This window comes from Phoenix dactylifera, chromosome 9 (genome assembly GCF_009389715.1).
Source record: "Phoenix dactylifera cultivar Barhee BC4 chromosome 9, palm_55x_up_171113_PBpolish2nd_filt_p, whole genome shotgun sequence".
Classification (NCBI taxonomy): Eukaryota; Viridiplantae; Streptophyta; class Magnoliopsida; order Arecales; family Arecaceae; genus Phoenix; species Phoenix dactylifera.
Window position 1 is genome coordinate 16,874,225 of NC_052400.1, and position 122,921 is coordinate 16,997,145.

The window sequence follows — 122,921 nt, forward strand, 5'->3', positions numbered from 1 at the left end:
ACATGAAGCACCGTACGCAAGGAGTAATTCAATGGCTCTACCGAATTGTTAGGATGTGTTAGGTCTTTACTCTTTAGTCAGTATCCCCTTCAGAACAGAACAAAACAAAACCCGATTCCTCACTAATGCCATTTCACAAGCGGGAAAAGTATCAATACAAAGTAATATGCTGAGGTCTTGCCATTCTGAGCGCAAAAAAATTATTTTTTTATATAAATATTTTTTAAATATTAAATTTTGCATAAATATACTTATAAATTAATATTTACATGTATATTCTCATAAAATACTTATTTTATTATTCTACTCTTTTTTATCTTTATTTTTATATATGTATCCATATTATCTAACACCGTTAAAAAATTAACGATTTCAAATTAAAATAACTAAAATAATCTTAATAGGTAGATGTGCATAAAAAAAATATTTATAATGTCATTGCGATAGAGAAAAAAAGTAATTTCAAAATTTTATTTTATTTTTAATTAAAATAAATATAATTTTTATTAACGTTTTGTTGGAAGAGCTATTATATTAGGAATATTTGTGCAAAAATAGTGTTTTATAAAGATGTAGAAATAAATATAAATTTTAAGAAGGTATTACTATAAATTTAAATTTTTTAAAAAATATTCATGTAAAAAAAAAATTAAAAAATTTAAGCAGGGACCTCACTGTCAACTACTGCAAGGAGAAGTGCCATCCTGAGTAACCTCGTAGCTGCTGATAGCAGCAGCATCCCAAAGACCAAGCATACAGCTAAGAAACTGCTTTATCTACGTGCCTTATATCCCCTGTGCTTTTGATCATCAAGTCGAAACCTCTTTCCATCAGATGTATCATCATCAAAAGTATTGTGGGGCCATACATAATAAACTTGAATAATAAAGTCTTTGTGGTAATGATCAACAAAATCTGGCTTTGCAACCTTAATTCTGGCTATCATTTACAGAAAGAAGCAAATACCAAATAAGAATCGACGATTCCAGTTTCAGTCTACCAACAACTGGACTAGAACACAGATTCTTTAAATCCGAAAGAAGCTAACCAGATTGCGAAATTTCCTATTTAAAATCCTTTTTTGTGATGCCAAATACAACTCCTGCAGACTCGAGAAATTTCTTCTATTGATTCCACACTACTAAATTGACGGAAACTTTTCAAAAAAATCCAATTCACATCTTGCGTCGAGTGCCATGAAATATTCACAACCACATGAACAGTGTACTGATGCAATGGAAACCGAACACGGATCGAAAAATCTCCTTAAATTTCATAATATTCAGTAAGATCTCAGTAAAACAAAACTTATTTTATCTATTCGACTATTAAGAAATCCCCGGTTTCATTTTTATCAACTCATAGTCCTCAAACTCAACAAGAAAACTGGCCCCAAGGAGATCACCTTCGACCCACAAGCTTCTAAAAATTACAGATATAACTTAAAGCCCAGCATACAAAATTCATCAGACTATAAATTATTAATGACATAAAAATATAGTAATAGTTATTACAGAATCAATAGTTTCGTTTATACTTATAATTTATTATTATTTTAATGCTAATATTTATTTTGAGTGGAAAAATAAGGTATAGAGAAGTAATATATAAATAATTCTATAATATAAATATAAATTATAATAATATTTCTATTGTAATTTAGAATTATAATTAAATAATAATATGATTATAATAAAATATTAATCACAAATAAATATATGCAATATCAATATAATACAATATATAATATTGATGTTATGTAATCATCATATATTGAGATATTATTTTTCTTTCTTGATTGAGGAGCATTTTTGTTTCTAAATTCTATTACTGAAACTGATACTAGATGGATGATTAAATTTTGTAATTATACAAATTTTGTTAATTATTATGAATTGAGATTATTATTATCCAATGATATTGAGATTATAATAAATTTTCAGATTTTGTTCTAAAAAATATGCGGCCGTGTTACATAGTTGACTCAAATGTTAGGTTGGGAGTATAAGAGTAGAAATACTGAAGTAGTTGATTCTCATATTTTTTTAAAGAATGGACCCCATGGGATCGTCAGGTTCTTGGCATTGCCGTTAATTTATTGAAGATTATGTTGTCCGGTGGACTTACTTGTTCGTGGCATTGGTGAGGCTCAAAGCTACAAGTAAATTTGACTAATATATTATATAATGGTATATTTCCAAGCAAGAATTATGGGATAGAAAGTTTGCTAAAATCATCCACACAAAACAATAATTATTTTAATAATATTTTTTGAAAGCAGGATTAAATTATCCTCACTGATGCACTAAGGGTGGCAAAATAGGACCCGACCCGCCAACCCGACCCGTGTTCGACCCGCCATAAACAGGTTTGGGTTTGGCGTAAACAGGTTCGGGTCGTAAACAGGTTGACCCGTTTAACCTGTTAATTAATTGGGTCGGATACGGGTTTTAGATGTCTGACCCGTTTAATTCGTTTAACCCGTTTAACTATTGGGCTGATAGATGAGAGTTATAACCCACAAGATAAAGTCCAGAGCCGGCCCAACTCTCCGCCTAGGCCCGATTTCACTCCATAGCCCGATTTCACTGTCTAGGCCCGATTCACTCAGCCCAATTCAGCCCGATTTTAGAATTAGGATTTAGGGTTTGTAAAACATTGAAATGGCGCCGCCGAGCTCTATTCCCTCAGCCCCTCCCCGAGTCTCCTCTCCTCCGAACCTCAAGTCCACCTCCCCATGGCTATTCTCTCCTCTTTCTTCTCCTCCATCCTTTCTCCTCCTCTTCCAAATCGACAGTTCTCGCCCTTCTCCTCCTCCTCCTCCTCCTCCACCCTTCCTCCTCCTCCTCCAAATCGATGGTTCTCGCCCTTCTCCTCCTCCTCCTCCCTCTCCTCCACCCTTTTTCCTCCTCCAAATCGACGGCTCCGAAGAAGCCTTATTCCAGATCCAACGGCGTCGAGGTCGTCGGAGACGCAGCAAGGCGGAGTCCGCGGGTGGTGCGGGGTGGCGGCTCGGGCGCCGCAGGGACGCCGCGGGCGGTGCGGGGTGGCGGCTCGGGCGCAGCGGCGACGCCGCGGGCGGTGCGGGGTGGCGGCTCGGGCGCAGCGGGGACGCCGCGGGCGGTGCGGGGTGGCGGCTCGGGCGCAGCGGGGACGCCGCGGGCGGTGCGGGGTGGCGGCTCGGGCGCAGCCGTGGCGAGGGAGGCCGATCGGGGAAGAAGATGAGCAGTTTTTTTTCTTCTCCTTTACCCTACTGCCTCTCTCTCTCTCTCTCTCGGTCTCTCCTCTCTCTCTCTCGGTCTCTCCTCTTCCTCTCTCTCTCTCTCGGTCTCTCCTCTTCCTCTCTCTCTCTCTCGAGTCTCTTCCCCTCCCATCCTGCCGGCCCCCATCTTTTTTTTTCTTTTTTTTCTTAAACGGGTCTTAAACGAGTCGGATCAGGTGACCTGTTTATTAAACAGGTCGGATTCAGGTTGTAATTTCTGACCTGTTTAATAAACAGGTCGGGTTCAGATTTATAATTTTTTGACCCGATTGGTATCTGATCCGACCTGTTTATGCCTGATCCGACTCGATTGCCGCCCCTATGCACATCCACATGTGTGTAGGTACACCCACCAACATTAATTAAAGCTGACGCACATTATCAAAAGATACCGACCGAGTTAGCCGAAGTTGTTGATTCTGATTTTTTTAAAAGAAGGCACTAGCTCTGTGCGACGAATCGCCACGTTCTTGGCATTGCTATTAATTTATTGAAGATTATGTATATCGTCCGGTGAACTGACCACGTGTTCATGGCAGGGCATTGGTGAGGGTGAAAGCTACAAGTAAATTTGACACGTAAGGCTTGGTTTTTTTAATCGTTCACGAGTCCAAAGTCATCGAGTACTACAAATTTTGATAAGGAAATGTTCAGTGGGCCAAGTGCATAAATGCTGCACCCCACTGCCGAGGAGGAGAAAAAAAAAATTAACAGTGACTACTGGCTTTTTCCTTTGAGGCATGTGGCACGTTGTTGCCGACGAGGCGAGAAATAATTGATCTACCGGACTCTTCCTTGATGCTGGTGGATTATAAATAGAGGGCGAATTAAGAGAGTGGCTGCAGAGTAGAAAGAATTGAGACCAAAAGAGAGAGACATGATGAGGAGCAACCAGATGGTTTTGGCACTAATTACGGTGTCAATTTGCTTCTTTGCTGCCCATTCCTTCCACTCATCGGAGCTTAATTCCGCACTAAACCATGAAGGTTGGCGATTCCAATCCTTTTTTCTCTTTAGCTATTATTTTGAGGAGGCTTTGCCAAATCCTTACCTGTGCATCGGTAGAAATTGGGCAAAAGAAAGTAATATGAAATAAAAAAACGCAGAACTTAGATAGGTTGTGGATGCTAATACACCAAAAAGCTCCAACCTTCTTATCTACGATTTAGTTTATGTATAAAGTCTTTTTTTGACTCGCTGATCTTAACAAGAGCCTGACATAATCTCCTGGCTTAATTTTCTCGCTTTATAGGTTTTGGAGGAAAAAGCAACGGCCAGCCATGGCCATGCTGCGATAACTGCGGCATATGCACAAGATCTAATCCGCCTATATGCTCGTGCCAAGATTTGGTGTTGTCTTGCCATCCTGAGTGCAAGAAATGCGTCCGGTCGCTGCATCTTATCTACCCTCCCCGCTACGTATGCATGGACCGCATTGTCAACTTCTGCGAGCACAAGTGCCATTCCAAGTAACCTCATAGCTGCTTGCAGCAGCATCCACAAAGACCGTGCATGTAGCTAAGAAGCTGCTATCTGTTTATCTGCATGGCTTATATTCCCTATGCTTTTGATCATCCTGTCATGATGTGGTGCTTCATCTCTTTGCATCAGATGTGTCATCATCAAATGTATTGAGGTGCATGCCATGTATAATAAACTTGAATAATAATCTTTAGTGGTGGTTTGATTAAGGGCTTCGTTTGCTATTTGGCCGAAACTGATGAACAGTATTTAGATAACAAAGGACCGATGCCTTGTCATTTGGATCCCCCTAACCTTATTATCAGCTTCTCTGGTAATGTTCAACAAAAAAATTTGCAGAAAGAAGCGAATACCAAATAAAAATCGACGATTCCAAAGTTTAATCTACCGATGATAAAATCCGAAAGAAGCAAACCAGATTGTGAAATTTTCTATCTAAATTCTTTTTTTGTGATGCCAAATACAACTCCTGGAGAAATTTCTTCTATTGATTCCACACTACTAGATTGACAAAAAAAATTCAAAGAAATCCAATTCACATCTTGCGTCCAGAGCCATGAAACAATTCACAACCACTGAAACAATGTGCTGATGCAACTGAAACCGAACCCAGATCCAAAAATCTCCCTACATTTCACCAAAATTCAGTTAAGGCTCAGTAAAACAAAACATATTTCATCTATTCTATTCAATATCATCTTTATCAACTCATAGTCTACCAACTCAAACTAGCCCCAAAGAGATCTGCTTCCACGTACCCACAAGCTTCTTCTGAAAGCTAGAGGTATAACATAGAGCCCTAGGATACCAAATTTGTCAAACTCCCCATAATTAGGACAAATATGCTAAGGTGGCGCTTGATGACCCAAATGGGATGCCCAAGATGATCTAAGATCATTGATGATCCTTATCCTAAGATAATCCGACTTTCCATAATCTTAGATTACTGTGTTTGTTATACTATATAATATCAATATAATATAATTTATAATATTAGTATGATATATCATATTTTTTTTTTTTTTTTTGCTAGACTAAAGAACATTTTTGTTCCTAAATTTTATCTGAAGGCTACTGTCCTAAGGTAATATCAGATACCTGTCCTCATGCCTTCTCCACGTGAAAAGAACCTGTGGAGAGTAAGTTCCAACGTCTGGCTTTACTGCAGTTAAGGCAAATGATGGATGGAGACCTTTCACGTTTCTTAGACGGAGTTTCTCCTCTCTTGTCTCTCTCTCTTTTTGTCTCTAGACTGGGCAATTGTACGGAAGTGCGTTGGAGCACGGGGAATGCATTTATAAGATGGTAGAGGGTATCTATGAATATGACTTGGATTTTAGAAAATTAAAACTATACTTCCAAAAGATTGAGAGCCACGAGGTCGCATGTGGAATCGATCATATCATATCACCCAGAATAAAATAATAGTTCATCCTTATCCATGTTGGCGATTCTATTGATCTACTAAGATATGATCTTTCTTATACAACTATTTACAATTTCTAGGCATGCATTTCAATTAGTTCACCTAGGGGCACCTCCAATAAGGAAATTGTATTGAGAACTATTGGAATGCAGATGAAGCACCGTATGCAAGGATTTATTCTGTGGCTCAACCAAATTGTTAGGATGTGTTAGGTCTTCAGGGCAGCATCCCGTTCAGAACAGAACAAAACAAAGCCCGATTCCTTACCAATGCCATTTCGCGAGCAGGAAGTTGTATTTATTTTTCACAATCTGTAGTGATTTGTTCGCACAACAAACAAAAATCAGAAGTCATACGAAGCCAAAAGCAAAATTTAACGAACATGCGTATGTTCTAAGAAATAGGTCTTTGTAGCCTAATTGCAAAAAGTATCAGCCTACTACAAAATTTTACATTTTATGCGTTTTGCTAAGAGACAAGAAGGCAGCAGGTCAATTAAAAAACTCACTGCTTGCCCCCGATCTCGCAGGTATTTTTGGGTCATGCCGGTTATGGATAGCATTCTGGGGATAAATTAGTCAGACTAGGATATTTCCTTGGTGCGATTGGATAAATTAGTCAGACTAGAATATTTCCTCGTAGAAAAGTTGTTGCGAGATTAGGATAAACTAATTCTCACCTTTTTCTAATCTACTCATCGGGTTGATAATGCATGAAATTGACACCTGCAAACAGCCCAAAATTACATATGCAGTCTTGCCTGTTAACAGTTCACCACATATTAATTAGATTTAGATGATGACAATGAATAAATATAGATTCATATTACTCAACGAGAAAAATATAAGTGAACATTCATTATCAACAATGGCAGTGTTGGAAAATAAATTATTGATACAAAATTACGCGGTCTTTTTCATTCTTATTCTGACAGGGTAACTAGCCAGTATCATAATGAACGGCTAAAAATTTGCATGGAACAAACATCTGATGCGCAGATAGCATGAATCGGCACCTAATTGGTTAGAAGAATTGTAGAAGAACCTCAAATTAGTAATACCAACATTTGCCCTGAAGATCAAGATCAAAATCTGGCATACATGTCTGCAGTGCGAGCAGTGTCACAACGTACCAATGGTCCGATTCTGAAACAACAGTAACGAGGTCACAGTGGCAAGATTAGAGAGGGTGAGAGGGAGGGAAGCAGGGGAGAGAGGAAGGGAGCGGGTTGGGGGGAAGAGAGAGAGGCAGCAAAAAAAACGGAACTGAGTTCATGACTGAGATTGAACCATAGTGTACCTGAATATATGAATCCAGAGAATGGAAATTATTCTGTTTGCAAGTTCTCAGGTAAGGGAATCAAAGCACAGCAACGATAATATACACTTTCTGTTGGAAATTTATGGTTAGCAGTGGAAGAATTAATGAAACATAAATAAATTTTTTACTAACCTCTGGTCATCATTGATTAAGTATGCAGGACTTTAGTGCTTTAGTTTCCATTCATCAAGAAACCATTTGATAAGATAAACCTTGAATAACCTCTAATCAGATTGGATTAAGTCACCATTTAAACGAGGTTGTATTTATCTTGATGTGGGTAAACTTGATCAAGTGGGCCACATCAAGTCTCCTAAAATTAGGAGACATGCTAACACTTTCATCAAATTTGAACCTCTGAGAAAGATGCACTTCTCCGATGTGATTACTCACCCCAATCTTTTGACCCATGTACCTTGAAGATGTGCCATGCATCAAAGAAATCATATCTTCTAGTCCTCTTCCTGAATTAAAGCATCTCCAGATTTAGAAACATTTATCTTACATCTCTGACAATACAAACGTGACGAGAATGTTTGCGACAAAAAAAGACAGAACCTCTTTCTGTGCCTCACATTCATCAAGGTGGCGTCCAGCTGCAATTCAGCAAGGCATGAAGCAGTTTCATTAGTAGGAACGGATGCAGAGCTTTGCAAACCTTATTCTTGGTGGTCTTTCAATACATGTCATCACACAAGCCTCACTTTCTTATGCTATTACGGAAACACTTAATTTTTTTAAGGAATAAACTGCAATTTATTGATTATAAATGTGATGATGAATAAATGGCTTCAAACATTCGAACATGCAATTGATAATTGCACAAGATTAGCTTGCAAAACTGCAGAAACACTCATACACCGAAGAAACTCAAATGTATTGCATCAGCAGAATTGAGCTTTCACAAAGATCAATAATCTGATTATTCCATCAAACATTGAGCTTGATACATTTCTTTAGATAGAAAAATACAGAAACAAAACAAAATCTCAAAAAGATCCCAAGTCCCAATCTAGCCTGAGGGGAGACACAGAAAACCCAGCACACATACAGATCAAAATACATGGTTTTGTACATGCATATATATTAGGTGTTCTTGTAACACATCCTTTTTTGTGATGCCAAATACAACTCCTGCAGACTCGAGAAATTTCTTCTATTGATTCCACACTACTAAATTGACGGAAACTTTTCAAAGAAATCCAATTCTCATCTTGCGTCGAGTGCCATGAAACTATTCACAACCACAGGAACAGTGTGCTGATGCAATGGAAACCGAACACGGATCGAAAATTCTCCCTAAATTTCATAATATTCAGTAAGATCTCAGTAAAACAAAACTTATTTTATCTATTCGACTATTAAGAAATCCCCAGTTTCATTTTTATCAACTCATACTCCTCAAACTCAACAAGAAAACTGGCCCAAAGAGACCACAAGCTTCTAAAATTTACAGGTATAACTTAAAGCCCAGCATACAAAATTCTTCAGATTATAAATTAATAATTACATGAAAATATAGTAATAGTTATTACAGAATCAATAGTTTCATTTATGTTTATAATCTATTATTATTTTAATGCTAATATTTATTTTTATTTGAAAAATAAGGTATAGAGAAGTAATATATAAATAATTATATAATATAAATATAAATTATAATAATATTTCTATTGTAATTTAGAATTATAATTAAATAATAATATGAAAATAATATGATTATAATAAAATATTGATCATAAATAAATATATGCAATATCAATATAATACAATATATAATATTGATGTTATATAATCATCATATATTGAGATACCATTTTTCTTTCTTGACCGAGGAGCATTTTGTTCCTAAACTTCACTATCGATACTGATACTGGTTGGATGATTAAATTTTGTAATTATACTAATTTTATTAATTGTTTTGAATTGAGATTATTATTATCCAATGATTTTAAAATTATAATAAATTTTCAGGCTTTGTTCTAGAAAGTATGCGGTCGTATTACATAGTCGACTCAAATGTTAGGTTCGGAGTATAATAGCAAAAATATTGCAATTGTTGATCCTGATATTTTTAAAAAAACGGACCCATGCTAAGGATCGTTAGGTTCTTGGCATTGCCGTTAATTTATTGAAGTTTATGTTGTCCGGTGAACTCACTTGCTCGTGGCATTGGAGAGGCTCAAAGCTACAAGTAAAATTCACTTATATATTATATAATGGTATATTACCAAACAAGAATTATGGAATAGAAAGTTTACTAAAATCATCCACACAAAACAATAATTATTTTAATAATATTTTTTGAAAGCAAGATTAAATTATCCTCACCGATCTCGGAAAGGGAAAACATCTGCATATCCGCATGTGTGTGTAGGTACACCCACCAACATTAAAGCTTACACACATTAAAATTATCAAAAGATACCGAAATAATAGGTAACGATGACCCACAGACCGAGTGGCTAATTTGTCACGTATAGCAGAAGTATTGAAGTTGTTGATTCTGATTTTTTTTAAAAAGAACGCACCCTACACTACGAATCGCCACGTTCTTGGCATTGCTATTGATTCATTGAAGATCATGTATATTGTCTGGTGAACTCACTTGTTCATGGCATTGGTGAGGGTGAAGGGTACAAGTAAATCTGACACGTAAGGCTTGGCTTTTCCAATCGTTCACGCGTCCAAAGTCATCCAGTACTAAAAATTTTGATAGGAAATGTTCAGTGCGCCAGGTGCATGCATGCATGCTGCACGCGATTGCCGAGGAGGAGAAAAAAATAATTGACAATAACTATTGGCTTTTTCCTTTGAGGCATGTCGCACGTTATTGCTGACGAGGCGAGAAATATTTGATCCACCGGGCTCTTCCTTGAGGCTGGTGGCTTATAAATAGAGGGTGAACTAAGAGAGTGGCAGAGTAGAAAGAAGTGAGACCAAGACTGAACGCAAAAGAGAGAGACATGATGAGGAGCAACCAGATGGTTTTGGCACTAATTACGGTGTCCATTTGCTTCTTTGCTGCCCATTCCTTCGACTCATCGGAGCTTACTTCCGCACTGAACAATGAGGGCTCGTTTGGTTCGCGGGAAGTATTTTCCCTCCAAGGAATATGATTCCTGGGAATCATATTTCTAGGAAGAGGATACCTAGGAAAGTACTTTTGGCATGTTTGGTTAACCATGGAAAAGTGACAAATTTCCAAAGTGCTTATGTTTGGTTGACCATCCACTTTCCTAGGAAAGTTAAGTATAATTCCTATTATGCCCTTAATAAAAATTAGGTCTTTAATGCCTCTTTAATGCTTCTTTAATGCTGAAGGGTCTTTTTGGGAAAAAATAAAAAAGGAGTGATTCTCACCTTATGGGAAAGTAACTTTCCCATGTTTCTCATGGGAAAGACTTTCCCATGAAATGTAGGAATCATATTCCCATGGGAATACAACTTTTCCATCTCTCTCCTTTGAAAACTCCAACCAAACAAGAGGCATTTCATTACTTTTCCGTTGACCATACTTTCCCCCCTCCTTTTCCTGCGAACCAAACGAGCCCTGAAGGTTGGCGATTCCAATCCTTGTTTCTCTTCAGCTATTATTTTGAGGAGGCTTTGCTAGATCCTTACCTGTGCATTGGTAGAAATTGAAAAAAAGAAAGTAATATGAAATAAAAAAACGCAGAACTTAGATAGGTTGTGAATGCTAATACACCAAAAGGCCCCAACCTTCTTATCTACAATTTAGTTTGTATTATTGTATATAGTCTTTTTTTGCCTCGCTGATCTTAACAAGAGCCTGGCATAATCTCCCGGCTTAATTTTCTCGTTTTATAGGTTTTGGAGGAAAAAGCAACGGCCAGCCATGGCCATGCTGCGATAACTGCGGCATATGCACAAAATCTATTCCGCCTATATGCTCGTGCCAAGATTTGGTGTTCTCTTGCCATTCTGAGTGCAAGAAATGCGTCCAGTCGCCGCTTCTTATCTACCCTCCCCTCTACCAATGCATGGACCGCATTGTCAACTACTGCGAGCACAAGTGCCATTCCAAGTAACCTCATAGCTGCTTGCAGCAGCATCCACAAAGACCGTGCATGTAGCTAAGAAACTGCTATCTGTTTATCTGCATGGCTTATATTCCCTATGCTTTTGATCATCCTGTCATGATATGGTGCTTCATCTCTTTGCATCAGATGTGCCATCATCCAATGTATTGAGGTGCCATATATAATAAACTTGAATAATAAAGTCTTTGTGGTGGTTTCATTGAGGGCTTCATTTACTATGTGGTCGAAACTGATAAACAGAATTTAGATAACCAAGGACGAATACGTACCGTTTCATATGCATCCCCCGTAAGTCCGTAACCTTATTATCAGCTTCTCTGGTAATTCTGACTGCAATTTGCAGAAAGAAGCAAATACCACATAACAATCGACGATTCCAAGTTTAATCTACCAACAACAAAATCCGAAAGAAGCAAACCAGATTGTGAAATTTCCTATCTAAATTCTTTTTTTGTGATGCCAAATACAACTCTTGCAGACTCGAGAAATTTCTTCTATTAATACCAAACTACTAAATTGACAAAATAAATTTCAAAGAAATCCAATTCACATAGCTTGTGTCAAGAGCCATGAAACAATTCACAACCACTGGAACAGTGTTCTGATGCAACTGAAACCGAACCCAGATCCAAAAATCTCCGTACATTTCATCAAAATTCAGTAAAGGCTCAGTAAAACAAAACATATTTCATCTATTCTATCCAATATCATCTTTATCAACTCATAGTCTTCCAACTCAAACTAGCCCCAAAGAGATCTGTTTCTACATACCCACAAGCTTCAGAAAGCTAGAGGTATAACATAAAGCCCCAGGATACAAAATTCATCAAACTCCCCATAATTAGGACAAATATGCTAAGGTGGCGCTTGATGACTCAAATGGGATGACCAAGATATCTAAGATCATTGATTATCCTTATCCTAAGATAATCTGACTTTTCATGATCTAAGATCATTGGGTAGGTTATACTATATAATATCAATATAATATAATTTATAATGTTGGTATGATATGTCATATACCATTTTTTTTTACTAGGCTGAAGAACATTTTTGTTTCTAAATTTTATCTGAAGGCTACTGTCCTAAGGTAATATCGGATACCTGACCTCATGCCTTCCCACGTGAAAAGAACCTGTGGAGAGTAGGTTCCAACGTCTGGCTTGATTGTAGTTAAGGCAAATGATGGATGGAGACCTTTCACGTTTCGTCGACGGAGTTTCTCCTCTCTTATCTCTCTCTTTTTGTCTCCAGGCCGGGCAACTATCAATCACCCAACGTTCATATCATATCACCCAGAATAAAATAATAGTTCATCCTTATCCATGTTGGCGATTCTATTGATCTACTAAGATGTGATCTTTCTTATGCAACTATTTACAATTTCTAGGTATGCATTTGAATTAGTTCACCTAGGGGCACCTCCAATAAGGAAATTCTATTGAGAACTATTGGAATGCAGATGAAGCACCGTATGCAAGGATTTATTCTGGGGCTCAACCAAATTGTTAGGATGTGTTAGGTCTTCAGGGAAGTATCCCGTTCAGAACAGAACAAAGCAAAGCCGGATTCCTAACCAATGCCATTTCGGAAGCAGGAAGTTATATTATTTTTCACAATCTCTAGTGATTTGTTCGCACAGCAAACAAAAATCAGAAGCCATACGAAGCCAAAAGCAAAAATTTAAGCAATATGCGAGAAATAGGTCTTTGTAGCCTTATTGCGAAAAGTATCAGCCTACTCCAAAATTTTTCTCTAAGATGATAATTTGAAGCAGTTCGATTACATTTTATGCGGTTCGCTAGGAGACAAGAAGGCAGCAGGTCAATTTAAAAGCTTACTGCTTGCCCCCGATCTCGCAGGTATTTTTGGGCTATGCCGGTTATGGATGGCATTCTAATAAATTAGTCAGACTAGGATACCTTGTAGCAAAGTTGGTGCGATTACTAAAAATATATCATTTAATCTTACAGGATTAGGATGGGCTAATTCTCACCTTTTTTAATCTACTCATCGGGTTGACACCAAGCAGACCTAACCCCTCCCCCTTATCCAAGCAATAAGAAGTAATATCATTCAAGCAAACACACGGTGATAAAAAGAAGAAAAAAAAGATAAATGTTTCTGCCCTCTCCTATTCCATGTTACATAAGCCATGCATCTTGGAAATACGTTTTGCCATTCCACTGATATATTATTTACCGTTTCACCATCCGATACACTGTCAGCAATAAATACAATTGCCAATTGAGTGCAAATTTTACGAATATGTTCAACTCTTCTTACCATGCCCTGGGCCAGGGTGTCTCGACTTCGAGTCAGATGACTCTGAACATGCTTCTCTTCCAGGATTTTATGGTCGACCAACAATATATCCAAGCAAATAACTTAGGAATGCCAAACACTCAGGTAACATTTCTCATAATGTTGTAAAAGTTGCTGGAGAGATGAACAAGGAAAATGACTTCATCTACGTCTGGAAAAACATAAAAAAAAGAGAGCGAGAACAGTATTCTCCACAATGGTTTTTTCCGGGCATTCTAAGTTACCAGAGTCGGATTCCCCTGCCTATTTCTTTCTCTCTCCCCTTTTATTTTATTTTTTTGGGTTATCCATCTCGCAGCACCCACTTCATTGCTCATGAAACGTATGGTACCTCTACCTCTCCCACCATTTTGCTCAAAAAAGTACAAATAATTGCAAATTGCCAGCAACCAAGATTCATCATCGATATACCACCACCTAATCTAACCCTTGACTCAACAATATCCTCCAGCTAATACCAGAAGTTCAATAGCAACGTTCTCCTGCCAAAATCCCATAGGCAAAGTGCCGCACGTTCGTCTAAAACGCAGAACCAGTACCTTTCGAAAACCTAATGATTTGGCTTTCAAGAGTGCCCTGAAATCTGAATCAAATCTACCATTATCTCAATAACAGCATTTTGATAATGCATGAAATTGACATGCAAACAGCCCACAATTACAAATGCAGTCTTGCCTCTTTAACAGTTCACCACATATTAATTAGATTTAGATGATGACAATAAATAAATATAGATTCATATTACTTAATGAGAAAAATAAAAGTGAACATTCATTATCAACAATGGCAGTGTTGGAAAATAAATTATTGATAAAAACTTCGCGGTCTTTTTCGTTCTTATTCTGACAGGGTAACTGGCCAGTATTATAATGAACGATTAAAAATTTGCATGGAACAAACATCTGATGTGCAGATAGCATGAATCGGCACCTAATTGGTTAGAAGAATTGCAAAAGAACCTCAAATTAGGAATGCATGTCTGCAGTGTGAGCAGTATCACCACATGTACCAATGGTCCCATTCTGAAACAACAGTAACGAGGTCACAGTGGCAAGATTAGAGAGAGAGAGGGAGGGAGGGAAGGGAGAGAGGGTTGGGGGAGGAGAGAGAGAGAGGCAGCAAAAAAATGAGAACTGAGTTCATGACTGAGATTGAAGCATAGCGTACCTGAATATATGAATCCAGAGGATGGAAATTATTCTGTTTGCAAGTTCTCAGGTAAAGGAATCAAAGCACAGCAATGATAATATCCACTTTCATCAAATTTGAACCTCTGAGAAAAATGCACTTCTCGGATGTGATACTCACCCCAATCTTTTGACCCATGTACCTTGAAGATGTGCCATGCATCAAAGGAATCATATCTTCCAGTCCTCTTCCTGAATTAAAGCATCTCCAGATTTAGAAACATTTTTCTTACATCTCTGACAATACAAACGTGACAAGAGAATGTTTGTGAAAATAGATCACCTCTTTCTGTGACTCACATTCATCGAGGTGGCGTGCAGCTGCAATTCAGCAAGGCACGAAGCAGTTTCATTAGTAAGAAAGGATGCAGAGCTTTGCAAACCATATTCTTGGCGGTCTTTCAATACATGTCGCCACACAAGCCTCACTTTCTTATGCTATTATGGCAACACTTAATTGTTTTAAGGAATAAACTGCAATTTATTGATTATAAATGTGATGATGAATAAATGGCTCCAAACATGTGAACATGCAATTGATAATTGCACAAGATTAGCTTGCAAATACTGATAACTGAACTTGTTCAAACAGAACAAATTGCAGCAATTAGATTAGAAATTGTTTGCCAGTGCTGCATAAACCCTCATACACTGAAGAAACTCAAATGTATCGCATCTGCAGAATTGAGCTTTCACAAAGATCAATAATCTGATTATTCCATCAAACCTTGAGCTTGATGCACTTCTTAAGATAGAAAAATACAGAAACAAAACAAAATCTCGAAAAGATCCCAAGTCCCAATCTAGCCAGAGGGGAGACAGAAAACCCAGCATACATACAGATAAAAATACATGGTTTTGTACATGCATATATATTAGGTGTTCTTATAACACATCCTTATTCAGAATATGATGTGATAATACAATGAACCAATGTAGGTTTTGAAAGTGTGATGCCAAAAGGGTTTGAGATGGGATCAGAGATATGTGCTGTAAGGATCGATTTAAGCATGCTGCCTTATAAGATACCAGCAATCTATGGTAATGGGAGAGGCAACCCGGGGACAGACCTATTTTGGCTTTTTTTTTGGCACAAAGTGGTTGTCCCAGGACTCAAACCCATGTCATTGCATTTGTCAACCCAAGCCTTTTACCACTGCACCAAGCAATGACCCCTAAGAATCAATTTAAGCAAACCAAGAAATATTTGCCCAAGCAATTGTGCCACGAGGAATCATAAACATATCTTAAGATAAAACTTGCTGAAGCCAAATATGCAGACACATATATAAGAGATGAAAAGAAGACATATTTAGACTTCACCTTCAATGTTTAATGAGCATCCTTTTCAAGAACAAGACCTGCTTCAACATAAGGATCGATAATGACTTCTGTTTTAAGTTAAATGTCAAGGAATACCATCTTACCATGAAGTCACTGGCCATAATCACTATTCACTCTCCGGTAACAGGATAATTGAGACGTTTATATAACTTTAAATGAGCAAATGTTTTTTGGATACAACAAGCACGTAACAAGCATTCCTCTCCGCCAATTTCCACAACAGGAGCATAAACAACACAGGCTTTAGCTGGTGAACCTTTCATGCATGTCTGCAATCAAACTATCTTGCTTGAAATTTTTTTTTGAATCAATTAGTATGTTAGTAATGAAATTGAAAGGAGCTTCTATTCATAAATCATAGAAATTTATAGTAAGCATAAACAAAAATAATGCTCAAAGCAGTATATTTGATGCTTGAAGAATAATTTCTCTCAGGTAAGATGGAGAGTTAATTAGTAATAAACAGAAGCAATTAATGAAGAAGCAAACATAAACTTTATACTAGAAATAACCTGCCCAGAGTACTTTATAACCATTTAATCCTACTAAGTGCTTTCATCCAATGGCAATGCGCTGTTCTTAAATAGTGCCAAATAAGTTACAAAACATGTCTTTGGTGACATTCTTAAAATGGGATTCATAAGAGAACAGTTATTACCCTCATGATTGCCATTACATCAAAGTGATGGGTTTCAGACAAAGTCTATGATCCATTCAAGGAGATATGCCATGTGCTTGTTTAAACTCGAGAAAGTCTAACAAAGCACTTCATGCTTGGAATTGCAATTAGACAATGTTGCTGATAGATAAAGAAATATTTATCAAGCATTCGCCAATATCATATGAATAATAATGTATTGGTCTCTTTGCTGAAGGACAAATCTAAGCATACATAGCAACGATGCTGATCAATAGAAACATATATCGATATACCTAATATTCTTCAAATATTAAATCTTATGTTTATGGTTAGATTTATCTAATACAGAGAGATTGATTTTCATTTCTTCAGAAGTTCTTCGGCATGTTTTACTCTTAAGAACCACATTGAAACATGGATTACCAACCATCCTTACCTGATCACACACCTTATTTTTATCTCATTGATTAATGCCCTCGAGAACAAACTGTTGCCCATACAAGTGCACAGTGCTATGGTCACTACAACTTTACAGCTGGTTGGCCTCAAAGTTTTACACCTTATCTTCTCAAAGTTTTACACCTTATCTTTTGCGAATCAAGCCACAATCAAGATCTCTCTTACTTCTCCCTGATTCAAACCAAAAAAAGATTTTTGAAACATTATAGCTATCCGTGTGACAATTTATTGATTGTAATCCGCACTCATCTTGCAGGGATGCAAAAGAAAATGATTATGGGATTGGAGCAGTTTGTGAAAAATTATATGCTTTACAGTGAATGTGGTTCTTCTTTCAAGACCACAGGTCTGTAGCAATATGGCATCAGATGATTTTAGACCTTAGCCTCATTTTGAAGTTCATAATCTACTCCTAGACAAGTTTTAACATTATTGGAATCAGTCCTCAATGCTAATACATATAGACGGTTATGTTCCACCAACTGGATGTGTAAGTAAAACACCGTTGAAAGATATTTGATTGTGGCTAAATAAACCTTGCAGATATATCCAGGCAAAAGATGCCAGTATATTTGTTCACAAGAAACGAATAATGAAACTTAAGCTTTCCTTCAAAAAATGAGAATGATATTTGCACGAATAAACCTCAACAGAGATCAAATGTTTCTCAACTCCACAGCCTGATTCTGCATCATTGTTGGAGCTTACTTCCTGTAGAGTTTCCTCTGTACCTTCTTTCTGGTAGATGGCCTCATTGGACTTGAAGTCAGTTTCACAGGTACGTCTCCCAGGCGCATCCTCTATCTTAGATGAAAGCAAAACAGATCGTTTTCCTTATGTAAATTCAGATTGTTTATCACTATTTACCACATTAGTGCTTTCTGTTAATGATGTAGGAATGCCCGAATTTCGTTCATCCTGCGCAACATTTTGAACATCATCCATACAGGAGGATGCATTATTGCATACTTCTTGGACTTCATATTGAACATCAGACCTTCCACTGCAATCAACTGCAACCTAAAGATTTCTGAGTTTAGATTTCAACTATTTATATTTACAATTTCTAGATGATAAAAATTAAAAGACAAGAATAGAAATAAAAATCCATAATTGTGTTTGGATATAGGGAGTGCCTGGTAAATTTATTAAATCGAAGTTGTCATTCTTACCCCTCCCCGAAAAAAAAGGAAGTTGTCATGAAATTGACAGAGTAAACATACGTGTAAATAAGCAAAAGCACTAGTAGCCTTCTATAGTTAATTAAACTGGACACCTGGTTTATTTGATAATGTATTATATGGAACAAATATACATAAACCCATAAAATTACTTTTTTGGATTCAACATTCTGGTTAGAGCAAAAAGATTTTCAGTCCTAAAACATTTTATGCTGACTTAATGAATGGACATTTTTCTGAAAAACTGGTGATGAAAACAATGAATTGGTAGAGGTCTCCAGAACTTGTTATACCTAAGTACCTAACATTTATGATGGGGACATCGGAGCTGATTATCCGCCCGTCTAGTCCACCATCTTATTTACATTTTTATTTTATTTTTATTTCTGGGCTTGTTTGCATTTTATTAGTGTAGGGCTTATTTTTGTTATTTTTGGGCTTATTTGGAGTTATTTCTGTGTAGGGGTTTTATGTTAATTGTTCTTAGTGGGCCCTATATATAGGGGACTCTCTTCATGCTTAGGGTTTCAATGAAGTGAATTAAGAATTTCTTCCCCCACGTCTCTCCTTTCTCTCTTCCCTCTCCTTCTTCTCTTCCTCCCTTCTTTCTTCTCCTTCTTCATTCCCCTTCCTCTCGTCTTCTCCTCCTTTCTTCCTCCCTCTCTCCCCTGTTTTCTCTGATCTGTCGCCACAGCAGCCCTCTCCCGTCTCGGTGCTGCATCAATTTAGCAGCATACAGATTCACTTCAGCTGACCCAGTAAGATGTCTAATGTAGGTGCAGAACTTCTTTGACTAAAAACAAATGTAAGCCATAAGTTAAAAGAAGATTACTGTATGATAATATATCTCTGGCCAGAAACTAATGCATAGGACTCTAAGAAAGTTCAAGTTATCAAGGAGAAAAGTGACGGATCCAACATAGTCCTAAAAAGGGAAAAAAAAAACCTATATGGTACATACAGGGCATCCTGTCACCAAATGATCCAAAACAGAACCTGATACAGCCATGTCCTTTTAAATAAAGAAATTCCAAAAACACAATTCTACTTGACTGATTAGGTTGTTTTGGTAATAGCAAAACTTATCCGCAGAAACAAGGAAGTTGTTGAACAAATAGAAACATGTATGATGAATATTCAAACAAAACTTGCAAACACTCTCAATTATCTAATTGACTGGCCCTGCTAGGGTCAAGGTAGGAAGTCAATATACAGACTATAAACAACAGCAGATACTTAACAGACCTAAGTAAGAGTATTATGTAATAAAAATGAAGACCAAAGCAGTTTACTGGGGAAGAACTAATGTTTGACCATGTAAATATAGAACCTAAGTAAGAGGAATGAAAATGAATTCAAAAGGTCAAAGAAACCTGACTGTGTGGAGATTGGCCTCCATATAGGCATAATTGCTTTCTGCTTCTTACATCGATCCATCACATTTGGCCCATCCTTGACCCTGAAATAGTTAACTTAGGAACTGTCATCGAAAAAACATCTTGGATGATAACCTCAACTGCACTAAAATAAGGCATCTAGACTAAGAGAATAATCTAAAGTTTGGAAAGGAAATGGTCTAAAATTTCATCAAAATTGAAATATTTCCCCTAAACAATTTCGCTGCATGTGCTGGCCGAACCAAAGCAAGAAACTAAGTAGGTAGATAGATATTCTATCAGATGCAGTTGGTTTGGTTTCATCTAAAACTAATGGTTTCACACATGTTAGCATCTATGAATTTTAAATATGTGTTATATCAAATAGCATTAACATAAACAATCAGGAGAATTTACGATTAGGCTGAAAAATTCCTAAATATTTCTAATATCACTTGTATATAACTTTAATAAAATGGCAATGAAGCCAACAATGCTGTATTGCTTCCAATTTTTGGGCTTAAGAGGGTATAGGTAAAACAAAACGACATGGCAGAATAAGAATATTTAGATGGATGTGTTGGGGGATATTCAGTGTACAGAGTATAGATTATAGTAAAAAGTTTTCTAGATCATTCCAGGTATCTTCTAGACTTGTTTTACAAGTTTCACCATATATCATAATAACTGATATCAGCCAGAATCCAAAAAATAATAATTCATAGAGATCATATTAGACAGAGACTGTAAAGATGTTGCACGAGGGTTTTGGATATAATATTAAACATAACATGGCTATAACAAACAAACAATAATCTATAACTTTTAATGTGGTGTCAGTCTTTAAGGCATTAACTAATCTATAAAGCTTTGCAAGAAGTCAAGTTCAACTCGCACATAAATATGCAAATGACTTCTAACAAATCAAACCATCATATAAACTTTGCAGCATGAAATTTATATAAAGAAGCAAGGAGAGGAAAATCAAGAAAGCCTTGTCTTATAGTTGTGAAAAAAGAAGAAGAACCTAACATTAACCAGCCTTATAATTCAAGAAAAGATATTTAGTCGTTATTAAATTAAACTGTTTTCTATCAAAGTTGATCATCAACCCATGAACTTTATATGTAACCCTCCATCAAGGGCGAAAGAACCCAAACATGATTATCTGAGATCAACTTATAACAGATAATCCACTGATAAATAGCAAGTTTCGCATTTTCTTGTCCCGCTTGAACAGCTCATTCTAGGGTTTCTTCTTCTTTCTTTCGATATAGATGATTTGAGAAACGAAAAACATGTTTATATCAAGGAAATTTCCACACTAAAAGAGCAAATTTATCCGCTATGGTTTGACAAAATATAAGAATAATCAATACAATGAGCGAATATAACAACTATGACAAAATAACTAAACCGAAACAGAAAAAGAAAAGAATTGAACCAAGAAAAAAAAATAAAAAAAAGAAAAGAAATCATAGCTCAAAACCTGAATGGTTGGAACCTGGAGACGGCACAAAGGATTAGAAAGAGCGGCAGGCGTAGATACAACCTTCCATAGACGATCGACTGTGTGGAAATTTCAGAAAGAAGATAGTGGTGACCGAGAACCAAGAAACCTTCCGGAACGGCGTGATTCGAAGCAGAGGGCAAAATTAAGGTTCGGAGTGAGTGTTTTCTTCCCGGGGCCGAAGAAGATGAAAGAACTAGGGTCGGGGTTTTGTTTTGAGAGGCATTAGCTCGTGAGAGACCGAGAAGCGATCATCTGGGTTGGGAGGCGAGAGACAACGAAGCGAGCAGCCGCTCATGATTTCACGCCGCGAAATCGGGTGCCGGGACCGTCCGATGCCCCGAAAGAGGCTCGCGAATCGGGATAATGTGCACATCATGACGCTACTATTGTGTTTAAATAGGTGTAAAATACAAAGGAAAAGATGGGTCTTGTAAATATTCAAAAAAACCCATAACGGCCTGTTTTGCATTATTTTATTTTTTTCAGCTTTAAAAAATAAAATTACAGAAACCAACATAAAAAAATATATTAAGCGCTTTTTATTTTTTTTAATAATATTTTTATTTTTTAGAAAATAAAAATATTTTAAAAATAAAAAATTATATTTTCTTATTATAATACTAACTCTACTACTAATGGCACCTCAAACTTCATCATTTTGCTGCCATCATACCATTATTATCATCATTGTTATATCTACCTTCTACTGCATTATTAGAACCTTGCCATAATTATCTTTGCCCCACCATCACTATTAGTGCTACCACCATCACATTTACCACTAACATTTTTTTTAAAATAATAATTATACCTAAAATATTTATTTATTTATTTATTGTACATCGGCAGCTCATATTAGTCACGCGTGAAAATTGCTATCTGAGTCAAAAACCAAGATGCTACACAAAGGTAGAGGAACAGATACAGAGTTGGTCCATAAAATATCTCCTAAATGATGAACGGTAAAAAAGGCAATCCAATTCATAAAATAATAATTATATTTAAAATATTTATTATTTTAAAAAAATATCGCTTTATATATAATTTTGAAAATAACAAATAAAAAAGATGCCAAATAATCAATCCATTTATTTTTCCCATGGGGAACGAGTTTAATGCCTCCGAAATCTTTGTGACACACAATAACAAATGGCATACAAGAATGAATGGCTCAGCACCAACGGGCGGCTTAGAGGAGTAGATGACGCTTGTAGCGAGTCGGAAGATGGAGCACTTGACCGATGTAGTACACAGCTGGCAACTCAATATAAAGTAGCAAATGACTCGTAGGCAACCACCTCTTGCGTGATCCCTGTTTGGGGGAGCTTTTGGAGGACCAGAAAGCACTTTCTGGCCCTCCAAAAGTACTTTTAGATGAAAAACTGTGTTTGGTAAATTTTTCAAAAAGCTGTTTCAGCTTTTGCGGAAAGCTGAAAACAGCTTTCGGGAGGAAGCTCCAATTTGAAGCTTTTGGGAGGAAGTTGTTTCAGCTTTTTCGGAAAGCTGTATTTTTGACAAAAATATCCATATTAAAATAACATAATTTTATAGTTTGTCCCTTTATAAACCTAAAAATCTGCTGGAGCCAAGAACCCTAGCCGTCAGACTCCCTTCCGTAAGAAAAGGTATTTTTCTTTTCAATTTTTGTATGCATTTCTTGAACCACATTTTAGAAGAAAAAAATTTTAATCCTTATCCATACCTTCCAAAATCAATCTATTGTTTTTTTTTTCATCAACCTCGCGGCCCACGCTGGGGTCCTCCTCGAGTATGGACCACGAAGAAGAGCCCATGGACCGTGGAAAATTATTTTATGAAAAATTATTATGAAAAATTATTTTATACTAATAATTATAATATTTTATATCTTTATTTTTGTATTATACTATAAATATAATATCATATTATATTATATCATAATACATTAATATGTTATGTTAAATAATTTAATATTATGTTATATTATGGAAAATTAATTTATACTAATAATTATAATATTTTATACCTTTATTTTTGTATTATACTATAAATATAATATCATATTATATTATATCATAATACATTAATATGTTATGTTAAATAATTTAATATTATGTTATATTATGAAAAATTAATTTATACTAATAATTATAATATTTTATACCTTTATTATTATATTATACTATAAAAATTATATTATATTACATTACATTATAATACATTAATATGTTATTTGAAATAATTTAATATTATGTTATATTATGGAAAATTAATTTATAATAATAATTATAATATTTTATACCTTTATTATTGTATTATACTATAAATATTATATTATATTACATTACATTATAATACATTAATATGTTATTTTAAAGAATTTAATATTATGTTATATTATGAGAAATTAATTTATACTAATAATTATAATATTTTATACTTTTATTATTGTATTATACTATAAATATAATATATATTACATTATATCATAATACATTAATATGTTATGTTAAATAATTTAATATTATGTTATATTTCCAAATATTAATTTACTCTAATAATTATATTACTATTATGCTATATTAACATAATATTATTTTATATTACAATAATATTATACTATATCGTATATTTATGTATTAATTTATGTTATGTTTTATTATGTTCTGTTGTATAATACTATGCAATGTCTTTTATGGTAATTTTGTCATACAAAAGTACTTTCTCAGTTTGTTTACCAAACACAAAACAAAGTACCACAGCACTTTACGAATGTAGTTACCAAACAGCAAACAGCTTTTTATAACAGCTCTACTTCAGACAGCTCTACTTCCAACAGCTCTACTGCCAGCAGCTCCCCCAAACAGGGCCTTAAATCTCAAGTGACACCAAGCTCTCCATGCTACACTGCAGGTTTGAATTTTTCATACATCAGCATTTCTTTGCACTCACTAGGGTATCTAAAATCACTTTAGGATAGTGATCTTGGACCGAAATTTGGAGACTAAAAATATCCCTTAGTCCGGTGGAACAAATTGATATACTAATATACCTAATATATTATATCAATATTATATTATATTGATGTTACATATTTATATTTATAATATATATTACATTATATTATATTGTTAATTTTATTATTATTCAATTATAAATAAAATTATAAAATAGAAATATATTATTATTCTTTATATTTATGTTATTAAATTATTTAATATATTACTTCTATTTGCCTTATTTTTTTGATCAAAATAAATATTAGTATTAAAAATATATATATATAAGTATAAATGAAATATTAATCTATAATAACAATTATATGTTTTTATAGAATTTATAATTTCTAGTTTTAATAAATATATTTTTATGAAATATATTAATAATTAATATATTAATAAATATATTTCCATAATTTATTATAGTATATATGATTAATAAATATATTTTATGAAATATATTTGAGATAGTTTTGGTATTATATAGTTAGCAATCTTGAATTTCTATGAAATATCAAATAGATTACTTATGGATATTCAAGGATTTTTAATCGCTAGAATATTACATACTATCTCAGATCACTGGGATCAAATTATCTCATGATAAACATCACCTCTGTGATATTATTTAGATCACCAAACGCCCCCATAAAGTATAAATATTGAACTGCTTGGAAACATAATTTTATTGTTTGGGCAGGATCATGGATAGAGTTTAAAGAACAGAAAATGAGCAATAAGTATGCTTCAATGTCATCTACATCGATATGATGACCTTGGGACATAATAGGCTTATTTCAAGTCCTCTTATTCTTCTCTTCTTTTCAGTCCAGTAGCTTCCTCCTTTTTTTTTCTCTCAATATCGTAGGAGGCTTGGGTCTCAAAATCGAAGGAAAATATATAGGGCAGAACCGGTAAGGAAAGTTGAGGAGGAAGGTCCATGGAAGGATAAAGATACAGATTAGTATGTACCTCAACAAGCCAAGAAGTTGACTATTTTGCCTCCCTTGAGGTGTGGGAAACATAGAAGTAGTTGAGTTTGCTCCGCATCATCCAAGTATCCCATGTATGAGACATAAGATTGTCTTATTTGACAGCCATTCATCTCCATAATTGAATATTCGAGAAAGTACGTGATACGAGCTAAAGGCTTGAATATAGATACCTTTCTATAGGATTTGAAAAGGGATAAGATCAGATGCAATTGGAACTCTCTAGTTTTCAGAAATTCAGATCAGGCCAAGATAAAAGCTAAACACTGCCATGTGATACTGTGTTGATTGGATGATACAACGGTAACTTGGACTGGAAATGGTGCTATTGAAAGGGGGCCAAAGAGAAATTATTGGTTGGATCGGATTTACTGTGGATGAATGCAAGTAAATTTGGACATGCCAAAAAAAAAAGAGAGTAAAAAAAAAAAAAAACAGCAAAGAGGGAGGCCGGGCACTACGTTCTCCATGTCGGCTTATGGTTGGGATGGTCCACCAGATCAGCAGTGGATCTGAGGCAACTAAATTTTTATCTCGGTCGAGGGGGCTTTCGTTTTCGTGGTTTTGGTTTGGAGAATCTCTTATCGATCTCTACCGCGCTGCTCACGTGACACCTCAGATAGCTCGGATAGAGAAAGCGAGGGATTCCAGCACCGACGAGAAACTCGAAGCCCGACCCAGCGAAACCAAAGAGCCGGTCTCCCGGCCGATGATGAGGATCCTCCCGATGGCCGCCGCCTCCTCCTCCCTCCAACTCGCCGCCCTCCGCCCCCGTTCGCCCTTCTCCTCCGCCGTCCAGCTCGCGTGCCTCGATATCCCCTTCGCCCCTTGCCGCCCCCTCGCTCTCTTCCATCTTGGCAGCGGTGAGCTCTCCGTCCCGCCGGGATTCTTTTGTCGAACTGGACACCTTATTCTCTTTCTCATCATCTCTAACCTTCCTCACGGATTCTTGAAGGATTTCGACTTTTTGTCCTTTACAATTCTCGGTCGATACATGAGCTATGTTTTGGTTCTTTTGACTTGGTCGGGATTTGATGAGACTGAGTTCACATTATCGTAAGGTTTTTTTTTTTCCAGTGTTTTGAGCGTTTTTCTAAGATGCAGATATGCTCTCCGTAACTGATTATTAAACAGGAACTTCTGATTTGATCATCTATCTCGCCCTTTTTCTTCTCAAAGTTACGTCTTTTGGTATTAATATATACGGGTTATGCAAGAAATCATCAGTGAAGATTGGAGATAGCTCGACCTGTGGTTTCTTTTTGATTTTTTTTTTTTTGATGGGCAATTTCTTTGGAGCGAGCCCTATGGTTATTCAAAAAGTAGTGCAGCTTCTGTGATTCAAAGCGACTTTGTTGGACCTGCTTACTGAACTGAATGGAAGTTCGTAGATACAATCCAGTCGACAAAATCTTTTTATAGGAAGTCGGAGTCAATCTCAAAATTCATCTGAAACACTAGGACTGATATTGTAACTTATTGCTAATACCTGCACCCAGTATTAGTTTTTGTTACATACTGGAAGTCATGTGCTATGTATATCTGTATATGTTTATTTATTTATGTATTTATTTCATTGGTTTTGATTAATGGCAAGTTAAAGAAGAAGGGAATCTGGGTCTTTTTAGATATTCTTCTTTTCTGGTCTCTGAGCTGTTGACTTTTTGGGTGTGATCATACAGCTATGCATCATGAGCAGTTGTTTGGAATAAAACCTTTTAGGTTGATAAGAAAAGCGAATGGTATAGAGGCCAGTGCTGCTGGAAATACCACGACACAAGCAAGCACCACCATTAGTCAAGAAGAGGCCTTAGAGTGGGTGAAAAAGGACAAGCGGAGGCTTCTACATGTTGTTTATCATGTTGGGGACTTGGACAAGACAATAAAGTATCTTTTTTCCTGGATTCTATCTCTCCTCTACCATGAAGATCTTGTCTTTAATTTATAGGCACATGGCTTCCTCTAAATTTTTCTTTGTCCAATTGGTGTAGGTTCTACACAGAATGCTTAGGAATGAAGTTGCTGCGAAAGCGTGACATTCCTGAGGAAAGATACACAAATGCTTTCCTTGGATATGGGCCTGAAGACTCACATTTTGTTGTTGAACTCACTTATAGTAAGATACCTACATTATATCTTCTTGATGTCATGACACTTTAAAGTGTTAATTATCCCTTTAGATATTTCTTGTTATGTCATAGTTATCTTTGCTTTGTACTCTTAATAGTTCATTAATTGTTGGCTTTCTATTTTTTTTGATTCTGCATGTTTTTATATCCATGTGGTTTAAACTCAACTGAATTCAACTCAACTAAGCCTTAATCCCAATCTAGTTGAGGTCCGCTACATGAATCCTTTTCTTCCATTTCACTCGGTTTAGTGCAATACTTTTTGAAAGATGTTGAGATACAATATTCTTATACATTGTTGCGGTTTCTGATGAAATTTTGTTTGTTATGAATATTGGCAGACTATGGGGTTGACAAGTATGATATTGGAACTGGTTTTGGTCACTTTGGTATTGCAGTTGAGGATGTAAGGTTCTGCTCCCATAAATTAGTATACTTTAATCATGTGTCTGGGTTTTATGCATGCATTGTGTTTGCATATAACCTTGTACTTCTGTTATATTCATTTCTCTTTAAATGGTTGAATGGAGATTCACATAAAAAATCATTATGTACTATCAGATTTTTGTTTTATATTAGTTTTTGTGCTTACGGGTAATCTATTGGTGCCTTACTGATTATGTTACTACTGATGCCTTGATATTATATGTCCCTGTGCTTATTAAAAGTGGGCTTTTTTTTTCAGAAAAAAATCTTGTTTGCAAAGAACTCGGTATATATCAATTTTTTTATACACTATATCAACTAGAGAATGAAGTGCATCCAAATAACTATATAATAACTCTTTGTTGCAAATTAAAATTATAGCATGTGTGACCGACTTTTCTTGCCTTACTAACTAATTGTATGACTATGGAAATTTATGGAATTGACTTGAATGGCTCGAAAGAAATCTAATGTATACAATGATCCTATACATACAACTAGAAATGTTAATCACTGATAACTATCTGGTAGATACTTGAAACTTGAATGGCCATGGTCTTGTCCTAGAGTATGAGTACAATACTTGTACAAATATCGTGTGTTTTGAACATTATAACACACTTATGATATAATGAAATGTCTGATGCATCCCTTAAGCCTAGAGATGTTAAATCATTGATAACTATCTGATAAGATTCCTGAAACTTGAAAGTGTGTGTGTACTACAACTTGCCTGAAAAGAAGTATGTATTATGTGCTGCTTGATAGACTAGTTGTTGAGAGACAAAACAAGAGAACTCTAAGACTCCAAAAGGAAAATGTTGGAAGACAATGAAGAAATGGAGGATAGTGATTGAGGAGACACATTTGGGGGATATGTCCAAGAAGCAAGTCTTGAACACTTAAAAGTTCAGAAGTCAAAGGAGTTGAGGGGAAATAAATTTAGGGAACATGAAGAAAAATATGAAGGAAACAGAAAACTTGCACACCAAGAAGGGGGGGGGGGTGAGATAGAGGAGACCTTGGTCCTGATTGGACTCAACATAATAAATAATTGGGTTGGCTTGGGAGGTAAACCCAGTTCATGATAGTGGAGAATAGGATTATGAACTTTGAATGCCCAAGGAGATGATGAAGCAGGACCAGAAGGATCGGTAGATACCAGTCTTAGATGTTGAATGCCTTTTGTTGGAGCTGACCAATAATAAAAAAGACAGGCAAGAACAACTCTGAAATTATGTAGCTTAATCAACTCTGATGATTATTGGTAGATTTGAAATTGATTTTGAGCTGACCAGGAGATTCTGGTTCACACTCTTATTATGTGGATTAGAGACATCGGCGGTTGTTGATTGGCAATGCTATAATAATAGTTTGATGGCTGCGTCTAACAAAGTACCTATGTGCTCATTTTGATGTGATTTGAAGGCAATTTTAACTAAGACTTGTTAGTTTAGATCCACAATGACATGTCAACATGTGTCAATAGGGGAGAGAGAGTAGGGCGAAAGAAGGATAGTGGATTGGCATTAAAAAGGTGAAGAGGTGAGAGAGAAACGAAGGAGGGATAGATAGCAAGGAGGGAGTGAGAAGCTGAGATACTATCACAGAAACACCACCATGGCCTGTAGCCCGCTGCAACATGATGCCATGAGGGAGTGAGAAGGTGAAGTACTTGCCATGGGAACATCAACATGCCATGAAGTCTGCTATTATCGTGACATGACAATCGACCGCTGCTGCTATCTCTGATTATAGTCTCTGCAGTCCACTGCCATTGCAAGGCATCTCCTGTGTCCTCCCAAAAAGAAAGAAGGGAAGTGAAGTAAATCAAAGAGGGCATCAAAATGTTGCCCATACTCTTTTGCGTAAAAACACCTAATATAGGGTAACCTTTTACTTAGTCATCAAGTCATACATAAATCCCTATAGAAATCCTTAAGCTATAATAAAATGAAAATTGACCTGGGCCCAGCTCAATAGACAGTAATGACCTGGGTCTAGTCAACAACTTTGAATGGCCCAAACCTAACTCTAAGTATGCAATATTTTCAAATTTAAGATAATTTAAACAATCATTTTGCCTGCTATCTCTCCTGGTATCTTTTCTTTCCTTCTTGCCTAATCAGATGCTTGGATACGTGTCTGAATCTTTCACTATCTTGCCCATGTCCATGCAATCCTGCAGGGTACATCATCTGTTCACTTTATGAATTTAAACTTTTCATAGTGATCCATATAACAATGTTTCCAAGTATTGACACCACAAACTTCTGGAACTAGTGTTCGATGACCTGTAAAATGCAAGCTGTGGCCCTCGTATGTATGATAGGACTACAACACATCTAAAACAATGCATGTACATAAAAATGCAATATTTTGCAGCAGCTCACAACTATAATAATTCACAAAATAGAAATATTAATAAGAAATCATTATATATTGCAGCCAAACCTATAGGAGTGTCAATGAAGGCTAAATAATTCTGGAGATTTTAGAAATTTCATCAACTAGAGAACCTTGGTTAATGTATGTTTTGGCACAAAAGCAAGAGAAAGTCCCATGTTAGTTTCCTTTTAAGCTCATGAAGGTGAAGACATATGTGCACATTTTCAAGCCATCATCTATCATTTCCTTACTTTTCTCAGCTTGGACTTATTTGTCTGATACCATTACTTGAGTTCAGTTTGGCTATTGCCTATTGGAGATTGAACTAGATGCTATCATACATGGTTGCTGACAAGGGAACATATTGCAGCTTTGGCAGTATTTAAAATCCCTAATTTTAATCTTTGCCCATTCCTTGAAGCTTCACATACACCTGAGAAAACCATGTTGCTAAAAGAGCTTCCTTATTTGTCAACATATATGTATAAACTCACAGATGTTTAGTTATGTAGAATATGATGCTGAAACACTGAAGATGATTAGTTTGATCTTTACACAGGGCTGTTTTCTATTTATGCCAAAATATCAATAGTTACCTATATGCATCAACCTTTTCCTATTGACTTGCAAAACTCAGGGAAACAAACCCTATCATGTGACCCGTTGTTTCAGCTTTATTCTAGCCATTTGAGAATCAATATGAGTGCCTCCTAGATACCCTTACAATCTGAAAATTATAACAGAAAAAGAAAGGAAAAATGATTAGTCTGTTATATTGTTTTCTAATATATGATCCTAGAGCATAAATGACTTTGCAACCAAAAAACTTCAATTGCAAAAACCAGAACATCAGAAAAGAAAGGACAACAAAATGCAAGAAAGAAGCCTTTCACATTGGGATGAAAGGCTTTAATCATTAGAAAAGTAAAACATATGCTCATAGCGGATTGAAAAGCATATGTTGATTGGAAAATAGTTCACATTGAATTTTAACTACAACGTTTTGCTTTATCTTAATTCCAGATACAGCTTGAAGCACCATGCCAAGTTGTTTGTATTCTTTTAGGAGTACATATTTGTTTTTGGGCATAAGGCTGGATATTAAATAAAGACATATGAGGCAAGGTTCGCTGTCTCAGTACTAAGCCTCATACCGGTACCATCCTATTACAGTGTCGGTACACGGTATGATACGAGACAACAAGTTATACCGAATGTTGGTACGGTACGAGATTGCATATTGGTTCGGTGCTAGTACAGTACGATTGGTATGGTACGGTACTGACCGCTATTGTAAACCTTGATATGAAGCTTGAGTTGACAAGTCTGCTTGCTTGGAACCTTGATTTAACCTCATGTTTAGCTCCCATAGGGATCACTATTCTATCCAACAGGCAAATATCCCATGGCTATATGTATTATCCAGAGTCACTTTTGTTTCGTGGGCTACTTTTCAGTACTCTTGAAGTGTTGCTATGCTAAAGCCTCATCCATGAGTCGCATCATGATGTTATGCTAGGTTCATTTGGCCGAAATAACACCTTCAGACTTGTAAAAGGGTTTGAGGGTCAGACTAGATAGAGATACGATCTAGAAATATTTCAATCAGTTTGTCATGTTTTATGTACATATTTACCATGGCATGAACTATGTAGTTGCATATTATTTATTATTGCACTTGCAATTTTGCAAAAAATGTAAGCACTTCTGCTTATGGATGTGTATAAATGTAGCCAAATCCTTGAATCCCCCTCTTCGAGGTCTAGAAAATGTGAATCCTTCGACATATATGGATGCCCATCTAATGAGTTCCCTAGAACTGAAATTAGAAGACTATAGACAAATTGATTTAAAAATCAAGCATTTTAATGAGAAAATTCTGTTATATATCAGGGAGCCGTCCTATGGATCATATAACTTCAAACTCATAAGGGTTTAGTAGATGTCAGACAACTGATGCCAAATAAAGTTTTAAGTTATATTTTGTTCTTTGTTGCTTTAAAAAGTCTTCTAAGTTAATTTTGTCGGGATACTTAAGTAGGAGCATGGAGTTTTTCCAATGACTGGAAGTTAACAGTGGACCAAACCTTATCCATCAAGTCCTTTTATCAATTTAACTCCTGCGATGTCCTCTGTCCTTTCTAAAAAAGGTCTTTGAAGTTCTATTGTACTTGAACAAACTAAAATTTTCATGTGGTTTGCTGTCAAGAACCACATCCATACCACCGAGGTGTTGAGGAAGAAAGGCTGGATAGTTTCTTGTACTTGTGCTCTTTGTGGAGCAACAAATGAAACTAGCTCCCACCTCTTCCTTCTTTGTGTTTTTAGCAGGAGTGTTTGTTTCGCTGCCAAGACATTCTTAGGTATCAAGGGCCACCTTCCCACCCTTTTATCCTTGTCGTTGACGGGGAGAGCCAAGCGAATCAAGGAGCCCACCAGATGTGGTTGGGACCAACTAATTGTTCCAATCTGTTGAAATGTTTGCAAGAGGAACTATAGTGTTTCTGCAGAAGAATGGCACCATCATACAAGTTCTTCGTAACGCCCTTTCTGATTTCTTGTCTTGGGGAACCCTCTGTTGCTCAAAGAAAGCCCATGCTCACTCAATTGTCACTGTCTTTCTTCTCTGATGGCCATCTCTTGGTTAACGTTTGTTTCTGCACCTTTTCTGGCTTCTTTCTTTCTTTCTCTGTACTTTACTTTCTTGTTGTAAATTTGTCTTCCTTTGAATAATATTCCCTGAGGTGCAAGGACGTCAATCCTCCTTCCCAATTGCCAAAAAAAAGGAGTTGTTTCAATGCCATTGGATATGAGATCAAATGCAATGGCAAATCAAAGGTCGAACTTTGATGAACAGATTCCCACCATAAAATTCATATTTCCCTTGATTTAGATTTTCTGTTAGTCTATACCAGTTGAAATCCATGTTTACTTAAACATTAATGTACTATATTGTGTCATGCTTGTTTTCTTCAGTGTCTAAATCTCATCAGATATCATGTTGTACTGCACTGAAAACTTGGGGGAAAAAGATATGCAAATCTATGAAAAGAACTAGAATATACATGTGAAAAGAATGATGTAGTTTTATCATAGATTTCATAAATAAAAATTCAGCAGGTTTTGAATATCAAAAGTCCAGCTTTTGTTCATCTAAACAGTACAAATACATCGTAGCTATGCCTTCTGGTGCTTATAACAATAACCAAAACATGTTTGTTATACCATGTCAGTAGCTTTAACTTATAAACTAAAGATTCATCCATGCAATTACTATATGCAAGATGAAAATACACTAATTAAATTATTAAAGTATTCCAGTTAATCTGCTTTTTTATATGTGCTTTATTGAAAGGCAAGAATCTCGAATATGGAAATTACTATATTGTTAAAGATTTTCATTTTTACTGGAGGGATAGGCTAAAACAAGTCATTCAATATGCTCTTTGGAAAATAAAAACTCTTTCAAAATGAAATCAAATAATATCATATCCGTAGGTTTTCAAGTATTTGATCTTTTTATGTAGATATTGTCATATTCACAAGAATATGTCATCATAATGTGAGTATTTGCTTAATCTTTTATAACAGGTTACCAAGACAGTGGATCTTATAAAAGCCAAGGGAGGAAAGGTGACCAGGGAACCTGGTCCTGTAAATGGGGTCAAAACTGTGATTGCCTTTATTGAAGATCCTGATGGCTATAAGTTCCAGCTTTTGGAAAGGGGCCCTACACCAGAACCCTTGTGTCAAGTAATGCTTCATGTAGGAGATTTTGATCGTGCCATTAACTTCTATGAGAAGGTGAGTTCTGTGTGAGGAATTGAGGTTATTTTGTATAGATATGTTTGCCATTTGTCATCAAGTGTTGTTGACTGAGTTTGTCAAGTTCTAAATCAACTCTCACTTTTAAACAGGCATTTGGTATGGAGCTTCTATGCAAACGAGACAGTCCCGAGTACAAGGTAAGTCACTATTCATCATATCATCTTCTTATACATGTATGTCAGCTATATAAATTATAGATCAATCTAATTTGCATGGATTATCCATATAAAATTCTGCAAATTATGCATAGCCAATCATACTAACAACTAATTTTCAGCCATATAAATGATTGATTAATCTAGTTGATTGTAGTCAAGGTTCTAAATACGGTGGGATGGCTTCATCCTAGTTTCTCTGTGGAATGAGATACCCACGTACCAACACACAAGACAATCGATATTCTGTGACTCATGTCCCAGTCCATTTCTTGACTCATCCTGTCCTGACACTTGGATGGTGCCCCATCTCGAGACTCAGAATGGGAGGATGCCCCACTGTCACACTAGTATCAAAAATCTTGATTGTAATGGAAGTTGTGTATGCCTTTTCTTTCCCTTTGGTGCATGGTGGTAGATGGATGCATGTGTGAGCATGCATGCATGCTTCATCTTCCAAGGCCAAATCTGGGTTCTTTATACACATTATACCATTTCATTTTTGTATTCTTTATTACAACTGATATTAATGCCTTAATCTTCAGCTTTCTATATATTGTCCAAATTTCTAGGAGCCTTATTCACCGACATCAATAACATACTCTTCTTTCATAGATCTAACCATCATTGACTGAAACCATATCCACTGTTAACCCACATTTTTGAATTTGTTGATATCCTGATAACTTCATTTTGAGCCTAAACTGCTATGTAGGTTGTTTTATGTGATGTACCAACTCTGACCATCTATTTTGTGTCAATATCATCCTTTTATCTTCTCTTTTATGTTTCTTAATTTTTTTTATCTCTGTGTTCCTCAATATATTTGTTTATTAGCGCATAATTATTTCTCTTACCTAGTAGCCATGGTTCATTTCAACCTTTTTGATTTATATTTGCTTGTATCTATTTTCAGTGTACCATAGCAATGATGGGATATGGTCCTGAGGATAAAAATGCAGTGCTGGAGTTGACCTACAACTATGGGGTTAAAAAATATAACAAAGGAAATGCCTATGCACAGGTAATGTTTATTTTTCACATGTGACGTGCATTTACAGTTGATAACTCGGTGATGCCATTTTTGTGACTCCTATCACAAATTTTTTTCTGTATGGTTACAGTATCCGTCATATGTTAATTTTTACTGTGCATTTTTCTCTGATTACATTCTATGGCAATTAACACTTCATACCCTGTCAGATTGCAATAGGCACGGATGATGTTTATAAAACTGCAGAAGCAATAAAACTGTATGGGGGAAAAATTACTCGGGAACCAGGTCCTTTACCCGGCATTAACACGAAAATCACTGCCTGCTTGGATCCTGATGGCTGGAAAACGGTATGGTACCAACATTTTTTTTACTTTGTTGTTGATTCATCTGGCTTTAAAGTAATTTTTCTTCCTGCACTTCTCCAGAAAAGTTCTATACTTCTACTTATGTGTTAAAATAGTTTTCCCCTACACTTTTGTTTTATATCATGTAGTTTAAAAAGATTTCTCCATGCCATTTCATTTACACTGGCATGGATGTTATTGGATATGGTGGCATAAGCACATAATTACTAACTTCTTGGTCCAATATTTTCGCTTATTAGTCACGATTTCTGTGAGGCAGCTTGGGCTGGATCTTTGCCGACTTCGCCCCTCCTCTAATGATGGAAACAGATTTTATAGATGAGTTGGCTGTTCAGTTGTCTGATTAAGGTTTACTTGTAAGGAAGATCTAGAGTTTCTTTTTTTTTGTGTGTGTGTAGTGGCCTTGTCATAGGTTCCAAACAAAAGTATACCATATCATACCGAATCGGACGGTACAAGGGTACCAAACTAGGTGGTATAGAGGTACCAAATAGGACAGTAAGGGATACCATGCTGTACCGGTTTGGTACCGACATGCAGTACGGGAGTGTATCGATACTTAGTATGCCGAACCGGCCTCCATATCTGATGTACTGACACAGTAACAAGATGGCATCGATATAGGGCCTGGTATAGAGATGGCATACCTTGCTTTGAGCTATGTTTTGGACTATTATAATAGGACCATTTTGAAGACAAAAATTTTAAAAATCTACCGATGTTGTTTATTATGTTAGAACAACAATTTATAGCCATTCTAACTGCATACAACAACCTATAGCAGTGGCACAAGTGCAATGAATCTGAATCATGGTCTGCCGTACCAGGCCGTACCGGCCGGTACGTACCGGTCCGGCCTGGGACCGGTACCGGATCAGCGTGAAATCCGATATCGGTAATTTATTGCTGAAGAACCGGTTCGGACCGGTACGGACCGGTATGGGACCGGTATGCCACCGGTTCGGACCGGTACGCCACCGGTACGGGACCGGTTTCGTACCGGTCCGGGACGCCACCGGTACGCCGACCGGTACCGGTACGGCGGACCTTGATCTGAATACTAATTTTTTGTTTTAAAATAATGTTAGATTAGATTTCAAAATTTTGTATTCAAATTTTGAAACAATGACAGTGTAATAATTGTTATGATGGCTATTTTTTTCCGATAGAATAACTGCTGCTATGATCTTGCTAATGGTTGCGACACATGTATGATGGCCATTATTTGTAAATGTACTTGAACAAAACCATGATAATAATTCTTATAACAATAATATTGACATTGTGTTTCTGTTTTTGCATGTGTGGATAATTAATTTAATGACTCTGGAACTCTTATGGCAGCATTTGCCAATAGGTATCTGGCTTGAGTAATATAAATACCAAAATCAATTCCAAGCTGTGTATTGGAGTGCAGCCAAACCAAGTTGATTTGGCTCTTCAGTTGTTTATTTTTCCATGGTAGTCTTTTTTTACTTCTCTAGGTCAAGTCTCTAAGTATGTTGCTTTACAGAGTAGTTATATTATTTTGTATCGAGCATGGTCGTCGGAACTGTCTCAAACTGGACGGTTCGGGGCGTACCGAGCCGTACCAACGACAGACCCAGACGATTCCGGCAACCGAAATGAAAAACCGTCGATGGAGGGAGAGAAGGAGAAGAAAAGAGGAAAAAAGAGAGAGCGAGCGGGGAGGGAGAGAGAGGGAGGGAGGTGGAGGCTGGCCGGCGAGCCACGCGGAGAAGGCGGAGGAGACTGACTTCACTTAAAAAGTGCGAAATTAAAAAGGGGCCTCCTCTGGGATCCCTGTTTCGAACAAAATAAGGGAGCCGGAGGCGGAGCGCCTCCTCCGTCGGTCTCCGCCACCCTCCTCCCTTCCTCCCTCTCCCCCCTTCTCTCTCTTTTCCTCTCTCACATTCTCCCTCTCCCCCACCTCCTGTACTGTGTCGGTATGGGCCGGGTATGGAACGGTACAGGAGCGTGAAGGCAACCGGTCTAGGCTCCGGTTCCGGCACAGCAGATCTTGGTATCGAGAGTGTAAGATGTATGTAGCACATAATGTTTAGCAGGCATTATGAAGTTGTAGTGCATTTCTAATGCAATAAGCCACTACTAGAAGGCAGATCATTTCCTATATTGATTATTTTTTCCTTTTCCCCAACCTTTTACCTCTTAACAATTTTCCTGTTCCAGTTTAACATTTTGGCATCATATTGTTTATATGCTGTGGATGTATTAGTAGAATCTGTATTCATGACTTAAACAATATTTAATGACATGGATTCCAATTGTTTTTCTTTTGCAGGTCTTTGTTGACAACATAGATTTTGCCAAGGAACTAGAGTGAACCAATTGTCATGCTGAGATTGTCAAGGAATGTCTGGCCTCTGATCACTTAATGCAGCCTTTGCCAGTCAAGTCTTGTAAATGCACCAAGTCCCTGATCTCACTCTGTAGATAAGTCATTCCACCATTAAGTAACAAGCATCATCCATATAGCTCGGTGCGGATGTTCGATTTTGATGCAATTTTAATCTATCATCATGTTAATCTAGTTTGCCTCCAACTCATTTTTATTATATTTGTTCTGCTCATTAACTTGACATGGCAACATTCTTGTTGGCATGACAATTCAACATCTGGCATGTGCCTTCAATCCAGATCTGTTGGTCACGTTTGTTTTTGCATTCAAATTTAATTATCCTTTTGGGTGTTTCGATCCCAAAATAAGCTCTTTGATGGTGGCTATCTTTCATTTCTCTGCTGGGCCATGCTGGGATATTAGAGCAGACATCAAGAACAATACCTGAAAAAATTGCATCACTTAGTTTCATGTACCGTATTATCTAAAACTCTGTATGAATTATGCTACCAATCTTACTTTTTTTCTTCTTCACGAAGGTCCCAGCCATGTGTGTGCTTTTCATCTTAACAAACACTTGTATTTTTTTTTTAATGGATAGGTCTAAAGCAATATCAATCATATACAAAATCAAACTTATGGTTTATGCATAGTTTACCTGCCAACTGGAGTTTATGTATACTGAAACTTGTTTGCAGTGTCCTGCCAAAAGAGTCCACTCAGTCTTGTTTGATGGGAAAGTCCACTCAGTCTTGTTTGATGGGAAAGTCCACTCAGTCTCTGCTACTAAGCCTTGCATTAGTTTGAAATAAATATTTTTAATTAAAACTTTCTAGAGATCGGAAGAGTTGTGTATATTTAGTTCTCACAGCTTTCACACAGCTTACTCCAGTGTCTGGATAGACTGTGTATGCACAATTTTAGGTAAATTTAATCCTTGTGTTGTTTTACAGGGGTTATGGTGTCTGTTCTATGTCCTCTAAATATAGCTGTCATTTAGTTTTGAGATGGCATTATGGCGCTGTTGTGTGCTGGGAAAATATCCATTATATATGTGCTTCTCCCTTTGGAAAGCTGTACACTTTCTTGTGCGTTTAAGAAGATCTACCCCTCTGGAAACAAAAGTCAAGGCTGATGAGCATCCCTCTGATTCTTTGTTTTCTCCTGCTAATGCTGCACTCTGAATTTCCTAATGTTGTATTGCCCTCAGTGTTGCTGCCCCACGTAAGACTGCATTAAAACAGATTATGCCAGAGAACTCTACCCATTACTATTTTGCAACGGATGGCATGATTTGGTATCATAACCATTTTACAGGAACCTCGTAGTGGAGATTTTAATTCTAGTGTTCCTACATTTTGCATAACTGGCCACTTTTGTGATACTTGTTAGTAATTGCTCATGGACTCTGCCATATTTTTCTGCTGGGTAAACTGATATTAGCGCACTATATTGGACTTGAAGTCAAAATAAGTCTAGAAAACTACCGATTTATTTGTTATTATGCAAATCATACATTAAATGTTTAGACTGCATGGTTTGATTTTTCGTCCTATCAGGGTTAAGCTGTTTGAACTCTGAGCTGGAATCAATCTGGCCTGCATAGTTTGTGTTATATATTGAGGAAACCCCCAATCATCTTCTTCAAGTGATTAGATCATATTCTTTTTTATAGAAGGTTTTAGCTGCAAATTTTGAAAAACTATATGATTACTTATCCTACCATTGTTATCTATTTAGATCCTCTGGAGGACCATAAGCGTATTCTATTTGTATAAGATAAGAGGTTAGATGATTTGGCATTTAAAGTTAGACCTGATATATGGAGCTTTCTACGATGGGCAGGATGACTGTAGACAAAAAATTGGGATGGCGGAACGGGATAGGCGGAAGTACTAGACCAAAATTTGCAGTTGGACCTGAAAGTTAGAGCATGGGCAAGACTTATGGGTTACGTTTTTATGTTTGCTTAAATCCTGCTAAATCAAACCCTTGAGAGTTGAGAGTGAACTTATTCAAAGAAGAGATACCTGTTGCAGCTCCAGCAGTCAAGTGTCATGATATCTCCACTTGTCTGTACGTTAACGGCAGGGTGGGTTACCGACAAGATCTGCTCATGACGGGCCCCAAAAGCTTGAGCCATCGCTGCGCAGTGATGCCACCAGTGCTGCAGCAGAAGCAATGGCTGCTGTAATCTTTGAACCAGAGTTGGTTTTTTCTCTCTCTCCCCACCCATCGTCTCCCCTCGTGGCAACCCACCAAGGAGCTGGACGTTTGGACGAGTTAAAATGAAAAGTTCAGTTCATACCTATATGATCTCTTGGAGAGATGGGAGGGCCAGTGCCAATTGATTCAGTTGGCGCCGGTGGTGTAATTGTCGGCTTTTTCAGTGAAGCTCCATCTTCATATCTGGCTTTAGCCAGGGCATTCAGAACATTCTTCAGCTGAGGGCGGGGCTGGTGAACTGAAGTTTGGTTTCTGCATGCATGTGGATTCTGAAGGACCGCTGCTTTCAAGCATAGCAAGGGGCTTTCGAGATCTCTGCGGCAGATGGGCTCTATGACTTTGCAAGGAACTACAAGCTCTCCGTAGGAGTTTCAGGAGCCTGCAGCGATGACGAATGCCAGCTTACGAGGCCTTCCTCTTCAATGTTCTCCAGCTGCTCAGATGGGCACTTGAGATGATTGACGCTGATATGAACTTTGATCCAGGGCCTCAAATAATTGCACCCTTGGATTGAAACAGTGACACAAAGTTAAAGGTATTAGCATATATTTAATGAAATGATGGAAACAAAACATATGTGAAGCAAAGATATCGATTTAACAGTCAGAGATTTATGAGCCAAATTCTTTAGTAATATCCACTAACAAGTAGAACGTGTGTCAAACCATACTCTACGTGGGTGTATGTGCGCCGGCCCTCTCTGTCTTATCCCTATAAAGAGTTCGCTCTAGTTTGGGAAGCAGCGTGTGCCGTCATTGGTTGGTTTGGTGGGCCCCCAGATCCAAATAGTATGGGCCTTGCACATGAAAGCTCATTTTCGAACATTTAGTTAACATACGCTACAGAATCCTGAACTTGGGAACACGAAGCCATTGTAATATTTTAGAAGAGAATAAGAACAGTGGTTTCCGAGCTTCCCACTGTTTTGATTGATATATAAATATGTATGTAGACTTGGCTACACTCAATTGAATCTCCACTCAGATTTAATTAAGGCCCCATCAAATGATGATTGTCCTACATCGACGATCCATGAAGTTGGATATGATTTATTACCTTTTAAACCACTCGTATACCAAAAATTATAGAATTTGAAGATCTCTAATCCATGCATTAAATCTATTTTTTTGACTATCTAATGTAATACTAAATTTCTACAAATTATATAATTTTTGGTACATAAGCAAATAAGAGATAGCAAATTGCATCTAACGGCTCAAATCATTCATGTGAGACTCTTATCATTCAATCTACCTGCAAACTATGGTATCATTCAAACTAAGGTTTTTTTGGTAGTTTGGTTTACTTATTATATGACCACCTTGTTCTTTGCTTTGGTTCACTTCCTACAGTCCTTGGAAGATAAAACCATGACCATATTTTGCATCGCTGTAGCCATAATGAAGACAATGGGGCATCCCCATTTGGCAAGTCCACACTCTATTCCACTCTAATAAAGCTCTAGGACTACCATCTAACAACCATACAACAAAAATAAGAAAGCAAATCATTCTCTCGTCACCATAGCATGCTCAATGCTATCAATAGTGACTAAAATACAGCATATGCATGTCAAAAAAAGAGAGGATTATTTGATGAATGGCTATCATCCGTAATCCACCTGCAAATAAAAATTGCGTTAGAGAGAGGTGGTCAATTGTACCACACCCTAGGGCTTAGATCCAGGTTGTAGGTCGCAACCAAGACAATCAGGAGACCGAGGTTGTAGATTGTTGCGGAGATGATAAGGAAAACAGTCTGGAGGTAATACAACCGAGGAGCATGAAATTACATGAGTGCACACACCACCAAATGAAAAGCTAGGCATAATGCCATGACTCAATTCCAGCCACTCCACAATTGGTAAAATATTGGGGTTCTAAACAAAAGATCTTAGGCTCTTTTTCGGCAAAACTTTTGAAGGGATAGAAAGCATTTTTGATATTCGGTAAAAAAAAATCTAGCAGCGCTTTTAACCTTACAAAAAAGAAGCTCTATTTTAAAGCTTCTTCCCTTTCTAGTAGGTATCGAGAAACTGTTTTAGCTTTAATAAAATTTTTGTGATAGACCAAAATGCCTACAAACAATCTCATAATTATCATCATATCATACCATATCATATTATTCTACTGTAAATATATAATGACATATTATACAACATAATTATATTATTATATTACACTATTATTATTATAATAATATACTAATAAATTACTATATTATATCATATCATATTGTTATACTATAAGTATAATATTATATTACATTATACTATATAATATTACTATATTACATTATATTATAATAATAATATACTATATAATATTATTATATTATATTATACCATACTATTCCATACTATAACAAATTATACATCAATAATATACAATATTATATTACACTATTATAATAAAATTATATTGTATTTAAAATATTATATCACATTATATTATACTACAATAATATTATATTATGTAATAATGTGTAATATTAAATTGTATCATACTATACTATAAAATACCATGCAATATTTTTTATTATTATTTTATCGTACCAAAAATATTTTCTCAAATTATTCACTTAATATATATTAAAATTCTATATCACTTTAAAAATAGTTACCCAACACCAAATAGCTTTTTTTTGCTCCAGACAGCAATTCCACATAGGGCCTTAACCTCTATACATAAGAGCCTGATGGCTCTTTCTCAACCAGCAATTCCAATGCCGGGATTCATTTTTCTATGGCCATTGCTTTACAAGACTCCTTTGTGAAACTTAATTTATTAAAAAAATGGTAATAAACCAGATAAAGCAATGCAATGCATTTAAATCCAAATAAGATCAATTAAACATGCGCCTGCTTTTGTATGGGTTTGTGCCCTAACGTACCCCAACCGCCTGTTACGTGCAATTATCCAAGAACACACTGTGCTGCTTAAACTTGCTCAATCCCATCATTTTATCAACTACAGGACTGGGATGGAACTCATCAAACAAAGTACAAGATTTCCAAGCATGTTCTCAATCAAGCTGGCCATGGCTTCAACGGGGCATGAAAACTCGGCTCCCAATTCAAGCCTTCCTTGCAAGCTGAGATAGCCAAATAAATCAGGAAACAATAGCCAAGATGAATTAGATTGGATACAAACAACAATGACGTCACATGGATACCGGAGGGAAGAGGATGACAAATTCAACAAGAGAGAGAGAGAGAGCAGACAGGTAAAGCAAGCTACAAAAGCATACATTGATATAAGAAAGCCTAATTTTTGAAGCTAGGTCCAATATTACAGACCTGCTTAAATCTACCTTCCATAATTATTCTGCTTACATCTCCCGGATCGTGCATAATTCTGAAAAGGTAGCAAGCTGAAGTCACAGCATTATAAATTAGCAACATCTGCTATTTAGATAAAACAAAGCAGAAAAGAAAAGCGCATATACAATGCCACTGGGCATGTTAGCATGGTAATAGAATCACAATTTGTCATTCAAAATATTCAGCAACTGATTTAGGAATTATATATCTGAAACACATATACCAAAGTCTTGCAAAACAGGTTCAACAGAGATACTCCTATATGGTTAGCATTCGAACTTCAAACCAAGTAATTAAAAACCTGGTAAGCTAACATGCAAAGAAAGCAAAAAAATATGATCATCAAACAAGTGTAGCATTTTTCTTAAAGCATCACACATTTGCAATTCTGCATTTATACCCTTTTCCAAACACAAGGTTTTTAGAGAAGCAGTGCTGTTGCATAGTTAGATGGTAGCCTTTCTCAATCACAGCAGAGCAATACAATCATGAGACAATTGTAGTATTTTGTTTACAACATCAAAGGGATATGACACATACAGTCCGGCATTTATACCTGTTCCAAACACAATGTTCTAGAACCATAGCACTGTCACATAATTAGAAGGCAACCTTTTTAATCACTTATGCACCCGTGCAAACCTTATAATGCATCACAAACTTCTACCATATGGGGGAGAATATATTAGAAATTACCTTTACTAGCAATTTGACAACAGACGACATACTACTGGACATAAAAGAATAAAGCAGGCGAATAAGAACAAGGTTAGGAATGGGCCTACAAATTTTGAAGGCAAACATGAAACTACCCAAAGCCTCCCTCCTGCAAAAAAATCCTTGAGTGAACAGACAACCTCACAACAGCTGAGATATTACATGAAGAAGATATATAGCATTCCAGCTCCATGGGAAGATGCTGATGTTTCAAGATTCAAGCAGTTTAATTATATGAATTTCAAGCACACCTTAAGATTAGGCTAGGATTAGACGATTCTGCATCCATGAATGCGAAATCTGGCAGAATCTCATTTGTTTGGGCCATTTTGGAAGGTATTTATGAGCATAATCTACATCTTTAGATTTTTTGCTCACTTGTATGTTTCTATAGAAAGAAAATCTTTCCGGATCACTATGAATAAATTCAACCCTTTCATCTCCCATGGTAATCTTTCAGAAATTCACAGAATTCTGTGACATTTCTCAATCTGCAAAACTATGCACAGAAATCATAGAGAATTATCATGATCAGCTCTTTATAGTGCAGGGAGCATGGTGCGCCACAAAAGACTACCTTGTGGCTCTCCATAATCTGGAAAACCTGTTTATATATTCTCCATACTGAAAGCCAGGTTTCTTCAAAATTATCACCTTTTCAACCATTACAGCATCATCCTATGAAGAGTAGAAAACAGTAGATGAGATAATAGACATAAAGTTAATTCATAGAGAAATGAATTGTGTAAAATTCACAATTAAAACCTCTACCTGAAGAAGACTAGATTGCAGTAACCGACTTACGGTAAAGATGTACCGCTATTTGATGAAAGCCTCTTACAAAAAAGGATGGAAGATTGGCACCTGAAAACTAGATTATTGTGCTCTATTCAGATCCTGAGTGACTTGAGTTTGTAATACTAAAACTATTTCAGATGACCGTCCAGGGGTTTGAACGAAAGAATACAGCAACATAAAAAACATACAATGATAGAACCCAGAACAAATGAGCTCCAGAAAGCAGTAATTGTTACAACACACCCATGTAGCAAGGACAATGAAAACCATATAATCTATTAACAGAATAATGAACAAAGACATTTCACATTATCCAAGTTAAATGGAATGATAAAATATGCTAGACCAACATGAGTCAACTGTTTTAGTATTCAACACAACAGCAACCATGCCTTGTGAAGATCAGCATTTAACATCATCCAATGTGTCTGTAGTCACCTTAATAAAAATACAGCACGCATCCTGGTATCCAGAAAGTGACCTGAGCAATCATCACTTTGTAGCCATTTTCAGCAGCAAATGTAAACTGTTCTTCAGATCCTTCATGTTTGCATGATACCTGAATAACCAAAAGAGAACACCCTCGATAAGAGGAAGTTATTTATATGCAAGGCATGTGAACAGATAGTCGTACCAGCTTACCAGTCATTTGGCTGAAGCATTTCGCTGCAATGTAGGAATCCAACTGCTGGATGAACCAAAGTTGCTTCCTGAACCCTGACCAAGGTGTGAAGCATCAGCTGGCCCAGATTGTTTTGAGCTTAGAATATTTCTCTTTGAAGCACCAGGAAGAGCAAATGATGTAGGTGGCACCTCTGCATTTTCAGCAGTTGTTCCCACTCTCTGAAACCGACAAATTCCAATCACTTTTAGAAACTAAGAACTGCAAGCCAATTCATCTTGCATGATACTTCAAAGAACTTTTAAAAGACCGCCGTAAGAGAAAATTTAGATTACACTTACCATTACACCCTGGCAATAACTAGTTAACCAGAAAGGGAACAAGACCAGCAAAGAATGTTAAAAACAAGAATAAGGTAGCCAAGACCCAAAAAAACACCAGTTTTGGCCCAATAAAAGAAAATTAAAATGCAATATATATCTATTAATTGGTAATAGAAATTTCTTAGGAAGGAACATAAAATTATATAAAAAAGTCAGAATGAGGTTTTTGTTCACAATGGAATGTTGCTCTTGCACCCATTTTCTAAGTTCACCTCCAAATCTACAAGTAGAAGAGCAAAACCCAACGAAGATGGATTCTTTTGTATCGTTTATGCTATCCAGCGGTTTTTGTCCAGGTAGCTCAAAGAACATGTCCTTCAAATTGCAATTCAAATGCCATTCTGTCTTTCAAGGAAACTGGAGAGAACCAGATCCTTCTTCATTCAGTCTTAACACCAATGGAATAATGCAAGATTAGTAAACATGTCCATCTAACATATGCTTCAGATTTCCTCCAAAAAAACCTCACTAAAATACAACTAAAAAATCCCTTTGATAGAAGGCTGAGAAAATTTAAGTTTGCTCTGTGGCCGGGAAGCATAAATCAATTTTAGACCAGCTGATGGAATTTATGAAGTTCTCACTTCTTTAAAAATTAAGCTCCAATCAGCATCCCAGCAAAGCCAGAGAAATCTCAAAGAATTGAAGAAATTGTTAGGCTTAGGAAGGTACATAAAAACATCACAAAAGAAAAAAAATCAGAATGAGGTTTGTTCACACGTGAAATGCCGACGCTACACCCCTTCTCTAAGGTGTATCTACATGTAGAGTGAGACTAAACTGAGATGCAAGGTATGCTGAACGGACCGGTATCGGTCGGTTCAGCCTGTACCGTACCGGTGCCGACAGGCACCCATACGATACGACTATTGAAATCGGTTCCGACCCAATCTAGGTCGGAACCGATCGGTTCATAGCCTGTACCGGTGCGAACTGGCTCGGTTCGCACCGGTATGGGGTGTTCTTCACGGGAGACAGCGTGTGGCTAAAGCCACGCGCTGTGGCACTTTCGGTATGGTACCGATTCGGCTCGATTCGGTACCGGCACTGTACCGGTATCGAACCACACCGGTATGTCGGTACGATCGGTATGGCGAACTTTACTGAGATGGATTCTTTGGTCTTATTTATGATATCCCCCAATTTTTGTCCAATCCTGTAACCCAAAACACACATCTTCAAATTGCAATTCAAACGTCATTCTGTCTTTCTAGGAAACTGGAGAGAACCAGATTCTACTTCATTTGAAGACCTAATGCCAACAAAATAATGTAAGATTAATAAAATCTGTCCATCTAACATCAGATTTCCCAAAATACCTTAGCAAAGTACAACATCAAAATCACCTTCAATAAAATGTTGAGAAAATTTATGTTTGCTCTTGGCCAGAAGCACGAATTAATTTTTAAACCAGCTGAAGGAATATATATGAAGTGCTCGCTTCTTTTGAAAAACTAAGCCCCAATCAGCATCCCACCAAAGCCAGAGAAATCTAAAAGAATTGAAGTAATTGTTAAGCATATACCCAAAAAGGAATCAGGCTTAACACAACAAGATGGCAATGTTAGACAATAACTGCAAGATTAATGATAGGAAATATTAAAACATGCTAAAAATCAATGGTATGAACAGAAGTTAGAATATTTCCCATACATACATGCATACATGTTACATATATATTTGTGATTTTCAAGCAAATTTTATTGAATATTTAACCTTTTTCGATTTAGGGTGCTCGATCAATTTAGCAAAGGTAATTACTTCGTTGGAGAGCCTTTATGACAGTGAGGTTTCTAGGTGTGACGGGTTCGAAACACGGAAAGTCTCCCCACAAGCAGGGGAAGGTTGCATATATCTGACCCTTCCCAAACCTGCAGTGACGAGAGCCTTGTACAGCGGGCTGCCTTTTTTCAATTAGTCTGCTACTGTGGTTTCAGACTAATACTCACATTATGATGAGTCCACTCCTACTAAGGACCCTTTTGAACTAAATAAACGGGAGACACTCATTTATTTTCTGAACCTCTTAGGCTCTCAAATTCAAAGCTGTGGAAACTGTAAACAGTGGATAAGTATGTTACCATCTTCTCAAGATGCTGCTTGTCAGAAATCAGATTTTTATCAGCTGAAGATTTAAACTGCATTTGAACTGTGGGACGTCCTGCATTACTTGGTCCAATGCGCTTTGTAGTATCATCTGGACAAGTGACATCATTTACCCCTTAAATTGGAGCAATTGACCGAAACAACAATGTTATTACCAAGTATTAGACAAACTTTATACTTTCTTAACATTCATGAATTCTAAAACGAAGTAGCAAGTACTTCTTGAAAACTTGATACAGCATCTATCAAGTAGTGAATAAGAATACATGCGACATCAAGTAGTGCAACAAAATTTCTAACCCAACCATCAGTAGCTGTTCCTTTAGAAAAGTATATATTTTTAAACAGCGGTTGAACCAGTTCTTTTCAAGAGGATGTCCAGGATGATGCTTCTAACTCCTTTATCAACATTATGTCCAAGTCAACTAATCAACTTTGGGAAGAACATGAGAAGCCAGTTAGTACTACCTAAAAGAGTTCACCAATATTTGTTTGGCCCAAGATATATGTCCACATTACACAACTTCAGAAAGTCTTTATAACCAAGTTAATAAGACACATTTGCAAAGCCTTTGGATTAAAAAAGTTGACTTGGAGTCCTTTAAGATACAATCAGAAATATTGGTTTACATTATTTTTGACTATAGATGTAGGATCGACAGCATTGATGGATGATAAGTTCCATCTGAAAGTAAATTGAAGCTCAATATCTAAACCTATAGTATATTAAAATAACAGGATTTTGAATTTGTGGAACATTCCATTTTGATTCTGTCCATCAACTGTTTACCCAAAATACCCTTCATTTTCTCCCTTTGTTCCAATCAGAACACTCAAATATCACAATTGATTTCTTTGTTTCAAATTATTTTGCTTTTGCCGTATATAAAGCTATATGTATTCAATTTATTTATTTTCTATTTGCATATAACATGAATTTATCATAATTTTTAGAATATCAGTTAAACAAGAACAATGTCTACATTTATGCAATTTCTCTAAACATGTATCGAACATCCCCATTTGCTTGTAATTTAATATAGACCAATTTCTTGAAGGGTGAATCACAAAAATGGTCATAATGACACTTTTGCATGATCTGGTAACCGAGCATTATGATATTTTTTCCCCCGATCAAGATCAGAAAGAAGAGAAACAAATATCTGATTGTCGCTAAATCTACACCCACCACTTTTTTCCTGAAACCCCAGACAACTGCAAGAATGTTGTCTATGCCATAAATTATTTTTATGTTAAATCAATCTGAAAGGAGATGCCTCGCATACCACACTCAACTGAGAATGGAATATTTGACAGAACATCAAATTGGTCATTATTATCAAGTAACTCCATGCTGCACTCTAGTTCTGTGCAATTTTCACCCAGACCATCACATAAAAACATTGCCGACCACATGGTGCTACCAGTTACTGATGATCATCATAGTCAGACCACTTCCATTTTAATTGTATTGGTGTACTATAGCTATAAGTAAATGAAAAGCTTTCATGCAACTAGAGGCAACCTTGATGTTTGTCGATATCCATCGGGATTGCTTGGCTAGTCATTCCACCAGAGGCTGGCTGCCATTTTATACATCAAAATTTAATGAGTACCAACAGAGTTGCATCCCAACCTTGACTGCTGCAAGGAAAGATCTGAAGAAATACATGCATATTTTCTCACATGGTAAGAAAGCTAAATGATTCCTATATTAGTTGCCTCATGTATAAACACAGTATCCCCCCACAATAACAGTGAGAAAAACAGAAGTGTGTTTGTAAAATTTAAGTTGAATGCATATTGTTCCCCAGCAAGGAAAAAGTAAATAAGCATAAAAATCAGAGGAAAAAAAATCAGATGCTACACAGATGAGTCCTCAGTGAAATTAGGATACAAACTGAAAATCGAGGCTGAGCTTTTGTTCTTTGCGATTGCTGGTATTTCAAAATGCTCCAGTCAAAGATATAATCAAACTCGAAACCTGTCATAAGTGAGAGTAAATAGCAACTTCAATCGAACTAATAAAGCAAACGTTTTAATAGACCCTCATACAATTAGCTCACAGAGGCAGACTATGAACAACATGTTGGTGATAAATCCTATACAATATATGATTCAGCACTTAATATGCAAGATGGATCCCAAGGAAAACAAAAATAATTCACGAATTGTATCTCACTCTGAGAATTGCAATTCTACGCCTATTAAGAGAATGATTAACAAACTTTGCCACTTTTAATATCCCTTAAAAAATTAATTCTTGCATTCATCTTTTCATTTACAAATATAATATCATAATATCAAATGACCAAGAAAAAGCAAGCAAAGTGAATTCAAAGTTGGATATCATTCATCAAGACAGAGAACTGAAAATAAGTAGGGGGAATAGAAAGAGTTTCAGCATGCAAGGTTGGCAAAGTTAATAAGATTCATCAAGCCATACCTTCACGGTGAAACAAATCCCGGAATAGGCGCTTCAGAAATCCATAATCAGGTCGTTGATCAAATGTTAATGAATGACAGTAATGGAAGTAGGAGGCAAATTCCACTGGATGGGACTTACATAGAACCTATAAAAAGATCATTTTATCAATATGTCAATAAATAAATATCATCTAGAATTTATGGTTTATATTAAAATATATAAGTGATCAGTACAAACCTCTATAGGAGTCGAAAGCTTTTTCTCACATATTTTATCATATTTCTGCTTTTTCGTGGCTGCTTTTAGACCCTGCCATGGAAGACTTCATACAGTAATAGTATAACAAGTTGATTAGACCAGCCAAAAAAAGCAGACAACCACAGGAAACAGCAATATGCATAAGCAAATTCTTAAAATGTATGGTTGCACAGCATTGGCAGAGATACCAGATAGAAGGTAATGTTATAGTAAAGTGAAAAATGGAATGCTCCAAGTACGATTTTCATGTGACGGTAATTACTATTTTAGCATAACAAGACTATATCGTGTTTTATTTGACAACAAAAGGGTAAAAGATCACTTAACACACTATTACTAATATAACTGGACTGAAAGATTATAAACAGCAGTCTCAAAAACATAATGAACATGATTCTCTTAATTAGATACACAGAAATCTTCTATCCATAATTGAACAAAATCTATCAAGCTAAATGTAAAAGAAAACTGTAGCTATAACAACTTCCAAAATTGCAGGTGCAGCATTCTTGAGTTTCAAGAAGATTTTAGGAACTAAAAAACTTGATTCTATTAGAGACATTGCAACAAAATCATATCTTTGAAAAAGATATACCTTCCTCTTAGAAAACACAGAAGAACACAACCAAGTGATTCTAAACATAATGAACATGATTCTCTTAATTAGATACACAGAAATCTTCTATCCATAATTGAACAAAATCTATCAAGCTAAATGTAAAAGAAAACTGTAGCTATAATAACTTCCAAAATTGCAGGTGCAGCATTCTTGAGTTTCAAGAAGATTTTAGGAACTAAAAAACTTGATTCTATTAGAGACATTGCAACAAAATCATATCTTTGAAAAAGATATACCTTCCTCTTAGAAAATACAGAAGAACATAACCAAGTGATTCTAAATCATCCCGACGGCTTTGTTCTGGTTGTAAAAGGCTAGCGTAAGTCAGATCAAAAAATTAATCATACTTTCATAGTTTTGACTGGTCATCACTTACCTATGCCCATATGAGTGTTGCAACTTGCATAGCGAGCAGTACCAGTTAAATTTTTGTTTTCTCTGAAATAGAAACAGGAAAGAAAAAAGAATGCAACCAAGCATTCAGAATCATGAAGATGCTACTTGGTAGAAAAGAAAATATTAAACATATTATATTTACATAGGCACATGCATTGCACATTTGAGGAAAAACAATATAAAATTTTAATTTACAGTATACAAAATTATAAAAATAACATTAAAAATAATTAGATTTTTCTTACTTGTTTGCAGACTTTTTTGTATTTTCTATCTTTAAACTACTCTCACAAATACTATAGATATTTCCTTAGCCATCTACAACTGGTATTTCTAATTTTTCCTAATTTGTTTACCCTCATAAAATTTTATATTATGGCATTTTCACTATTTGTTTGCAGCACGATATTATTTTTTTAAGGAGGGAAAATAACAAAGTGAAAGATTTTTTTTTTGGCATGATCTTACCAAAAAGAAAATATTATATTATATTTTCCTTATATATTTCTAGTTGGCATCTTTAATTTTTTTCTTAATTAATTTTCTATTACAATTTTTTTGGTACGATCCTTTCCTTATATGTTTGTAATTATTTTTTGGATTTTTCCTTATCTTGTCGAAAGGTGAGATTTTTATTTTTTATTTGTTTATTGTTACAATTTTAATTAGGTAAAATTTCTTTATTTGTCTAAAACCGAGATCTTGATTTTGTTTCCTTATTTATATATAACCAGGATTGTATAGGTAATTCAAAAAAAAAAGTGGAAGGCTATTTTCGGGATCAAAAAATGACAAACAGAATCTGGTATTTTTCAAAAATTATATTTTCATAGAGTAGAGATACATTCACACATATATCATAAGACTGTAATGAGTTTTACATGATTGGAGATTTTATGTATCTATATACTACAAAAGAAGTCAAAAGAAATGTTGGAAATGACATTTACAAGAATGCAGAAACTTGTAGCAGCTGCCAATAACAAGCATGATTGGAGATCATGCAGCCATCCCAAGACACAAAGCATATTTACAATTTTTTGTCATGTTCTACTGCCAGCTGAAAATATGTCATACTCCACAATCAAAGCATATCATGGAGACAATATACCAGATGAACAACATAATATGCACTTAACAATCAGCAACAACAACTAAATAGATTACTCTACTTCAAGATGACGAAAGTGGGAAAAGAATCAAGGTATAAGTTCGATCATAATAAGAAAGAATGCTCAGCTCATATATATTTTACTCAAGTAGTCACAGCTCTTACCTGTATGGGATATGGCGATTGGTGGTAGAATCCCGATATCTTTTTGCAAGACCAAAGTCGATGATGTATACCTACACAATGACATGGATAAATATATGATTGACGAAATTGAATTTGATTACATAAATGTGCCAACCATGGACTGATTAGAGCCAATCAAAGTCATTACCTGGTTTGCTTTCCGCCCAAGGCCCATGAGAAAGTTATCAGGTTTAACATCCCTATGTAAAAACCCTTTTGAATGAACATACTCAATTCTCGTAATCTGTAGTGAATCACCAAATATAGAGTAAGCATTACCCAGTACTACTTGTTTACAGGAATAGATAACTAAAAGTTAGGGTACTAAAAAATTAAACAAAGTGATATCAAAGGAAAAAAAGCCCAAAAGTCATGCTAATTCCATTCAATTCATTTACATTGTGTTTGGACAGGGAATAAGTGGAGGGTTAACCCTCTATTCCCTGACTTATCCTGCCAAACCACCTTTTTGGCCTGGTAGGATAGCCTATTCCCTCATGATGATTCATGAGGGGATATCCCTCCCACTTAAGGGATAAGTTTATTCCATGGGAAGGAGTGGAATAGGCTTATGCCCTCTCACGTTATAAGACCAATACTATATTATCCTCCACTTTTCCTATCCACTGTTATGTACACAAAAAGTGGGAGGGTAATTTTATCTTTATGACAAAAATCTAAATCATCGCAAAATCCAAAGTGCATTGAATGCACTCTATTTCCTCCCCTTATTTCCTCCCACTTATTCTTCCAACCAAATGCCAAAAGGCACTTATCCCACGGAATCCTACAAAATAAGCCCATCCCTTCTACAATTGCTGGATAACTTTTCTCGTTTCCTTAAGGGCTCGTTTGGTTCGCGGGAAAAGAAGGGGGAAAAGTGTGGTCAACGGAAAAGTAATGAGATGCCTCTTGTTTGGTTGGAGTTTTCAAAGGAGAGAGAAGGGAAAGTTGTATTCCCATGGGAATGTGATTCCCACATTTCATGGGAAAGTCTTTCCCATGAGAAACATGGGAAAGTTACTTTCCCATGAGGCGGGAATCACTCCATTTTTACTTTTTCCCAAAAAGTCCCTTCAGCATTAAAGAAGCATTAAAGAGGCATTAAAAACCTAATTTTTATTAAGGGCATAATAGGAATTATATTTAACTTTCCTAGGAAAGTGGATGGCCAACCAAACATAAGCACCTTGGAAATTTGTCACTTTCCCATGGTCAACCAAACATGCCAAAAGTACTTTCGTAGGCATCCTCTTCTTAGGAATTTGTTTCCCAGGAATCATATTTCTAGGAAGGAAAATGCTTCCCGCGAACCAAACGAGCCCTAAAAGTTATTCTGCAACCAAGCATAGCTTCACAAAGCCCAGGGGAATTACTCTCCTCACAACATAATATATTTCTTAATCAGGAAAGTAGGTATGAAAGAAAATAAGAGATAATAATTATCCACAATCCTCCTTAAAAGTATCATTCTGAATGCAACAACAAATTCTAGAAAACAGCTGCCAGAGAACAAGAGGTAAAGTGCATGTCGAACAAAGCCATCATGCGTCTCAGCTAGGTCAGCAATAATATGTTCTTAAACAGGAATTACTCTAATTTCTTAAACAGGAAAGTAGGTATAAAAGCAAATAAGACATAATTATTCACAATCCTCCTTAAAAGTATCATCCTCAAACGCGATGACAAATTCTAGAATACAGCTTCCAGAGATCAACAGACGAAGTGTACGTGGAACAAAACCATCACAGATCGTAGCTGGTCAGTAAGAAGGCTCAAAATAGTTATACATGTAAATACAGAGGTTTTACCCACTACCTCATTGCTGTGTTTGTACACACAGAATACTAGATGCTATTCATCATTAAATGTAGCTTAGTTGCTTGGTGCTTCTCTTGTCATTTCTAGGCATAGTACAAAGTTTCAACCATTATGCTGCAACTTTTCTAAAACTACTTCGGTAAATATTTTATGACATAGGCATCAAAAACTTTTCATGATGATTATGATTTCCTGATATGCTAATTTTCTAATTACCATCTGATCTGCCAGAATCAGAACTGTCTTTAGTGAGAACTTCCGACCGCAATAGACAAACAGATCTTCAAGGCTTGGACCAAGCAAATCAAGAACAAGAACATTGTCATCTCCTTCTATACCGCACCATTTTATGTTTGCTATACCACCTGCATGAAGGACATCACAATTCAATTATCAGACATGTCAAGAACCTAGCAGTAGGCAGATGGTGTTGCTGTAACACTAAGACATACTTCCACTCTGAAGAATGTTATACAGCTTGGCCTCATAAAGCAACTGTGGGTGTTTGGTCTTGCTGCTCTCCTGTGCACAACACTCGTAAGATAAGCCATGGTTAAGCTTCGATTGAAATAAACTATAGGACCTAGCAACTAGAAACACCAGCAAAACCACGCCTTGATATAAAACTGAACAGATTACTGCACTCAAATTCTAAAAGAGATTACTGCAATTACTACTTTGTAGAGCTCCAATAATGTGAATTCTCAATAAAGAAATCAAAAGCCACAAAAAATTACTGCTTTTTGAATCCACTAAATAGATCCGGAAGGATCAAATCAAATTCAAAACAAGCTCCAACAATCAAAAACACGCCTTCAATAGTCCCTCCTAGATGGTCTGTACTCCGTCGCAAAACCAAGGGTTCCCCCCAACAACTAGCAAAGCGATCACTTAAAAAGAAAATTCCAGGTCAAGAAATATCCAATTTTCTACTTGAAGAAAAACGTTTTTTACCCGACGAAGATACTCCATGACGAGAATTCCCTCATCTCTCCTCGTCACCGAAATCAAGAAATCCCGATCAGAATAAAAACCAAACAAGAAACACAAATATCGGCACGAACATACTCCATGACGAGAATTCCCTTATCTCTCCTCGTCACCGACATCAAGAAATCCCGATCAGAATAAAACCCAAACAAGAAACATGAACTCACGATCTTGACCGCGACGATCTCGAACGTGTCAACGTGGGTCGCTGCAACAGATCAAACCAGCAGAAAGAAGAAATCAGTACTGCAAAAATATCGATCGATGCCAGAATTAAAGAAGAGAAGATGACCGCGGACTCACCGAGATAGATCTCACCGAAGGATCCGCTCCCGATCTTGCGCCCAAGCTTATACTTCCCGCCTACGATGCGCTCCATGCCTTATACCTTCTCCCACCTCCTCACAAGCGCATCAAGAACTAGGGTATGGAAGAGAGAAGAGGGAGTGGAAGAGGGAGGAGACAGAGGTGAGGTGCGTTGAGGAAAAGTCTCAAAAGACCGGAGATGGTTTGGTCATAAAAGTCAGTAGGAAGCGACACGAGGGGTATTTAAGGTATTTGAAGTTCACAAAAGTAACCTTCGCTCTCCTGAGCTAACGAGCTTATCCGCGTACAGTAAGCAAACAAATCGACCTGGTTGAACCGAACCTGTGACAAGGGTGCGCATGGATTGGAACAGGTTGGTTTTGTGCTAATATAAAATCAAACCGATTTAAAAAATGAAAATTAAAATTAAACCGAACGCCTATAAAAACTATTTGAAACCTATCTAAAAAATTTGGTTTGATTTATTAGATTAATATTCTATTTTATATATAAAAGGGAATATAAGAAAATTTTAAAAAATTAAATTTTTTATAAGAGATATATATGGGTCGGGTTGGGTTGGATTGAATCTGATTGGTTTGAATATTAGATTTTTTGCATGGATACCCTTCTAAATATCGGATTTTGCATGAATACCCTTTCAAAATTGATATTTACATATATACCCTCGTAAAACACTTGTTTTGCCATTCTACTTTTTTTTATTTTTATTTTTGCATATGTACCCATGTTATCTAACGATGTTAAAAAACTAACGGTTTCAAATTAAAATGACTAAAATGCCCTTAATGGGTAGACATGTAAATAGATTGTAATCCCGATAGAAGAAGAAGACAAGGACAATAGCGTAATTTAAAAATTTTATTTTATTTTTAATTAATATAAATATGTTTTTTCTTAACATCGTTAGAACAACTATTATATTACGGGCATTTGTACAATAACAAAATTTTACAAGGGTATACATGCAAATATCAATTTTGAAAGGATATTAATGCAAAATTCGATATTTAGAAGGATATCCATGCAAAAAATTCTTGAATATTTGTATTTGTATATGTATGCATGGGTCGGACCGGATCGGTTTGAATCGATTTTTTGAAATTCATATTGAAACTGTACCGTTTTGGTTTAAAAACTTTCTTAAACTAAATTATAAAAAAATTAATATAAAACAAACAGAAAAAAAACTTGAGTTTGAGGTTTTGACCGATCTCACTTGACTATTCCTGCTTGACTTGATTGGGTCCAAAACCCAAAGAAAAGTTACATCCAATTTAAGGTTATATGACTTGGTTTTGATCGCTTAGTTTTTGGATTAGGCTTATCCAAAAATTGAAGGATAAAAGAATAAAAAGCATTTGGATAAAAGCACTTTTATTATGAAAAGATGTTATGTAAGGGGTTTTTATGCATTGCCATGATTCAGGAGTATATAAGGAAAGAATATCTCGTATGTAAAGATCGCAATGTAAAATATCATGCTTTCTTTCTTTTGGTGATTTATTGATTGGTGTACCTGTATGCTTTGGCGGTGAATGCATCTGTTTGATTTGTGCTCTGAACCTCTCCTAGTAGGAGGTGGTAGATGGCATGTTAATAGACTATGGAGTGAGCAATTGGTGGTAGAACTATATGGCACCATGTCTACATTGTATGTATGCATCAAATATTGAGGCATTTAACAAGTGAGAGGTGAGCTTGCTTTTCTTATTCTTGTTGGCAGTAGCTTTCATGATAAAAACTCAAGGTAGGAAGTTTAACAGCATCTATGTTCATACATTTGTGTTGCCACATAAATTGATAAGAAATATAAGTATCCATTCCAATACCAATAAGTAGGGGAAAAGGATTTAAGCTCCTCTGCTACTTGAGGCCATCTCTTTAGAACTTTTTTATGGTGGCTTATTCTGAACTCACCTAATTTTCTCTTGGTAGGATGAGGTTGGATATCACTATGTCAATCCTCTTGGTGTTGGGTTCATGATCCTCTACTATTTAATTTTCTGACCAGTGATATAATGGATCATATGACCAAATGCTGGATGGAAGGAAGTCACAAGAGATCATGAAAGAGGCTTAGAGGCAGAGGATTGGCTTTAGTGTTTTTTTCTCTCTTTTTTCAACTCAATTTAGGGGCAATTACATATGCTTTCTGTCAACTGATGTGGAGGGTTTGATTAAAAACGACAACCTTTAATTTGTTAGAGTCAATAGCCTATAAAATCATTGACATAAAGGTGATAATCTTGTGGCATCATATAAAGGGGTGCATCCATATACATCCCATAAAGAGCTGCATGATGACATGCCTCTAGGTGATACCATTAGATGTCAATGCTTGCACATATGTGACACCATTTTGATACGATATAACTAGAATTGCATCTTAATGACACATACATCTTTGTATCTCGGCTAATTTTGTTGGATGGAACCCTCATCATGTGAGGGGCCTACTAATGCTACGTCTATTAGGATTTATCTAACTAGAAAATTCTAGCCATATTCTACTACCTATCATATTTTTATTTTCTACGTAGGAGTAGAAGAGTTTACGCAAGAAGAAATCAAAAAAATCCTAACAGCCTGTTGGCTTGTCGTGTTATTGTCTCAAAGAATGATAAGAGAGAGTCTGGAAGAAAGAGAGCAAAGCAATAGGTTCTGCTTCATTTTTTTTGCATTAATTGGGGATCCTAAAGCCACATCTAATATGCTAGTGATCTACCAGAGAGATGATTATGTGGCATGCTAGTGATCTGCCACCTCATAATTTTCTTTTCTCCCAAAGATTGCCATGTAGGTATGGTTAACCACCTATGTCATGATGCATGTATTAGTTGAAAACCTCTAATCATGAAGCAATTGTTAGCAAGAAGTAAACCAGGAAAATTATGTCGATATAGATTTATGGAGCTAGGATGAGCAAATATCATCCTTAAAATGCTATTAAGAGGTGGTGTATTGACTTCTATCTGTATTTGTTTATCTAGTTCTCTTAAAAGGTTTGGTCTTCCCAAGTTGGTGCCAGCCAACAAAACTGACTTTTTTCCTGGCCAGTCCGGTCTAGATGATAGAACTAGTTCCAAATGATCGGGCCGGTCCACTGTCCGGTTCGGCCGACTGTTTTAAGTTTTCAGGAGCAACTGAACCAAATCAGCCATGACTTCAAGAATCGAGAGTTAAGACATATTAGTTTGAGGGCAATAACATGCATTAACTTTGGCCGGTGTCACTGTACAATCTAGCGTTTGGCAGGATGTACAAAAAAAAAAAGTTGCCATGGGAATAGGAATGGATTGGGTAATATCCGTTCGAATCTATTTTTTATATCCGAATCTATCCGAGTATAAATAGAAATTTAAACATTGGAATAATATAGATATGGAAAACAACTATTCAATTCTTATCCGAATATCTGAGTCTATTTACAATCTTATTTAATTTTATATAGCATCAAAAAAAAATTATCATATTAATGTATTATTAACTTGATTTTTCATCTATTTAGCAATATTTTTGATTTCGTGGTCATAAAGTTTAGTTATCCAATTTATATTCGTAGTTATATCTATACTTTTGGTATCCGATTCGTATTCGTGTCTGTTGAAAATAAATATGGACATAAATTTTTGCATCTAACATCTATATCTGTATCTATATTCATCAAATAAAATAAATAAATATAAATATACTAGTTTCAATTTTATTTCCATCCCATCTTTCTTTCCACCTCTACTCCTCATGTCTGCTCGCTTGTTGCAATTATTTGATCCCATGTGTTACAACCCAAAACAAAACAGAAACATCAACGACGGTATCATGAATCATGACTATCCAAGACCAAAAGCTTCTCTCCATGATCGAGCTGAACGGTATTTTGATCATTTTGCCGCACATTGTGCAGGCCTCGCCGATATAAGAGAGCTGGGGAAAGCCATTGATAAACAAATAATATGGTTGTTTACATGTGGGTTATATGAATATGCTTACGATTAGTTCATGACTTAAGTTTTCTAATTTAAGGATTGATGAATTTAACATAAATTTTGACATAAAATATGTTTCTCTTAATGATATTTTAATCGCCATAACCTAACCTACAAGTTTCGGAACTATAACTACATTGTCATATTTTTAACATTTTATCCTAATTTTATATGAAAATTATAAGTTAAATATTGAAAATAAATAAACATTCTTTGAGTATCCATGATTAATCTTCATCGTCAGAACGCGCCGATGCTGTGGATAACGGGTTGTAAAATACTTATAAATGTCTATTTATATTCCACAGTCGGCAAGGATTCATGACCTCAAGCGAAAACTACTAATGGGAGACCGGAAAATATATATACGTCTGTTTAGGGGGCTAAAAATAATTCTTTCTTATCATATCCTAAAGTCGGCAAACCTGCCAAAAAAATTGCAAAATAATCGGTTGTTGTGGTAACCTACAAGTAATTATTTCATCGTATACTCGGTTCAGCTTTCTTTTTACGCGCTCCAAGTCATAACTGGAGACTTTGAAATAATTACTTGTCCACCTAGGGGCGTTAAAATAAGATTTTCCATGGCACATCTCCGTGAACCAAGCCGAGGGAGCGATTGAGAGCGACGGGGCGATAGCGAGAGAGAATCCCTCATCTCGATGATCAACGTCTCCGGCCTCCTCGCTCCGGAAACGAATCGCCGCCCCCTCCGCCGCCGCCCCGCCTCTCCACCTTCGAAGACTCCTTCCAGGCCAAGTTCTGCCTCCGCTCTCCTTTACGTTATCGGCGGAACCAGCATTCCGATCCGTTCCTCGATTTATGACAACAAAATTTAACCTTTCCTGTCGTCCAATGTAGCTCTCGAAGCCTACTCGCGTTGCTTGGGACGCAATCGATGGTAGTTGTTCGAGGTTAGCTTCTGTTCTCATTCCAGAAATATATTCATCTCCATTATTCAATGTTCCAATCTTTTAAACTCTCTCATTCACATAACTTGATTGATATGTCGTATGTTGCAACGCATGCTCGCAAATCGAATACAATATCTTCTGGGAAGGTAACACTTGAGTGTTTGTGTGAATCTTTTTGCAATATGATATATTGTTTTTATATTTGAAAGAGTTGGTTCCTGGTTCCGGACTAATTAGGTTTTATCATGATCATACTCGCCTGAGAGGACGACATCCAACTGATCTTTATTGCGATCTTTTTGGCTTTTAGATGTGGATGACTTCGAAATTTGAATGGCCCTTGCTTGTGTTATGTGGAGATGTTGGTGAAGTTAGCTGGTATAAAAAGAGATTGCATCTGTATACCTAAAAAAAATCAAAGTAAATCTTTTTATGCAATTAGTGTCGCAGCATTGCAACACGATATGTTTCGTCACTTGTTAAATTTGACTATATTACTGATTGCTACACATGAGAGGTGTTGTATCTCATACCTCCCATCCACTTGTCCTAAGAATGTTAGGACTGCAATATATTGTAATTTGGATTCCTTTCTTATAATATATTTGAGGAGATAATTATTAAGAAAATCTGTATCATGATAGCCGCCTAACTTCAGCATACATGTCAAAAAGATTGATGTTATGATGGTTGTGAATGATTGGGCACAAGTATAAAATAAGCACCAGTGTTAATGTTAATGTTTCAATCCCATAGTACGTAACCCATGACTCCATGTTTGCTTGTTTAGAAAACTTTGGATTCAGAAAAAAAAAAGTTTGAGGAAAACAAAAAATAATCAAATTTTAAAAATCTATTTTACATTACTTTTTTCATCATCTGAATAGTTGAAAATTCTGATCTTCTAAAAAATTCAACTCTAGATATTGAAATATAAAACAAGCACTAGCGTAAATGTTCATGTTTCACATTCTCCTCGAAGGTAATCGACAACTGCCATTGGTTGGATTGCAAAATGGTTTAACTTTAGAGTAGAGCATCCATTGTTGTTTGATATTTGGAAGCTTGCTAATTATTGTGTTACATTCCACGCTTATCATGTCTATAAAGCAGCTAATGGAGCGGCGGATTGAGTAGCATTTTATATTGCACAATATTCAAGCGGTACAATATGGTCCAGTTATTCTTGTATCCATTTAGACTTTTGAGATATTTTATTTTCTGACTTTATTGGATCTACTCATACCCGATAGATATGAATCTTCCAGCTTATCAAAAAAAAAAGGATCAACTCTCTAAATCTTTTCCAAGCAACAAATTGCATTGAAGCATTATCTGCAGAGTAGGATAATCATGCGATACACAAAGGCTATGGGACCTGATCTGCACCCCCAGGTCACCTATTGAAGTATACATGCCTTGGTTACCAAATCTGCTTCTTACCCTAAGCAGTTTATTTTCCTCATTATCTCAGTCATACCAAGGGAAAGGGCTCGTAGCCAAGAAGATCAAATTATATGGTGATTGAAGCATGTGAGCTGCAATTTTCTCCTTATGTCCTAAAAATCTGGCAGAATTAATGAATCCAAGCCATGCATATTCCCTTGGGTATCCCAAGTTTGCCAAACACTAGCATGTAGTGAAGCTAACCATACTTGTGATGCTAATCCTTTGTCGTGATGGGGTCAACCACAATCATCAAGCTCACACACATGCGACTGTAACAACGATGATCCAACCAAATTGACATGGTAAAGCATATGTATTTAGTCATTGTGCAGTGATTTTTTACCGCAAAAAAATCCTGCAGTGACTTGATTTAATTTTTCTCTATGATTTATTGTTTATAATTTCTATTAATGTTCACATGGTTTTCCATATTGATTACTAAATCTATTGTGTTATACTCTAATTATTCTTTCCAAGCCTATAGGAATCGTGACTTTAAATATATCTTCTTTAAGTTGTAGTTAATTGGCAAATGATGGTGCTGTCTAAGATATTGAGATGATGATAAATAAAAAATGCATTATTTCATGTTCCTAAAACTATCTATATTTGACCATTGGATATATAGGCTATACATATGCTAGAAATCTCTAAGTCATAATACTTTTTGATGGTAAACAATTTGGAGAGATGGTCATATATATCCAATAACTTGGATCATTGGTAGTTGGGTTCCGATCTTCGTTTCAGAACTGCCTTATTAAAGCTATTGTATAGGATCTACATATTAGTTTTACTCTCTCTCTCTCTCTCTCTCTCTCTCTCTCTCTCTCTCTCTCTCACATATATATAAGTGATTGCACTCATATTATTATATAAGATTTTGCTCTCGATAGAAATTGTTTTCTTGATCTAATGTGATAATGAATGTTTGGACACAAATTTCTTCCTGCCACTCTTCATAAAGATTGGGAGTAAAATTGAGATTGTTCTAGATAGAAAACAAATTGTCAATCTTTTTCTCCATGGAACAATATTTGGCTAGAGACCAAACCGTCTCATGTAGTTCTGCTTTGTTATGTTTATCATTAAATAAAATGAACTCAAGCTATCTAGATTACAACAGTAGCATACATCATGGGCATGACACGTTTTAAAATTTATATATTTGAGAACATTTAAATGTTAGTGGAAGCTTAACAATATTAGCACACAATGAAAAAGGCTAATAATCTATGCTGGTTTGCTATATTGAGTTCTTCAACATTACATAAATTGTCAGAACACAGACTACTTATTAACGACACTAAGAAGCACTCTTTCTGTAATCATAAGTTGGGAGTGTAATCACCCTTCAATGTTTTGGGAGCTCTCTTACATACATTACTTCATCAAAATACCAGACTGTGAACGTTTAACGTACACTAGATTGATTTATAACTTACTCTTGTCAAACCCATGCATCCTCAGAACCTCTTGGAATCACTCACAGTGATAATTTAAGCTCCAAATCTAGCTCTTTTGAGTCACTTGAATCAGAGTTCTGACTGACTGAACCCAGTGAATGGCATCGATCATGCTGTATCATCTTTTGCACCGAGTCCAACAAGAGTAAGCTTGAGTTAAATCTCGGAATCATTTGATAATATAATTTTTCTAAGCATAAGGATAAAATTTGAAAAATTCAAGACACAATAGTTTTGTAAACAAACCTCCATTGTTTGTGTCAAAAGAGGAAGCGTCACAGCTGGTTGAACAAAATGATGAGGCGGCATCATGTAATTGCTGCTAGATAAGATATGATAGCAATCATAAAAAGGATACAAGATGTATGATAATGGTAAGATACTCATAAGAAACTATGCTGATATCATAATCTAATAGAAAGCACATAGAACTACCTAGATGCTGCATCAGCATAGTGATCACCAAACTTAATATCCGTTCTGTCACTGCCTCCAAATATCATCTGAAACCAAACGAGATTTATCCTTAAAACAAGAGTACATGAAAAGTTTATTAAAAGGCTATAGACAAAGGTAGAATTTAATTTAATTTGTTTTCCTTCCTTTTCATCTAGTATGAAGAAAATTAAGCTTGATATGATAAAGGGTTTAAAGGTGATTATAAAGCATGGGGAGTATGACTCATCTAAATTCTTGAAGCAGAAAACTTGTTTTCCACCTAAAGATTTCAGAGTAACCTTTCCGCGGCAGACATCATGAAATTGAGACATGAAAACTATGACTAATTATAACACATCAAGAAGCCTTCCTGAGCAAAAGAGTGTCAAATATGGAGATTTCGCATGTCAGACATCAACAGCTTGCTCTCCCTCTCTCCCTCTCCCTCTCTCTCTCACACACACACGCACGCACGCGCGCGCAGACACACGCACACACACACACAGAGAGAGAGAGAGGGAGTTTTTGCTTGTTTATACCATGACTATCTATTTTAATCGAGTTTGACATACATACCATGGTGTTGGGATGAACACCGAAGAGTGAAGACGTGGTGGCAATTGAAGAAGCATGAGGAGATGATGGAAATCCCATGTGTCTTGCATCCTCCTGCTAGAAGAAAACCATGAAAGGAAAAACTACAACCATCAGGGGATGCAAGAAACCTGGTACCTCAATAAAAACAGCTAATAGATCTGAATATATTGCATCAGATGAGAGAGAGAGAGAGAGAGGGGGGGGGGGGGGGGGGGGACCTTGGTGAGATTGGTATGAAATGGAGGGTGAAGTGAGGGGAGATAGCCAGCCATCATTTGATTGTATAATCTGATTTTTTCCAACTGAGCCACCCCAAGTCCTCTCTGGGGCTGCTTTGGCTTGTCTGTGTTGCTTTTCTTCCCCCTCCTTGATGACCCCGATCTTCCATTTCCCAAGTACAGCTCGCCATAGTGGCTGCTGCCCATCTCCTTTCCAATCAAACAAACGACCTGCCAAACTATACGACGAGAGAGAGAGAGAGGCCGATGGGGTGGGGGGGGGGGGAGAGAGAGAGAGAGAGGAAGCTAATAATAAGGACACACATCCATGACCGCTTTTTAATGTGCTTCCTAAAACTAATTAATGCTTCGCTGGACCGGATTTTGATGAAGATTTAGGACGACAGTCTATGATTTTCTCCTTTGTTGTCTTGTTTGATTATAGATCTTCTTTGTCATAGTCTCCGAGAGCCACCGTGTGTCAGGGACGGTCACGAAATGCTTAAGACCGTAATTTACTAAATGATTGATATTCTTTAAGATTCCCGTCTAAAAATAATGCCCGGGCAACTTGGCAAATGATTTAGCACACGATCTACGCTTCCCTCTCCACCATGAAAAGAAATCTTAGAGAGATCCTGATAAATTTGTCTGTCATCAAGGCTCTAAAATGTAGATCGAGCGTATCCACATTTATTTATAATAGCAAGAAATTTCCTTCGAAGTTCCGGCTTGTCACGTGGAGAATATTTAGGCATATCTTTTCACGATTTTAGTTCTAAATTTGTGAGTGTAAGCCCGCTTGTGAATGCTAATGTTATGTGCACCTGGCAGAGAGAGCCCATAAAAGAAAGGCAACTTGTAGAGGAATTATAAACTATTGGTGCACTGGAGCAAGGTAGTCCAAACTTAGAGACCAACTTAATTAGACTCTCAATGCAGCAAAAAAAAAAAAAAAAAAAAATGTTTTTGAGAGAACAATTTAACAAACGGCTAATGAATTACTTTGCTTTAATCTGGTCCCATTTGACAACAACATGAATACTCCATCAACCTGACTCAACTCCTTTTGTTAACCCAAAGTCAATTTTATTTATTCAGCTTTAATCTGATATATAGGGATAATTTGTTTGAAGTTGTTACTTGATAATATTCTGATGGTAACATTACACTTATCTAATTAGGTTGGGTTAATCAGAAATGCAATCGTAATATATACGTTAATAACTTAACTCGAGTTAGCTTTCAATATAAAACTCTACAATTGTTGATATGTTTTAGCTTCAATCAGACCAATCTTTTGATGATTTTTCCATCTTTTTTCCTTTTTTTTTTACAAAAGAAATTCAACCAACCCATTTTCAGCGCAAATGCATATATGGACCTGAGCCAAAAGAAACTATGGGTTTAGTACCTTTTTTTTTTTCTTTCCCTTCTTTCTTCCAGCAAATTAACTTAACCCTAGAGGTTGCACCCATAAAAAAGACTTCCACTTGGTGGTGTGACACACCAGCCGTGAGAAAAAGCATCACGGTGCAACAGGTCTTATCATTTTGCCTCTCATTTGTCCTTGTTCAAGGGACAAGTCCATCATACTATATACATGATGTGCAACCCACTTGACCTGCGTTGGTTGTCAATTCGTTTGTAGTGGGACAGTTGACGTGAGAATAATGCTAATTTAGAAAATAATATTTGGCTTTTTTTGTGGTAAAAATAATATTTGGCCTTCAAAATCTACTAATGCTTACTGCTTTTTATTATTTACTGTATTTATGGATACATTTTTTCATAAAAGTAATATATACATGATTGCAAAGTAGTTTTTGTTTTAAGAAAAAAAGATAAGTAGATTTTCCGGTTCTAGTGAGAATCATCGTTGTGATTAATCTAAAATCTCTGCAAAACATATAATGAAAATTTTGTCAGATTATGTCCATTTGTTGGCTACAATACTGCAAGGGAAAAATGATAGATGAAGCAGAGACAATACATAGACATCCATTAAACAGTCTGAAAGTTAAATGAGGAGTTAAAGTTGTAAACCTCCCCCTACTTCTAAAAAAAAAGAAAAAGAGAAGCTAAAAGTAAGCACGGGTGAAAACATTAAAGCCTTCAAATATTGTCAGGACATACCATATAATGCAATCCTACCATCTAAATTATACATTATCTCTCAAAAAAAAGAGAGAGAAAAGAAAGAAATATCCAAACTATGCATTCTCTCAGGGGAGATGGGGAAATCTGAATTTGCTGACTTTTCTTCTTTTTTTTTGGTGAAAAATATCGTGACTTTTCTTTGATAGCTCTAACTTAAGACTAATAGGTGTCACCACATTAAACTATTGGCATGAGTTCTAAAAGGATATTAGAATCCCAGGCCAATATCTCACTCCTACTACTCTTGTTAGACAGCAAGTCAAAGACATGCAAAATTTTCTTTTTCAATAGATGTGGGGCAGTTTGTGTATTTTACAAGTATTTTTTTTGGATTAAAATACTTTTTTTTGGAGAAAGCAAGAATTATCTGCAAATATTTGAGAAAACGCATCTCAAAATTCCATATGAAAGAAACTTCTTTCATCGAAGTTAGGGTATAATTGTTGGACTATAGCTCAATTTGCTTGTTCTTGTCATGCTGCAAGAAACAAAACATATCCATCATTAAAATTTCAAGCCATACAAGCCACATAAAATTCCCTTTTTAAGGAATCAAATATGATCACATTCAGTTGATAATATTGGACAATTATGTTCTTCAACACATGTATAGCTTATAACAGACTAATAATATATTTATTTTTTGCTTTGTCATTTTATTAAAGAATTTTGTAAGATAAAAAGGAAAATAGAAGATCAACAAGACTTATTAGATGTCTCAACTTTGAAGAAATTTAGGTTTTCTATAAATTAATTTCCATTTCATTGAAGAATGTGAACTTTTTATTATTGTATTATATAACTCAAACGAAACAAGTACATGGCAGAATCATTATTCGAATCTATAATTCATAGCTAACCACCAAGATGAGACTCTAATATTTATAAATAATATATTTCTTTTCCTATCTCAAATTCTAAATATGCATGAAGACTTATCAACGACAGAACAAATTGAAGATAATAAAACCATGATATGCCACGATGGTCCCAGCTCAACCATAATATTGTTAGCAGAGCTCACCATTAGCTTCCTCATCCTCTACATTCTTGATTCATTTGGAAGCTCTGGGCTCCATACTATTCTAAATATGCATGGTTTAAAGATAACCACTTCCTTCTTTGTTGCTTTCAAAGTGAAAATTTAGGAGAATTTGAAGGCTTCTATGATCAACATCTTCTTCCTCTCGTAGAACCCTTCTATTTTTACGCAAGTGTCCAAAACCTACACCCAATGGAAAGTGCTATAATTTTCAATATTGGACGAAATATTTAATCCACTCCAATGTTTTGACAAAATGATGCACATTAAATCCTATTAAATTGCAAAATGTGCATGCTTTAAGATGTTTAGATGACAACTAATGATGTTGGTTTTTGATTTGCATATGTTCTTAGCATAGTTTTACTCGTTATTTACACATGCGGATGTTTATCCAAGCTATCAGTAGTGTTAGGGCAAAAAATCAAATCGGTAAAAGAAATTATTGGTGTCTCCTATAGCTTTCTCATGTTCTCATCATTTTCAAGACAAAGATGCCAAATAATTGAGCCTTTTATTAATTGATCATACTCATAGAAATGGAAAAAGATATGTGGTGATAACTTCAACTAGTAATCATTGCAAATCTCTTAGAAGATGTAGTTGATCATTTTCAAAGACTAATCAAATCAGATCGAGAATCTTTTTAACTTGATCTAACTCGATCCCTTCGAGGCACATGTTTATCATAGATCATAGCGGTCTCAATCACGCTCCAACAAAAGCTGTCCTAACACACCTAACTATATATATGAACAACCAATCGATCTACGCATACGACAAATTATCACAACCAATGTTTTATATGGTCTTAATATGTGTTATCTAGGCATTGAAAGTACCCACAATTTTTGCAATATTTACTATGATCATGCTTGTTGGGTGTTTACACCGAGAACACCTACATGGCATTGTTCTATAACATCCATGCATGGTTGATATATAATATCCATCATGTGGAATGCTTGTGCAAGCTTATTGGTACACACACATAGGCAGAATCACATAGGACATGGGGCGCACACGGTTTATCAGTTTAGTTTCTTAAAAAGAATACATATAATATACTGTCTACATGTATTTTACTCTTAAATACTCATCATATAATTTTAAATAGTTTTTTCCTCCCAAGAGGTCGGGAACTCCGAGATTTCGTTGTTTCCCGCCAGCTGTCCCCTCCCATGAGAGAACTCCTAGACCAAGCTTTTTCTTCTAAAGCAACAAAAATGGGCGAACCGCTGACCAACACGTCTCTTCTAAAGCTGCTAATTTTAATTACATTGGCAATACAATAATTTTAATTCTTAGATGGGGACGAAGGTCCAAAAGTATAGGGATATGAACAGGACAAATTTGGTTAGGTTATATTCTCATAAACTATAAATTCTCGAGAATCGCACTCAAACCAACTCTGATCTAATTTTAACCAACTATGTATTTCGACTTATGAAAATTTGGGAACAGAGCAAGTCAAGCCAAGTTGAGCTACAAGTGATGAATGAAAATTATGTAATTATGAAACGGCAAGTTACACACAAATGGCATGTATTATATAATTTGGACAACAATATGTAAATGTTTACTTTACGCGTTCAATATATTGAGTTCTACTAGGTTCACCGAAGGATCTCAATATATGCTCAGATTGGAGTTGAGTTGCACAGATCTTGAACTTTAGCCTGACCAAACTATACATCATAAATTGAATTAATATTTAGAAGTCAAAGACCGATCGGACTTTAATACACTACCACACATTATGATCCATTTGTTGGATTGGGATGGTTCGGGTTCAAGCGAGATTAGCCACTGCAACACATGAAGGAAGGCGGTTTGGAGCCCTAGCACCAAAAGGTCACTAGGAAGTTGCTGACTAATATTTGGATTGTGTTTTTTCTAGTTGGGTACGTGCCAGTTGCGTTTATCCAGGAGGACTAAAGTGATTATTATGATATTGGAAAATAAATTTTTTTTGGTAATGCCGTTACCAACTTGGAAGATGATCTGCTAAAACCAAATGGTTCATGGCGACCTAGTCCTTGTGGTTGTACTTTCAGTGTGTAGTTTACGTCATTCCATCGACTTGATTGGCTGGAAACGAAGAGTTTAGGTGCAGAAGAGGACAAAAAATTCTTTTTTGCGTGGAACGTGCCATCATGCAGAACTTTACGTTCATCTCAGGAAACGTGCCAAGTTGCATTCGGTGCAGTCCTTTACATTTGTGATTTATGTCAACAACATGCCAAGTTGCCGGTGGAACCCAACAAACACATCTTTGCTGCTCTTTTTTTTAAAAAAAAAAAAAAAATTATAGTGATACCCTCTCCTCAATTTTAAAAAAACTCTAACAAATCAAGTAAATTTCCGAATCATATAAAATAATGATATATGGTCATCATATAATAGCATAAAATAGTTATAGAACAAAAATATTCTTGGTACGTATTGAATAGAGTAGAGTCTCAAAAGATATCTCATGTGGAAGCACAGATATCAAAATATTTTTAAGTATATGGCTCTCTCTCTTTTTCTCTCCCTCTCCATGTTTGTGTTTTAACCTTTGTAGCATGCGCATGAAAACATTTTAGGACGCATCAAGTTAGGTGATTGGATAGGCGTGTGGATCAGACGTGAATCATGCTCATTCCATTTGTATCACAGAGAATTTTGATTCACGGGGGTTCTACTTCTTAGTTTCATGTCACAAATTCAATATCATTTGTAGGTACTACATAAACCAGTTTCATATGCGCATGCATGTGTCTAAACATGTATGCTTGCTTGCTAGGTGTGTGCATTCTTGCCTAACTGCATGCCTTTGGCTTCGGTCCTTCAATCAAAAAACATCAATTCGATTCACCAAAACTTATCTCCGGATAAATATTTGTTAAATCTGTTCTTGTACACCCAAATCCAAATTTCGATGGCAATAATCAAATAAACATCAATTCTATTCTTGTGATTATAACTTCTTCCACTGGGAGAAGTTCTATATGGTTCTTTCACAACCCTATTAAGTCTCTGTCTACATAAATGAACTTACTAGTTTCTGCCTCCCTTGCACGATCCCACCTGCTATTCTTGTCTCAAGCGCTCTTATGTTCAAACCAAACCATAACAAATTATCAAGCTATCAGATAGTTTTACCCTATCAAACTAGCTTTCTAGGTAGGCTATCTAGCTCTGTGACTTCTGGTACCCAATGCACCACCAAATTCAAACCCTAATTCCCAGTCATAGAAGGAAGTGGGAACAAGTGACATGGTTTCAATGCAACGTAGAATGAATATTTGATAAAATAACCGTTGGTTTGGTTTTCATGAGTATATAATACTGAAAAAAGAGGCCAAGTGGAGATACGAAGATTTGGTGCAACGTAGGAGAAAACATAAAATATGCATTCAAGATTGCAGCTATATGCATCCCCTTGTAAACATCGCTTTCGATGATTTGCTAGCATGAGTTGGGAGATGATCTCAACTCAATAAACTGGTCTTTCCCAAACATGCGGACACCAACGCGCCCCAACGTCACAACGCAGGGCTCATTTGAGCCCTCCTCTCTCTCTCTCTATATATAAGTATATGTATATATATATGTATATACATATACACACACACATATATAAATACACACACACACACACACACACACACACACACACACATATATACACACATACATACATATATACATAAATACATATGTAGACACACTCACCAAATTATCCATAAAAAAAAAAAAACTACAGCAAGTTCACATTTATATTTTTTATTTTTCCAAGAGACATCATACACCGAGGTACTTTTATAGGTATCGATTATTGACAAATCATCACAATGTAGGCCATAATCCAATGAAATTACATAGCGACACTATGTGGAAAGAGGCTCTGTATTTGAAGTTCAAAGAGTTTTTCTCCCAGGACTAGAGGTGTTTCAGACTAATTCTCATAAAAGAAATCTCTTTGTCAAAACCAAGTTGAAAATCGATTTTATTCACTTTCTATATCCCCGGGGAGTAAACCAGCGACTAAGATAAATCCAGTTGGCTCTTTAAAATTGACATGTAATCATATTAGTACATTTCTTTTCTTTGAACAATGTGGTGGTCATTTGCCAACCAAATGAGCTAACAGCTTTTGGCAAATAAACTACTTGCTATTGTATAGGTCCTTCCTATTCTACATCCTCTAAGAGGTTTGGTTGATTTATTCAACGTATTCTCTTTCCTCCTCATTCTCAACATCATTGATCATTCTCCAAGGTATTTATCTCCTTTTGGGACCCTGTGTACATCTGGAAAATCTTATTTCTTATTGAACAATTTAGCATCAACTTGCAAGTTGCAACGAATTAGATGAAGATGAACATGGAATCGAAATGGTTAGATTGTTAATTTCCACAACAGTGTTACTTATTTTTTAATTGAATAATCAAATAACCTTCTCCACCATCCAGGTCTCATATACACTTATTTTAGATCAAGTTACCAGATAAAATTTTACAGTAATTTCTAGAAAATAACTTGAAATTGGTTCAAAATTTATTTTCATTACTTTGTGTAAATTTTAATAATGCCTTACATATGCTTAGTACTCTCATAATCTTTTTAGAGGAGGCTCCATCAAATTATTAGTAGATGACGGCAACAGATAAGAAAAGCCTCTTTATGCACTACCTCACAGGAACCATATGAGTCTAGGAACACTATCATTTCATGTGGCAACTATAGCTCAACCCCATGGATTGACTAGGTATCATTTGTCTAGTTTCAGGTCATGCAAATTTTAGTTAGGGTTTGGTCTACGTGAAAATGTTCATAAAAGTCTACGCATGTTGGATTCAAGTCAAATGCAACAAATTTCAATTCATTACCATATGTGCTATATTATAAAGCAAATACCTCACCAAGTGATTAGTTTCTACATCTTCTCTCTCTTTCTCTCTCTCTCTCCCTCCCTCCCTCCCTCCGTACTCACGATGGAAAGTTTAATTATAGTAAACTGTAGCTTGCTCTCATAATTACACCTTTTTGCTTAGCAACCAGAGCTTTTAGGTTAACTGTAGTGCTGAAAGTCTCTTTTTCTTTAAATGAGAAAATTTAATTGTTAAACCCAAACTTCATAGATGCCTGCAATATACTCTCTTTATCACTATTTAAGATAGACAGAAAAGTGAACAGGCCAAAAGTCAGATTTCATGTAATAGTTTAGCATAAATCAACAAAATTTTTAAGCAATTTTTGATCAAAGCATATCAATATTGCTTCTTCTCGCATGCATTGCATGTGCTTCACATTATAATTCAAGGGGAAAGCTAAAGATGATCACCCTTCTAACTTATTTGGAGGTATATGTTTAAGGCTAAGGGTATAATAGAAATAACAAATATAAGAAACTAGTGTGGAAGTCTACGATAATGGCAATCATTGCACAGATGAGACTCTATACACTGCTTTATTATAAGTGCTAAAAGCTTATTAGCGATATTCTCTTGATTATTGTACCAAGGTGCTTGCATCAAGGACTTTGTGATCAAGAGCATTAGGTTCCAAATTGCAAGAAATCTTAAAAAGATATCCCCTAAGTACTAGGTGGTGGAAACGAAAGAGAGGAAGTTTAAAATATTTTTTAAGAAAAGTCATTTTTTTTATCCCTATAATTGTTTTATTATTTTTGCTTTTTTTGGTGCATGCACTAGACCGATGTTTAACTTCCCCCCCCCCCCCCCCCCAAAAAAAAGGGCATTCCCAGAAAATTTCAAAAAACAAAATCACCACAATTGTTTTCATTTCTCCAAAGAAAATGCCTCTTCTACTAATCAAGTGGCTCTTCTAATCAACAAATGTCTCTAATTTTTCCAGATTAATTATTCTTATCTTCCAGCATGGAGAACTTCTGCCCTGCCATGGACTCTACCACCTACAACACTGTGCTTGTCTTCACAAGAGACTCGATCGGCTAACTATTTAAGATTAACGAACCAAGGCTCAAGTAGTATGAAAGTACGATAGCTGAAGCTTGAGTTAAGTTTTTCATGACCTATTGACCTCGTGGATACCTAGACTTGTTGGCCAAGCGCACAATTGAGCTGCAAAGGGCAAGAAGAAGGCACAAGTAAACTTTAGTTTAGTCAATAATGAACAATACCAAGTTTTCTCTATTTAAGGAAGTAGTTCTTATGGATGCTATATATCATTCGAAAAGGACTGGTAGCTAACCACATTGTTCATGACCACTTGTTGAGATACAATTTTTTTAAAAAACAAATCAATTAAGCCTTGCTTTTTTATCAAATGGTGCTGGGGCCTGGGAGGAGGGTCGTCATAGGACCAACATCCAAGTTCCATCGAATCACACGTGTTGATTGGTTGAGAGCCAACCCATTCTATTTTTAAAGACCAACGAGCATGGCGTGGTCCAATTTTTTAAGCTATTGTCAACCAATCCATTTTGTTTGTAGCATGAGGACGAGAGAGACCAAACCATCGGTGTTCCATGCGGAAAGGTATCTGGCCTACGAAATCGTGCATGGGATTCGCTTAGCATCGTCCTCCCAATGGGGTTTTTTTTTAATATTTATATGACACACAAAATCTCATACGGGAAACAGCAGCCTACTGGCTTCAGATACGGGTTCCGATAAAATGTGCCCGAGCACCGAGGAAACTTGTGATCTAAGCGATGAGACGACGCCGGAATATTTTAAGCGATGAAGCTTCTCTGGCTGGGAAGCTTGTGGTTCCAGGAGATGCCAACGCCAAAAGACGCGAGCGCTTATCACCATCCACGTCTCTCTCTCTCTCTCTCTCTCTCTCTCTCTCTCATCCCCCCGGAGAGAGTAACCAAAAGGAGAGCATTATTCAGGCACCTATTGATGTTGCGTGCGGAAAATTATCAAGAAAATGAATGAATGGCAGGTTGCCACCTTCCTTGCTAATAAAAGTGAAGGACAAAACACTAGGATGGGATCAAATTAGAGTAATATTTTGTGCAACTTCGATCCATATGGTTGCTCAAACCTAACATTATGTCATGGCGTTTTGATCCATACTAGATCATAGATTTAGCTCCCATGGTCCAACCTAAGATTTGCTATACCGAGAAATACCAATATATACCAATCATATTGTACCAATACCGAACTGACAATACATTACAGAAAAATATTCGATACGCCAAACTGACTCCTATACTGAGCATAATAAAATAGTACCATTACAAAATCCGCAAACCTTGGTCTGAACTAATTAGGCTAATCCATAACCTACTCTACTCCATGTGATCTCAACCTTGTTTGGCCTAGGGCTCGATCCCTGCAGCACGTTGCAGCTTGGAGCGAGGTTGCCAAAGACCAGGTGATTTTAGAAACCTCATCGCCCAATCATGACTCGTGAACCAAGCCAAGCAGATTCCACGTAAAATTCTTTCCTACTAGATGGAGCGAAATCAAAAGTCTGACCGCCACTCACATGTTTATATTTGGAGGAAAATAAAAAATCCAAGCCAAATCTGACCAGAATGAATACACATCAGAACCATGCCACGGCAAAAACATAACCCGTAGATTAACTTTTTGCCACCGCAAGAAGGCACCTCCATCTATTAGTTTTGGAACCATATATTTCATAAAGCATTTAAAATTGAACGCAACAATTCGCCAACTTTTCATGGTTAAGGCATCCCATTGCACAATGTCGTATCTCAATGATGAATGTTATTGCTCGATGATCAACATGCCTACTTAATTTTGACGACTGGCAAAGGAACATACTGACATTTTGTAAGGAGGCCTGAGCATAAAAGTTTAGGTGCCGCAGATGGTTGTGAGCTCAACCTGAAAGACGAACTTCTTCAGCAGAGGTCTGAACCAAGATGGACAATTAAGTAGTGCAATTACTAAAAATACTAACACCACCAGCAGTCATCCACTCTTGAAAGTTTTCTTAACATGGTTGCGATCATCACATGATAAATCAAACATTACTTCAATCAGGTTTCTTTCTTCGAGAATTCTTCTCAATCAGCCTTCATCATTACATAATCTACCATTCAAAAACCAGCCATGTTCATCAGACTTTGCACCGAATCCAATATTTAGCATGCAGAAATACTTGATTACAAATATCATCGGGTAACAGTTTGCTTTTCCCCCTCATCACAGCATGAACAAGCCATGTCACAACTGGGATGACTCGGTACAATCCAGAGATCTTTGCCCGATTAATGGAATTCCAATTAAGCCATACCATGCACCGAAGCGTTTTTGAGTCCTCGTACTTGAGAATAAAATTTCAGCCCCCCTTAACTGAGTCAAGGAACAAAACGCCAGAGATCCACTGCTATATCAACCTCTTTTTTCTTGTGAAACTTGTAAAGCTGCGGCACATCAAACTTAAGCTACAAAACCCAGTAGCAAAAGGGCATTAAGGGGCATCAACATAAACATCGCTCAGAAATATAGACATATCAAGAGAAATACCATGCTTTACTACAACATTAAGGTAAATACCATATCTAGAGAAAAAATTGAATGAAATTCATATGTTGGAACTAGGATGCCACTCCTATGAATTCAAGCACGCAAAGATGGATGCAAGCTCCTAAAAGGACGTCACATGAAAAATTCAATAGGGCATCGTTTCTGTTTATACCTCACACAATACCTCGGCGCTTTTGGCGTTGCAATCCCGCAAGGCTGTTCTCTTTACGTGCTGTGCATCAGACAAACATGAAACAGAAAATGAAGGGTAGGATCATGGCAACCAAAAGATCCACATGAACTAGTATGGCAACATGAAAGCAGCGGATAGAAAATGAGATTGTGAAATGTAAGTTCCACGTTTATAAGGGGAACCCTGCAGCATCGGTTACACACAGTGCTTGATGCGCAAACAAAAAGGAATTTTATTGCTAATAAAAACATGTCTACTCATTCACAAATGGTTGATAACCAACCAATCTTCTCAGGACATGAACCTCCAAGAATACATACACATTCAGTTTTTTAATTCTTTTCATAAAATAAATAACTTGAAATAGCATTTATAAGGTAATAAAAGCATCAGGTGCTATGCCTGCATAAATCGAAAGAGAGAACCATGGGAGAATCTGGACTGATCAAAAAGACTGAACGATTTTGATGATACATATTTGATGAGTTCACGTATATACAGAAAATGCCAGACAGATAAGGAAGTAACATTGGACAATATGGATTTGTGGAAGAAAACTTAAGAGGATAAGGGCTTAAAAATGAACAAAACAAAGATAACATACGGATTATAGTTTTAATGAAAACAAAATGAAAATAAGGCCATAATGAAGACTGATGAACAAGAGATATCACAAACCAATCATTTTTTTGTTATTTAAGATCTAGTATACAGTATATGGAGGGATAGACAAAAACACGTAGGGTAGAATTAAGCTAGTTAATGAAGTGAACAGCTGCTTCTAGGGTACCATATGATCAATGCAGACCTCAGTCACAAACATGAATTCTATAAGATGGCAATAAAACACGAAATGTTATATGGATCAAAATATTGAACGACAGAAAGGATAAAAAACTAGAAAGGACAGATGGAAATGAGTTGTAAGAGTAGCATAAATTAACGGCAAAGTGATGGAGAGTCAATCGAGATGTTACCGGCAGTCAGGCACATACAACAAAGATCTGAAAGGGCTTCAGTAAGGAGGGGCATTGTAATTTGCATTGAAAGATATTTTAAGAGGGAAGAAACCTAAGGTAGCATTGATGGGGGTTATGAGAAGAGTTAGGGAAAAGCTTGAAATAACATCAGAGATGACCCTAAATAGGAAAGCTGGGTGAATGAGGACCCATAATGCTGACCACAAATAGTTGGGACCGGGCAGGTTATTCATAATTATTATGTTGCATTGAAATCACAGAAAGTTAGGGGGGAAACGATCTAACATGGAGAAAAGGCACATTAAAGACGACTGGATATGAAGAAAAATCGACAAATTCTAATAGTTATGCAGCACAGTTTCAGATAGAGTTGGAACTACACTAAGGCCATATATTCTTATCTCATCACAGTTACAGATAAAGTTTCAATTAAACTCAGTAAGAGTAATGTGCCATATATGAATAATATGTTGTTTAGGTTGTGTGCAAAATGCGACTGAAAATTAAATTGTGATATGAAGAGTAGGTGATTAAAACTTAGAATATCGATGGCAGGAACATAAATGAAATGATCCATCGGATGGTGAAATTTTAATCACCAATTCAAAATAATGAAGAGAACTGGCTAAGGTAATATTGACTAGGAATTAGCACAGATGGATGAAATAGAGGTGGTTTTAGGAGACACTGAGTGATCAGATTGAACCTCTTTGACTTGTAGTATTTTGTTTGACAATAACAAGGCCATCAAGTGGCATGGATCCATTTGGGCGGTAAAGAGGCCTGCAATATCAACATGCAATAGTGGATATGTGGCAAAACTAAAAAGGTTTGGGTTAGGAATTAGTACATCGAAGGGCTGAAGTGACAAAATTTAGAAGGATGAAAAAATTGTGTAGTCATTTGGTGATGGCTATGATAAAAAGATGATCTCTGACCGTAGTAATGATTAAACCCAAAAAGAGGACAAAGCCTAAGAAGACATGGGGGAAATTATAGAAGCTTGTATTGGTAGTGAAACATAATTCCTAAAAGGAGCAAATTGCAAAGAAGATTTTGCAAGGCTGATCCAAATAGTTGTGGCTTGAAACAAGACTTCTTGATTAGGGCACTGGTTGTACTTTTGAATAAAGTAACAAGAGTTGTTGCCAGAAAAAAGTGTACTCAAAAAGAATCAGGCGGCACAAACATAATATCGATGAAGGACACAGACGTGTATAGTATTTCTTTTTACACATCTAACATGACAAGACAACGACTTAAATGCCATACAGTTTCTCCAATGGCTTTGCGTCTAACACTTCATATAAAATAAACATATTCGTAAAATGAAATTGTCATGGGCATCATATTGACAATGAATAAAACTTTCATAATATTTATGGGTGTGTGTCTGAGATCTTAAAGCTTCTGTAAGCAATAATGCTTCAGTTTAAAAATTCTTCTAACATATAATCCAGATGTCTATAGGGTACCATGGTATGCATGAGAAATTTTGAGCCTCTGTTAGTGTAGTCGTAGACCAAAAAATTCAACATGCATCAAGAAATGACACTCTCAACTCAATAACCTAATTATACATTACAAAAATAACTACTCACATCTCTTGTTGTAGTCTTATGCAGAGAATAGACTGCTTCAGATGCAACCTGATAACAATTGGTAGAGTCAGAAACATTAACACTCGATGGCATGGCTTATGAAAGAAAGTCAATTCTCACTTTCAAAGCAATGGTTAGGAACCCCATGTCAGACCCTTTCTTTCGTGTTCCAAATGGAGGATTCATCACAACAGTGTTTACCAATTGACCTGCACAAGATATATCAAGCACTTCAATAAATATTATTTCCCCTGGTGAGCTGAAAGACAGTTGGTGCAAGTCTTCTAACATATGCTTTCTGTTGCCTTGACCATGAGCAGCGAACTTTTCTCACAAAAATCTAGTGTTCGTATTTTACATTTTATTTCAGCAGTTTCTTTCGATTTATGGCCATAACCCACCATACAAAAAATCTTCTTAAGTCATTTCTCACAATTCACTACCTTGATCTAGGTCAATTATTCCTTTTCTTTGAATATTTTGTTATTTTTTGTTTAACAAAGAAAGGAGATGAATAACATGCATATCAAATGACAACAAGGAACAAGATAAAAAACCAGCAGAAAAGATCACCCAAGAAGCCTGCAAGGCATAAAAAAGAACAACAAAGCCCTTAACAACATACAAGGTATAGAAACAAGAAGAAATAAGCCCTTAATACGCAATGAAATCGTTTAAGGTCCACAATAAATAACAGAGATTTATGCAGACAACCCTCCAACGCAACCCCCCCTTCTCTTCTGCCAGAAGGAACAAAAAAAAAAGAGATCGTCCCTGGCGGGCTATCACATAAATGTAAGAACAGAAATCTACCACCACAGGATGTGAGGAAGGGAGGGGGGGGGAGGGAGGGAGGGAGGGAGAGAGAGAGAGAGAGAGAGAGAGAGAGAGAGAAATTTTGCATTTTACACTCTCCTTATGTGTTTAATAGAAATTAGGTATACGATGCAGCTTAAATTGTATCTCTATGATGTCCACAAAATTCTACGGCTTAGCCAATATTTCCTTTCACTAGCCTAACAATGAAGTGTATTAACTGAATAGTCTATAAGGCATTCTTTTTCAATCTCTTATAACATGTCTATCTGCAGCAAAAATCCAAAAGGCTCCTCCACAACATATCAATCAATATCCCTGGTCAATATTCTCGTTTGACTACCTAGACAAGTCAAAGAAATATGTTTTCATCATGCATGGAGCAGGAAGACCAGCAAAAGTAATATCAGCATCACAGAAGACCCAACACTGACATATCCGATTTGTCCTACATATCAGGACATCTTATGCAAGTACAGCCCATCTTTATTTTCTCAGCACCAGGCAGGACTTGAAGCTAGTACATCCTCAACAACATATCCTGAAAAGACGAAGAGTATGTATAACAAATAAAATACTGGTTCTGCCTTTAGGGTTAATACACAGGTTAATGGTTATGTCCAACATCATTGTCCTGTAGAACTCAACTGATGCATGAAAAAAAAGAAGATACTTTTCACTAAGGATAGGAATCGCAAAGGGTTCACCTCAGAATGAGAAGAGAGAGTGGTGTTAGAGCTGTCATTACCTCTCCATCCTAAGTTCTTAATGTCACAACAAATGAAATCTATGTCCAACTGCATGAAAAGATATTTTATCCCAAAGAAAAGCAAAGTGTTAGCCTCATCCACATAAAATGAACTACAGATAAATTTTGATACAATAATTATTTAAAATAACTGGATTCCTCGACTAAAATTTGACATTATTATCCTGGTATTACTGTTATCATAAAGACAGGTCACTAGCATAGTAAGTATGGGATTTTGATTTAAAACTCAAGCTCACTATATGCAGGAATCGGACTAAAAGTTCAGAATATTGCAGCTGACAAATATTTAGCAAGTTTTGACAGATCTCTCAATTATGAGTTCATGATACCAAGAGAAGAATGCTATAAACGATAAGCTTGCCGAGACGTGACTTGCTAGAGAAAGAGCTCATTTTTAATGTGAATATAAAACAAAAAATGTTTGATTTTCATGTTGAACCTTGTAAACAACTAACGGAATTGAATTTAGATGGTCTAGATTGATTCTGAAGTGTCTTGAATAGCAAGAGGTTGGAAACCTTGAATCTTAGAGACCTAAGGCAGATTGGTCAAGTAGAGCAAATGCAATCCATATTCTTACAGAAGCAGTCAGTCATAAATCAAGTCATGTGGATCCAATTTATCACCACTAATGTTGCATGATGCAGCCTTAATGATAAACTTTGCCATTCAGCAGGTGTTGGATTGAGAACAGAGGAAAAAATTACGGTATAAAGGCACATCTACAGAAAAATATTAGAATCATAAGATATAAATGAGTTTGATTTAGGATGAATGAATGAGATCAATTGCAGACCATATTGCCTAATAGTAAGAAGCCATCTTGTATAAGTATCATTCGGAACTTGTTCATCAAAGGTAAATACCAATTTGTTGTTTGACCGGTAGTTTATGCTCATGGAATGGTCGTCTTTATGCAGCCCACAAATTGTACTAATCTTACCAGTTTAGGATTTCTATATTCAGCATTACTCCACATTTAAATGCATTTAAGTGCTTCTTAAGCATGCTTCTTTTCGTTTAGCAATCCAATTAGATAACGGTATTAATGACTAAAAATTGGATCAGAATATGTTCTGCATGATTTTTTTCATTCCTACAAAATAAAGATTCCCCCTCTAGAAGAATTCAGAGGAGTTCCACTGGTATTGGTACACCGACTTATGCCAAATAAGGGTAACTAAAAAAGGTATAATTGTTTGAGAATCCATGAAAGGTTCAGCCAAACCTGTTGGGATTAGAAACTGCTCAATTCCAACATGTCAAAAGTCCAGCTTATAGTGTCATAGTGCAAAACAAACGTTACCATCTTAAGATAACTTTTCTGAAGCAACTAGTTATAGGTTATTAATAAAGATAAGTTAAACAATAATCACATGTTGCAACTAGTAACAGATTAAGATAATACCTCCAGATCTGCAGCATTTTCTGAAGCAATTTCAAGGGCTTGTGAATCAATGTCAATGCTTATGACATGTCTGTTCGTATTATAAGAGCAGGATATTTAAATTAAACCTTCATAAATGTCCAAAGTAAAAAAGAACTGCAAACATCATACTTTTCAGCATGTGAACATAAGTTAAGATCAGGAAAATGCATAAAAGATCAAAATATTAACAAAAGACGGCAAAAGGCGAGGGTTTTGGCAATATCTAACAAACAACCATACCAAAGGAAGCAAATGGTTTTCTTTCTAAAGGATTAAAAATTACTCACTCTGCACCCAAAAGAGCACTTGCAATACCTAGCGTACCACAGCCACAACCAAAGTCAGCTACTACCTTGCCACTTATGTCACCAAATGTACTCTCAGCCTGACATGTTTACATAATAACAAAGTATACATAGACATTCAGAACATTTTAACTTTTAATGCTCTTAATTATCATTATAACAATACTCTCATTGCATATTAAAATAGTTTTACGACTTAATTAAACAGAACCAAAGGACAGGCACCTCAGAAGCACAAAAGATAAATCAAAAAAGAAAACCACCTAGTGAGACATACATCAACCAGACTTTTAGATATCTGGTCCTTCTACTTGGCAGATATATGTTGCACATGTAAGTTGTATTACTACTACACAAATCAGAGATAGAATAATATTAGAATTCAAGTTCCAAGGAAAATCACTGCAAGATTAAAATTAAATAAAGTTCCAAAGAATAAAAAGCTTCTGAAAAGTTGACTAAAAGAATAACCATTACCACCAGTAATTTATTCCAGCTCCCCTTTACATTTGCTAAATTGATCATAAAAGCATTATGAACCTGGAAAAATTAGTAAATTTACCGATTTACCAAGTCTCAGCTAAACTTATTATCATTTGTCACTGACCACTGAATACCCTGAATAACTATTACAAATGGACCGAAAGTTATTCATTTATTTAACTAGAGGTCATAAAGTGCATGAAATCCCACAAATCATACTTTCAGAGTATATGTTTTAATGTTACTGTTATTATATTTAAGATGCCCTCTTCCATACAACAGTCTTTCCTTCCCGTTTAAGATTCATAACTATATTTTTTTGCATTTCAAAATAACACCCTGAGAGTCATCTTTCAGAGAATTGGAGGACGTCTATGATATCTAATGAGAGCAAGATATCTATGATGGATGTCTGAGGCAAGCATGAAGAGTTCCAAGGTGAGGCGACTAACATAAGCCCAACTTGAACCCAAAAGGATGACAAAGGGTAAATGAAATTCTTGCTATAATTGGAGTATCTCAAGTTTTCAACATAGTCTTCTCATGCTTTCCTGCTTAGTCTCATATTATCAATGAGCTTCTGAGAAAAGTTTTTGATTATAAGTTCTAGTGGAACTTGAAGTGTTTATGTAAAACAACATAATGGAAAAAGTTGAAAGAAGAGTGACATTATAACTAAACTTTCAAGAACTTATCTCATGTAATAACCAAATTTTGAAAAAAAAATATCTAGCATATCAACCAAAGTTAAAACTTGAAAGATCAACAAGTTCTTTTCTCCAAAGAAGTGAATGTAGAAAAAGATTTTTTTCCTTCATTCTTTCAATGCATAAAGCGTATAAAGTTAGCTTGTAGAAATGCCAAAACCTAAGAAATACATAAAATTTTGTTTTTCTCATAAAAATATTAACTAATAACTGAAATTGATTGTTCATTTAATCTTTCCAGAAAATGTGCTCCCCAAAATTGGGCTTTCTTGAAATGTAAGGTTGTTTAGCAACTAATATAGCAAAATATCAGGAAAAAATTTTGGAACTTACCTATATTTCTCGGATGCCAAGCGAAATACTTCCAAAATCTGCAAAATCTTGATTTTACTAATACCAAAATGCTTCCGAAAGGCCCGCCCAATCACCACAAAAGCATATATCCTTTTTTTCATAGTCAAAAAAAAAAAAAAAAAAAAAAAAACAAAGATCCCCAAATGAGTCTAACAGGCCAGTACACCTACCAAATCATCCAGATTTGGCTGGACTTTGCTGAAATCAACAAAGCTCAGCCTCAGCTGATGGTTTCGACCAAAAGATTTTCCTTGAGCTTAGACCAATGGAATTTACTGATTCTGATTGAAACCAAAAGACACCCCAGAACTAAGGTCGATTTATTGTCCCCATTCTCGAAGTTGTTCTTTATATATTGGCCGAGATTTTGAGAGAATATTAATTTTAGTAAAGTAACAGCAAAGCATAATACAAGTCAAATCAAACCAAACCAATCTACGAACCCAAAGCAGTATGCAATTAAACTTGATACCCAACAAACACCCAATCAAGATTTGACAGAAGCAATACCATATAAAGCAATCTTGATGCAATATGCGGTCCGGTTGGATACTGTTCCAGCTCCACCTGCTCAAATTTGTTCAGCCAAAAAAATATATACATACATATAAATTAATTTACGATGGAATTCCCGAATCTTTGCACGGAAAAAAGCTGAACAGAAAATCAAGAGAAATTCTTCAAGAAATAAATAAACAATAAAAGGAAATCAATCAGAGAGAAGCATATATTCGCTGGGAATTAAAAGGAAGAAAAGATCTTAGAAAAAGAAAAGGAGTTATCTGACACCTTTGGGTTGGAGAACTGCTGGAGGGTTCCCAAAAGGCCTTCTACCTGCTTGAGCTTCATGTGGTAGCAGGCGGTATCGAAGAACCCTAAACCTCTCCTTCTTGGTGGAAAGGATAACAACAGCGAGTGCGAAGGAGAGCCGGTTCTTGAACCCGGCCGGAAGTCGGTTTTCTCTTATCGGGTTATCGGTTCGGAACCGGGCCGTAGTTAAACCCGCGTTTATCGGGCACCATTTACCGCCCTGTTAATCTTGTTTAATGTTATCGCTAATTATTATTTTCTTGCACCATATGAAGGATGATAATATGACCATCGTCTCAGATTCACAAATCCTTGTAAAAAAAATATTTTAGACATTAACTAGTTGTTTTTTGTGATGAAAGATCATTGACATACATGAGGACCTTCGATGTGTAGATTTTTTTTTTTTTTAAAGTCAAAGTTACCATAAAAATTTTCATGAAAAAACTATTCATAGGCTCTATAGCTGCATAATTTGGTCATATATAAAGGTCATGTGGAGCCTTAATTATTTTATGTTGAAGTATATTAAGACGTGACAATTTTTTCACTTACTATCATCTAATTAGTCGAATATGTTGGGCTCAATGGGTTCTGATGTATATAAATATTTTTTTTAAAAAAAAAAATACCACAACAACATGGTCAAATATGAGTTATATACCATTATTTTGTGGATTTTGTTTCTCGATGCATTTAGAATTTTATTTATCATGGTACCGCCGTTCATTTACAAGGAAACTTATTTCTTCACTGAGGACTCGCCTCCCATGGCCATTCAATGCTTGCAAGGAGCTAATCACTGTCATGGATATTGACTTAATGACTTATACTATCAGGTTTCTGATGGGTAGATGTGTGATTCAAGCCGTAGTATTAAATGACATTATTCTCTTATTAAGTATGAGTTTATTAATTTTTTAACAAAGTGGTCGGAAAAGAGGTTCAAGCTATCCTTAGAAATGTAGAACCCAATGCATCATATAAAGCAACTTTTATGTTATATGCAAAGACTGATATAAGCATCCCAATAGAAGTTGTTGCCACCAAAATCTAAATTGAGAAGACCGGATGAGCTGGAGAACAAGGTGAGATCAGATTGTGCTCATACTATTGTACCCAGAGGAAGAAATCAACTCGGAGATTTGAAGCAAACCTGAAAACAATAAAAATTAATACCAAGGTTGCCCGATGGGGATCCTCTGATATCTAAATCAAGTAGAAATTTTGGAAAACAACAGTGATTGGAGAGAATAGCGAAAGAGCATCAACGTAAGAACGAATGTATCTAGAAATCCCCGGATGCTCTTTATATAGGACGAAATTAATATAGATTATCGAGGAGGACAATCCAAAAAACCTGTCTAACTCATACGGTCGGAAGCTCTCTCTATGTCCAGCTTGATCACCATGAGACCTCGTCAATAGGGAGCTCATTGAAGATCAGATATAAACTCTTGAGCTATAAAGATGTTGTCAGAATGCACCGAACACCCACAAATGCCCTTGCTCAGGGCTGATCAGTATGAGAAGCAGTGGCTTCAACCTAGCAACCATGATCCTTGCAATAGCCTTGGATAGAGTGGTACACAGGCTAATCAACCTAAAATGATAGAGCTCCGACACATCCCGCCTCTTTGGAATTAGAGTGATGAAGGTCTTCTTCTAAGTATTAGTCATCGTGATAGAGTGAAAAAAAGCTGGATAGCCGTTACCCCCTCCCGTCGTATGATAGACCAATATATTTTGAAGAACGAAGGAAATCCACCTGGCCTTGGAGCTTTGTCATCTACCATGGTCTAAAATGCCTCCCGCAACTCAGTCGCAAACATAGGCCTAATGAGAGTAACATTCTCTGACTCTTTAACCTCCTACATCCGGAGTTGGAAAGGTAAACGAGGCAGATTGCCCTAGGCTCTCCGACCACCATGCTCTAAAGAAGTCGAGGATCAGTTATCGAATCTCATTTGCCTCCTCCGTCCGATCCCCTAAAGCATCCCTCAACGTCCAGATCAAGTTGCTCTGCCTCTTAATAATAGTGGACCGGTGAATGAACGAGTGTTCCTATCCTCCTTCTTTATCCACTAAACCTATGACTTCTAGCGCCAAAAAACATCCTACTACCGCAAAAGAGCATGGTGTGCTGTAGGCTTACCTCGAAAGTTGGCCAACTTCCCATTCATCAAGCCATCCCCCAGGTCCTCTCTCCCTTAAAGTCCATAATGGAGGCCTTGATCTTATCCAGACGTCTGAAGATGTTGCCCACGATCTCCTGATTCCAGCATTCCAGCCCATGCTTTATGAGCTCTAACTTATGGGTCACTTGGTACATGACATCCCTCTGGATAGGAACTACCCAAGCACATCACATAATGTCCTAGGACTGCAAGTATGATAGCAACAGCTTTTTGAACCGAAAGAGGCTCCGGTGTCCTAAGGTCTCCTTCATGCTGATCAACACCGGGGAATAGTCAGAAGTAATGCTGAAGAAGTGACGAATCTGATAAGTAGAAAAGCACCAAATCTAACCCGCCATAGCAATAGCCTTATCATTCCTCTCTCAAACACGAGCATCGTCCGTCCGATTATTACACTAAGTATATCTCAGGTCAGAGAAGTCGAGGTCCACCAAATCATTTGCATCGATGAAATTCTGGAGCTCTCTAAACTCAATCTTGTCCGTGTAAACTTTGCCACTCCTCTTCTCATGGAGTCCGGGCTATGATTGAAGTCCCCAGCTAGAAACGTGGGAATTTCCTGCCTGGTCAAGCTAGAGATCACATCCCATAGCACCTGCCTCCACCTATGGTCAGTACTTCGTAGACACTCTCAGACAAAATTGAAAGAGATCATTTACTTCAGAAAGGAATAAAAAGGGCTTATCAGCCCCCGCAAGCTCCAACGGCCTCCTTCACCCGTGCCACAGCCATCGCATGCTCCATTCCTTCGTCGAGCTGCACCCGCCGGAGAGCTCCATCCACACCACGCTCCCCACGCACCACTGCCGCCCCGATCGGGCCCATAGAACAGCCAGCCTCAGCCTCCGCCGGGGAAGACGTCGGCTTCTCCCCCTTGGACCCCTCATCGAGCGCCCCCCCAAGCTCCGCAGGGAGATGTCCTCCGCCTCCACCACCCTAGTGGGAGAGCTGGCCCCAACCATCGCCACCGCCGCTGTCCTCTTCTTCCTCACCACCGGTGAATAGGGGACCGCGTCAGGCTCGGTCGCAGTAGAGCTGTCGGGCAGGGGCAATTTCGCCAGCCCGCCCGACCCGCCTGCGCCCTGGGCCGCGTCCAGGCCCTCAACCGGACCGCTAGCGCCCGACTCCCCCGCCAACTTCACATTGGGGCCCCCCAGGCCGGCGTCCACCATAGATACTTCTGGGCCACCCGGCTTGGGCCCGTCCGCGTCCTGGCCTAGAACCGAATCCTTGAGCGAGTCAAAGCATGACCCGGACCCGCTTCCACCCGGTGGCTGCCCCGCCGCCTGGTTACTCGAGTCAAGCATTGAGGGCTCGTGTGGTTCGCGGGAAGCATTTTTTCTTCCAAAAATTATACAAATTCCTAGGAAGAGAATGCTTAGGAAAGTACTTTTGGCATGTTTGGTTGATCATGGAAAAGTGACAAATTTTTAAAGTTCTTATGTTTGGTTGGCCATCCACTTTCCTAGAAAGGTTATGTATAATTCTTATTATGCCCTTAATAAAAATTAGGTTTTTAATGCCTCTTTAATGATTCTTTAATGCTGAAGGGACTTTTTGGAAAAAAAGTAAAAATGAAGTGATTTCCGCTTCCATGGAAAAAACTTTTCCATGTTTCTAATGGAAAATTTTTTTTCATGAAATGTAGGAATCATATTTTCATGGAAATACAACTTTTTCTTTTCTTTCTTTTTGAAAACTCCAAGCAGGCATCTCATTACTTTTCCGTTGACGCTTTAAGAATTCAAATTTAACATTCCTAACGTTGAAAGAAAGAGCATCCATAGACCCCCCCCCCCCCCCCATAACCGCTCTCAGTGGTCGGATCCTCACCGTGGCGAGCCAAGGACCGAACACCGGTCGCCCCTCCGGCCTCATTCCCTTGCTTTCCATTGGCACCGAGATCGACGCCTACCTCCGCGCCGGTGTTTTCTCCAGATCGGGCAGATCGCCAGCCTCCAGCACCGGCTCCAGTCCCGAAAACTTGCACCCGTTGTCCGAGTTCCCAATCCTACCACACCGATAGCAGAATAAGGGCACGCTCTCATACACGAAAAGGGTTGCGAGAAGATCCTAGACCTCCCCTTGATTTGGATCCCGGGCTTCAAAGGCGCTGTGGAATCAATAGCCACTTTCACCCTTGCGTACCCCAGCTTCTTCAGCTGGTCAGTGAAGGAATCCATGGCCAGCGGCCGCCGCGATCTGGAGAATAGAAGCCTGATCCCAATATTCCAAGGGGAGCCGCGGCAGCCTCAGCCAGATGACCGCCGTTTTGACCTCATCCTTGCCGGGAACAAAGTCGGGAGCCCACAGCTCCACCGCCAGAAGCTGGACCGCGACCACCCAGGGCCCGCCGGCCAGTGCCTCCTCCCGATCATCCTCCGACTTAAACCGGAGTTCATGGTGATCCTCCGCTAGTGGGAAGGTTTCCACATCGTACCCGAGCTTCCCCCGGATCTTCATCTCCCGGGCCACCTATCCAGAGCGCACCAGCTGTTCGACGGGTTTGCTCAAAGAGAGCGCGAAATTAAAGCAACTCTATGCCTTCCCTTTTCGAGCAACATTTGATCCCTCTCTCGCCAGACTCCAGCGTCCACAGGGAGGCACCCAAGAGAATGAGAGGAGGAAACGTTGGCGGAGAGCGTGCTTTCGGGTCGCAGGGCCCCTCCGACCCTGCGCGCGGACAAGGCAGAGGAGGAGGGCAGCGGCGACGCTTCCAAGACCAGGAAGCACGCCCCCCTCGCCGCTTGGCTTCCCAAGAACGTGACCGGAAGGGCGGTGCCCTCGCGGCCGTGCCTTCTCTTCGCCTCCCTGCTCCAACTCGTTTTCCTCGCCGCCATCTTCTTCTCCCGCTCTCGGACTCTCTTCTGCGCCTTTTCCTCCTTCGAGTCCGTCTCCTGCGTGACTCCTTCTGGCGACAGCATCGACAACCTCGCCACCGAATTCGGATCTCTCGGCGTGCCCTGGTGTAAGCCTCTCTCTCTCTCTCTCTCCCCCCTCCCGACCTTCGTACGAATACTGATCTGGGTTTCCGAAGGCATGGATTCTTGATTGATAGAGCGGTTCCTTTTGCCCCTTTCGTTGATTATCTGATGAGTTCTTGATTTCTTTCTAGTGTTTCATTCCCCGGTGTTTGATTTGGATTTTCGCCTCGCCACCTTGTTAGGATCTTGGACTGATTCGCTTCTAAGATTCTTTCCCCCCCTTCTCCCCCCCTTCTCTCTCTCTCTCGATGCATTTGATGACATTACAATTATATATAACAAATATCTTGCAGAAACTTTCATAGAGTTTGCTTATTGATCACTGGTGATTTCTTGAATCAATGCATTTGATGACATTACAATTGATCATAGAGTTTCACGTAGTTTTGTTGATTTCTTCTCCTACGTACTGTATTTCTTTTGATTGTCCATGCTCTTTACACAAGAAAAGTTCAACATTACTTGGTGAGCATTCTGTCGGATGCTCCTCATCAAGATTTGAATATAATGCACTCATATAGTGTTTACACTCATACAAACAAATGGCACTGATTTGATCATCAATCCTGCAGCTTGCTGTGGGTTCTTGTTACATAGTTTCTACTTTTGCTGTGCTTCCTTAATTCTTGTTCCTGGCAAAAGGCAGATGAAAACATGGAAAGACAGTGGAAGGGACTTCAAAGGATCTGCTCAAAGGCTTGGAAGAATTTGCGCCAATATATGAAACCCATCCAATCAAGAATAACAAGTATGTGATGGGCTTCGACCGCAGTTTCGGGCTATGGTTCATGATGTGCTGGGATCTGATAATAGAAAGTGGCTTTTTCAAGGGGCACTCCACATGGGTCCTATGATAGGCGATGCCGGAGAAGCTGATCATATCCCTTTCCCCTCACCACCCAGAGAAGTATTTGAGGAAGGGGCCTGCCTATGTGGATAAGAGCTGCATATATTTTGCCAGGAGTATTTTCTGGACTTTGGGAGTGTTGATTAGGGAAGCATCATGGAAATACACGAGATTTCAGATCTCAGTCCGGTTCTTCTTTGAATGATCATCGAAGCGGGTTGAAAAGGTATCTCTTCCCCCTGCTAGGATCTGACTTCTTATTCAAGATATGCAATTGATCCTTACTAATGTTTTAAGTTTTAGATTTTATGGAACATTGGCCTAAACATTTATCAAATCACAATTTTCTCCATGGTTTCTATGCTCTAGTTTTTTGTTATTTTAATCTTGAGAGGCTATGCATGCATTATTTTGTGTTATCTTCCTTCTAGTAGATTTTTTAGTCGTTTCTTCCTCATTGTAATTTATCATTATGCTTTCAAACACATCCTGATTCTTAACTTTGTAAATATGTTATGTCAAGCATGAGAATACGAGACATGCAGTTTAAAGGCCCTATTATTTTTTTTTAATCTGATTCTTTTATACTTCACCCATAGTTCTGGTTTTCATTCTCACTGCCTGCTGGATAGATTGAAGCAGGCTCTGAAAGCTGGCTTTCAGCATCTCATATTCGAGGACAACTATGACACTGGTACTGGTGACCATTATTCCTGGAGGTAGATCTGTGATCAGTTTTTTATCAGAGGTACCTGGATTTGGCATTTCCTTTTTTTTTCCTTATTAACGCTTCATGCATATTTTTGTTCATGTGATCTTTTCCATGCCTGGGTGCAGCAGGTGCACTTGGCATTTTTATTTGTTATGTCATTCACTTAGCATTGCTTGTACTATTATTTCTCCACTGACTTAGCACATAATGTACCATCTTGGATGACTGATTAACTTAAAGAAAGCAACTAAAGAATTTAGCTGAATTGAAATCTAGGAATCAGGAGAGGTCTCATATTCTGATAGAACAAGCTTGCTTGTGGTTACTTTCCCTCCATGTATAAGAAGTGCTGTGGAATCTTGTAAGTATTTTTGACGTTCCTGATGTGCTATATCAGAATATACTGCTTTATTTATTTATTTATTTATTGTTAGCATCAGGTCCACTGATACTACCAAAATTATGATGAAACCGTCTCAAATCTTGAGGACAATTGCGACACTGGGACTGGTGGCCGTTATTCCTTGAGGCAGATCTGTGATCAGTTTTATATCAGAGGGACCTGGCTTTGACATTTCCTTTTTTTTTTGTCCTATTAACACTTCATGCATATTTTTGTTCATGTGATCTTTTCCATGCCTGCCTGCAGCAGGTGCACTTGGCTTTTTCATTTGTTATGTCATTCACTTAGCATTGCTTGTACTATTATTTGTCCATTGACTTGGCGCATAGTGTACTATATTGGATGACTGATTAACTTAAAGAAAGTAACTAAAGAATTTAACTAAATTGAAATCTAGGAATCAGGAGAGACCACATATTCTAATGGAACAAGCTTGCTTGTGGTTACGTCCCCTCCATGTCTAATAAGTGTTGTGGAATCTTGCAAGTATTTTTGACATTCCTGATGTGCTATATCAGAATTGACTGCTTTATTTTTTTTTAACATGAGATCTGCTGATACTACCAAAAATAATGATGAAACCGTCTCAAATCTTGTTACGGCTGTTAAAAAGTTATTACATATCAGAAGTGAGGAACATATGGTGTAGATTCCCTAAAAATTCAAAGTCCAACAAAATCCGAGGATGTTTTTAATGCTTATATTCAGAAAATTAAAGCATTAAGCAACCAAAAAAGTACATTGCTGGTACAAAGAACCTGAAGTCCGGGTTACTGCTCAATGACAAACTCCTATGACCTTCATAAGGGTCCACATCAATTACTTCTGCAAAAGGACTTAAATTCTACTAATGGATATGTTGACTCTCTTTTTTTTGGCTGATAGGATGTGTAGACTCTTTTCTCATTAAAAGATTGAACTGGAAATGAGTTGTTGATTCACGAAAAAGGTTCTTTTTTCTCTTCAAAAATTTACAGTTTCCTTTAAGACATGTGATTGATATATATGTAGGGTCTCCAATATTTAAACTCCTCTCCAATATTTAAATTCCTCAATGATACTTTTATATTTTTTAATTCTCAACAACATGTGGAATAGTCCTTGACCTGAATTGTTTATTTTTAATTTACAGGAGTTGGTAGTTGAGCATTGGCCTCCTTTCTCCCAAGTCTAAACCCTTTTCTCTTGAACCCTGTCAGGTTTGTTGCTTTCATATAACAATGTCAATATTACAAAGCAGGTTTTGATTTTACTACCTATGCAATTCTTTTGGATTTTTGATAAAATAAATTCTTGCATTCTTTATTTTTAGTGTTCTAGAACCATAGAATTGTTATTGACCATGGTGAAGAACATATCATGCTGCATGTTTTAAGGCCAGATTTTGCCCTCAAAATTTGACCACTTAGATTCACCCTAGTAGCCACCTTGTATTTACCCAACCCGTAGCTGTATGATGTTTGGCCTCTCTGTTGAACCACAACAACCTGCAAGTAAGCACATCAAATATGTCCATACCAGCACAACACCTTGCCGAGTTTTGTATTTTTTTCAATTAAAAAGTGACCTTTTTATGCAATGGACTGATCTATCAACCTTCAACTTTATCTATATTTCTCTTCTGGAAACGTTCCTAGTGGATACAGACCCTGAAAGAAGGATGTTGATGGAGATGATAGAATTCTATGTGAGAACTGACTCAGTTTTCCCCCCCTTCTCTTCCCTCTCCTGAAGAAGATAGGGTTTTGATTTGGTTGTTGGTTAGGTTGTAGCTCTTAGGGATGAGCTACAGAAATGAGAATTCTGAGGGTGGGATAGTGCTAAGACCTTTAGATTGTCTTACTATGTATGGATTTAGATAGTGGAATGTGGATCTAGAGGGGGTGAGACTAAAACTTGTTATTGGGAGTCATAGGGGAGACTAAGGCTTGTTAATTGGAGATACAAGGGTAGGGTATACAGAGGGGCAGACTGCGGGGGAAGAGTAGAGATAGAGTTTATTGTGTGATTGTTGAAGAGTTCAGCATGGGAGCATGGGCTAGAGTTTGTTGATTGAAGCATTATTTGATTGCAATTTGATGTTGGGAGAATTGGTATACAAAAGATTGCCCAGAATCCAATTCTTTTATGCTGGGTATTGAATATATGTTTGGAGTTCCCCTTGAAAAAGTACATCAAGGAAATTAAGAGAACTTTTAGAGTACAAAATGATAGATACCTTTTGAGAACATCCTAGAGTAGAATTTCAGGCCTTTTACTTTTGGGCTTGATTGCATCAGTTTTCTCAAAGAACTAGTTTGCATCAGTTTTATAGAACCTTCCAAAACTAAGATTGATGGCTTCATGTTATTGGATATTGGAAATTTGGGATTATGATTTTCTGAGCATTAAATGATCTTTACCTAGACTGTTGTTCCAATTATACGATGGAAGCACTATTGAAAAAATTGGGGCTTGAACCTTCTAAATCAAAGAATTTGTTTGGAGGATTTTAGCATTCAAAGTTGTTGTAAATAGGATGTTTCCTTTTTTTCTTTGTTTTTCCCCCAAGGAGGGTTGATTTACTAAAATGAAAATTCTACCACTCATGCTGTGAAAGTTGAAGCCTGTTGCATGAAGTTTAAGAAAATAATGAAATTTTTAAAAGAAGTAACAACAATGATTTACTAGTAATGGAAATGAAAGTAAATGATTTATAGGAAGAGAGTGGATGGATTTATTTAGGGGAAATGATGAAAGGAAGGGACATGATCAGGACTTTATGAGAGTTTTGGCATGGAATCAGATTGAGAGTGATGCACATAAAGTAGGGAATAGAATTTTTAAGTATTTTCATAAATGGGGAATGGGAGGAGGAAAGAACTGCATTGACGAGATCAAGGTTCGCAATGTCGGTGCTGTACCTCGTAGAGGTACCATCTTGGTAAAGTGTCCATATGCCTGGTATGAGCGTTGGTTTAGCATACAAATAATCAATACGCTCCCTATCTTGCATATTAGTTTGGTACCAGTACGGTGAAGTACACCCGCTATGCACCGGTATTTACTGGTATTGCGTACCATGGAAGAGATAAAGGTGGATGGGTGAAGCTTTGGTGAGGAAAATATTGGTAAGAAGATTTGAGAATTCAGATCTGTTTCTAAAAAGAGCGACTGTATCATTGCTTGGGAATTTTAATTTTATGGAGCTATACAGGGGATGTGGATGAACATGAAGTGGAATTGGATAAAGTGTTTAGACTTGCAGCTTGTCGCGTTACACTATGGTTCTTGAATTGTTTGACATTTAACCTTCTGAAATCTCAAGGAAATACTTAAATATAAAGAAAAATTAGAAAGTAGCTTAAATGTGTTGGAATTTGTAGACTGCTAACTAAATTGACTAGTCAGTGGTACTTGTAAAAGAAATTCATTTAACACTCGAAATAGTAAAGAATCAGATTGACTTGCTGGATTTTCGAACTTCTTGTGGTGCCAATGGACTAGATTTTCTGGTATTGTGTGCACCATGCAGACATGATTTACCTGTTGATGTTCACATGTCTTGCTGGTTGTGAATGGTTCTTCTCAATCTAGTCTAGTTATAAAAGCTGCAAGTCTTTGAGGCAAAGGGATCTGATATCACTGGGCAAGTCCTCCTCATGGATTTAAGGTCTATTACACCTTATGAGATTTAAGGTTGGAAATAGGATGCTTAACTTGCTTATAATCATTGTGCACATATTACACCTTTTTCGAAAATGATTTTGTGCAAACCTTGTTTTATCTCATAATTATCATGATGAGTGTTTTTAGTTTATCTAGAGCTTGCATGTTCAATAGCTGCCTTTTTGTTGGTATAGAATTGTTAGGTTGTAATCCAGAGGCTTCTTGTTTAATATTCTGGTCTACATTTGAATTGGGAGATATTAAGTGTGCATGATTGGGACTAGTCATAGACCTACCTGTGTGAGGAGAGCAGATTATTTGACTGAAAAGAATGCCTTTTTGTGAAGTTACTCAGTCAAAGTTGTGATAGCCAGTCTATTAATTTGATGTATGTTTACCCTTGAGGGAACTGTAGTGATAAATTTAATGCTATAAAAATTTTTGTGGCAATTTCTCATGGAGAGGTAAATGAATATAAAGTGATTCATCTTGTGAAATGGGAGTTTTGGCTCAGTTTGGAATGTTGGAGACTAATGATTGGAGATTTGAGGGGATATTCAGCATTCAGAAAGGGCAGAGCTCCACTCGGCTTGCTTTCAGCTGAGCTGAGTCATGTCACCTTGAATTAGTTCTCAATAAATCTTAACTTAGGGCTCCATTAAGATTGATTAAACATTCAAATATACAAAACTACTGAAAAATTCCATATAATCTAATTCTTTCATATTTACACATAAAATGATGTGCCTCCAAGCAAAAGAAAATGAAGATATGAGACAAGTCCATGTGCTGCCCTTATTCATTGAATTCTTAGATAGTTGCTTCATTGGGAGTTACAATGATCAAAACCATAAAATCTTACTATAGAAAAACAATGCATTAATGAGATTTTGTGCGGTTAAGGATAAATATTAGGAGACATAGGAAATCAAAGAACAAGCATCCTAAGTAGCTTTATGTGAAGAAGAAAAAAGAAAAAAAAAGAAAAAAGTAGTGACTTTAGAGTATGTAGACAATGAAACTGTTATAATGAAATCTCAATCTTCAATATGCAAAAAAGGAAATTATTGTAAACCCATAATGATGGCACCATTGATAATATGCTCATCTTGATGCAAAGCCTAACCCTCAGAAAGAAAGTTGAACTCACAGGCCTCACTCTACTGCGAAAAAAGCAAGACAAGTCTGGCAGGTAGTTGTGAAGTGAGCAATGTTGATGTAGTTTTAGGACTTTATCTTATACATAGTTTATGTTTTTTGTTGTTTCCGTGTTTTCCATCCAAAGCCATGGATTTTCAGTCGAGTCATGTACTAGTACTGCTAAGCAAAAAGGGTCCACCTAGGTGTGATAAGAAGCCTAACCCAACCCCAAACCACCACACTTAATTGCTTGAGCCTTGGCCTTTCTTCAATGCCCATGGCCATTGCTCATCTCTAGGAACAAAGGAGGATGGATGATAGTCTTGGAAATAGAATTGTGCATGTTAAATGTATGGAAGAAGGGAAGTTAGAAGAGGAAAAAAAAGATACAATATAAATCTGCAGAAATATGCAGAAATCTGCAGAAAACAACACAGAAAAAAAAAAAAAACACTGTTCACGTGAACAGTAATCCGCCCATTACTGCTCACGGAACAGTAACCCGACCTGGTTACTATTCACAGAACAGTAACTCGGCCTATAAAAAGGAGGATAACATCCAAAAAAAAGGAGAAAAAAAAATTCTAGAAAGGTGAGTGTCACCGTGGGCAAAGCTCTGCGAGACCCTTTTCCTTCCATTTTCATTCTACTTTTTGACCTATTTCTTCTTGGAGCCACCTTCTTGACCTCATCACCTTCATCTTGATAGTTTGGTGGAGCGCGGTCTGAAGATTCTTAATGGATTGAAGGGACCAAACTCGCAAAGGTAATTATTCGACTAGTTCTATCACCATCTTTTGCCCAACCCTCGTTTCTTCATCCATCAATCATTATCTCCACCATCATCATTACCATCTATCACATCCTTGGAATCCGAGTTTACTGGCAGTATTTTTTTTATTGTGCTGTTGTGGTTATTTTCAGTTTGCTGCACTAGTTATATTTCATTAATAAGATATCTATCATGTTCTGTTTTGCGTTCATATACCTCTATGATGTTCTTCTGGGATAAGTATTTGCTGAAGTGTCTAATCAATCATACTATAATTGATTATTATGAAATCAATCTACACATGTAGTAATCAATTATAAGTTGCACCAAATGTAAGGATGAAAGACCATTGCCACTGATGTCATTGGTTAGGTGCAAATATATTCATCAATAATGCGCTACTCAACAGCAGGACTGGGTAGATGCAGTTGTCATTGGTAGATCCAATGGTTGAGCCAGTGGTCACAGTGGCTTCTGCGGAGATGTGTGTAATGGCAGCTGGCACCATATGCTTCAGATCCATGCCTTCCATGCGACTCCAAAGTTCATGAATGATAAGAGGACAAATGATCATGGACCCCCCCTTGACCGATCGACCACACCTGCAAGCTGCACATTCATGGTAGATGACCACGTCAAATGTTTGTAATGCAATGAGGAAATAATGCATGAGATGCTCTTGAAGCATACATGGTCATCTGCAGCATTTAAAACTCATGAACACATCCAGCATTAAATATTGCACGTGGTGTTCAAGCTAGTTTGGTCAAAGAGGTCTTGATTCCTCGCTGGAGGAGGAAAGGAAATAAGCACAAGCGGCAAATGAAATGCAGGTGGCATAGAAAAGTCAGGCTAAAACTCTCAAGCTATGATTATTTTCCTCTCCCCTCCTTTTTCTTCTAAAGCCTTCCAAACCATACTGGTCTAAAGACAAGTGATGTAGAAGATAAAGAGTAACTTGTTAGATTAACCTCCATGTTAGTGACTTTTTGTGTGCATCTGTTGCACATGCTAATTTACAATGTTACCCCGTTTTAAAATTGGTTGGAACAAAGGAAGATCTTTAGGCAAATTGTTTATTGTGTCAAGATTTTTTTTTGATCCAACCCGTAGGAATCAATAGAAAAGGCAAATCCCCTATATATTTGTGCAATGAATTTTCTTTTTATCAAAATAAGAAACATTTCAGCATTTGTTCCCTGAAACATTACCAAAAAGCAAATGCCACCTATACAAAAATTACTCAGCATTGGCAATGTGTGCTGATAAATTGTTATAGAAACTTGCACAGACACAAATGGTCTCATCGAGGGGCAAAATTTCTTAAATCTTGTACAAATCCAATCTGCAGCCACTCAAAAGAAATACATCGAGGAATCTCGAGGACCCAGGTAAGTTTCATCATTTTCAGCCAATAAATAGATAGCAAATGTCATCTAGGATCTCATATGGAAACAATCATGAGGTTTGCATCTAAAGAGGTTCTCATGACAGTGGGAAAGCCCAAATCACTTTGTCTTTGTGGGTTTGCATCTTCCACTTAGTGTTATATAAATTACCCACTAGCATGGGTGCCAGCAAAACTGTAATTTTATAAAAGGAGGCTACTGTTTATGCTGTTGAGCAAATTTATAATTTGAGGACTTTAATCTCCTGAGGAGCATTTACTATATGATCATCGACCATACTGATGCAAATATATTCATTCTTTTTCTCTTCCTCCCACCATTTTAGCATTTTAGGATATATTAGTATCGTCGTGCAACTATTAAGATTCTCTTTCAAATCACTCCCTCAACTATCTTCAGTCAGGAAAGTTTTCTCTTTATGAGCATACAAATCAAGATTCATGTCTCGTCTCTCCTGCTCTTGTACCATCATTTCAACCATCGTTGCCAAGTAGGAGCTTCTGTTTCCTTACTCACCCTAGTAGATGATCTAGTCACATTGCAGGTCCAACATCCATCACAATGCCGCTAAATCCTTGCTGCTTTGATTGTACTCTCTCGTAACCAGATCAATGCTCCTTCCACATGCAAACTCCGGATTAATACTCAATTTATAGCCACTGTTCAAAGTCTGTCTCCAATACTCAATTTATAGCCACTGTTCTTCTCTGTTTATGAAATGAGAGATCTGTTTAATTAGGACATGTTCGTGTTTGGTTGACTGATTTTTCATTAACTTCCGTAACTGTAGGTTATCAAAACTTGGACATTCAGCTAGTTGTGCTGATGGAAAAGCTCTAAAGAAATGTGGCACCGAGTCCTGAATAAATCATAATATGGAGTATATGTTGTAGGAGTCCAGTCCGCTTTTGTAAATTATAGTGCTCTAGGCTCTTGTTGTGGTATGTAAATACTATCATACTATGTCTTGTGCAGTAAGGTATATGTTTTATATCCATATACCATAAATATTATCACCACTTAACTATAGCTTCTTTTCTTATCATACCAACCTCTGGCAGCGGCTATTTTTCCCTCTTGTCCAGGTGGTGGGCACAGCTTCTTTAGGGATGGTGATTAAGCTAGGATAAGAACGAAAAGGAAAAGGTTCTGGGAGAAGGCTGTAGGCATAGATGATTGATGTGGGATGGGTGAAGCATGGTGGGGTATCAGAGGGCACATGCTTGATGTTTTTTACCGCAGCAGTAAGGCCACATCATATGCAGAACATTTTCAGAATAGCAGGTTTGTGGAGTCAGTGTTCGATGTCTATTGGGAGTTCCCACCAGTGGCTGGTCCCTCGCTCATCAAACAAGGTATGACCCTGCCCGTGCTCCTGATCCAATCATTGAAGAAGGCAGATTTGGCGTCTTCCAAAGGCTTGGTCTAACAAGGTTTGAAGCTTTTGTATTCAATGGATACACTCAAATGGCCTATCTTCAGATATCTGCCCCTACCTCTTGACTCTTGAGTAACTGTAGAAAATCTTTAATATCTTCTCTTCTTCTGGATAATTCAGGTATAAATGGAATCAAAGATTTGTTCGATCTACTTCAGAGTTTAATCTTAGTTTGTGCATTTTCTATTTTGAATTTTGTATATATTTTAAGATCTTTGAGGGAATATATGCTTCCACAATCATTTCTGGATTGCTGAAAAGGTTGGCAAGTTAGCAGTTTTTTTTTTAAATATATATATTGGGAATTGGATTTCTGTCAGATGCAAGGTCTTTTGCATCTGTAACATCGAGGAAGGATTTATTTTTTAGTTGGTTAATCATCGATTGATGGTTAAGATGAAAACGATGATTAATCTTCATTTGTAAGGTCAGCTTTTGAATTTGATTAATTTGCTACTGTTCCTCTAGTTTATACTGCCGCGGTGTTTCAAGTTACGAGGTAGTGTGGGGCAATATATGTTTGGATGTTGACACTTCAAGGAAATGAAATTGAGGAGAGGGTCTATGTCAATCTTGTTTCCTGACCTTAGCTAAGGAACAGTCTAGCAATGAAGTCTCCTTTTTATTCTTGGACAGCAATCCTTGTTATTCTGCTTTGTTATGATATGTACCTTTGATGATAAGTCTGTTTATTTGGACACTTGGTGGTCCAAAATGGTGACAGTATCATGCTACCTAACCGTCCAAATGAGGTAAAAGGGTATGCATGCGGTAGGTTAAATGGTAACCGTGAGTTACTCGGTCATTTTGGGGAAGCATTTCATGTGAGTTACTCGGTCTTTTTTAATTCAATTGTTGGTAGTTAAAATTGTAAAGATTGGAGACATGACTAAGCTTCATGTCTCTAAGTACACTGTTTACCTTGGTTGATGTGCTGCTGCTGCTGCTTTTTTGTTTATTATAAGGTGCTTATTAATAGTTAGTGGGCCTTAAGGTCCGGATGCTGAGAAATCAAAATCAGTCCTGAACCCCAGCCTTATCCATTTCGTTTTACTATGCAAGCAAGTGATGAATCCTCTTATTTGACAGGGAGCTTTGTCTTTTGTGTTTGTTTTGACTTGTTCCATTCAATGTACTTGGCTTATTTGGTCAATTCGTGGTCTAAAGTGGGGTCATTTTTATGGTGCTCGACTGCTGAAACGGGAGGCCAACCAGCCTTGTCGCAGCTAATTTGCATGCATCCCTCTCCCAAATGCATGGGTATGATAGCAGCTAGGTTGGGGGTTGTCGATAAACATTCTAAAATTTCTCAAAAAGAAACCGTCTAAATTGTCTTCTTTAAGCTTCTCAATATGCAGGAGCAGGGACATATTCGAAAAAACGCTTTTACTCGAATGGAAATTGCTGACATCCATAGGTTTGGTATGGGATGATCGTTCTAGGATCAAGGATGATATGGGTGGAGATGATGATTAGACTGGTCTTCCATCATTTGAGGTAGAAATTTTGGAGTGCGAGCCCTGATTCTTCAAGGTGCTTGCGAGCGGTGATGCTGGTTTTGGCATTGGGTTGCTCATCAATAAATTCTAGGGTACGGGGCCCTCTGAATTCCGGCAATCCGAGCACACAATAAAATATTAATACAAGATATTTCACCATTTTATTCTTATCCTATAAGTTTTTATTAATCTTCTGAAAACCTTGCCAATGTTCTCTATTAAACATATCTGATATCTCTCTGCTTCTATTTGTAGGTAATATATTTATCTTGTTCCTTCCTTGAAGTCACCCATATTACATTAGTTGAAAATCTAACCTTACAAGTTAGAGGAAACTCAAAATTTTTGGGAAAAAAATATTTAATTCAAAGATAAAGTGACATAAGGTTTCAGTGTGTGCTCCCCCCGGCCAGACGGCAGGAACTGTGCACACGCCCACACGACAAGGGACGGATCCTCCAAACTGCTGCCGGTACACTGATGATGGTGTACGTCAAATCGAGCGGTCTGCGATCTACTGTCGTTCCTTTGGGCGGAGCAGCCTCCGGAGCGGCGGGCCTTGGAGCCGCTGCCTATTTCCTGCCAGATTGGCATCCGACAGCCATAATTAGATGGGCCCCATCGAGCCCAATGTGAGGATGTGATCGCTCCGGTGGGAATGGGCCCTACCACTTTTAAAGAAAAAATAACAAAAAAATTCAAAAAAAAATAAAATAAAATTGAGGATCCGATCTGATGGCCGCAGAGCCGGCTCAGAGGAAACGCAGGCCTCGTTCTCCCTTTGTTTTGTGGCCCTTGTCTTCTTTATTTGAGAATCCATGAGGGGTTGGTATTATCGGGCTCAAAGGGAGTCTCGCCTCGTCACCATTCTGATGTACTTGAAGCTGTTCGCTTCCTGTCGGGTTCCAATTTGATTGCTGTAGAGAGACATTTCGAGCGAATCTGCCTGCTGGGCTTTGGATATTTTTGCTCGCTAATTTATTGGTTTGCTTGACTCGGATTCAGATTTTTAGATTTCTGGTCGGCAATTTATTCTGCCAGCATGAATTAGATTGGCCCATAATAATGGAATGAGAAGATTTCTTTTCATAAATTAATGTGATTTCGCAACACCACCTACCTTTATTGGCAATGATAAGTCAACAGTATTAGTTTGGCTCTACCAAAGCGATACAGAAATATCTACGAAGAGGTTTGGAGAGTAGAGGAATAAGGAGATCCTGCATGCCTATGAGTTGCTTGAATAATTTTTTATGTAAAATGTTTAATTTGCTCATCTTTTTCCAATTTGCAACTTGTTTAGATCTTCCTCTTATTTATTCTCAAACACGAGGGAAACCGAAGAATCTTTTTCTCTTACGTAGAATAATTTTGGATCGATAGTAACAGCAATGTCGCAAGTTGAATAAATCGGTGGATTTGATCTTCCATCGATATGCACAGGCATCCAAGTAGTGTAGTGCAATAATAAGATAGGAATTAAAAGGGAAGATGAGCATGGAAAGCCAACTCCCTTGTGCTTGTAAGCAAGACGGAGCATTAAAATATAGCAAAACTATCTCGCTAAGCAATAGAACCATCTCACATATAACCATGTCATAATCTTGTAATAAAGTAGTACATACACTGACTTATAAATGGAGGACCTATTAGGTCATGCCCACCCCCATAAATTCGTGCCACAACACTCCAAAAGCGCACAAGAATGCCAAAAACACAGCTAATAGCCATTGGCCTCAACATTCCAAGCCTCGATATGCATGTAATTCTGGCAGATCTTTTACACCCTATTCCTTGATGCATTTGTCGAGGAGAGATTCTGTCTTCTAACCTAAAGATGAAATTCCTATCATAATTTTCAAAAGAAAACATTTTTTTGGAAAAAAAAAATTCTAGCTTCCTACTTTTTTTCTCTTAGTTTGATGGTGTCATTTTGTTTTTCGTTCAATTTGATGCTATGCTTCCCCCTATTAGATACCAAGTGAGGGCGGGTACGATAACTAACTTAGTTGGCAGGACTAGGACCTAATCTTGATCCTACTGCAAGCAAATGCGAAAGGAAATTAGGTGATGATTTGTAAAATTCTTCGAGGGAATGGGAGAAGCTCACCATAGATGTCCAGAGCTAAGACCCGTACACAAATAACCGCACGCTCGCATAGCGCCCAAGTAACCTAGTAATCTGGAGGTCCATGCTACAAGAGAAGTGATAGAAATTTTTGCAAAAATTATTTCTCTTTTCTTTAGTTCTATAAAGCTCAGTTATTTATTATTTTTTAAAATATAATTTATTTTAGATATTACTAGATCGAGAACATATATAAAATATACTATGTATGCATGTTACCATGTATTATGTGCGCATCAAATAAATGCATGTGTTCATTACAAGAAAGGGGACAAACTGTTCCGACAAAATCCAATATTAACCATTTTAGCATAAAAAAAAATAAGTGGACAATTTTGCAAATATAAAAATAAAATAAATAATTGAGGCAAAGGGCATCCTCTCTCCCGCATAGGATATTCTCTCCTTTTTATTTTTAAGGATAAAGATGGGAACAATATATTTTGAACCATATAACTATCCTATACAAAAGTACCAAAAAAAAAAAAAAGAAATGCTATCTAGAAGACTAAAGAAGATGAAAACAAATATCGGTTATCATTATATTCATATCATGTTCATTATTACCTGGTGAATATGAATACTATATGTCTCAAACTAGTACCGATACAAAGCGAATGTTGACAATAAAAATATAAACATGGATATAAATTGAATAGTCAAACTCTAGTGGCCACTAACTCAAAAAAAAAAAAAAAACTATATGGAAGGTAACTTAAATTAAAAATATTATCTTTAAAAAAAATTATGGGAGCTATATAAAACTAAATAAAATAGCAAATAGAATTAGATATTTAGATGTAACTTGGATAGTTATGTATTTATATCCAATGTTTATATTCACGATAGATTTGGATATGGAGATAAATATGAACAAATATTTTCCAATCAATTTCCGCCTTCAGGACTAGAGTTCTATCAGTGCTACAAAGATAAGATCATGGCAGACAAGATCATGGCTTTAGTTTAGTAGTTTTAAAAACAAAAAAAAGAAAGAAAGTAAAAAAAAACAACAACATGGTGTTCCCTTGAAGTACCTAAGTCAAGTGCAGACCTTGAAGCACCTAAATTATGGTGTCTCTAAGACAAATGTCTGGTTGTGATCGATGTGGACAAAAGAAATAGCATTGGAATCAGTATTCGACTTTTCAAATGGACAAATATTCATCCTCAGGAGATGCATGATGTTGGGTTTTTTTTTTTTTTGCTTGCTCAAAGTCCAAATTTTTATTTGTGGAGGTTGGAATTCTTAAAAAAAAATAATAATAATAATAATAAAAAGCAAACTCAAATCCTTTCTTGTATTTTTCAAGAAATGAGATAAAAATGGCACCACAATAAAACCAGCTACAAGGCCACATCCTGCTCGCAGGATGGAATCAAATGAGATGGTTGCGTCAAAAGCGGATTGCTTGCGGAAATCCGCAAGAAAAAGCTGGGGCACGAGGCAGGGGAACAGGTCCCAGGGATCCCGGCTTCCCATCTCTACGTTCAGTTACAGGGCTAGCAAGTAGCAACTAGTTAAAAAACTTAATAAATGTGGCCGTCCACATCGCCACAAGGGGGCCGTATTTGTATTTCTTCGCCCACGGCTCTATCAAAATCAAAACGAACCGTGTCTCCTCAACCACTGCTTCTCATTCATTGCACCATTCATTCCTTAGTTTTCTATACTCACTTCAATCGATTCCTTTCATCCCCATCATTCATATATATATATATATATATATATATATATATATATATATATATATATATATATATATATATATATATATATATATGACCTCATGGTAATTAATTAGTATGGTAAAGTACATTCTGTATTTTTAATTAGAAGAAAATGATAAGCATCTATTATTTATTAAACCTTGGGCTTATAAAAAATGAGCTAGTATAATGAAGTTCTTGCTCTGAGCATCTTCTTTCTGGTAGAATTGTTCTAAGCATCTACAGCTTCAAGTATTTAATATGATGGTTTTACAGTTAATACGTGCTTGCTATGTGGCAGGAAAAAAAAAATTGTGCAGTTAAAAGTCACCTAAAAATAATCTTTTGGACTAGCTACAAGATAAATCCTCTGTTTGAAGTCTGGAAAGAATTCTGAGCAGCGTTCTTATCGAGACCCGATCACCTCAATTTAAACTCCAATTCTTCAATTACGGCACGATTGAGTATCCCAAGAGCAGCTGTTGTCTCATTTTGAAATAAAATATTTGGGGTTAGAATTTTTGCTACAAGTAGTTTTCGTAAACTTGAGAAGTTTATGCATTATGTGGGGCTAAGAAGGTTCAATTATTACGAGCAACAAGGTTGTTTAACCATGAGCTTGCAGACGCTTTCAACACAAAAACGCGAGCATCCTTGCTGCCTTGATGGTTTTAACAGCATATCATAAAGGTAATATGCAGCTTAATGCAACGAGGTTCTCGCCATTATGAGATTTGAGAAGAGTTAGATGTAAGAAGCTTACTCTTTATGTTTCAAATCGATAACCTCCACGTCATAATAGAACAACCTTACCATTGCGCGCCAAGACTTCTCCTATAAAAGTAATATGCATCCCTGCTATTCCAAAGTAGTAGAAGGTTTATCGACTTTACAACTAATCTTCCACTCAGACCACCATATCCTCTTCTCAGCCATAGCCTATTTTTTCCCATTTTTATCAATATATTCTGATACCTTTGCATCACCATCCCCCACATTTTGCAAATAAAACTCCTAAAAACAAGAAGCCAAAATGGGCCATATCCCACAATATGGACTGCATAGAGAGACAATCCCACAAAAGCCCTCATGACATTCTTAAAGTAACAATCAACATCTTAAGGACTAAAGCTTTCAGGTATAACATCAGCCAGCACAACGAAAATACTAAATTAATGGTTTAAGCACAGGCAACAAGATTGTTATGGACAATGCACTTGAACAAGCAATGCAGTTCCTCTGTTTATATAAAATAGACAAACATGGAGCATATAACATCACAGCCAGGGACCACTTGAGCCCTTGCCATCCATTCAAAAACAAAGGCAGACAGTCTCATGCAAACCAGAGAGGGGGAAAAATAAAGATCAAATGAACGAGAAAGCTTCGGGGCATTTCAAGCAAGCCAGAACAGGCCCTATCATATCCAGGGAATGAATTCGATATTACTACTTTGCGAAATGGAAGTTTACAAGGAGCATGAATAAGATTGGAAGGCATAACAAGTGCAGGTTGAGGTTGCTTGGGTTGGATACTGATGCTCAGGGTTCGATGAAACACATCAAGTACAATATGCCCCTCATGGAATATAATGGCAGCTTCCCATGCACACCAACAAACAGGCATCATTAAAATAGAACGGAAGGGAAGAAGTGGAGCATCATTTCTAAGGAGAAAGCCTGATTCCAAGGAAGAGAAAGCCTGATTCCAAGGAAATATAAACCCACCACCATTTCCATTGCTCTGTATTTTTTTATTCTACGTGAATGATGATAGGAAAGCCTTTGAACACTTCTACAACAATATCATAGTCCCTAAAAGTAATGTAAGGCAGTGAAGGTCCCCATTCTACCAAGGGTCACGGAAAAGGTGGCTGGGGAGCAGGTTTTACCATGCATGATCGGTACTGAAGGGAAAAAAAAAGGCTGCATGGAAGCATCCCTACAATTTAAGAACTGAAACAGAGAATTTCTCCATGAGGCTTTCCAGATGAACAGTACATGGATTGACCTGTCAAAACCACGCCCCTTGGGAGAAGAAAACACCAGCAATCAAACAGAGGAACAGTGTGTTTTGGAGAGACCATGCGGTGACCTGGTTTATTGGGAGGGGGGCAAGTTGTGGACCACAAATTATTCTTGTGGATGGCAATGATCTCAACTGAGCACAAGATGAAAAGCCCAGCAAAAAGAAACAGTACAAACGGCCATTTCATCATGTGACCCCCCCCCCCCCCCCCCCCCCCCCCACCCCCGCCTGGGGTCAAAAACCACCAGAAAAGAACAGCCCAAGACATGCATGATCTATGAACCATTCAGAAGCTTTGACCTTTAGACGACCACTATACTGAGAGATAGCCTGTAGGTCACTTTGTCCTCACCACAGGAGCCCTTGGACTGGGTTTGGTGTACAGATTGGAACGACATTGAAATAAGAGAGAGAAGAGTTCATACTTTCTTTGCCTTTACGAAAAAAACACGAGGGAGTCTGTAAATAACATTTGCACACAGGAAACAGGGACCAAACCATAGCAGTTGCAAACAGCAAACCAACCATTTACATAAATAGGAATAACATGGCAGGCACACAGAGACTGAAGACACAATCTAATAAAAGCTTATGTCCCTAGGAAATCTTACGAAGCTAGTAGAAAGTCTTAGTGCATTTGAAACAGCCAACAACAGGATATAATAGATATATGACAGTTTCCAACTAAGACCCTTATAATCTTTTTGTTTTGAAAGGGGCCCTTACAGCAATCAGATTCGCTTGCATTTTCACTGGGGGGGTTGGCGATGGTGCTAATCACGGTTCTTGCACTTCTCCATGGCCCTTGGAGCTGCAGGGAAACAGATTGGCTTATTTCATTAGACAGATAAAATGAGCAGCAGTGGAGAAGATGGTATATGAGAAATTGAAGTCATTTAGAAAATCAGGTGTATGATGTTTCCACAACTCTGCAAATTTTAGTCTTCAGAATCTTGTGGAAGATATATAATTATTGTAGCAAGCACACGTCTGCTAAAAATAGATGGTCAGTTTAGGTGCTAGGTATGAAATCTATTAGAAGCAATTTGTAGACAGCTGGTATACACACTTGACAGTGCTGATCTTTTACCATCTAGCATATTCTCACAAAGATGATAGTATTTATAGGCTACTGCCATATAAAGCCTATATTTCAGTGCAAGAAATTCATAATAAATAATTATTAAGAATAATAAACAAAAATATAGTAAATATACCACATGGACTGCAGAGGTGGAAGAGATGATCAGCCACATAACAGATGTTTTCACTTCAAAGAGTGAACTGTTATCACTCATCAATTCATGAGAAGTAAACTCCAACAAGATCCATCAAAGTGTCAAACAGAACTATCAACCTGTGCTTATAATTGTGTGTTGGTGAGGTAGCTAAACGAACGAATTCACTAGGTTACCATCAAGTTGGATGACGTAGAAAGGCGAGAGGCACACTCAGGATGTCAAAGATGAAGGAATAAACGATGTTGTATTAGGTTTGAGAAACCAAAACCATAAATGCATGTATCTATGTATGTATGTATATAAAACAAATCAGCCACAGATTCTTTTGTTGACTTGCACTTACCAAGTCCAATTGCATCTGAACCCTTCATGATCCTCAGCCTTCTGCAAGAGTCAGTGAACATCCTGCAATTACAAAACCATCGAGTACAGTTGTCAAGCAGCACTCCAATTATGCAGTATGCCATAAGTGGAAGGATAACAAAATTTACCATCCATTTTCCAAATTATGATGCCAAAACAAAATGAAGGGAAAAAAAGAATATCTTTTTTGATGAAGAAAAAAAAAATATCTTGAGTTAGGCAGAAGTACTGTCTGTAAAAATACATAATGATTTGCAATAGCCTAAACATACAATTTGCCTGCAAATAGCTTGCAGATAAAAAATGTAGTCAAGCTGCTGTGAACCGTGAGGAGACTGGCAAGTAGGGACTAGATTACTGGTATAAATTTGGCTAAATTATCTCGCATTAAAAAATTTACTTTTGATATGTTGATTGCTATCCGTGGTGCAATCACATATGCATTCTATTATATCGAGGATTTATAAAAGCCTATCATACATCTTTTCGTCTTTCTTCCTTGACTATACCTATATCCATAACATTCGCATAGGAATTAGTGGATATTAAACTTACTCCCATGGAACATCGCCAACAAGCATCCAATCTCCATCCTTGTCTTCATAAGTGAGCACATATTCAGATCCATTTAGAAGATCCATCAAGCGGCTCTCAGATAATCCATCTCTACACGGTATTCCATGAGAACCACATTGGCCTGAAATGCCACAGAAGACAAAGACAAGTAACTCCTCATGCCGGCACCAAATTAGAAGCTAGAAATATCACCTAAAAGGTTTAGGGGACTGCAAACAAAAATAATAATTGTGTCTACTTTTGGTTCACATCATACTTCTGCAATATTAATCTTGAATAGACAAATCATGTACTCGAATAATTTCCTTGTGAAAATATTTCCAGATATTTCCAATAATACGAGAATATGAAAAGTTTCAGAGTTTGCCGGATTTGAAGAATAAATTTGCTCTCTGTTTCTGAAATAAGAGAATAGGTGCGCTCTACCTAAATATTGTTTTTGCAGTATTCAAAAATTGTGGAAAGGAGAATATGTGTTTCTAAACTCCTGTAGATGTTTTCTGGGAGAAAGGTAAGACCATAAGTTAGACTATCCTAATAAGACTTCAAAAAGCAGTGCAATTCCACTACTTCAGATAAAACCAGCAAAATTTTCAAAATAAAGGACAAAAATAATACTGGAGCTACAGCATTGTCAAAAGTTGTCTATAAGTTTCTTCGAGGCATATTAAAGTAATAAAAAATGCATCTAGTGCAATAAATCTGTTTGCAACATTTTTTGCATCTGCGTCATGATCTATCATTCAGCCCGGTATAGCTGTAAGAGAAAAAAACAGATCGCATGTCTGAAGAAATTTGTCAAGCATGGAGCATACATCAAAATCATAGATATAATTCGATGAAGAAAATGAAAGCATAGCATTCAAGTCAAATTCATCAAGGTCTCAAAGAGGACAAAAAGAAAAAAAAATCCAAATGAAATGGGAAAAGGCCACAGGTTACCAATCGTAAAGCAGCTGAACATTTTTCCAAGTGCTGATGACAGCTCCTTATAGTTGTTGTAGGTTTTCAGGTCAACTTTCCTGAGGTAGGGGGCTCCATCCATGCTAACCTTGACATACAAACACCCAAATCCTTGTTTCCCTTCAACATCTTCTTTGTTCTTCAGCGGGTTAGTAGCCATCGTGTTCTTCCGATAACTACGGATTGGTGGCCAACCTACCACCTGTGCCCTGTTATATATTACATATACGATGATGGTCACAATTCCTTTTAAATTTACTAAAAGCCAGTATGTTTATGATTGTATCGTTAATGTGAAAATTTTGCCTTAGATGCATGAACTCCAAGCTAAGAGAAGGAAACTAATGGGGCAGAGAAGGCATAAGCAAGCCATGAAACTCAAGCCAAAAATTATAAGGAAACATTCCATAGCTTACATAACACCGAAATATCACTGAGAACAAAGCAGACAATACGATGATTGATCCGTGGATTTCATAAACAAAATAAAAGGAAAATCACAAAATCCATAAATTATAAACCCCTACTATGGAGATAGGACCATGAGAACATAAGATAGATAGAGTTCAAACCACACTCAGATCATCACAGACAAACAGCAAAAAAACAAAAAGGAACAACATCAAAGCACTGAAGAAATGACAAACTGTTTCAGCACCATGCACCAAGAAAAAAATAAAGAAAGAAAAGACAGAGAACTATAATCGGTAAAGACACAAAGAAGAGAAGAGTTGAAAAACGAAATAACAAACTCAAAACCATCAAAAGCTTCGGCAGAAATACAAGATTGTATCAATTCCCATGTTACCACAGAAAAACGCTTATAAGTATCATTCCTTCGGCAATGCAGAAACCAATCAAAAAGCATAATAAAATTCCAAAATTGTTTAAAAAAATACTTTTTGTTCAAAGGAACAACACTGAAGAACAAATCAAACCTACTTTCTTAAAAAAAAACAAAATATGGGAAACTGTAAGCATCCAAACAAAGACAGAGAGCTGCCAGAAATGTGGGTTAAAAATAAAAATAAAAGTCGCAACTTTCTCCTCCCAAATTCACAAAAAAGATACTTTGACGCACTTACTTTGCAGCAGGCGCGATCCCGCGGTCATTCCCACCAGAAGCCGGGGCCGTGGCCTTCTCCTGGCCGGCGGCCTTCGCGACGGCGTCCTTCCCGGCGGTCCCCTGGCCCGAATGCTGCCCTCCGACGCTACCCTCCCCTCTGGGAGAGAACAAGACGCCGCCTTTCCCCAATTCCCCATCCGATCCAGCCCCTCCAGCGAATCCCCACTTGCCAGCGGACCCATCGATCGCGTCCGAGAACCCCCTCTTGGCGCCCGACACGAAGCTCTTGGGGAGCAACCCGAGGGTGAGACCGACCTTCTCCTTCCGCTCGGGGGACTCCGAGCCGGGGAGGCCGAGCCTGAGCTCGGTCTCCATGAGGTTCAGCGCCGGCAGGTGGTGGTCATCGGCGTCCTCGGCGGCAGCCGAGGCGGACGAGGAGAGCTTGTCGGAGCTCTCCATGGAGGAGACCTCCGAGAGACCTATGTAATCATGCTCCAGTGGCGGTGACATTAACAACTCTCTCTAAGAGATCCCAACCAACATTAAGAACAGACTCAACGAGAGGAGAAGAAGGGAGAAAAAAATCCAAGAGATAAAAAAGAGAGGCCTTTGGGTTGGGTTTTGATGAGAGAACCTTCCTTCGATAGCGTCTCTCCCTCTCTTTTATATTGAGTAGTAATTATATCGTGTCAAATATATTGGCAGTAATTAGTAAATAGTAACAACAAAAGGCTTCACCTTCGCCTCACTCCCTCTATTTTTTATCTCTTTTTTTGGTTCCTGGGGTAATATTTTTTAGTTTGGGAGGGGAAGGTGGTGAGGGAGAGGGTGGACCGGTTGAGTGGTAAAGAAAGAGGATAAAAAGAAAGTAGGGGGAAAAAAGAGAAAATAGCAAAAAGGAGGAATTACTTTTTGTATGTGATAAAAAAATATTTCTCCTTTTCGAGCAATCCAACACCGACAATTGACTGAGAGAGTCCCGGCCGTGTCTCAGGGAATGTTATCAAATTATTTTATAATATTTCCTTTTTTGCCTGATTTAGTATTTATCTTTATTTTTTATTTTAAAAAAGTTGGCGATACCGTGCACCAATGGCGTGAAGGGGCTACCGGGTGGAGAGGGAGAGAGAGAGAAGAGGGATGTGACTGGAAAAGGATATTGATACGTATCTGCAGGAATGGTATCGGAGAGAGAGTGAAGAGAAAAAAAAAATTAAAAAAAAATAATATATATATATATATATATATATATATATATATATACTTGATGAAAAGATTAGGAAGGGTAGAATATTAGTGAAAAGAAAGTAATAGATAGGAGGAGATCTCAGAACCAACCTAATATTCCATCAGAATTTGTCTAATTGATCTATTCGAGTTCGGATATGGGAATGGATTAGGTACCATGAGATTTTTGCTTCTCTTTTACTACGATTTAAGATGGGAGAGAAGATCTGATGTAGATAAAGCGTAAGATACATGCATGATGCTTTTTTCTTAGCAAAAACACATAAAAAAGTTTGGGCTTTGAGATTTCCACTTCTAAACTACTTACTTTATTTTTCTCGAAGATGAAAAAATATACTATTTGAAATATAATTTTGATCAAAAGAAGTGCATATGCATTACTATGATTAAAAAATTAAATTCTTTCTATAACCAAAATAGTTGTGGAAACACTAATTATATTTTTTTATGAACGTATATCTTATTTACTATGTTTCTTTTTTTCTATACTTTTAATATAAAATTTCAATAATATTATTCTATTTTGGTGACCTTAGCCTCCACCATCTTTAGTTAGGGCATGTGGACTAAGTTGAAGGCTAATATAACTTTGGACTCGAATCAACCCATATTTTAGAACCAGTAGCTTCACTTCTACTCTCAACTTTTCAAAAACATTGCAAAGAAATACTTGGATACAATGGCCATGATAGAACTTCATTTCCAATTGATGCATGAAAACATTAACGAAAAAAATATTACATAAAATTTTAATTAATTATGAAAGAGAATTGTGCGGTTAGTTAAAATTATTTTAAAAATGCAATAATCGTTCAACAAATATCTAGTTGACTTGACGAGCTAAAACTTAGCATCCTAACATAGGGTTAGAAAAAACTCTCCTAAACTTAGATGCTTAGTAATTATAAAATGCAGATAGCACCTTTCCACTCTTAGAAGCTTGGCAACATGCAAATAATAGGAAGTGATTGCAGTGAAAAGAGATATGCATGCTTGTTCTAAGAAAAGACTAAGATTGGCTTAAATAATTTATGTTGCATGAGAATGCACATGCCAGTGAGGCATGACAAGATATTTGATTAGGAATGCTATAGAGCATAAAGTCATCAAACTTTTTCTCTTTTTGCTTGTTCTCTCTTCATTCATGCTAAAGAATATTTTTATCATTTTTCTATTAAAAAAATTATGCCAACTTGCTCTGATGCACAGCATATATTGCAACGTAAGAAAGTATACAGATTCAGAACAACCAAGCTAATTTTCACAAAAAAAATACCACCAGATTAAACATCGCACATGATGCCATCAATATATAAATATTTTCTATTCTCTAGATTAAAAACCAAGTTTTGACGCTCATTTTTTTTCATATTAACAATATATTTTTTTAATTGTCACGTTTTTGTTTCTCTCCCTCTTTTCTCGCACGATTGCACCCTCTCGACCGTCACCTGTCATTTAAAACATTCCCCAAGAACGAAAGACCCGAATCAAACGGCTCGCGAACCAACAGCTGCCCCTTCGGTCCATCCAGATATTGCCACGTCAGCATTTCCGTTTTAAGCACCAAGCCCTCTTTGGCTAGAGGGGGACCACGAAACGAACTGCCCTGATTCCGCGGCACGCGTCCGGAAGAACAAATTGATCAGCCCCGTACACGGCCGCCCGGCAACGGCGACCGGCCACCGCCGGCGCCTCCGGCACAGCGACAGCGCTGGGGGAGCCGGCAATCGGCGCCTGCCGACACGTACTACCGACATAGACTACGACCGCTCCCTTTTCTTTATCTAGAAAAAATAAAAAACCAATTTATCCTACAATCTATAAATTATATAAGTCTGATCTGATTAGGAAATTTTTCTGTCTTCAAAATATCTCTGTTCTAGATTCCTCCTGTAATATTTTAAATATTTAAAATTTTTTCATGTTTTCTACTGTCAAAATACTTCTCTCCCGGAATAGATCTACATTATTTTATTCTAAATTAATCCTTTTTATAAAAAAATAAATGTCCCTCTAATGACCCAGCACTAGTGGTGGCAAAATATATAGATTGATTTCTCATTGTGGCTGTGAGATTCAGATAGCAAGGAAAAAGTTAACTTAATTTGGAAGATTTTGTAAGGGTGCATTGCCTCGCGCGCATAATTAAATAAATAATGATCTCACTATTTGATAACTCCAAAATTGGCTCAAGTGTTCTGAGTTCGAGAGCATGCTTCGTTTTGAAACAATTTATTTTAATTAAGATCGAATGAAACCCTAAAATAAGAAAAGTAAATAATGCTGCCATTGCAGGGACAAACAATAAGCATTGATCTCATTTTTATACCCATCTTGATCATGCTTTGCCTAATCATTCTTTCGAAAAAATAAAAAAGATAATTTTAATTAAGGTCGGCTAAAATTATGTGATACAAGAAAGGAACAAAGCCATGATAGTGGCGTCAAGCAATACATAGTCATATTATCTTTTTCTTTGCCATTTTGATTAATTGATTCCTTAAAAGATGAAGAGAGTGAAAGAATATCCTACAACTCAGCACAAAATATGAAAAAACAAAAAGAAGAAAAAAAGAGTGAGAGGCCTATATCATTTTCATACACATTTTTTCCATCATCACCATTTAAATTAAATTGAAATATAGCCTCATCCCATACATAGGTAACATTGCATATATTTGGCTCTTTCTAAATCATACAGTGATGGGAGCGTCATGCTTTAAACTTCAATCTTTTCAGCAACTATCCAAGTTAAATCATGGTATGTTCAAACCCTTCACTTTCCCTTTTTTTTTTTTTGAAAAAAAAGGCCTCTGCACCTCTCTAAAGAAAACAATAGTTATTATTCGGTCTTGAAAAGTGGCACCAAATTAAAGGAGAATTAATTTAGTTCCTTTAAACATTTATTATGTTTCTCAAGTTAATGCTGTATATTACTGCAATGGTCAAAATTTGTACCATGGACTTATAGAGAATAATTATAGATGTAAATTTTGTTGTTAGAAGATATATTATTATGTTTATACTCCAAATTCACATATAATTATCATAGCTAGTTAGTTAATAAATGTAGTCTTTATGGGAGGAGAAGTGGAGCGGGGGCGCAGTCCACGTGCGGCCCAAGTCCGGGGGACAGGACGCGGGGTACAAACCTCGTTTTCAAAATAGCGAGGGGGATGACAGCCGCACCTACGGCTCCTGCGTGCCGAGGCGGTGGGGCCCGGGGCTAGAGTTGGACGCCGGGAATGCCCGTTGGTGGCGGACGGCGGGTGGGTCCTCCTGTGGGTTAAAATCCCGGTGCACCAGGTCTGATAAAATCGGCACCCCGCCGCGGCAAAGCCCTTTCGCTTTTCTTTTTTTTTTTTTAAATTTTCTATTTTGGGAGAAATAGAACAGCTCAAAATATGGGCACCAAAACGAATATTAAAAACTGTACATTTACATCCAGAGATAAACAGAACTGCCAACTGGATCGTCTTCTATGCTGCATATTATTTTGAAAAAAAATTTTGGACTCAGCATACTACTATTCTTTTTTCACTGAGTTGGCTTCTCTCTTGACATTGTTGGTTGTGCTCATGCGAGATTAGTGTGAGCAATCGATGTACCAAAAATACCGAAGATCCATTACAAATTATGTCCTCTCATTCGCCAAAGAATCCACAAATATGGGCCCGATGTCCGACCATGAGGCCGACTTGAGGAGGGAAAATAACAGGGATGGGCGAACTTGTGGCAATCTTGTAAAAATATGGAGTTAATTCGCAGGCTTCCTAGTTGACCGATCAAGATCGTGGGATGAAATTTGAAGGGTCTGGATGTACATAGGGAAACGAGATGGTGTTTAAACTTGAGAGAAGCCTAATCGGGCTCGTAGGATATGGATTATTTTAAGTACGCCAGCCAGCTACATAATATTATCTTAATTAGTGTAGTTTTGTTTATAGGAAGCACACTCACCACCACGCCGAGAAATCATAGATCCGAGTCTTTTTAATTAAGTGGATTGTATATTTTATATATCTTTAGATGTAACCTTTTTGATTAAGGGTGTATAATATGGCACGTTGCAAAAAAAGCTCCGCTTTAAACCCAACATAACCTCGATTAAAGCTCATGAATGTCGCTTACCGCCGGTACATGTATCCAATCAAGCGGCTGACCTGTACGGCAGTGTGGTGCATCATCAGAATGGGCCCTTTGCGTGTACTTTATGATCTTCGCTAGTGGCATTGGGAGTAGGGTTTGGTGAGGCGATTAAAAAAAATTAAAAAAGAAAAGCCCGACCTGACCTGATTCTACTTAGATTAGATTTGGATCGAGAATATTTTTTAGTTAGCATCATGGGTATCAATCAAAGTTTTTCTTTCAAAAATTAAATGGGCCCAATATGGATAAAGATTTAATCTAACTCGGATCATAATTAAGAATAGGATTTTATTTGGATCAAAATAAATTGATTCATGATTTTGGATATATTTTTTTTTGAATATCTATTTTTTCAGCATAAGTTGTTTAAATTACTTCAGAAATTAGTTGGTAAGAATTATAAGAACCGTATTTAATGGATTAGGTTAGGTCTAATGAAAAATTGAGTTAGGATTAAGTAGATGATTCGAAATGACCAATAAGTGCAGTTGAGAGATTTTAATCTTCTCTCAAGTTGGGTTAGGTATCAATCAAAATTTTGTGCTAATTTTATTTGACTCGAACTCTGACTTGATTCAACCCATTTCAACTTCTAATTGGAGGTTGCTAACTCGTCTTTTTAGGAAAGAGAACATACCATAATCTAGATTATTGTTAAATCACTAAGTTGCTCTTTGAGATATGTCAATCCATTCATATACAGTATCTATCTTAAGAATAAAACTAGTAAAAATTATGACACAATATATATAAATGAAATGAGTTTCAAAAGTAGCTAAAAAACCACTCCATAAAAGGAGCCAAGAGTTACATCTCCCCTTGAAAAATACAACAAATATGTTTAGAGGTCTTGCAAATGGTATTGATGGTTGCTAAAACATAAATAACAAGCATAATTTAAACCTAGATAACTTGGAATGACGAAAGAAGTGTTGTATATTTGTAATCCAAGCATCCAATTGTATTGGAACTCAATGGCAGGTGCTCCATCTAATTATGGTCCAAGACAACAACAAAGATGAGAGAACAAGCTATTGAGTTCAAAACCGAACGACTAACGTATACAATCACCCCTCGATCTACAAAAAGACTAGATTACAAGCGAATCCCGAGGTTAGACTCTCAATATTCCAATAAGGACTCAACTAGCTAGAAGAAGATCGAATCAAGAATAAATTCATCATCGGATGGGAGCCAAGACAAGCATTATAGCTAGTTCCAAGCCTAGTAAAAATAAGATACAGTCAACTCATAGGAAATCCAAAGTTTAATATGTCTAATATTCGATTAATCCAAAAAGGCTTAACAATCAACTCAATAAACCTACACCTTCAAATATATTCCACTAAATAGAACAATAATAACTAACCTACAGTAAGAATGTGAATCAATCGCTCACTTTCTTGTGAAGATACAGTCGACACAGTGAGGCTCTATAAGCCACCCAACTTTGGCGGCCTTTTACGCATCACATAACTTGAACACGTGACAAGCGTTATGATGCTAATTGGCAGGTAAAACTTTAGCACTTCCACTTCACCTCGAGACAGGGGGAGACAAGGTACAATTGGGAGCTATCACAGCTACGAAGCTGCTCCTCTTGGGGGCCCCACCTCCAAAACCTCAAGCTTGTGGTGGATTCACACGCACCGGAACGAACTCGTCCTACGTGGCCCCCAAGGGGCCTTGACAGCTCCATCGAAAGGAAGGGGGCCTTAGGCGTAGGTTGTGGGGGTGGGCGCGGGGCCCACCCAGGCTCTCCCCGGGGAAAATGGTGGGTCCCGCATGGCGTTATGGTGGGTGGGTCCGACCGCACTCGCCCGTGCTCGTCTCCCCTCCTTTGTTCCCAACTGATGCTCCCTGCCCTCCCGTGGGCCCACCACTGTCCCCCCACCCGACATACACTGGGCCCCACTCGATAATCTCCGCATCTCTCTCTCTCCTTCTCCCCCTCGACGCTCACGAGTCCCACGGGAAGCGGCAAATGCCCCTAGCCGTCAGTGAAATTACGAAACGCGCCATTGATGACCGTTACGGGGTAGAATTACCCCGATACGTTGAGCCGGCGGATCTTAACCCGGATGCTAGGAAACGGATTCGGTTGCCGGGAGGGTATTTTCGTCATTTGCTAAGTTTGCAGGACTTCCACGTGAGCCGAGATCCCGTCACCGTTCTGTCAGTGTGTGTGGATATGCGGCATCGTTTTAGTTTGTTTCAAGTTTATTTAAATGGACTTCGAACTGAAGGGACGGGAGGCTTTTTTTTTTTTTTTCCCTTTTTTTTTTCTTTTTTCTTCTTAATTCGGCTGGCTGCACTTAAATGAACATGCGGCATTGTTTTAGTTTGTTTCACGTTTATTTGGTTGGACTTCAAACCAAAAGGACGAGAGGCTGCTCCTCCATTGCTCCATCATTTTTTTTCCGCTTAATTTTACTGGCTGCATTTACAGTAGTATGAGCAGCCGTTTGTACCAACAAAAAAAAAAAGAAAAAAAGAAAAGGGGAGCATAAGCATGGTAACATTGGTGCGAATCAAACAAGTAATTATTGATTTGGAGACATGCTGAAAAGAAAATGGCATAACAGAACTCCAAGGTCTCCGATGATCTATTGGAGGAACGGTCACGATAGGAAGGACTGACATGTAGCATGTAATTGGGGTTGAGTATGATCATTTCGATCCGAAGAAATGGTAATCATGAGAAGATTAGGACTATTGGTGATCCCCAAAGTGGAATAGTTTGGGTAGTGAATCTTAGGTGGAAGGGGGCCGCCTTGTAGGTAGTTTGTAGAACAAAGTGATTACAAGTCCACCTCAACTCGCCCCTTTGGTTTGCATTGGAGTCAAATTGGAGCCCATACCATGGTAGCAGTGGGCTTGCTTTTGGGACCGACGGAGATGGGTTTTTCTTTCTTCCCTGTGGCTGATGCGATAGGGTGGGGCAAAGATTTTTTTTTTTGCAGTGTTTATTAACAGTTCTCACGACACGGGTAATGAATACCATCTTGATGTATCCCATATATGCGTTGAACCAAAGGGGCAGGGCTCTGCCGTTGTCTCCTTCGGTTTTCAACAGTCAATGTTACAGTCTTGGGCATTCAGTTGCACCTTCTCCAGTCCAGCCATGGTAGAGAAGGAAGTTATCATGGTCCGCAAAACTCCTCATATAGAGGCAGAGCCATCCATCTTCTCTTGTTAGCTTCATCTCAATCACAATGCACATGAATTCAGGTGATTAGCACAAGATAAATTTAGACATGATAGAGAAGTAGATGAAAAGAATTTTGTAAGAATTTGCTCAGAGAAATAAGAAGGAAAAGACAGATATGTAAACTTTGTAATTGACATTATGTGATTTTATATAGCATGCATGCATGTTTAGCCCTAGTTTATTGGATAGCTGCACTATGACAAAGGGGATGAGACTCAACCTTATCTTATTGTCATAGGGTCAAATTTTGTAGTTTTGGATGGCATTACAAACAATCATTTGCTTGCGGAAAGCTGCATATATAATGGTTTAAATGGTGTTTTCTTTTTCCGGTTATCTATGGTTATTGTTGATAAACTCTGCAAGGCTGAATGATACAAAACGGACTCGATTTGTCACCACTCACCTCCTAAAGTATCATCATATATACTGTATGCTAACGTTAGAAATACAGTAGCCATCTGCCTATTTCTTGAGAAAAATAGAGAAGGTTATCATATTTCTGACACCACGCTCGAAGTCGAAATACCTTGGCTTCTTGCAGGACCTATGGACATGGACGCAGCTACCGGCGGGAATTTAGGGGCACAGCGGCAGCGGCAGCGGCAGCAAGCATCCCTTCACCCTCATGGGCCATCCTCTGCAGTCTGGCCAGAGGCAGCATACAGCCCTGTCTGTAGTTGGGGAGGGGCCACCATTCACACTCCTCCCATTCTCTAGGGCCTGGTTGCATGCCACGCCCCCAACCCAACTAAGAATTCGTTTAATTTGTGGAAATTTTGTTTTTTACTAAAATATTTTTTTTAGAAAACTGATGCTTGAGTACATGATTTTTGACAAAATTATTTTTGGATGTTTGATTAATCATGAGATTTTTTTTGAAAATTTGTGTTAGTAAAGAAAAATATCTCACCCAATTCCATCTAAAAGCTTAAGAACAGTTTTAGTACAATAATAATAAAAAAAAACTAATTCTTGGCCGATCAAAACTAATTTTTCTCATTATCTCATAAAATATAAAAATTTTATTTTTATAGAAAAATTATTTTTATATCTTTTTTATTTGAAAACTCCAATCATAGATTTTTTTTTTTTATTTTTTTGTTGATCATACATTTTTCTTCTTTTCGTGAACCAAATGAGTCCTCAGATGACTAGGTCTTTTTCTTGTGCCGACGAGATACTGATTCATTTCGAGGTGGCCATCATAACGATATAGTAGTCATGTCACATATATTAACAATGAAAATTTAAATGACAGCCATCACATTATAATGATTAATGATCCTTATAAAACGGAAATAACTGCAGTTATCGACTTATCATGCATTATATATCAAGATCAGAACATCGGGATGCCAGGTGGAAAAGAATTCTTTTACTCACCGAAGGTGATTACAGCAGAAAAAACAGTGTTATTCCACCGCTATCATCCATTATTTTATTCCTGAATAAATCCTAAAAATGTCTGCA

General features: G+C 37.1%; 6 protein-coding genes, 2 long non-coding RNA genes and 1 other non-coding gene across 39 annotated transcripts; 3 read left to right on the forward strand and 6 right to left on the reverse strand.

Moving 5' to 3' along the window:
• Positions 1-4,083: 4,083 nt before the first annotated feature.
• On the forward strand, positions 4,084-4,953 carry LOC103718139. The gene is made up of 2 exons (XR_605783.3): positions 4,084-4,248; positions 4,515-4,953. It is a non-coding gene; the product is annotated as an uncharacterized LOC103718139 (long non-coding RNA).
• A 9,641-nt stretch (positions 4,954-14,594) lies between these two features.
• Positions 14,595-21,940, reverse strand: LOC103701460. Of its 12 annotated transcripts, none has more exons than XR_003388147.2 (8): positions 21,556-21,940; positions 20,064-20,149; positions 18,241-18,522; positions 16,589-16,679; positions 16,390-16,457; positions 15,350-16,222; positions 15,047-15,258; positions 14,595-14,901 (listed from the first exon to the last, which is right to left on the reverse strand). It is a non-coding gene; the product is annotated as an uncharacterized LOC103701460 (transcript). The 12 variants fall into 12 exon arrangements; XR_003388119.2 differs by having other exon boundaries at positions 18,241-18,529; XR_005513384.1 differs by having other exon boundaries at positions 18,155-18,529.
• Positions 21,941-26,011: 4,071 nt separating this feature from the next.
• Positions 26,012-41,001, forward strand: LOC103717934 (probable lactoylglutathione lyase, chloroplastic). Of its 3 annotated transcripts, none has more exons than XR_005513388.1 (10): positions 26,012-26,412; positions 27,232-27,436; positions 27,541-27,665; positions 28,020-28,084; positions 34,084-34,296; positions 34,410-34,457; positions 35,392-35,499; positions 35,679-35,819; positions 38,140-38,257; positions 40,042-41,001. XR_005513388.1 is itself a non-coding variant. In XM_008806552.4 (9 exons), the coding sequence occupies exons 1-9, from the start codon at positions 26,028-26,030 to the stop codon at positions 38,179-38,181; spliced, it is 1,332 nt and encodes a 443-aa protein (XP_008804774.2). In that variant the 5' UTR covers positions 26,012-26,027; the 3' UTR covers positions 38,182-38,730. The 3 variants fall into 3 exon arrangements, 1 of the variants encoding a protein (XP_008804774.2); XR_005513387.1 differs by lacking the exon at positions 40,042-41,001 and adding an exon at positions 38,895-39,128; XM_008806552.4 differs by lacking the exon at positions 40,042-41,001 and having other exon boundaries at positions 38,140-38,730.
• Positions 29,931-40,354, reverse strand: LOC113463590. Of its 3 annotated transcripts, none has more exons than XR_005513391.1 (2): positions 40,227-40,351; positions 29,931-30,302 (listed from the first exon to the last, which is right to left on the reverse strand). It is a non-coding gene; the product is annotated as an uncharacterized LOC113463590 (long non-coding RNA). The 3 variants fall into 3 exon arrangements; XR_005513390.1 differs by having other exon boundaries at positions 29,931-30,286; positions 40,227-40,348; XR_005513389.1 differs by lacking the exon at positions 29,931-30,302 and adding an exon at positions 38,352-38,640 and having other exon boundaries at positions 40,227-40,354.
• Positions 41,002-43,196: 2,195 nt separating the features above from the next.
• Positions 43,197-56,678, reverse strand: LOC103716984 (casein kinase 1-like protein 4). 14 transcript variants are annotated; one of them, XM_008805992.4, is made up of 19 exons: positions 56,483-56,674; positions 56,347-56,387; positions 55,642-55,711; positions 55,406-55,554; positions 53,517-53,612; positions 53,348-53,418; positions 52,052-52,113; positions 51,912-51,975; positions 51,036-51,120; positions 50,817-50,943; positions 50,272-50,354; positions 49,896-49,953; positions 48,346-48,485; positions 45,902-46,102; positions 45,698-45,818; positions 45,233-45,325; positions 45,039-45,139; positions 43,721-43,778; positions 43,197-43,515 (listed from the first exon to the last, which is right to left on the reverse strand). In XM_008805992.4, exons 1-14 carry the CDS (start codon positions 56,556-56,558, stop codon positions 45,905-45,907), a joined length of 1,320 nt encoding a protein of 439 aa, XP_008804214.2. In that variant the 5' UTR covers positions 56,559-56,674; the 3' UTR covers positions 43,197-43,515; positions 43,721-43,778; positions 45,039-45,139; positions 45,233-45,325; positions 45,698-45,818; positions 45,902-45,904. The 14 variants fall into 14 exon arrangements, with proteins under 14 accessions (XP_008804214.2, XP_008804146.2, XP_008803914.2 ...); XM_008805924.4 differs by having other exon boundaries at positions 43,197-43,503; positions 45,233-45,332; XM_008805692.4 differs by having other exon boundaries at positions 45,233-45,332.
• A 7,403-nt stretch (positions 56,679-64,081) lies between these two features.
• On the reverse strand, positions 64,082-65,854 carry LOC103716897 (protein SPEAR3). Of its 2 annotated transcripts, none has more exons than XM_039130642.1 (5): positions 65,578-65,854; positions 65,339-65,431; positions 64,760-64,827; positions 64,571-64,643; positions 64,082-64,446 (listed from the first exon to the last, which is right to left on the reverse strand). In XM_039130642.1, the coding sequence occupies exons 1-5, from the start codon at positions 65,782-65,784 to the stop codon at positions 64,345-64,347; spliced, it is 543 nt and encodes a 180-aa protein (XP_038986570.1). In that variant the 5' UTR covers positions 65,785-65,854; the 3' UTR covers positions 64,082-64,344. The 2 variants fall into 2 exon arrangements, with proteins under 2 accessions (XP_038986570.1, XP_038986569.1); XM_039130641.1 differs by having other exon boundaries at positions 64,082-64,461.
• A 10,814-nt stretch (positions 65,855-76,668) lies between these two features.
• Positions 76,669-85,845, reverse strand: LOC103716761 (rRNA N6-adenosine-methyltransferase METTL5). Of its 2 annotated transcripts, XM_008804946.4 has the most exons (9): positions 85,692-85,845; positions 85,413-85,469; positions 83,341-83,438; positions 83,033-83,102; positions 81,601-81,649; positions 80,157-80,245; positions 80,037-80,084; positions 77,435-77,494; positions 76,669-77,180 (listed from the first exon to the last, which is right to left on the reverse strand). In XM_008804946.4, exons 1-9 carry the CDS (start codon positions 85,749-85,751, stop codon positions 77,094-77,096), a joined length of 618 nt encoding a protein of 205 aa, XP_008803168.1. In that variant the 5' UTR covers positions 85,752-85,845; the 3' UTR covers positions 76,669-77,093. The 2 variants fall into 2 exon arrangements, with proteins under 2 accessions (XP_008803168.1, XP_038986153.1); XM_039130225.1 differs by lacking the exon at positions 85,413-85,469 and having other exon boundaries at positions 85,692-85,824.
• Positions 85,846-90,741: 4,896 nt separating this feature from the next.
• On the forward strand, positions 90,742-101,515 carry LOC103716693. The gene is given in 7 exon segments (XM_008804833.4): positions 90,742-90,878; positions 91,537-91,851; positions 91,854-91,937; positions 91,940-91,967; positions 92,374-92,489; positions 100,911-101,165; positions 101,168-101,515. Coding segments are annotated over 6 exon segments (846 nt in total). The 5' UTR covers positions 90,742-90,878; positions 91,537-91,649; the 3' UTR covers positions 101,329-101,515.
• A 7,510-nt stretch (positions 101,516-109,025) lies between these two features.
• LOC103716613 (auxin-responsive protein IAA17-like) lies at positions 109,026-113,476 on the reverse strand. Its single transcript, XM_008804717.4, has 5 exons — positions 112,857-113,476; positions 111,751-111,980; positions 110,788-110,929; positions 110,213-110,274; positions 109,026-109,439 (listed from the first exon to the last, which is right to left on the reverse strand). The coding sequence occupies exons 1-5, from the start codon at positions 113,345-113,347 to the stop codon at positions 109,402-109,404; spliced, it is 963 nt and encodes a 320-aa protein (XP_008802939.2). The 5' UTR covers positions 113,348-113,476; the 3' UTR covers positions 109,026-109,401.
• Positions 113,477-122,921: the final 9,445 nt, after the last annotated feature.

Excerpts from the sequence above, each read along its gene's own strand:
- LOC103716984 (XM_039130224.1), bottom strand. The coding sequence starts at position 56,558 with ATGGAGCGCATCGTAGGCGGGAAGTATAAGCTTGGGCGCAAGATCGGG. Across the intron at positions 55,555-55,641 it reads TAACATTCTTCAGAGTGGAA|GTGGTATAGCAAACATAAAA; the intron begins GTATGTCTTAGT and ends TCCTTCATGCAG. Across the intron at positions 51,976-52,051 it reads CAACACTCATATGGGCATAG|AACAAAGCCGTCGGGATGAT; the intron begins GTAAGTGATGAC and ends TTTTACAACCAG.
- LOC103717934 (XM_008806552.4), top strand. The coding sequence starts at position 26,028 with ATGGTTGGGATGGTCCACCAGATCAGCAGTGGATCTGAGGCAACTAAA. Across the intron at positions 34,297-34,409 it reads CCATTAACTTCTATGAGAAG|GCATTTGGTATGGAGCTTCT; the intron begins GTGAGTTCTGTG and ends ACTTTTAAACAG. Across the intron at positions 35,500-35,678 it reads AAGGAAATGCCTATGCACAG|ATTGCAATAGGCACGGATGA; the intron begins GTAATGTTTATT and ends ATACCCTGTCAG.
- LOC103716897 (XM_039130641.1), bottom strand. The coding sequence starts at position 65,784 with ATGGGCAGCAGCCACTATGGCGAGCTGTACTTGGGAAATGGAAGATCG. Across the intron at positions 65,432-65,577 it reads TTCATACCAATCTCACCAAG|GAGGATGCAAGACACATGGG; the intron begins GTCCCCCCCCCC and ends TTCTTCTAGCAG. Across the intron at positions 64,462-64,570 it reads TTTTGACACAAACAATGGAG|GACTCGGTGCAAAAGATGAT; the intron begins GTTTGTTTACAA and ends TTACTCTTGTTG.
- LOC103716761 (XM_008804946.4), bottom strand. The coding sequence starts at position 85,751 with ATGAAGCTCAAGCAGGTAGAAGGCCTTTTGGGAACCCTCCAGCAGTTC. Across the intron at positions 83,103-83,340 it reads AGTGCTCTTTTGGGTGCAGA|ACATGTCATAAGCATTGACA; the intron begins GTGAGTAATTTT and ends TAATACGAACAG. Across the intron at positions 80,085-80,156 it reads TCCTAACCATTGCTTTGAAA|GTTGCATCTGAAGCAGTCTA; the intron begins GTGAGAATTGAC and ends AATTGTTATCAG.
- LOC103716613 (XM_008804717.4), bottom strand. The coding sequence starts at position 113,347 with ATGTCACCGCCACTGGAGCATGATTACATAGGTCTCTCGGAGGTCTCC. Across the intron at positions 110,930-111,750 it reads GTTCAGCTGCTTTACGATTG|GCCAATGTGGTTCTCATGGA; the intron begins GTAACCTGTGGC and ends GTGGCATTTCAG. Across the intron at positions 109,440-110,212 it reads TTCAGATGCAATTGGACTTG|CTCCAAGGGCCATGGAGAAG; the intron begins GTAAGTGCAAGT and ends GTTTCCCTGCAG.